General features: G+C 56.0%; 8 protein-coding genes and 1 pseudogene across 11 annotated transcripts in view; 5 read left to right on the top strand and 4 right to left on the bottom strand.

Moving 5' to 3' along the window:
* Nucleotides 1-6,680, bottom strand: part of PLPPR3 (phospholipid phosphatase related 3) — a 7,578-nt gene extending 898 nt beyond the window's left edge. The window contains exons 1-8 of the mRNA XM_081091168.1: nucleotides 6,643-6,680; nucleotides 5,718-5,837; nucleotides 2,535-2,720; nucleotides 2,310-2,451; nucleotides 2,016-2,211; nucleotides 1,863-1,920; nucleotides 1,491-1,664; nucleotides 1-1,259 (exon numbers count right to left, since the gene is read on the bottom strand). The exon at nucleotides 1-1,259 is cut by the window's left edge and continues 898 nt beyond it. Of these exons, the coding sequence (XP_080947294.1) occupies nucleotides 1-1,259; nucleotides 1,491-1,664; nucleotides 1,863-1,920; nucleotides 2,016-2,211; nucleotides 2,310-2,451; nucleotides 2,535-2,720; nucleotides 5,718-5,792 (2,090 nt within the window). The 5' untranslated portion in view covers nucleotides 5,793-5,837; nucleotides 6,643-6,680. The remainder of the gene's footprint in view (nucleotides 1,260-1,490; nucleotides 1,665-1,862; nucleotides 1,921-2,015; nucleotides 2,212-2,309; nucleotides 2,452-2,534; nucleotides 2,721-5,717; nucleotides 5,838-6,642) is intronic.
* A 14,742-nt stretch (nucleotides 6,681-21,422) lies between these two features.
* On the top strand, nucleotides 21,423-24,173 carry LOC308519179 (myeloblastin-like). Its single transcript, XM_081091167.1, has 5 exons — nucleotides 21,423-21,491; nucleotides 21,771-21,927; nucleotides 22,295-22,436; nucleotides 23,149-23,379; nucleotides 23,893-24,173. Exons 1-5 carry the CDS (start codon nucleotides 21,425-21,427, stop codon nucleotides 24,061-24,063), a joined length of 768 nt encoding a protein of 255 aa, XP_080947293.1. The 5' UTR covers nucleotides 21,423-21,424; the 3' UTR covers nucleotides 24,064-24,173.
* Nucleotides 24,174-29,143: 4,970 nt separating this feature from the next.
* On the top strand, nucleotides 29,144-31,645 carry LOC308520136 (neutrophil elastase-like). The gene is made up of 5 exons (XM_081092679.1): nucleotides 29,144-29,230; nucleotides 29,657-29,813; nucleotides 30,113-30,254; nucleotides 30,957-31,187; nucleotides 31,346-31,645. Exons 1-5 carry the CDS (start codon nucleotides 29,164-29,166, stop codon nucleotides 31,544-31,546), a joined length of 798 nt encoding a protein of 265 aa, XP_080948805.1. The 5' UTR covers nucleotides 29,144-29,163; the 3' UTR covers nucleotides 31,547-31,645.
* A 2,752-nt stretch (nucleotides 31,646-34,397) lies between these two features.
* Nucleotides 34,398-36,538, top strand: CFD (complement factor D). Of its 2 annotated transcripts, none has more exons than XM_081092337.1 (5): nucleotides 34,398-34,476; nucleotides 34,974-35,130; nucleotides 35,235-35,379; nucleotides 35,516-35,773; nucleotides 36,137-36,350. In XM_081092337.1, exons 1-5 carry the CDS (start codon nucleotides 34,419-34,421, stop codon nucleotides 36,332-36,334), a joined length of 816 nt encoding a protein of 271 aa, XP_080948463.1. In that variant the 5' UTR covers nucleotides 34,398-34,418; the 3' UTR covers nucleotides 36,335-36,350. The 2 variants fall into 2 exon arrangements, with proteins under 2 accessions (XP_080948463.1, XP_080948462.1); XM_081092336.1 differs by having other exon boundaries at nucleotides 34,399-34,476; nucleotides 35,229-35,379; nucleotides 36,137-36,538.
* A 9,434-nt stretch (nucleotides 36,539-45,972) lies between these two features.
* On the bottom strand, nucleotides 45,973-63,277 carry MED16 (mediator complex subunit 16). Its single transcript, XM_081091878.1, has 15 exons — nucleotides 63,204-63,277; nucleotides 61,608-61,779; nucleotides 60,386-60,493; nucleotides 59,887-60,056; nucleotides 56,977-57,408; nucleotides 56,198-56,303; nucleotides 53,873-54,028; nucleotides 52,948-53,159; nucleotides 52,203-52,409; nucleotides 50,514-50,724; nucleotides 49,889-50,022; nucleotides 49,613-49,805; nucleotides 49,007-49,223; nucleotides 46,997-47,080; nucleotides 45,973-46,392 (listed from the first exon to the last, which is right to left on the bottom strand). Exons 2-15 carry the CDS (start codon nucleotides 61,738-61,740, stop codon nucleotides 46,266-46,268), a joined length of 2,490 nt encoding a protein of 829 aa, XP_080948004.1. The 5' UTR covers nucleotides 61,741-61,779; nucleotides 63,204-63,277; the 3' UTR covers nucleotides 45,973-46,265.
* On the bottom strand, nucleotides 51,184-51,999 carry LOC308519226 (small ribosomal subunit protein eS27-like; annotated as a pseudogene). Its single transcript has 3 exons — nucleotides 51,995-51,999; nucleotides 51,526-51,650; nucleotides 51,184-51,312 (listed from the first exon to the last, which is right to left on the bottom strand). The product of its transcript is annotated as a small ribosomal subunit protein eS27-like (transcript).
* Nucleotides 63,278-65,880: 2,603 nt separating the features above from the next.
* Nucleotides 65,881-74,162, bottom strand: R3HDM4 (R3H domain containing 4). 2 transcript variants are annotated; one of them, XM_081091557.1, is made up of 8 exons: nucleotides 74,033-74,162; nucleotides 70,037-70,191; nucleotides 69,284-69,408; nucleotides 68,736-68,859; nucleotides 68,494-68,579; nucleotides 68,011-68,096; nucleotides 67,870-67,925; nucleotides 65,881-66,898 (listed from the first exon to the last, which is right to left on the bottom strand). In XM_081091557.1, the coding sequence occupies exons 1-8, from the start codon at nucleotides 74,113-74,115 to the stop codon at nucleotides 66,795-66,797; spliced, it is 819 nt and encodes a 272-aa protein (XP_080947683.1). In that variant the 5' UTR covers nucleotides 74,116-74,162; the 3' UTR covers nucleotides 65,881-66,794. The 2 variants fall into 2 exon arrangements, with proteins under 2 accessions (XP_080947683.1, XP_080947684.1); XM_081091558.1 differs by lacking the exon at nucleotides 74,033-74,162 and adding an exon at nucleotides 71,300-71,433.
* Nucleotides 74,163-79,069: 4,907 nt separating this feature from the next.
* On the top strand, nucleotides 79,070-81,924 carry KISS1R (KISS1 receptor; the record flags this gene model as incomplete). The annotated part of the gene is given in 6 exon segments (XM_081092734.1): nucleotides 79,070-79,313; nucleotides 80,045-80,169; nucleotides 80,691-80,826; nucleotides 81,049-81,281; nucleotides 81,459-81,803; nucleotides 81,805-81,924. Coding segments are annotated over 6 exon segments (1,203 nt in total).
* A 7,224-nt stretch (nucleotides 81,925-89,148) lies between these two features.
* ARID3A (AT-rich interaction domain 3A) lies at nucleotides 89,149-125,592 on the top strand. The gene is made up of 9 exons (XM_081093444.1): nucleotides 89,149-89,237; nucleotides 92,402-93,031; nucleotides 94,929-95,256; nucleotides 114,509-114,581; nucleotides 118,895-119,078; nucleotides 119,426-119,673; nucleotides 122,066-122,362; nucleotides 123,395-123,493; nucleotides 125,272-125,592. Exons 2-9 carry the CDS (start codon nucleotides 92,652-92,654, stop codon nucleotides 125,445-125,447), a joined length of 1,785 nt encoding a protein of 594 aa, XP_080949570.1. The 5' UTR covers nucleotides 89,149-89,237; nucleotides 92,402-92,651; the 3' UTR covers nucleotides 125,448-125,592.
* Nucleotides 125,593-130,726: the final 5,134 nt, after the last annotated feature.

The following is a 130,726-nucleotide window of genomic DNA, read 5'->3' as shown; positions in this document are numbered from 1 at the left end:
ACTGCTTTGCGCCTCAGTGTTGATTCCCGGCTGGCTGGCCCGAGAGTACTGTCGGCCGTGCCCAGTGGGGGCAGCCCCTCCCCTGTGGCCAGGTTGACTGTGGCCACACCACCAAACCTTGGCTCCTCCTGGTCCACATCACTGACAGATGAGCCAGGAGACACACCCAGTGGCTTGGGCCCACCCCGAAAGCCATGAGCCAGGTCCCCTAGCTCATAAGTGCCCTCGCCCTCTGGCCCCTTGGTCCCACTGCCAGCAGCCTTCCACTCCCAGGGCCCATTACCAGCAGACAGGTGGACCACGGGGTGGTGAGGCGCGTGTGCGTCAATGGTGACGATGCTTGCTGAGTCACGGTCTGATGGTGACCTGTACTGTGAGGAGTCGGAGCTGGAGCTGGAGGACAAGGCTGTCTCAGCCGCCTTGGGGCCAGGTCCACCAGGTGCCTTGGACATAGCAATCACCTGCAGCAGTCGGGGCGGGTTGGCCATGCGGGGCTGGGTCGAGGCTGTGGCCACAGGGGCCCCGCTCTTCTCAGCCATCATGAGCCACTTGGCCCGCACAGCCACGCTGCCCTTAGGTGACAGGCCTGCTGCTGCCTGCGCCCCCTCCTCGGGGATGTGTACCAGTGGCTGTGGCCCGGCCCTCGGTGGGAGAATGACCCGAGGCCCGAGGCCTGGCCTCGCCTGGACTGTGGGGTAGAGTGAGGGTGGAGCTGGGCCCTCTTCCTCTCCCTCCTCCTCCTCCTCCTCCTCCTCCTCTTCTTCCTCCTCTGCCATGGGCTCTGCGGGCACCAGCATATGCCCCAGGCTGGCCTCATCAGGCAGCCCCAGGCCACGGCCTTCCAGTGACTTCTGTTTCCACTCGCTAATGAGCTGTTTAGAGCGCGAGGCGTCAAGTGGCACGTGGATGGTCATGTGGCGGCGGGCAGGGTCATCAAGTGAGGGCGTGCTGACGCGGGGCAGTGTGTGGCTGAAAGTCACCATGTTCTCCTTGCCCATGGGGCTCCGTGGGGCCAGCAGGTCCACGTCCACGCTGGCCCGCTTCAGGCTGCCCAGTGAGGTCTTCTCTCGGGCCACGGGCCCAGGCACACTCTCCAGCCGCCCTGGAGGGCCCAACTCGTCAGTGCTCACAGACTTGTTCTGCTGGTACACCGAGTCGTGGCCCCGCTGGGTCAGCACCCGCAGTGCGTCTTTGGCAGGTGTTGGGGCTGTGGGCTTCTCTGTGGGTGGGGCCTGGAAGTTGCCAACTGCATGGCAGGCCTGGGGGTGAGATTCAGGATGGCTGTGAGGCCACGTCAGGGTCCCCACAGGGCAAAGACTTGGGGGTTTTGGAGGGAGGCAAAGGTCTTATCGGTCTCCCCAGAACAGGGCTAGGCCTTGGCACCTGTTCCTCCCCTCCTCTGACCTCCTCCTTGGGGGCTAGCCTGCTCCTTCAGACCTCCCCTCTCAGACCTGCCCAATGGCTGCCAGCCTCCCTGGTCAGACTCTCACCAGGTAGGCGGCGATGCCAGCACCGATGAGGAAGCCCGCATACACGTCCACGGGGTGGCTTCGATACTGTGTGATCTGGGTGAGACCGCAGACACCCGCTGCGATGGCGAAAGCGAACACCAGGCTGGGCTTGAGCAGCTTGGTCGTGTCGGAGATGACAGAGTTGAAGTACATCTGGGGGCGGGGCAGCAATCAGGGCAGTGGGGCAGCAGTCAGGGCGGTGGGGCAGGAGTGGAGGTGGGGGCGGGTCCAGGGAAGCTGGGGCAGAGGTAGGTGGGGTGAAGGCGGGGTCGGGTCAGTGTGAGCGATCCTAGCAGGGGCGGGGTGGGGGTGGGGCGGTAGGATGAGTAGATCCTGGGCCTGGGGACTCACGGACACATAGACCGCAGCAAAGGCCGACAGCGTGGCATGCTGGGATGGGAAGGTCTTCCTGTAAGAGTCATCCATGTGAGCCCTGCTGTATCTGAAATCTCTCTGTGCCTCAGTTTCTCCCTACTGAATGGCACAGGAGCTGGGCCTGCTCACCTTGCAGACAGGATGGCATGGGTGTCCTGGCCAGAGCAGATATCCTGCGTGATGTAGGGGTTGGCCTCGCATGAGGTGCCCAGCAGTGTGTAATTGGGCTTGCAGACCGTCAGGAAGAAGGGTGCATGGTAGCCCGTGGCCAGCTGGATGACGTCTGTCACCAGGGCGGTGGCACACAGGCCGAACACATGGACTCCTGCAGGTGAAAGCGTCAGGGCCGGTGCCAGGGGGCCAGGACCCACCCACCCCGGGCTATAGATGGGGGGAGGGTTGGGGTGCTGTCCAGGGACTTACCCACAAAGCGCACAGTGCGCCGCAGGAAGGAGTTGAAGTTGCAGCCGCCAGCATTGATGCTGCCCTCGGCCCCACCTGGGCCACCTCCGCGGCCCCAGAGCCGAGACTGCAGACAGTACAGCATGCCCTCGCCCACCATGATCTGCCGACAGGGGGGGTGGCTCAGCTGGATCCTGGCCGGGGGTGCCCACAGGCTGGCCGAGACCCCTGGACTCTGGGACTCACCGAGGCTGCAGGGGCAGCAAAAGCCAAGCTGAGCAGCATGAGCAGTGGAATGAGCTCCTCGTTGGTCTCCACGTAGGGCATGGAGAGCGTGCGGTCGTAGCACTGGAAACCCACCTTGGCTGGCTTGAAGAGGTCAGTCAGCTCCAGGAAGTACAGGGACACAATGGAGGATGCCACAATGGGCAGCTGCAGGGAGAAGGCTATTCAGTCACACCCATTCACTGACTCATCCGTCCATGAATTCAGCCCCATCCATTGATTCACCCACCAACCAATCCATTTATCCCTGCTGCAGTTCACCCATCATGCAGTGACCCACCCATCCACCTGTGCAGCGGCCACAGTCCATCCATTCATCATAGCCATTCTTGCACTCATGAATTCATTCATCAATCCATGGATTTACCCATCCATCATTCATCCATGCTTCCTTCCTTCCACCCATCCACCTACTCACCCACCCACCCATCATCCATCCTTTCATCCACCCATGCTTTCTTCCTTCCTTCCACCCATCACCCACCCACTTCATTCATCCATTTCTTCCCTCCGCCATCTTTGCCATCTTGAAAAACTCAGAAACAGCAAACAGTCCTGCCTCTCAGCTTTTTCTCTCAAGGATGGATGGATGCCCTTAGATATCCCTCTGGTGCCCCAGCCCTCCTCAGAGGAGCCCTCCCTGGCTACCCATCTCTCTATCCCTTGGACTGCTTTATGTCCTCTGGGCCCCAGACCCTATGTGCTAACCTGCCACTCAGCCCCGAGAACATGGCAGGTGCTGAATGAATGAACGAATGAATCCATTGAGTCACTAATTCATGCAACTGTCCTCCGCACATCCTGTCTTGTGCCCGCACAAGCTGGGCACACTGCATGCTCATGCCACCCGTGAGGTACAGAAAGTAACGCGTTTGGGAAAGCTGAGCTGGTCTTGACCACATCGCCGGTGTGGTGCCTGCAGGACGACCACTGAGGAAGATCACTCCCTCATTTACGTGGGCCACAAACAGCCACTGGGCACAGATTCTAACAGAATCTTTTTTTAAAAAAATATATTTTATTGATTTTTTACAGAGAGGAAGGGAGAGGGATAGAGAGCTAGAAACATCGATGAGAGAGAAACATCGATCGGCTGCCTCCTGCAGGCTCCCCACTGGGGATGTGCCCACAACCAAGGTACATGCCCTTGATCGGAATCGAACCCGGGACCCTTCAGTCCGCAGGCTGACGCTCCATCCACTGAGCCAAACCGGTTAGGGCCAGAATCTTTTTTTTTTAAATATATTTTCATTGATTTCAGACAGGAAGGGAGAGGGAGAGAGAGAGCAACATCAATGACGAGAGAGATCATTGATTGGCTCCCTCCTGCGTGCCTCACACGGGGATTGAGCCTGCAACCCAGGCAATATGCCCTGACCGAGAACCAAACCATGACCTCCTAGTTCAGTGATGGCGAACCTATGACACGCGTGTCAGAGGTGACACCCGAACTCATTTTTTTGGTTGATTTTTCTTTGTTAAGTGGCATTTAAATATATAAAATAAATATCAAAAATATAAGTGTTTGTTTTACTATGGCTGCAAATATCAAAAAATGTCTATATGTGACACGGCGCCAGAGTTAAGTTAGGGTTTTTCAGAACGCTGCCACGCCGAGCTCCGAAGGTTCGCCATCCCTGCCCTAGGACATAGGTGGACACTCGGCCACTCAGCCATGCCGCTGGGCAGGCAGAACCTTCCTGAGGAAGCAACCCTCTTAGTGCTCTATGCCTCCCACCCTGGCCCAAGGGTCTCAAACTCACACACCCACAGGGGACAGAGAGGAGTGGTACTGCGGGGGCCAGAGAGTGTGAAAGAGTCTAAGGGGGCCTGGCTGCCTCAGCAAAGCCCTCTATTTTACAGACGTGGAGACGGAGGCACAGATACACCCACGAGAGGCTCCCATCTTAACTCCTGCTTCGGATGACGCCTTAAGAGGGGCCTCAGCATCCCTCTAGCCCTGGAGAAGGTACCGGGCAGGACAGACAGACAACCCCAGGCCCACGGGCAGGACAGACAACCCCAGGCCCACGGGCAGGACAGACAACCCCAGGCCCACGGGCAGGACAGACAACCCCAGGCCCACGGGCAGGACAGACAACCCCAGGCCCACGGGCAAGACAGACAACCCCAGGCCCAGGGGCAGGACAGACAACCCCAGGCCCACGGGCAGGACAGACAACCCCAGGCCCACGGGCAGGACAGACAACCCCAGGCCCACGGGCAAGACAGACAACCCCAGGCCCAGGGGCAGGACAGACAACCCCAGGCCCACGGGCAGGACAGACAACCCCAGGCCCACGGGCAGGACAGACAACCCCAGGCCCACGGGCAGGGCAGACAACCCCAGGCCCACGGGCAGGACAGACAACCCCAGGCCCATGGGCAGGACAGACAACCCAGGCCCATGGGCAGGGCTGGGACCAGGGTAGGGGCTCTCAGAGGGAAAATGCCCAAGTTGGGTTTGTAGGAGGTCTCCCCCGCAAGGAGCATTTATTGAGTGCCTGTTGGCATGTCAAGAGGGGGAGGTTTCGGCTACAGGGGGACTAAAGTCAGTACTGAACCTCAGAGGATGGACAAAGGTCACCCTGTGCCTTCATCAGCATATGCCAGTGGCTGCTCTTACTATCTTTTACTTTTTAAACACTCATGAAGCCTTCATTATGTGCCTGGACTGTTCTATCAGAGGTTAGGGGAAGTGTAGCAGCCCCCCCCCCCCCCCCCCCCACGATCAGCACAAGAGGGATTTGAGCTCAGATCCTCAGGCTTCAGGGCTCAAGGACTGGAGGAAATCACTGCACCCTCATCACCTGCACCATCCTTATGACTCCCGACACCTTGTTCCAGCCCCTCCAGGTGAGCTACTGGCCTGAACCCCCGACTGAAGGTGCCACCTCCCCTTTTCCCCAGCATTTGCCCACTGTTTGGGAAGCACAGAACAGCCTTTTGCCCCTCGAACTTCTACTCATCCTACAGAGCCCGACTCCTCTGATCCTCACCTCCAGGCACAGCCCCACCCCCCAGGCACTCTAGCTGCGCCTGAGGGTGATCCGAGCTGGGCCGCCCCTGGACCTCAGCATGGGGGTCCCGGTGGGACTGAGGCCTCTGCCCTGGCCCCGGCGGCGCGGCCCCCTCCCCCCTTACCTCCACGAAGTAGAAGCAGGGCAGAAGCGTCATGCTGTCCTTCGGGCTTTTATGCTTCTCCTTGGTCGAGATCATGGTGTCGCGGGTGCCACAGGCTGTGGCTGGAGGGAATAAGGCTGCCTGGAAGGGAGGCGCAGGCTGAGTCGGGGGGCCTGGTACCGCGATGGCGGGGGGAAGGGCGGGCGAGGATGCGAAGGCACCGCCCAGGGAAACTGAGGCCAGGGGCGAGGGGTGTCCGCGGCCTCCCCCGCGCACCGTGGCCCCGTCAAACCATCGGCTGCCGGCACCCCCACCCCCCGGATGGGGTCGGGCGAGGAGGGCGGGGCCGGCCTGGCTCAGAGGGGGTCTTAGTCCGGGGCGCCCCCGCGTCGGGCGGAGGCCTCCGGGAGAACGGGGATCCGGAGCCTCAGCGGCAGGCCCCCCACCTGGCGCGGGCGCTCGGAGGGCGGAGCTGGCGGCGCCGCGGCCCCGCTAAGCGCCGAGCACAAAGCACAGCCCCTCCCCCGCGGGAGGGGGGCCGAGGGGCGATGGGAAGGGGAGGGGCAGGCGCAGGGGAAGGGGGAGACGGAGGGGACCCCGCCCGGCCCGGAGACCCCGCGCCCGGAGGCCTGGCTGCGGCGCGAGGGGCGGGGGCTCTTTGTCTCGGCGCGTCGGGGGCGCGGCGCGCGCTGGTGTGCGGCCCCCGCCTCCCGGGCGCCCGCCGCCTCCGCCTCTGGGTCTCAGGGGTCCCCGCGTCCGGTCGGGGAGAGCGGGGGCTGGGGTCTGCGGTCTCCTCCCCGCCCAGGATGAGCCCCGGGAACCCCCTCGTCCTTGGGCGCCGGGGCGAGGGTCTTAGTTCCTGGGTCTCTGGTTATCGCTTCGTCTCTTGGGTCTCTCCCTGTCTCTGCCCCAGCCCAGCATCTCTGCACCCCTCCCTGGTGCCCACCGCTCGCCCGCACGCGTTTCCATGGCAAGAAACCTGGGCGCGCAACCATCGGGAGACAAAGAAGCTGGGCGGGGGTTTGCCCTCCCCCCAACCCAGCCTCGCCTCGCCCCCGTGCCTGCCGGGGTCCAGCCGCCCGAGTCCTGGCTCCTAGCCAGGCCCACCGCCCTCACGGTGAATTTTTATTTTTATTTATTTATTTTTTTAAAATATATTTTATTGATTTTTTACAGAGAGGAAGGGAGAGAGGGATAGAGAGTTAGAAACATCGATGAGAAAGAAACATCGATCAGCTGCCTCCTGCACACCCCCCACTGGGGATGTGCCCGCAACCCAGGTACATGCCCTTGACCAGAATCAAACCTGGGACCCTTGAGTCCGCAGGCCGACGCTCTATCCACTGAGCCAAACCAGTTAGGGCTCACGGTGAATTTTTAATATGTTTTCATTGATATATATATATGTGTGTGTGTGGATATATATATATATATATATATATATATATATATATATATATTTACATACATATACGTATATATATATATTAATCCTCACCCAATGATTTTTAGAGAAAGTGGAAGAGAGAGGGAAAGACAGAGGGAAACCTTGATGTGAGAGAAACACATCGACTGTTACCTCTTGCATGATCCTGACCGAGGCCCAGGCCGGGGAGGAGCCTGCAACCCAGGTACGTGCCCTTGACAGGGAATGGAACCCGGGACCCTTCCGTCTGCAGGCCCACACTCTATCCACTGAGCCAAACCGGCTAAGGCTCCTGGTGAATTTTTTTTTTTTAAATATATATTTTATTGATTTTTTACAGACAGGAAGGGAGAGGGATAGAGAGTTAGAAATATCGATGAGAAAGAAACATCGATCAGCTGCTTCCTGTACACCCCCTACTGGGGATGTGCCCACAACCAAGGTACATGCCCTTGACCGGAATCGAACCTGGGACCTTTGAGTCCGCAGGCCGACGCTCTATCCACTGAGCCAAACCGGTCAGAGCTTTTTTTTTCCCCCCGGTGAATTTTTTGATGCACAGTTAGGCAGCTCTTACTGTTTGTAGTCACTTCCTCCTTACCATTCACAGCTCTGTAGAGTGGGGACTGACTGAGTCCTGAGCCCTTATTTATGAATGGGGAAACTGAGGCCCAGGGAACTTAAAAATCACTGACGAAGGTCACCAGGCACAGTCAACTCCGTCCTTAAGTGTTGGGGGCCGAGGGCTGCGTTATTGAGCTCACCACTGGTTTTTATTCCTGGTCAGCCACTCACACTGAACCAAGGCTGTCTGTCCAACCTTCCCAGGCCTGGTGGTGGACAGGCCTCGGGTTTTCCTGGCTGGTAGAGGCTGGGTTGTCATTTATTGAGGCAACGTGGTGCTGGAGTTGAAAGGTGACTACAGACAGCCATCCTTTGGGAGGCAGGAGGAGAAGGGAAAGATGTGACAATCACTCTTGGGTGACTTCTGGGGGGCAGGAGCATGAAGAGGTGTCCTGGAGAAACTTAACACACATCTACACTAATAAAAGAGAAACATGGTAATTAGCATACCACCGCTACCCTTTTCATTGGCTAATCAGTGAGATATGCAAATTAACTGTCAGCCAAGATGGCTGCTGGCAGCCAGGCAGCTTGAAACTAACATGAGGCTTGGTTGCCTCAGTGAGGGAGGATTGTTGGAGGAAACCAACGTTCCCCGCCTGTGGCTGCAGGCCTCTGAGCGGGCAGTTTAAGAAACATTGTAACAAATACCACCAGACTTCAGCCAGCAGATTCGCAACATTGTAAGCAAAGGCCAGAAACATACTTTCAGCCGCGGAGGCCTAAGAGCTGGAGCCAAGCCTCAAGGTAAAGCTGGCCCTGACCGGTTTGGCTCAGTGGATAGAGCGTCGGCCTGCGGACTCAAGGGTCCCAGGTTCGATTCCGGTCAGGGGCATGTGCCTTGGTTGTGGGCACATCCCCAGTAAGGGGGTGTGCAGGAGGCAGCTGATCGATGTTTCTCTCCCATCGATGTTTCTAGCTCTCTATCCCTCTCCCTTCCTCTCTGTAAAAAAATCAATAAAATACATTTAAAAAAAAAAAAAGAAAAAGAAAAAAAGGTGCGGTTGGGAACTTCAGTCACTCCCAGCCTGAAAACAGCCCTCAGCCCCTCACCCAGACTGGCCAGGCACCCCAGTGGGGACCCCCACCCTGATCCAGGACACCCTTCAGGGCAAACCAGCCAGCCCCACCCATGCACCAGGCCTCTACTCTATATAGTAAAAGGGTAATATGCCTCCCGGCACCGGGATCAGCGTGACAGGGGGCAGCGCCCAAACCCCCTGATCACCCTGAGGCTCTGTGTGTGACAGGGGGCGGGGCCCCAACCCCCTGAGCAGCCCTGCTCTGTGCCTGATAGGGGGGAGCTCCCCAACGCCCCCTCCCACGGGCCCTGCTCTGTGTGTGATGGGGTAGAGCCATAACCTCCCCATCGGCCCTGCTCTGAGTGTGAGCGTGGCGGCCCCCCAACCCCCTGATTGGCCCTGCTCTGTGCATGACAGGGGGTGGCGCCGCAACCTCCCCATCGACCCTGCCTTGAGTGTTACAGGGGATGGTGCCCCAACCCCCCAATCGGCCCTACCCTGAGCGTGACTGAGGGTGGCATCACAACCTCCCGATCGCCCTGCTCTGTGCATGACAGGGGGCGGCGCCCCAACTCCCCAATCGGCCCTGCTCTGAGCCCAACCAGGGGCTGCACCTAGGGATTGGGCCTGCCCTCTGCCACCCGGGAGCAGGCCTAAGCCAGCAGGTCGTTATCTCCCGAGGGGTCCCAGACTGCGAGAGGGCACAGGCCGGGCTGAGGGACCCCCCCTTCCCCCCTCCCAGTGCACAAATTTTTGTGCACCGGGCCTCTAGTATATATATATATATATATATATATATATATATATATATATATATACACATTTGTATTGATTTCAGAGAGGAAGGGAGAGGGAGAGATAGAAACATCAATGATGAGGGAGAATCATTGATTGACTGCCCCCTGCATGCCCCCAACTGGGGATCAGATCAAGTCCACAACCCAGGCATGTGCCCTTGACCGGAATCGAACCTGGGATCCTTCAGTCCAAAGTCTGACGCTCTATTCACTGAGCCAAACCAGCTAGGGCTGGAGAAACTTCTTGACTGCTTGATAGTCTAGGGCAGCAGTTCTCAACCTGTGGATAGCGACCCCTTTGGGGGTTGAACAACCTTTTCACAGGGTTCGCCTAAGACCATCAGAAAACACATATATAATTACATATTGTTTTTGTGATTAATCACTATGCTTTAATTATGTTCAATTTATAACAATGAAATTGGGGGTCACCACAACATGAGGAACTGTATGAAAGGGTCGCGGCATTAGGAAGGTTGAGAACCACTGGTCTAGGGGAATATCAGATCGGGGGAGGGGGAGGGGTGTGTCCTTCTTGCCACCCAATTCCTGGTGGTGGAGATGGGGCAAGACCTGACTGTGGTGGCACATTGTCCAGCTGGGGGCCTGCACTTGAGTCTGGGGCACTAGGGAGCCACCGGAGAGGTTAGAACAGGCAAGAGGGGTTGAGCATGCTAGGTGCTGCTCAGAGACTCATACTCATATTAACTTGACACCACAGCTCTACCGGAAGGGTGGGGCTGTTCATATCCCCATCGAATAGTTAGGGAAACTGAGGCACGGAGCAGGCAGTTTACTACAGAACTCAAGGGGCTCACCACTTGGGGTGCTCTATTAAAAAACGAGACGTGGCCCTACCTGGTTTGGCTCAGTGGATAAGAGCATTGGCCTGTAGACTGAAGGGTCCCGGGTGCCCGGGGTTTCGGGCTCAATCCCCACTAGGGGGCGTGCAGGAGGCAGCCAATCAATGATTCTCTCATCATGAATGTTTCTCTCTCTCTCTCTCTCCCTCCCTCTCCCTTCCTCTCTGAAATCAATAAAAATATATTTTAAAAAAAGGCGAAATGATGGTCACAAGGTAGTTTTGTTTACTTGCATCAAGAAAAAGAGCCAGAGGATTGCTATCCAAAGCTCTGCCTCCCCAAAGGGAGGCCGAGCCATTGCTTTTATACACGATTTGGTCAATTCCATGTTGATTTCTTCTCTGCAGTTGGCTACACTTATGGGTTGGGTTCCTGTCAAGTTTATCCTGTTTGCAACTGGTTTACAAAATACTGTGCTGTATATATTTTACCACTTCCCAAGAATAGCGTTTAGTAAGAATGGCTCAGACCTTGAGGCCCTTGTCCTATCTAACAATTCCCCCAGGAGATTTTTTTACGCCTCATTTTTGAGGGAATAGGGACAAGGGTCATACTTCTGTAACTTTTCTGCTGAACATGGACCAAGTATGTCTTTGAGTTAGAGGAGTGAAATTATCCGGCTGCCTGACTTAAGAAAGCCATGGGGTCAACTAGGTTTTGAGATTCCTGAGAACAGGAATGGATGGAGAGAGGGCATGACGCCAACAGGAGACAGGAGCCGTTAGAGGTGAGGCAGAAGCAAGAAGGGAAAAGCAAGGAAACTGGAATCCTGCCACTTACAAACTCACACTCTGGGGGGGATCTAATGAGCCAGACGGAGTGGAGTGACAGCTTGCCTAGGTAAGATGTCAGCAAGCTAGGCTGTCTTGTCCAAGACTTTGAAGGACAGGTGGGATCTGGGCAGGATGGAGCACAGTCACTCCAGAGCGGGTAGGGATACCAGCTATGACAGCTGCACCCAATATCCAGTCGGTGTCCCGTGGTTTTTCAAGCACAGAGATGCTTGCTACGGGGCCGAGTGAAGAGCTGCATCTCACAGGGTACCTTGGCCTGGGGAGGGGGCCAGTTTGGGAGGAAGTCCTGGCACAGCCTTCTGAATCAGCTGCGCACCAGAGAAAAGCCCCCCACCCCACCCCGTGGTGGCAGGAGGCACTCCCGGGGACCACAAACTCTGTGTGTGCATGTGCAAGTAAGGTCAGACACGTGAGGCCACGCCATTCAGGCCAACACAGCACAAGGCCCTCCGTAATCAGACATCCTGCTGGATACCGTCCCCGAGTAAGCCAGCTACACAGCTGCAATTCAGAGGCTTAAAACCCTCCTGAAAATCAGGATACGGGGAGAAGCACTAGCTACCTCTTCGTCATCCAAACCGACTGCCCCGTCGGCGCTGGGATGAGCCTTGAGATGAGCAGATCACCTGAGGTCTATAGAACCCGTAATTTCCATCTTTCACCGACTGTGGCTCCTCCACCCCTTGTCCCCAGTCGGGAAACATGAGGAGCTCAAGTCTAAGAATGAAGGCAGGAAACAGGTTGTAATGAAACAGGAGGGAAAAGTAAGGAGAGTCGGCAATGCTGTGAGGAGCTGCTCACAGGAGGCACCGAGCACCTTCCCCTCCCCTCTGGCTGCAGGAGCTCCAGAAACTGCCCTCCTCGGATGGAGCAGAGCAGGAGTGGCTGGAGAGAAGCTTATATGTGGTCAGCAAATGTTGAAACTTGAATAAACAAAAAAACTGCACTTAGAAGATCATGCCTCCTAAATCCAAAATGGAATCCCAGCCTTGAGCAAGGCTGCCTTACGCAGGACAGGCCGTCTCCTACCGTTAGTCCATGTGTTATATTTCTTCATGTATTTTTTAAAAAATTTTTTGTTTATTTATTTTTTTAAAATGTATTTTATTGATTTTTTACAGAGAGGAAGGGAGAGGGATAGAGAGTTAGAAACATCGATGAGAGAGAAACACCGATCAGCTGCCTCCTGCACCATCCCTATTGGGGATGTGCCTGCAACCAAGGTACATGCCCTTGACTGGAATCGAACCCGGGACCCTTGAGTCCGCAGGCCGATGCTCTATCCACTGAGCCAAACTGGTTAGGGCATCTTCATGTATTTTAAATGCTTAATTTATTTAAGTCAAATAAACCACGCTTTTTTAATCCAATTCTGCAGAATGCACCCCACGAGGCTGCATTGGGGGATCATTTGAGTTTCCCACAGCCGACACTTTTTTTTTTTTAATATATTTTTATTGATTTTTTACAAAGAGGAAGGGAGAGAGATAGAGAGTTAGAAACATCGATGAGAGAGAAACATCGATCAGCTGCCTCCTGCACATCTCCCACTGGGGATGTGCCCGCAACCCAGGTACATGCCCTTGACCGGAATCGAACCTGGGACCTTTCAGTCCGCAGGCCGACGCTCTATCCACCGAGCCAATCCAGTTTCGGCCACAGCCGACACTTTTACATATAAGGCGAACAAGGCAAACACCAGCGTGCACACAAAGAACAAAATCTCACTCCTGCAGGACAGACAGCCAGACAACCAGACCAGAGATTGCCCCCCCAAGGATGTCTTGGGTGCCTCACAGCGTTCCTCAACCCTCCAGAGTTAGCCCCAGGCCAGGCCTTGAATCTGGCATCCCAGAGGTAAGTTCCTGCCCAACCAACCAGAAACCAAGCACATACCAACCAAAGCTATCTTTCCGACAAGCCTATGCCCCAAACAGGAACAGAAACACCAGTTACAGTGGCCACAGGAGCTGATCTCCCGCGTCCCTTTCGAAGCGCTGAGTGAAGTAGGTTCGGGTGTCCGTCGGCTTTGTGTCCAGGCAGACCAGGCAGCCGGCTCAGCGGGCAGCACCAAGTGGGAGCATCCGATGGGACAGATGCTTCGTCCGGTGGAGATGCAGGCACATTAGTCCCGGATGAGAACTGCTGCTGCTGGCCACTTGGCCAAGTGTCCGCACAAGGCCAAGAGGAAATCCGTTTAGAAGGGTCCCATCTGGAGTTGCCAATTTGGTACCGAACTCAAGGGGTTCGCCACTTGGGGTGCTCTATTACAAACACGAGAAGGCCCGGCTGGGTGGCTCAGCAGTTGAGCATCAACTCAGGAACCAAGAGATCACTGGGTTCAATTCCTGGTCAGGGCACATGCCTGGGTTCCTGGCTTGACTGATCCCCAGTACAGGGTGTGCAGAAAGCAGTCAATCAATGATTCTCTCTTATCATTGACTAGAGGCCCGGTGCACGAAATTCGTGTATGAGGGGGTTCCTCTCAACCCAGCCTGCACCCTCTCCAATCTGGGACCCCTCATGCCTAGGATTGGGCCTAAACTGGCAGTCGGACATCCCTCTCACAATCCGGAACCACTGGCTCCTAACTGCTCACCTGCCTGCCTGCCTGGTTGCCCCTCACTGCCCCCCACTGCTGACCTGGTCACTCCCAAATGTCCCCCCGTGCTGGCCTGGTCACCCCACGCAGCCTGTTTGGTCATCTGTTTGGTTGTTTTGGCTGTGACAGTTGCTTAGGCTTTTATATATATAGATGTTTCTATCTCTCTCTCCTTCTCCCTTCCTCTCTGAAATCAATATACATATATATTAAACAAGACTTGGCTGTCACAAAGTAGTTTTATTTACTTGCAGCAAGTAAAGGAGACAGAAGATTCACATCTAAGGGAGGCTTAGCCATTGCTTATATACACTATTTGGTCAATTACATGTTGATTTTGACTTTGCTGTTGGCGATACTTGGGTTCCTGTCAAGCTTCTGTTTACAGTTGATCTGCAAAATCCTGTGCTACATTTTGACATTTAGTAAGAATAATATTTGGTAAGAATGGCTCAGACTTTGAGACCCTTGTCCTATCTAACAAGTTGGCAGAGTCTAGGCAGGTTCCAGGAGCAGTTGGCAGTGGAGGCCTTGGGCAACTTCTTGTTTTTCACCAGGAGAGGCTGACCCTGTGCTGGGGGGACTGCCAAAGCTGAGGCCCGAGGTCTGAGGGAGGCCCCATCCCCAGCCACCCCCAGCTGCCTGGTCAGGCCAGCGCTCAGACTCCCATGCCAGGCAGGCGTGCCCATCCCATGCCAGGCATGCCCATCTCTGCTGGGGGTCCAGTTGCAGAGGGAGAGGCCCAGATGGGAGGGAGCAGCAGCCCATTCCTGTTCCCCTGGCCTTAAGGCTCGGAGAGGGAAAATTACTTGGCTCAGGCCACACCACCAAGGGACTCTTTCAGGCCCTGAGCAGTCCTAGAAGGGGGATGCAGACGGCCTGGGGCCACCTGTCTTTTTAGGGAAGGAGTCGGGGGAAGCAGGGGTGGGTGTCTCTCCAGGGGTAGGGATGAGACATGCCCCCACCCCTGGTTCAGCTCCCCCTTGTGGACATCCTCGGGGTAGGGGGGCAGGAAGGCTAAGTCACTGGCCTCCATTCAGCATCAGAGATGGCACTTCTGTGGGGTGCCCTGGACCACACCCTCTGTGCTGACAGCAGCCAGCTGCTTCCAGAGCCGGTGATGACGGGGCTGTGGGTGCAGATGGTGCCACAGGGGCTGGGGGTTCAGAGTGGGAAGGGTTCGTGGGGAGGGAGGTACCTCAGGATTCACAGGGGGCTGCCTGGTAGATGAGAGGGGAGAGGGTTTGGCAAAAGGGGGGAGGCTCAGGGAAGGGTTAGGGGATTGGAGAGGGAAATGGGGCATCCCAGAGAGGCTCAGGAGACTCTGGAAACAGAAGGTGAGTCTAGCTGTGAGGGAAGGAGGCCTGGCCATCCTGGCTGGCCTTTCTTTGGCTCCTGGGCTGCTGGGCCATGGGCTGGTAATTCTCCACCTTATTTGTCAGCTTGCTCTCAGGCAGGTCCCAGGTCCCAGGGTGGATGTGGAAGGTTGAGTTGGGGCTTTTCCACAAACCCCCAGGGCTGCCCCAGCCTGGGGTCTCCCCCTCCTGCTTTCCACCCACCCCCAGGAGCCCCAGAATCGCCGCCGTGGGGCTGGGGGCCTATGACCTGAGGCATCGAGAGAGTTCCAGGCAAATATCCGCCATCAGGAGCATCCGCGAGAATGGCTGCGACCCTCAGGAGAACTTGAATGCCCTGCTGCTGCTGCAGGTGGGAAAAGGGGTGATACGGGGTGACCGGCAACAGCCTGAGGGCTGGGGAGGGAAGAGCCTGGTGTACACCCGGACTCTTTTCGTTTCCTTTGGTGGATTAAATCATGTAGCAACGTCCACAGACATCCCAGTCCATTTATTTAGCCTCCTGTTGGTGGACACTTGAGTTGTTTCCAGAGAGAATTACAATGAACTTCTCTGTATCTGTTCCCTGAAAAAGTTTCTCCAAGGTAGACAACATAGCTTACCCCCTCCACCAGCAGAATCAAAAACTGCCCCTTTCTCCATAGCTGTACCAACACTGGACAGCATGAGTTTTTATTTATTCTATTTTTAGGAATTTCCACATTTTTAAAAATATTTTTTATTGATTTCAGAGAGGAAGGGGGAGGGAGAGAGAGAGAAACATCAATGAAGAGAGATAATCACCGATCGGCTGCCTCCTGCACGCCCCCTACTGGGGATAAGCCTGCAACCCAGGCCTGTGCCCTTGACTGGAATCCAACCTGAGACCCTCCAATCCGCAGGCCAACGCTCTATCCACTGAGCCAAACCAGCCAGGGCTAGGGCTGATTATTCTTTCTCTATGGCGCAGGAACCAGAGGCCGGAGAGGTAAAGTGACTGGGCCAGGATGCCACAGCAAGTTACTGCCCAAGCTGGGACTTGAACCCAAACCCAAACCACTTTACAGACCAGAACTTATTTTGCTGCCACTCTGGCTCCCAGCTGGGCCCCATGAGGCTCCAGTCCCTCCTGACTTGGTTTCCCTGCCCAGCTGGAGGGTGAGGCCAACTTCACCAGCAGTGTGGCACTGGTACTGCTGCCCTAGCAGAACGCCATGGTGGAAGCCAACCCCAGCTTCCAGGTGGCAGGCTGGGGAATCCAATGCCACAGGCCCTATGCCATAGGGGACTTATCTCCAGTTTCCCAAGGGTCCCCAGTGCCACCATGACCCCCTTGGACCAGTGTCACCCCAACAATGTGTGCACTGGCATTTTTACCTGCTGGGGTGGCATCTGCCAGGTACAGGCCAGGTGCAACCTAGCATGGGCTCCCCATGGTGGGAGGAGAGGTCTTGAGAGAATGAGTTTCCTGTGGTGGGAGGGACAAGTCCAGGACCAGGGCCTTGATACTGAGTCTGGAATTAGAACTGGATGATTAAACATTTGAGCATTTGAGTAGCGTGAGAACAGGTGGGGTTGGAACAGGCTTGGGGGTTGCAGGAGAAGGGCTCAAGTTGTGGGGGCAGCTACCTGCTCAGAGATTCTGGGGGACTAGGCCTGGGGGCACCCTGACTGGCCTGCCAACTGTCCAGGGTGATGGGTGCCCCTCGTCTATAACGGTCTGGCGTGTGGTGTGGCCTCCTCGATGGAGCCCTGTGGCACGGGCCCCAACTTCTTCACCGGAGTGGCACGCTTCCAAGACTGGATACTGGCCCTAGCCGGTTTGGCTCAGTGGATGGAGCGTCGGCCTGTGGACTGAAGGGTCCCAGGTTTGATTCCTGTCAGGGGCACATGTCCGGGTTGTGGGCTCGATCCCCAGTAGGGGGCGTGCTGGAGGCAGCCTATCAATGATTTTCTCTCATCATTGATGTTTCTATCTCTCCCTCTCCCTTCCTCTCTGAAATCAATAAAAATATATGTATATTTTAAAAAGACTGGATACTGGATCAATTCTGTTCCAAACCCCTCATTGGATTAACACTGGCCTGAAAGGCCCTCAGCTTAGCCCGTGGTGGGGGTGGGGGGCTGTGACCTCCCATCTCCAGGCCTGTCCCCCACCCCCACCCCAGCCTGTGCAGTTATGACTCTAAGGCAGAAGCCACCCATTCTCTCCGCACCTGACCCCTGCTTTGCCAGGTTGGCAGGGGCTGGGGCAGGAGGTAATGAGCATTTTCCGGCAGTCGCTGAATTCACTCACAGCCCTGAGAACCAGGGGCTGTCCTATCTCCACCTGACAGACGGAGCACCTTACCCACCTCTCACTTTGGCCAAAAGACATTGTGCCGCTAAGTCAAGAGGCACACGAGACACTGGCCTAAGAATGTCACTTGACTCACAGAGGCTAATGTACCTCATATAGAAAGACCTAAACATAGCTATTAAATTATAAATACAATGATATGAAAATAATAAATAGAATCATATATTACATAATATAGTTTATTAAAATAAAATTTAAACAACGCATCATTATTTATTATATACCACTATATATATTTAAAATGTGTATAGTTAGCCCTGGCTAGTGTGATAAATGGTTAGAGCATCGGCCCACACACTGAAGGGTTACAGGCTCGATCCTGGGCCCCAGTTGGGGTACGTGCGGGCAGCAACCAACTGATGAGTCTCTCTCTCTCTCACATAAACGTTTCTCTCCACCCCACCCCCTTTCTCCCTTCCACACTCTCTAAAAAAGCAATGAAAAAAATATCCTCAGGTGAGGATTAACAACAAAAAAGGTATATATTTAACAATATATAATTATGATTAATGTATGAAGAGCAACTAAAATCAATAAGAAAGAAACAACAGCCCAGTAGTAAAAGCAATGGGTACAGGATGTTAGCAGTTCATAGCAAAGAAACAAAAGAATCTTGAAGATACAGAAACACCTTCACCTTCATGCATTATCCTAGAAATATGAGCAAACTTTCTCAAAGAGACCATTTTTTTCCAATCTATGGGATTTGCAAAAGCCCTGGGGTTTGAGAACTCTGTGGGCATCTGCCTGGGTGGGCGGGTAACTGGGACAGGCCCACCAGAGGTGGGTCTGGGGCCTCAGAGCCAGCAGCGCCACCCACCACGGGCGGGGGAGGGGGGGGAGGGGAGGGGGGAGGGGGGGCGGCGGTGGTAGTGGTTTGCCCCACCGGTCCCTTTGCATCGTTCGGATGACGAGGGTACAAGTTCCTGCCACATGTCTACAAGGAAAAGAGACAAAGCAACACAGCGCCCTCAGGAGGAGCCACAGATGCGCAAAGGCTGGCCCACTCCCCTGGGGAGTAAGACGCAGCTGTGTAAAAGGTGGAGGCACCTCATTCACCGGCCTGAGGGGTCTTCACGGGACAGTGGAGACGTGGACAAGGGCAGAACAGTGTGTGCACACGTGTGAGTGGCACGTTCGCACCTGCTGGTCGGAGCATCGAGAAGCCCAAGAGGATCAGTCAGTTGACTTGCAGGCGGAGGAGTCAGGGATGCAAGGACACTTTCCAATCTTCCCAGGGGAACTTTGTACACGTATTTAAATGGTTTGTTTATTTATTTTTTGTTAATCCTCACCCTAGGATATTTTCCCCCTGATTTTTAGAGAGAGTGGAAGGGAGGGAGGAAGACAGAGAGAAACATCGATGTGAGAGAGACACATCAATTGGTTGCTTCCCGTACACGCCCGACCGGGGCTGGGATGGTAAGCTGAAGGAGCAGGACACCTGTTTGTGCTGGAGGGAGCCCGTGATTTGGGTGTCACGCTGCATTGAGGGGAGCGTTCCTGTTGTTGATCTGCGTCCCTAGAGGCAGCCCCTCCATCATGGAATGGGCCGCTAATCGCCTGGGGTTCCGGGTTTGTAGGGGTGTGTGTGCCAGAGCCCACAAAGGCTTTGAATCCTTGGCCAGTAGAAAGGGGCGAGAGCTCTGCCCCAGCTGCCTGGTGTGGTCTGTGGGCTCCACAGCCCCTGCCCCAGCGTGGGTGCCCCAAAGCCGCCCCCTGCCCCCGGGAGCCCCCGGCGCTCACCCAAACTGACTGAGCACCAAGCTTGGTTATTTGTGTTGCCATATACTCACCTTCACAAATGGGGAGGTTGAGGCTCAGGGGGGACTCTTAATGGCTCAGGAACCTCGATCCTTCCAGGGGCCCTGGCCAGAGCTTAGGGAGGTCAAGCCACTGCCTGCTCATTGTTCAGATGGGGAAACCGAGGTCCAAGGGCTGTTGGGGTCCAAGAGCATATTGTCCCCCAGCTTGAAGCCCCCCACACTGATACACTCAAGAAAATCCTAATTTTCTTTTTTAAGGAGGGAGAGAGAGACTACAGGCTGGACCTCCTGCTCCCTCTTTCCCTCGGGTCCTGGTGACGCAACAGGCCCGGTTCCTCCAGCAGCGGTTGCCGTTATGCCACCCACGGTTGGAATGGAAAGGGGCCGGGGCAACAGCTCCCAGCCCCCACTTCCCCTCCACCTGCCAGCGGGATCCCCTGCCAGAGGGTTCATTCCTATTGCACTGCCCCAGGCTCTCCACAGCCCCCAGCTTCTGCCCTGGGAGCTTTCCCACACCCCCTGCCCTAGGCCTCCAGGCAGCCCCCGCCCCCGCACCCACCTGCCTGTCCCCCAAGCCTTGGTGTGTGTGCACCCGGAACAGAGCGCTTGGAGAAGGGCACCCCGAGACCCCCCAGGGAGGCCCCCCCTTGGTGGGTGAGTTATCTAGCAGGTTTGTGTGTGTATTTCATTTTGTGGTTGGTGAAGTTTTATTGAAATATACTTTATAAACCATAGGACTCGCCCATTTAACAATTCAGTGATAGCTGATGCATTCACAATATTGTGTAACCACCACCTCTCTCTAGTCCCAGAACATTCCTTCACCCCGAAAAGAACTCCCCCCTCCCCATATGCAGCCACTTCCCATCTCCCTCCCCCAGCCCCTGACAACCACCAACCCACTTCCTGTCTCTGGATCAGCCTGTTCTGGACATTTCACATAAACGGGATCACACAGAATTTGTCCTTCTGTGTCTGGCTTCTCTCACGAGCACGTGTTTTCAGGGTTCATCCACATCGTAGCAATGTCAGCGCCTTGTTCCTTTAACCCAGGGTCAGGGGATTCCGGGACCCCAGGAGACTCTGCTGTTTAGTAACCATCTGACCACGGAGGTCCTGGGAGGCTGCCCACACAAAATATGCAGCCTGAGTGGGAGGGAGGGGGAGGTGACTCACAGATGCGAGGGTCCCCCTGGTTTACATCGTCTGAACACCATGATTTATTCTGGTGTCTACTGTGAGCAGGGAGTGAAATCAAAATGTTCCCAAATAGCCCTGACCGGTTTGGCTCAGTGGACAGAGCGTCGGCCTTCAGACTGAGGGGTCCCGGGTTTGATTCCGGTCAAGGGCATGTACCTTGGTTGTGGGCACATCCCCAGTAGGGGGCGTGCAGGAGGCAGCTGATGGATGTTTCTAACTCTCTATCCCTCTCCCTTCCTCTCTGTAAAAAATCAATAAAATATATATTTTTTAAAAATGTTCCCAAATAATTAACTAGGGTTTCTCCACTATTTACACGGGGGGAGGGGGTGCAGATCACCCCTGGGGAGCTGTCCTGGGCATTGTGGCGGGTTGGGAATGGTCCCTGGCCCCACATACTCCTTACCAGGGGCCTCCCCATCAGCCCTGCTGACCTTCACAATGTCCCCAGACAGTGTCCCCTGGGCAACCACCACCCGGGTAAGAGCTCTGCCTTAGAGGGAACAGTGAACCCTCTGTGTCCCAGGAGGGCACATGGCTCTGTGGCCCCACCACTGTCTCCTGTGCTTTCCTGTCCCCAGGCGTGGGGCGCACACCAGCACCTGGACATGCTGGCTACCGTCCTCTCAGGCCGAAGGGGCCTGAGGGGGAGGCACGGAGAGCGGTGTGTGTGCCCCTCTGAGTCTGTGCCCTGCTGGCCCTTGTCCCGGGCACCCAGGCACGGGGTGGGCAGGAGATCGTGTCTCACACTCGCAGGGGAGTTGGAACCCTGAGCCAGATGCTCCCTGTCCCCCTGGAGTGTGGTTTGGCCCCCAACTCCCTGCGGCCCCAGGTTGAAAGGAGGAAGTAAGGACACCCAGTCCAGGTGTGGGGCAACCCCAACGGCCTCCAGGGCTCGGGCTATAAGAGGGGTTGGGAGGCAAGGGAGCCCCCACCCAACCATGACCCAGAGCCACCGGCCCTCCCAGCCTGCCCTGGCCCTGGTCTTGCTGGCCACGCTGCTGGGGGGTGAGTGGGGCCACATGTTGTCCATCCATCTGCCCAGGCCTTGCTGATTCTGGGGAACACCCACCCACAACAGCCAGCCCAGCACCCTCACCGCACAGATGGGGAGACTGAGGCAGGGCCAGGGCAGGACCCACTTGCTGCCTGGAATGAATGCCTCCAGGGCAGGGGGGAGCTCTGGGACACGGGACTCGGTGTCTGCCCAGTGCTTCCCTCCCCGCGAGGTGGGTGGGGCTGCGCGCAGCAGGGAGAGTGACAGCGCCGACGCCCCCTCGTTCTCAGGTGCAGCACGGGCTTCGGAGATTGTGGGCGGGCGGGCAGCTCAGCCCCACTCTCGGCCCTACATGGCGTCACTGCAGATGCTGAATGCCCACTTCTGTGGAGGCACCTTGATCCACCCGAGTTTCGTGCTGACCGCTGCTCACTGCCTGGCAAACATGTGAGTGCCCAGGTGGCCCTGCCCTGGGTCTGATGGGGGAGGTGGCCCTGCCCTGGGTCTGATGGGGGAGGTGGCCCTGCCCTGGGTCTGATGGGGGAGGTGGCCCTGCCCTGGGTCTGATGGGGGAGGTGGCCCTGCCCTGGGTCTGATAGGGGAGGTGGTCCTGCCCTGGGTCTGATGGGGGAGGTGGCCCTGCCCTGGGTCTGATGGGGGAGGTGGCCCTGCCCTGGGTCTGATGGGGGAGGTGGCCCTGCCCTGGGTCTGAGGGAGGCTGTAACTGAGGGAGCTGCATCTGGTGCTCAGGGTGCCCGTGGGGTAAGGAAATGGGTGGATGGGGGAGCACACAATAAGCACCCCGACCTCTCAGGCCCATGGCCCTGGTGAAGGTGGTGCTCGGGGCCCACAACCTGCAGAACGCCGAGCCCAGCCAACAGAAGTTCTCCGTCACTCGCCAGTTTTCCAACAACTATGACCCAGAGCGTATTCACAATGACATTCTCCTTCTGCAGGTGGGTGGGCGGAGCCCGCAGGACCGGTAATTACCCCTTCAGTCACCTTTAGCAAACACGTATTGAGCACCTACTGTATGCCAGGCCCCTGCCGGTGCTGGGACATAGCCTTGGTCACAGTAGGCCTGGTAAGGAGAGGGCCATTCAGACAATAGCCCCACAAATGGCTGCCCCACCTGCCTCTGACCTGGCCGTGCCCCTTGCCCGGCACCCATCCTCCCAACATCCTCACCCCCCACCTCAGTGCCAACCTCACCTTCTCAGCGAGAGTTCCCCTCACCCTAGTGGAAAGACAGCCACCCCTCCCCTGATGCACGGCTCACCATCTTGCCATTTCCCTGGACAATGCATCTGTCACTCTCCTGGCCTCTCCCGCTCCCTGAAAGGTCAGCTCCCCGAAGGTTTAGCGGAGGACTAAGCATACAGTTGGCACTCAATGAGCGCTTTGTGAGTGGATGAAAACCACGGTGACAAATGCTGCAAAAGGGAGGCCCATGGTGGCAGAGAATGTAAAACAGCCCTGGTGGGGTTGGAGGATCAATCAGAACAGGCTCCCTGGAGGAGGTGACCCTGAGGTAGAACCTGAGAGTGAGTGGGAGGGGGCCCAGAGGAGGCACTTTGGGGTGGTCAGGACGTGAGTGGATGTGAGAGGGGGTGGCTGTGGGGCCTGGAGACGGTACCTCACTGCCCACCTCCTCTCCCTCTGCCCCAGCTTGACCGCCCTGCCAACCTCACCGCCCAGGTCGCGGTGGCCCAGCTCCCGGAGCAGGGCCAGCTGCTGCCCCACGGCACCCAGTGCCTGGCCATGGGCTGGGGCCGCCTGGGCACCATGGAACCACTGCCCCAAGTCCTTCAGGAGCTGAACGTCACCGTGGTCACCTTCCTGTGTCGGCCAGAGAATGTGTGCACCTTCGTTCCCCGGCGCAAAGCCGGCATCTGCTTTGTACGTACCTGCCCGGCTGCCTGCGCCCTGGGCCGCTGTGGATGGCAGAGAGGGCTCCAGGAGCTGCCCACAGGAGGGAGGGCGGGAGTGGCAGCAGTTCAAACCCACCTCCTCCCCACTGAGCAGCTGCAGGCTGTCCCTTGGTCTCCTGTCGGGAAGAGGGGCGCCCCATCGTGAGGGCTCAGCAAGGATGGGGAACAGCCTCGGCTCCCACAGGCACCCAGGGGTGCTCATGTCGTACCCGGTGGCCTTGGTGGGTCCAGGGATTCTCCCACTCCGGGGCCCCCTCTCGGACCTGCCCAGCTCACTCCAGGGGTCCAGGGATATAGCAGGGGCCGTAAATGCCCACCCCCCTCCTGAGTGGCCCATCTCCCTCTGTCGCCCACGGGCCTTAAAGAGAATTCCGCACTGGAAACATGTTACCACTAACTGGCATTGGGCTGCCACCAGCTTCACTTTGCCCGACGTGGCCACGTCCGGGGTGACTGACCAGCCTGTTCCCGCCCTTCCCAGGGGGACTCCGGCGGCCCCTTGATCTGTGACGGCGTCCTCCAGGCCGTGGACTCCTTCCTCGTTCGGGAGTGTGCCAACCGCCAGTACCCGGACTTCTACGCTCGAGTTGCCCTCTATGTGGACTGGATTCAGTCTGTGCTGAGAAGTGTGGGGGGTGAGGGCCACTCCTGAGCCCCTTCCCCCGGCCCCCTCCATGGGCTGAGGCCAGAGAACAAGCCCTAATGGGGGGAAGGGAGCCGGTGCCCAGCCTCACGGTGACGTCAATAAAAACTGAAACCCTCCTCTGGCTCCTGTCTGTCCTTCCCATGTGGGGAGAGTGGCCCACGGTCCCAGCATCCAAATCTCCAGACCCCAGGCTGTGGAAGGGGGTTTGGAGCAGAAGCCTCGAAGCCAGTGGGGGGCCCAGGTCACAGTGGGTCCCCTCCCCCAGCGCCCATAGGCGTGGGTGGAGTCCAGCCCCACCACTGTGGCCCCGGGCAAGCCGCTGCCCGAAGAGGGAGCCACCTCAGACATTCCCCCCCCCCCCCCCGCCCCGCACAGACCAAGAGCCCCGCCCTCACCCTCAGGGGTGGGGCGTCCTGGGGGCTCTGTGTCTCCAGCTCCAGGGCTGCCGGGGGACCGGGCTGTCATAACATGAGTGCTGTCCAGCCGACATGGCTCAGTGGTGAGCGTCACCATGGTTCAACTCCCTCCCGGTCAGGGCACATGCCCAGGTTGCAGGCTCGGTCCCTGGCGGGGAGAGGGGGGCATGCAGGAGGCAGCCGATTAATGATTCTCTCTCATCATGGGTGTTTCCATGTCTCTCTCCCTCTCCCTTCCTCTCAGAAGTCAATACAGATGTATTTAAAAAATAATAACAACATGGAGTGCCCAGGCCTGTGGGGCCTGACTCAGCCAGGGGCCGGCAGGATGGCTGTCAGGGAGGCTTCCTGGAGAAGGCAGCTGTGCCTGAGCAGGAGCCTGAAGAGAAGAGTCCCCTCGCCCCCGGGAGGCTCAGTGAGTGCGGAGGAACAGGAAGGGTTCAGTGTGGCTGGGATGGAGCCGGCCAAGGGGCTGGGGAAGGGGAGTTCAGGCATGTGGGGGGGCTGGAGCAGGCAGGGCCACAGACGTGAATGGGGTGGGATGGGGGGGAGGGCCTAGGGAAGAGCCCTGAGGCCAGGAAGAGGTAGAGATCATTGGCCAGTAGCCATGGAATAGGCTCAGAGAGAGGGCCAACCTGCTCACAGGACGAACGGACGGGGAAGGAAGCTCTTTCCTTATTGATTTCTTCTCCCACCACCTGGTGTCAGCATCCAATTCAGTGAGAGTGAGAACTCCGGACTGCCCCCTTTGGCAACTCTGTTACACCTTAGCCCAGGGTAAGTGCCAGGACTGGTCTATAGCAGCAGCGCCAGGAGCACAGATGTGCTAAGATGGGGACACAGCTGGATCCTGGGAAATGCACGCTGAGCGGCAGGGGGTGCTGGGGGTTCCCTGCACTTCCCAGGCGCTCAAGGCAGGGAAGTGGTTTCTATAAAAACCCCACAGCGCTGGGGGTGAAAGAGGTTTGCTAGAGCAGCGGTTCTCAACCTGTGGGTCGCGACCCCTTTGGGGTCGAACGACCCTTTCACAGGGGTCGCCTAAGACCATCGGAAAACACATATATAATTACATATTGTTTTGTGATTAATCACTATGCTTTAATTATGTTCAATTTGTAACAATGAAAATACATCCTGCATATCAGATATTTACATTATGATTCATAACAGTAGCAACATTACAGTTACGAAGTAGCCACGAAAATAATTTTATGGTTGGGGGTCACCACAGCATGAGGAGCTGTATTAAAGGGTCGCGGCATTAGGAAGGTGGAGAACCACTGTGCTAGAGGGAGTGTAGGGAACAGAAAGCCCCACAAAAATCCAACAAGAGAGGTTTGCTAGTTTTTTGGGCTCGTGTGTGAAAGATGGCTCAGGGAAGCTCTGCACCGCAAAGATCCAACCCAACACTGGGAGCGGAGGATCAGGGGTTGGGGGGTAGATTCAGGAAATGAGGAGCCCATGAGAATAACAAGCCGGATGGTCAGTGCATGCAAATCAGGAGGCCTCAGGGAGCAAGGGGTCCCCCGCATACGCCCCAGGGGTGTGTGGGTCTGTGCTGCTCGGGGCCACAGACAGGTAGAGCCGGTCCCTGCAGCTCAGAGGTGCCCCGTCTCCAGCAGTGGGAGAGATGCTGGAATCACTGTTTCCTCCCTGCAGGGTAACTCGGGTCTATAAAGTGCAGGTGTCTTATTTGGAAGACCCGTTACTCATTACGCAGGTGTGGCCAGGCAGGTGTGGCCAGCGTTACCACAACTCTGATTGCAAATGAGAAGCAGAGCAGTTTGCCTCCCAGCCTGCAGGTGGTTAATGGTTAACATCACTTTCTTATCTAAGAACTTGGCAAACTGTTCATTCACTTCACCTTGGGATAATCCTATACAATGGAGTCTATTGTTATAACTTCCCTTTTACAGTCAAGGAAACTGGGGCACAGACAGTGGGTTAAGTCAGTGGGTTAAGTCAGTGTCCTCAAGTTATGTAGAAGGCAAGTGGCCAAGCAGGATAGGAACCCAGAGTGGAACCCAGAGGCTTGACCACTATGAGATGTGTGTACACGGTATACAGGTGATGCTCAATAAATGCAACTTTGATTAAATGGGGTCTCCCTGTCTGAGCCACAGCCTCCTCCCCACCCAGCCCCCCAAGATATGGCTTCCTCCACTCTCCCTCATCCCTGGACTGGAAACAGGGCTGTGCATACAGTAGGTGCTTACTAAATGCTCTGTGGCAAATTTAACACAATGGGGTGGGGACCCTGCCAAGCAGGTAGGAGGGCAGGGGACATGTATCCGATGAAGGGAGGGAGGAGGGTGAGCCCTGAGCGCCTGCAGTGTGCCAGGCTCTGGGAAAGCAGGGCCATCACCCTCAATGATGAGATGTGGGGGTTCGTTTGCCTGTGGCCACAAATGGAGTGGGAGGCCCAGGGACAAGCAGGACTCCAGCCCTGGCTCCGGTGTCCTCCATGCCCCCACCCACTTGTTCCTGCGATGGATCCGTTGGTTGCCCCCCATGAACCCTGCTCCTGGCCAGGAGAACGTTGCTTCTTGCGACAGCCTTGGCTACAGCCGTTGGAGCTGGAGCATCTGGGGGAGGTGGGAAGAGGAACAGGGCCAGGGGGTGGGGGCTGGGCCCTGGCGGCCCCTTCTCCACGGTTTGGCCTGAGTTCTTCCACAGCCCCAGAGAGCAGCTCTCAAGCTTCAATGGACATCCATGGGCCAGCCCCCTGGCCCGGGCAGGGTTCCTTTCCCGGGCCGGAGAGGGGGTCTGTGAAACCCCAGGAGGTGGGGGATCGGGGGGGCAGCGGGGATTCTTCCCCAGAACCTCTGCTGGTGACCCGAGACTAGCAGGGCCCCAGGTGGGGATGAGTTCCCCATTGTGAGCCATCGCCAAAGGGAGGTTGGAAGGCCAGGCCAGGAGAGGGAGACCCAAGACTCAGGGAGGCGGGCAGCAAATCGTCATCCAGCTGCGAATTGTGGGGGCCTGAGTTCAAACCCCAGTTGCTCACCATGTTACTGGGTAGCCATTCATGGGGGAGGCCTCACTGTGCATCAGCTTCCTCATCTCAGATGGGAACCTAGCAGCCCCCCGTCGCCCCTGTGAAACGTCAGGACCGAGCTGGGTGCTCCGGCCTGATTGTGGTGCTCTGGGGAGACTGAGGCATGCTCGGCAGCTGCCACTCTGGGCCCAGGGTGGCCAGATTTAGCAAAAATACAGGACACCCAGTTACATTCGAATGTCAGGTAAATAAGGGCTAACTTTCTAGATAAGTACAATATGTGGAACACAGTTATACCAAATAAATTGTTTAAAAAAACACTCAGAGGGGCTGGGAATCTGCACAGGAACCGGCTGGTGACGCCCAGCACCGCGCTGCAGGGGCGCCCAGTCCCCGCGCCCCATCCAGGCCCAGCAGCAGGGGTGCTCGGGGTCCTCTTGCTTGTCCCGGGGGCTCAGGGTTGACCAAGGAGAGTTCTGTGGCCCCGGAAAGAATGGCGCTATCCGTGTCCATCTTAAACGGGGCCTCGTCAGGAAGCAGTCTGGGAGGGCCCGGCCACGGCCCCCTCGTGAAGATGTGTGGCAGGTGGCTCTCAGGCAAAATACTGAGTCTGGATCATCCGTGCGGCCGCTGTGCAGAGCGGGTGACAGCTCCAAACTAGAACTGAACTGCTCTCCGCACACGCCTCCTTCCAGAGGAGGAGACTGAGGTTCAGAGTGGTGAGGGGCCAGGGAATCCAGTGGGGGCGGGTCAGCGGGCGGGCTCTGGGGACTCCAAAGCCAAATGAAGCCCAGATCCAGCTGTGCCCTGCCAGTCCACGCGTGCGTGGTGGGTTTGAAGAGAAGGGACGCTTTTGCTCGCTCCGTTTGTCCTTGGGCTGCTCAGGCTGAGCAGTAGGTGGCCGCTGTTTCCAAGGAACCAACCCCACGTGGCTGGTTTGGCTCAGAGCTTGTTGCATCCCTGGGAGTGAGTGCCTTTGGGTCTGGAAAGTTAACTTGTCTCCTAACACCCCCGGCGAGGACATTCTCTCTGTAATTATGAATTGTGTTTGTTTCACATTAAAAGAGAAATGTCTCATCTCTAGAGTTTGCCGGTGTCGGATGGCTCCCACTGCGAGGTTCTTACACTTTTTTTGCTTCATAATTAATATTAAAGCAATTCATGTTAGAGAGCCTTTCAATATGAAAGGTTTGTAATGGAGACATAACATTTTATTATTTATAAAAATCATCTATACAGAAACAAGAAAAAACCACTCGTAGACACAGACATCAGTACGGTGGTAACCAGAGGGAAGGGGGTTCGGGTGAAGTAAAGGGAGTCAAATATTTGGTGACAGAAGATTTGACTTTGGGTGGTGGGTACACAATGCAACAGACAGAACTGTACGCTTGAAACTTACATAATTGTATTAAGCGATTTCACCCCAATACATTTAGTTAAAAAGAGAAAAGAATTTTTTAAAATCTGACTTTCAAATTTGTGCCCTGAATTTTATCTGGAGCCAACCCAGGCCCCTTGCACCCATCCCCCCTGTTCTTGCCATCCTCACCCTCATCCATTCCTGGAGGGGGAGAAAGGAAGTGGGGACAGCTGGCCCTGCAGTGGGGCAATGCAACGGCCCCCGGGCTTGGGGCTATAAGAGAGCCAGGTGGGTGCAGGGGGCAGAGACACCCGAGCCCCTGCTCAACCATGACCCAAAGCTGCAGACCCTCCGGCCCTGCCCTGGCCTCCATCCTGCTGACCGTGCTGCTGGGTGGTGAGTGGAGCCACACGCCTGTCCATCCATCCGTCCCTGGGCATCCATTCCTACTTCTCCACTTATGCCCTTGACTTAAGTGGTGCCCTTCTCCTCACGGGAAGGGGTGGCTGGGGTGAGGAGACCATTTCCAGAGGAGGGGACTGTGGTTCAGAGTGGTGAGGGGCCCAGGGAATCCAGTGGGGGCGGGTCAGCAGGCGGGCTCTGGGGACTCCAAAGCCAAATGAAGCCCAGTTCCAGCTGAGCCCTGGCAGGAGGCGGTGGCTGGCCCCTCTTTCCTCTCCGTACCTCAGTTTCCTCATCTGGCAACAAGCACGAAAGAGTCCTGACCCAGAGGTTCTGGGTGGGAGTTCCAGGGCCAGCCGGCCCAGTGGGGTAGGGCTCCTCCATGACACTCACCACCACGCTCCCCCTGACTGTCTCCAGGCCCCGTGCTGGCCTCCGAGATCGTGGGTGGCCGGCGGGCGCAGCCCCACGCGTGGCCCTTCATGGTGTCCCTGCAGCGGCGTGGAGGCCACTTCTGTGGCGGCACCCTGGTGGCCCCGAACTTTGTCATGTCGGCCGCGCACTGTGTGAATGGCATGTGAGTGACTCCCGGGCATACCTTCCCTCTTCCCTCCATTCCCACGTCTGTCAAAGCGAGTCGGGGTGGAGGGGGTGGGGAGTGAGACCAGGGTCTGGGCCCCTCCAGGGCGCCCCCATTAATGCACCTTCTGCACCAGGCCGAAGCGCCGGCATTCAGCCCAGGAGCCCAAAGATCTGTCCTGGGTGCTGAGGCCCCCCGTGGGCCTGGGCCTGGGCTCGGCTGAGCTCTGGGGTTTCTCTCCCACCCCCAAACCCAAGAGCCACCTCGAATCACCTCCTGCACCCACTTTGCTGCAGAAACTTCCAGACAGTGCAGGTGGTGCTGGGGGCGCACAACCTGGGCCGGCGTGAGCCCACCAGGCAGCTGTTCAGCGTCCAGCAAGTCTTTGAAAACGGCTTCGATGCCCAGCAGCTGCTGAATGACATCGTGCTTCTGCAGGTGGGAGGCTAGCCGGGCAGCCAAGGGGTGCCTGGGGCGGGGAAGGGATGCCCACGTGGGTGTAAAGGCCTGGGGCCTGAGGCGCGGGGCGGGGCGATAGGCCGGGGGCCACACCTGGCTCTCACGGGGCAGGTCATCTCTGTGCCTCCGTCTCCACCTGTGTGACCTGGGAGATCAGCCCCGCCTGGCAGGGTCGTTGAGCGCGTGAACAAGAGGATGCAGAGTGCTCTGAGCAGTTGTCCATCGACAGGCTGTTGGGATGATTCGTGCCCTGTGGCCGAGGGCAGGGACAGTCCCTGTCTGTGAAATGGGGCAAAGTTCCCCACATTCAGACTGGGGGAGGCTGGAGGGAGAAATGTCCCTCCCCCACGGCTTGCGGAGCTGCGGTCACTCTCGGTCGTGCTCCAGACAAGGGCTTTGTTGTCGTTGGTGTTGCCCCCAGTTTGGTACCTACTGTTCACTGCACTCAAGACACGTTCAAGTTCACCCTGAGCCACTGTGGTTGCATCTCCTGCACAAATGGGGACACGGACGCTCAGGGTGGGGAGCCTCTGGCAGGCGGCCATGCTGGCAGGCGGCCATGCTGCTCCATAAAATCCCAGAACTGTCCGGGGCCTCCGGTGGGGAAACAGGCCCAGGACGGGGAGGGTCGGCACCCGCTGCCCCATGTGACCCTTTGATGCTCTGTCTTGCCCACTGCAGCTCAACGGGTCAGCCACCATCAACGCCAACGTGCAGGTGGCCCGCCTGCCTGAGCAGGGCCAAGGTGTGGGTAATGGGGTACAGTGCCTGGCCATGGGATGGGGTCGGCTGGGCACAAACCAGCCGCCACCCAGAGTCCTCCAGCAGCTCAACGTGACCGTGGTGACATCCCTCTGCCGCCCCACGAACGTGTGCACCCTGGTGCCCCGCCGCCGCGCGGGCATCTGCTTTGTGAGTACCTGCCCCCCCCCTCAGCTCCCACTCACTCTTACCCGGGCCACAGCAGCCAGAACTGCAAGCCAGATGCCAGGAGGACTTCCCAACCCCGAAGGGAGGCAGGTGGGGGGCCCTGGGAGCCCAGCCCCCTAACCTCACCTGGCCCCGCACAGGGGGACTCCGGCGGGCCCCTGGTCTGCAACGGGCTGATCCACGGGATCGACTCCTTCATCAGAGGAAGCTGCGGCTCCGGCTTCTTCCCAGATGCCTTTGCCCCCGTCGCGCAGTATGCAAACTGGATCAACTCCATCATCCGCAGCCACAGCGACCGCCCTCCTCTCCACCCCAGGGACCCCGCAAGTAGGAGCCGCTAGAAAGGGCTGCCCCAGCCACCCCACCTCGCCTGCCCCTGGCCAGCCCATCCATGCTGCCTATGCAGCATCTGGCAGAATAAAACCTTCTCTGTTTTGTAGAATGTGTCTGGGTGTTTGTTGGTTGTGCAATTGGAGATTGAAAGTAGTTAGGAGAACAGATCCAGAGACAGAAGCATCGATCAGACACCGGCAAACCTCAGAGCAGCGGTTCTCAACCTGTGGGTCACGACCCTTTTGGGGGTCGAAAGACCCTTTCACAGGGGTCGCCTAAGACCATCGGAAAACACAGATATAATTACATATTGTTTTTGTGATTCATCACGATGCTTTAATTATGTTCAATTTGTAACAATGAAATTGGGGGTCACCACAACATGAGGAACTGCACTAAAGGGTCGCGGCATTAGGAAGGTTGAGAACCACTGCCTCAGAGGGAAGGTAGGGGAGGGTGGGGGTAAGGGGGAGAGATCAACCAAAGGACTTATATGCAAGCATATAGGCCTAACCAATGGACACAGACACCAGGGGGGTGAGGGCATGAGTGGGGAGATGGGGGGTAATGTGGGGATAAATCAATAAAGAATTTAAAAAGAAAAAGTAATCAGGAGAGTGTTTGGGGCATCTCACAAGTATGCTGCCACCAGGTGGCAGCAACACCAGGGCATTGGGGTCAGAAGTTCCTTCCCCTCCTGGCACAAAAGGATGCCACTTGCCATTTCTGGTTTCCCTCCTGTAAAACGCATGCACACATGATTAAGTTAGAGTTACAAGTGGCCATGACACAGTCGCTGTAGCAGGTGTTTGCTGAGTGCTCACCGGGTGCAGGAATCAACCTCAGTCTTTCCAAGTGCTGGCTCATCTCCGGCCCCTGCGGCGGGTCCCCTCAGTGCCCTGTGTTACAGAGAAGAAGTGGAGGTGCAGAGCGGCAAAGCCCTTCTCAGGAGCCTGAGTTCGAGTCCCAGCTCTGACTTTGGGCAACTTGGCGGCTGCCTCTGAACCTCTGCTGCCCTGTGGGGAGGAGTGCGTGCTGTCTGGGAAGGGTGCAGCCAGGGCCTGGGCTTTCACTGGTGACAGAGACAAGCCCTCCCCCAACTCCCCGGCCCTTTGCTCTGACAAGTGGGGAGGCACAGAGCAGAAGATTCCCAAGGCATCCCCCAGCCTCGGTGGGAGTTGCTGCCCTGGTGGGGGGGGGCGCGGGGGGGGGACATAACTGACTTGTACCCTCTTTCGTCTTCCTGGTCCCATGAGGAGCCCTCTGGGGCCACAGGTGGGGACCACAGCAGACATGGCCTCTGCCATCATGCAGCCTAGAGTCTGACGATGGGGGAGGAGAAAGTCACCCAAGCAAACAAATACATGAGCAGAGTAACAATAGGTAACACCCCAACACACACACACACACACACACACACTCATACCAACACACACACACACACACCCCAACACACACACACACCAACACACACACACCCCAACACACACACACACCATGAGTTTGGGATAAATCTTTCCCTCTCTGTCCCCTGGTCCCAAACGCCCTCCCTCTGGAGCTCAGCCCCTGGGCTCCCCTCGGGGTCTCTGCCTCGGTTGTTTGCTCTGCCGGCAGGCGCTCCCCTTACCCAGCCGCCCCCAGGTGCCAGCTGCTCAGGAAGGTGCCTAGCTCCCCTGCTTTTACCACTTAACACTATACCCAGGCGGCCTCCCCTTGTCCACACGACATCTGGAGATGTTCAGGGTTGTTTATGGAACCACACCATCTTCCTAGGTCATCTCCAAATTTTGTTGCAATTTTGAACATTCTTACATAATCCGGACTCCCATCTCCTCATGGGCATTCATTCAGAACTTCTGATTTTAATAAGGAAACTGTTAGGATCTAACAGATCCCATTTGTTATTGTATATTCTTTTGTATACGTATGAAATAATCTGCTGTGAGGAGATTAAAAAAAAAAAAGGAGGGGAAAGTATTGTGCACTGTTCCCACTGGGGATATTCAAGGTCTGCCCCACCCCTCTGGTCCCAGCACCTGCCGCCACCTTTCTTCTCTTCAGAACCTGGGAGGGGCCTGTGATCCAAGCTCAGCCAAGCAGAGGCAGCCTGCAGACATCGGTGTCATGGGGAATTGGAGCAGGAGCCCACTGAGCCACTGGGCTGACTCTGGGGTTCCTGGGGCCACAACAGGGGATCCTGGTGAGGAAAGAAGCCACCAGGAGGAAGGGGGAAACTAGCGGCAAAGACCTGACATTGTTCAAGGCGTCTGGGTCGAGCACACCTGAAGGCAGACCTGAGTTTCCCATTAAAATTTCCTTGTTGAAGGCATGGTCTTTCCAGCTGCCCCTACACAGCACCTTTCCAACATTCCACTGGTTGGGGTGTCAGGACCCAGAGGCACAGCAATGGCGACAACGGTAGGGTGACCCTATTTCCTCCCCCACCCAGTTGCCTCTCCAAGTTGGAGAAGGAAGACAAAGGAGGGAGGTGCAGAAAAAAGAAAAGAAAAACACGAGGAAATGGGTTGTTTACACGCTGTGGCCTTCAGCGGCTGTTGCGAAACTTGAGGGCTGGAAGGACACTGTGGGGGACTTGGCTGGGGGGCTTCGGGGGCTCCATCCCTCAGCTCTGCTCCTGCATCCCGAGGGGTTGCTCCCCACACCAGGGTCCGCTCTGGGCTAGGTACCCAGAGGCAGGAGGCAGCCCTCATGGTGCAAAGTCCAGCAGACGAGGCGGGCGGAAGCAGACTGGCGGGCTCCCCTGACCCAGCTGGGCCACTGCCATTGGGCAGATAGGGCCAGTGGGAGCCGCCCTGCCTCCCCTCTCATAAGAGTGTCCCAGGGCCCCGCCTTGGTCAGTGTGGAGGCCACAGCAGCACCATGGCAGACCTCTCCGTGCGCCTGGCGGCTCTGATCCTTCTGGGAGTGGCCCTGTGTGGTGAGAGTGGACCGGGACTGGGCTGACAGCAGGGGGGCACCAGCCTGCGGGGTGGTCAGCCATGGGGCCCCCTCCATCACGCAGAAAGGACTGTCCCCCAGCCCCACTAGATAGGCAGAAAGGGGGCAGCGCCCAGGTGAATGGAAGGCTCTGGAAGTCTGGGGATTCTCAAAACTTGGGTCTGAAATGCAAGCTTTCCCGGCAGTCAGAACGCGCAGCCTGCGTGTTCAGTGGCTGCCAGGAGTGTTGATTGGGTCTACCCCACTTTTCTTATGTTTAAATCAAAACTGTTAGGCTCCGTATATAGAATGGAATTTGCCCCGGACCCTGCTACTCCCTATTTATTGTTCCCCCAGGCAGCTGAATTTATGACCCTGGGGTGGGGGCTCCAATGATGAAATGCCAGGTCTGAGGGGGGCTGGGGTGGCCTGAGGGGGCCTCTGAGGGCTGGGCTGCCGTCACCCGTGGGGTCCTCACGCCCACCTGCCTGCACCCAGCGGCACAGCCCCGGGGCCGGATCCTGGGCGGCAGCGAGGCCAAGCCCCACGAGCGGCCCTACATGGCGTCGGTGCAGGTGAACGGCACGCACGTGTGCGGCGGCTTCCTGGTGGCTGAGCAGTGGGTGCTGAGCGCAGCGCACTGTCTGGAGGACGTGTGAGTGGTGGTGGCGGCGGTGGGGGGGGGACACGGAGCCGGGGATGTGACTGGGGTTGGGGGTGGGGACGTAGATCTGACATGGACCCCTGCCGCAGCTCCAGGCCCAATGAGACAGTGACGGTGCTCCTAGGCGCGCACTCCCTGTCGCAACCTGAACTCTCCAAGCGCCGGTATAATGTGTCCCGAGCAGTGCTCCACCCGGGCAGCCGGCCGGAAACCATCGACCACGACCTCCTTCTGCTGCAGGTCGGCCAAGCCTGGCTGCACGCGACCCCCAACCCTGATGCCCACCTCCCCCTGCCGGTCCCACAGAGTCTAGCCACAGTCCCTCCTGCTGCAAACTCTCCCTGCAGCCCTGACACCCGCCTCACCCCGCCCGCAGCTGTCTGAGAACGCCACTCTGGGCCCCGCCGTGACGCTCCTGCCCTGGCAGCACGAGGACCGCGAGGTGGCCGCTGGCACGCGTTGCGACGTGGCCGGCTGGGGCATAGTGAGCCACACGGGCCGCCGGCCCGACCGCCTGCAATACGTGGTCCTGCCCGTGATGGACCGAGCCACCTGCAACCAGCGCATATACCACGACGGCACCATCACTGAGCGCATGATGTGCGCCGAGAGCCACCGCCGGGACAGCTGCAAGGTGCGGGGCGGGGCGGGGCGGGGCCGGGTGGACCAGGGCCAGCTGCAGAGGGGCGACCGTGAGGGTGAGGGCAATAGGGCGGGGCCTCCGGGAGGTGGGCCCATAGGAGGGGTGGGGCTGGGGGAGGGCGGGGCATTGGAGTGTGGGGTTTGGAGCGCAGGGACTTAGTGGGTGGGGCCTGCGGTGGTGGGTGGGGCCTGGGGAGATTGACACACGGGGGGCGGGGGCCGGGAGTCAGGTTTGGGCTGGAGGGAGGAGCGGGAATTGCAGGGGTCGAGCTCCCGCGTGACACTGGAGAGCGTGGGGACTCTTGGGTTGGTGGGGGGGGCGATAAACACCCCCTCACGGCCCTTTCTCACATAGGGTGACTCTGGGGGCCCTCTGGTGTGCAACGGCGTGGCCGAAGGCGTGGTCACCTCAGGATCCCGCGTGTGTGGCAACCGCAAGAAGCCAGGCATCTACACCCGGGTGGGGAGCTACGCGGCCTGGATCGATAGCGTTATGGACGGAGGCGCGGGCTCCGGAGGAGCCCCTGAGGGGCAGGGTGACCCGGAGCAATAAAGCCATTCACTCCTGCATCCCGTCAGACTTTATTCTCATTTGTTTCTCTTTCTATTTTGTTTATTCATTCGTTTTAAGATTCCACATATACGTGAAACTATATGGTACTTGTCTTTCTCTGTCTGACTTGTTTAACTTAGCATAATACCCTCTCGGACTAGGTCCATCCATGCTGTTGCAAATAACAAGAGTTCATTCTCTCTCGTGGCTGAGTAATGTTCCATTGTCTATGCATCCCGTTTTCTTCATACGTTTGTCTATCGATGGACGCTTAGGTTGTTTCATATTTGGCTATTGTAGATAATGCTGCAATGAACACAGCGATGTAAATGTCTTCAGCTAAATATCCAGAATGCGGGGCCACCTGGCAGCTCTATTTGTAATTTGAGGAAATTCCATCCTGTTTTCTATAGTGGCTATATCAGTTTACAATCCCACCCACAGTGCCCGAGGATTCCCTTTTCTCCACACCTCACCAACACTTGCTGTTTGTGATTTATTATTATTTTTTAAAAATCCTGTTACAACCACTTTCTTGAATTGATTTTAGAGAGGCAGGAAAGGGGGAGAGAGAGAGAAACATCAATGTGAGAGAAAAACATGGATTGATTGCCTCCCATATGCGCCCCTGGGAATCAAACCTGTGACCTTCGGGGGCATGGGGCAACTCTCCAACCAACTGAACCACACTGGCCAGGGCCTGTTTGTTGATTTATTGATGGGAGCCATTCTGACAGGTATGAGGTGGTATCTCATTGTGTTGTTTGGGGTTTTTTTAATCTTCACCCGAGGAGTGAGGATATTTTCCCACTGATTCTTTTATTTTTTATTAAAAATATTTCTATTGATTTCAGGGAGGAAGGGACAAGGAGAGAGAGATAGAAACATCAATGATGAGAGAGAATCACTGATTGGCTGCCCCTTGACTGGAATTGAACCTGGGACCCTTCAATCCGCAGGCCAGCGCTCTATCCACCTAGACAAACCGGCCAGAGCTCCATTGATTCTTTTAGAGAGAGTGGAAAAGAGGAAGGTGGGGGTGGAGAAGGGGGTGGGGAGAGAGAGAGAAACATCAATGTGAGAGAGACACACCTATTGGTTGCCTCCCACACTCACCCCAATAGGGGGATGGGGGCAGGCAGAGATGGAACCTGCAACCCAGGTATGTGCCCTTGACTAGAAATAGAACCTGAGACCTTCCCTTGTGCAGGCCAACATTCTAACCACTGAACCACACTGGCCAGGGCTCTTATTTTGGTTTTGATTCACATTGATGATTAGTGACGCTGAGCATCTTCCTATGTTCGTTGGCCATCTGTATGTCCTTTCTGGAGAAATCATTATTTAGGTCTTCTGCCAAATTTTTAATTGGATTGTTTGTTTTATGATGTTGAGTTATGTGAGTTCTTTACATATTTTGAATATTAACCCCTTATCAGATAAATCATTTTCAACTATCTTCTTCCATTCAGTAAGTTGTCTTTTTTTGTTGTTGATGGTTTCCTTTGCTGTGCAAAACTTGTTTTTGTTTTGTTTTGTTAATTCTCATTCGAGGTTATTTTCCCATTGATTTTTAGAAAGAGTGGAAGTGAGAGGGAGAGACAGAGAGAAACATCGCTGTGAGAGAGACACTTTGATTGGTTGCCTCCTGCATGCACCCCGACCAGGGCTAGGGAACCTGCAACCACGGTACATGCCTTGACCAGAATTGAACCCGGGACCGTTCACTCCACGGGCCACCGTTCACTGAGCCAAACCGGCTAGGGCTGCAACACTTTTTAGCTTGCTGTAGCACCGTGTTTATTTTTTCTTTTGTTTTTCTTACCTGGGGGGACATATCCAAAAAGATATTGATAAGAGTGATGTAAAAGAGTTTACTGCCTATGTCTTCTAGTTTTATGATTTGGGGTTGTACATTTTAGTCTTTAATCCATTTTGAATTTATTTTTGTGAGAAATCAGCTGATAGCCTTATGGGACTTCCTTTGTATGTAATTCTTTTTTTCCCCCTCTTGCTGCCTTGAAAATAGTCTCTTTATCTTTAACTTTTCCCATTTTAACTACAACATGTCTTAGTGGGGTCTCTTTGGATTCATCTTGTTTGGAACTCTCTGTGCTTCCTGCACCATGATATCTGCTTCCTTTCCCAGGTTAAGAAAGTTTTCAGCCATTATTTCCTTTAAAAAAATTATTAGAGAGAAATACATTGATTGTTGTTCCTCTTATTTATTATCCATGCATTCATTGGTTGATTCTTGTATGTGCCCTGCAGACCAGAGATCGAACCCGCAACCTTGGCATATCCGGAAGACACTCTAACCATTTAAGCTACCTGGCCCTGGCCCAGCCGTTATATCTTTAAGTAAAGTCTCATTGTTTTCTTTCTTTCTTCTCCTTTTGGGATCTCTATAATGTGAATGTCAGAGTGCTTGAGGCTATCCCAGAAGTCCCTTAAACTATCCTTGTGTTTTTCAATTATTTTTCTTCTGTTCTGAATGGTTGTTTTCCACTAGTCTGTCTTCCAGGCCACTGAGCCATTCTTCTGTGTTAGCTAATCTGCTGTTAATTCCTGCTAATGTGGTTTTCATTTCACTCATATATGCTGAGTGGCCAGATTATTATGACCACCTGACGTTTGTAGGCAAATTAGCTGTAATTTCATGCTGAAGTTGCTAGAGGGCCAGACCATTATAAATGTCTGAATAGCACAACATACCTAAGTATCATTGCTGATCAAGTTCATCCTATTATGTTGATGGCGTATCCCAATGGAGATGGCTTCATCCAACAAGACAATGCGCCATGCCACGGTGCTCATATTGTGCAGGAGTGGTTTCAAGAACATGAGGGAGACTTTACCTTGCTTAGGTGGCCCCCACAATCACCAGATCTCAATCCAATTGAGCATTTGTGGGACAAAGTTAAAAGAGCCATCAGGCAGCTGGTTCCACAACCATCAAATCTCACAGAACTGGACAGTGCTATTCATCAGGCATGGTGTCAGATTCCTCGCATCACTTTTCAGCATCTCATGGAGTCAATGCCAAGAAGAATCACCGCAGTCCTGATGGCAAAAGGTGGCCCAACGAAGTACTGATGGGGTGGTCATAATAATCTGGCCACTCTGTGTATATATATAATTTTTTTTTTTTTTACAGAGAGGAAAGGAGGGGGATAGAGAGTAGAAACATTGATGAGAGAGAAACATCGATCAGCTGCCTCCTGCACACTCCCTACTGGGGATGTGCCCACAAACAAGGTACATGCCCTTGACTGGAATCGAACCTGGAACCCTTCAGTCCGCAGGCCGACGGTCTATCCACTGAGCCAAACCGGTTAGGGCAAGTTATTGTATTCTTTAGGTTTGCTTGGGCTCTTTCTTATACTTTCTAATTCTTTGTTGAAGTTCTCCATAAGTTCCTCTATTTTACTCAAGTTTGGAAAGCATCCTTATGACCACTCTTTTGAAATCTTTTTTTTAGTGGACTTATTATAATTTACAATTTGTACATTGTTTTACATAGTCTCTATAAAATTGTGTGCTCTACTTTACCTTGTTTCATGAGCACTTTCCTGTATTTCTAGTTAGTATTTTAATAATTATGTCACATTTCTTTGTGTCAGTGCCTCATACTACTTGAACATCACTCTGGTCTGTTATATACTTGGTTCCTAAGAGGTTCTCAGTATGTATTTGTTGAAAGAATGCATGAATATCACAAACTTATATTCTGTGCATCTTTTCAATATTTCAAATTAAGGGGCAGAAACATTTTCCTCCTACTCTTCTAGGCTCTTTGGCTGGTCAAATCAAATTGGCATAAAACAGGTTAACAGGAGAAAACCAAATTTAATTATGAACTATGGAGGGGGAAGGGGGTTCTATGGAAAGTAACCTCATAGGGAGACCTGATTATAAATTCCTAAGTGGGCAGGTCATGATGAGTAGTCAAGCCCAGGCCTGTAACTTCTCCTCCTCCTCCTCCTCCTCCTCCTTCTCCTCCTCCTCCTCCTCCTTCTTCTTCTTCTTTTTCTTCTTCTTTTTTAGGGAGCATCTGCTATTTTACTTTTAAAAAACATTCAATTGTTTCTTTTTAAGTTTAAAAAAAAATATGCACGTGGTTTAATAAATTCCCTAAGCAACATAGAAGGTAGAAAGTGAAAAGCCTTCCTTTCATTCCAGTCCTCCCTCTATAACTTCTTTAGTGAAAGGTTTTAAGCCAGCCCTGTCCATCTAGGGCAGCGGTTCTCAACCTGTGGGTCCCGACTTCTTTGGCGGTCGAACGACCCTTTCACAGGGGTCGCCTAAGACCATCCTGCATATCAGATATTTACATGACGATTCATAACAGTAGCAACATCACAGTGATGAAGTAGCAACGAAAATAATTTTATGGTTGGGTCACAACATGAGGAACTGTATTTAAAGGGCCAGAAGGTTGAGAACCACTGCCTAGGCCAGTGATGGGGAACCTATGACACGCGTGTCAGAGGTGACACGTGAACTCATTTTTTTGGTTGATTTTTCTTGTTAAATGGCATTTAAATATATAAAATACATATCAAAAATACAAATCTTTGTTTTACTATGTTTGCAAATATCAAAAAATTTCTATATGTGACATGGCACCAGAGTTAAGTTAGGCTTTTTCAAAATGCTGACACGCGGAGCTCAAAAGGTTCACCATCACTGCCCTAGGGCATCTCCTTTGAATTCCTTATCAGGCAAATTATTAAATTATTTACCTTTTTCTGGAGATTTTTCTTGTTCCTTCAGTTTAGAGATATTCTGTCATTTATTTTGTTTGCTTTCTATGTGATTTTTAAAAAATATCAATTAGACAAAGTAGCTGTCTCTCCCAGTCTCGATAAAGTGGCCTGATGTAGACGCGGCCGCTGTTTGGCCAGCATGTGCCCGCTGGTTTGGGGAAGCTGGTGGGAGCCAAAGGTGTGGGGCACTGGCCACTGAGCTGGAGTGGCCCCGGTAGGGGGGCCAGGTGAGTGTGGTGAGGCCCTGTTCTTTGTTCGAAGGCGACCTTGCAGGCAGACCAAAGTCCATGGATAGATCTTCCGCTGCCTTCTAGAGGCAGAGGGATGTAAACAATGACACTCGTGGCCCCGCCGACCCCCCATCTGGGAGAGTTCCTTCAGTTCACTCTCCAATCTTCTCTGCACGTTCTCTCTCTCCTTTGTCGTTTAGAAAGTGGTCTGGCATAGAAGCGACAACTGTGTAGGTGTTCCGTGTGGGTTTTGCAGTTTAGGAAGCTGGTTGGAGCTGGGCAGGCATTATAGCACCTGGGGCTCCGGCCTGTGGACCTGAGTGACTCCCTGGCAGGAAGGCTAGGTGTGCAGGTGCCACCAGCCCCGTTGTCCCTTTGTTCGGAGGCAAAAGGCTCCAGGCAGTGTAGCTGGGAGCCTCCTGTGCTCACCCTGCAGGCCACATCCCCTGAATAGAGCTCCTGCCGCCCCAGGGTTCTTTGGCCTCTGATGAGGTGAGTTCAGCTGCTCCCTTGCTGCTGCCATTAGAGCAGGACAGAGACAAGCCAGACCCAGGGGTGGCGGAATCCGCCAATAAAAGTACCCGCACCAGTAATGCGGTGCCAGGAGGTGCCAGGAGGGCTGAAAGGTGGTGAACCTGGTTGGGGGGACCTTGAGGTGAAGGGGAAAAGTGGGGAGATCTGACACCATTCATGAGGGGCTGGTTGCCAGGCACCTCTCCATGCCTTGGCCACACGGTGGCGCCCTTACCCCTCCCTACCAATAGAGAGGACGCCTGTCCCCTTGGTCTGGCTAGTGTCCAGCTCTCCTTTTGCTGCCCAAATGGACTGTGAGGGCCTATGTGTGCAAGCACCTGCTCTGGGCTGAGATCTAGGTGTACAGAGACTCTAAAGTTGTGCTTTATGGCCATGTCGCAAATTGGGAAATAGGCTGGGAGAGTTCATGTGGTCACACAGAAGCTACTGGGCAAAGTCTGAATTCGAACCCAGAGCCATGGCCCCTATGTTCATTGTCATTCTCTGGGCTGAGAGGGTCATAGAAAGAGATTGACGGGTGTCCCTGAGCAGCCACACAGCTCTACCCGGCTCCCACCCCCTTCACTGCCCTTCTTCTGGGCAATGACAGGGAGGTGACAGAGGGCAGAACCCAGGCCCCCAGGCCCTGTGCCCCTTCTCCTGCCTGGATGTGGGGCCATTAAGGCCACACTAGTTAAGCCTAGTCCCCAGGGGCACTCATGACTTCCCTTTTGTTGAAAAAGAGAAGGAGGGTCTGAAAGGTGAAGTTGGGTGCCCCACTGGGGATGGGCAGTTGGGATTGGGACCTGTGGGAGGGTTTTGTTTTTGTACATGGAGCATTAATTTATACACAAGAGTTTATTGAGCTCATCCTGTGTGCCTGGCCCTGGGCTGGGCGCTGTGGACACAGCTGACTCCCAGTCCTGCTCATACGAGCCGGTCATGTATTCTGCTGCCTGGGAGCTGACTGATCAGGCTTTCCTATGACGGTGTGAGGTCCTCCTCAGCACGCTCATGAGTTTCGTAAGGAGTTGTGCACATCTGATAAAGGGAACGGGAACGAGAGACGTCATTGCTGGTCATTCTGCACCAAAGGCTCAGTCACTCAATAGGCATTTCCTGAATGAAGTGATGATGCCAGGGAGTGGCTTGGAAATGGGGAGGGAGGAGGATGGCTAGATTTAGCAAATGAAAACACAGGCTGGCTAGTTATATGGGACTTTCAGAAACCAAATACATTTTATATTTTATCTGTCCCAGGTGACACTTGGGACAGACTTACACTAAGAAAGTATTCAGCCCTAACCGGTTTGGCTCAGTGGATAGAGCGTTGGCCTGTGGACTAAAGGGTCCCAGGTTCGATTCCGGTCAAGGGCATGTACTTTGGTTGCGGGCACATCCCCAGTAGGAGGTGTGCAAGAGGCAGCTGATCGATGTTTCTAACTCTCTATCCCTCTCTCTTCCTTTCTGTAAAAAACCAATAAAATTTTTTTTTTTAAAAGAAAGGAAGTATTCACTGTTCATCTGTTCACATTTACTGGGTGTCCTGCCTTTTATCTGACAACACTGGTGGGGGCTGATGACTGATGAAGCTGGGCCAGGCTTCCTTCACCTGGAGGGTGGGATGGGGAGAGGCGAAAGGGGGTGCAGCCTTGGGGGGGGGTCACAGGAGGTTCACCCCCATCCTGTGGTCAATGGGAGCCACAGTAGGTTCCGGAGATGTTTGGGAGGAGGAGGTGGGTTGTGAGTAGAGGAAGGCTGGAGGCCTGGGAGCACCATGGACACCAAATGCCGAGAAGGGATGAGTATCTCCCAAACCCAAGGCACAGGCTCCAGCCTCGCAGCCGCTGCGGCCCTGGTTTCCTCGTCCATAACCAGGCCCAGGGCCGCTGGCCCTAAGGAGGCTGAGGACTCGGGTGCACAGAGAACACTTGCAGCCTGACGGGCTGAACAGCTCTTCCTGTTACAGTCACACTGTCATTGTCCACCCCAGAGGCAGGAACCATGAACTGTGTGAACTGGGCATCCCGATGACTCCAGGTGGGGGATAGGTTGGGGGGCAACAGGACATCTTAATCTGCAGATGCTCCCCCCCCAACATTCTTTCTAGGGGCCCATGGCAGGCAGGCTACCCCAGGTGCCCCCCATTAGCCAATGCTCCCGGGCAGCCTGGCACGTTTTGCCCACTAGGCCCGCAGAGCAAGTTACGAGGTGTTCTGGTGGCCGCTGCAAAACAGACCCCCTGGACTTACTGACATGGAGCCCCTACGTCACTTACGCTCAGCTTCTGCGGGTTGGGAATCGGGAGGCAGGTGGCTTGCCCCTCCTCCACCGCGTCCAGGTGACCGGGGGTCACGTGCAGGCGTCTTCACTCCCCTTGGGTCTGGGCTGGGGAGACTCTGAGCAGGTACGTGGCCAAATGAGGTGCAGATGACATGACAGTAAAAGGACTCCACCCACCTCAACACGCAGATGGCACCGAAGCAGAGTCACAGGTGAGGTTTGGGTGGGACAGACCCAGGGAAACACCTTTGAGGAGGGAAGGCCAATTGTTCCTACTTCCCAAACAGCCAGGAATCTGCTCCTAATTCTGAGTTAGAACAAGTGATTTACAGACATTTCCTCCACTGGCTCATGATGGCTCCGTCCCTCGGGCAGTGACCCCTCAGCCAGGTGTGCCTCCCCCAGAGAACTGCCCTGGGGGATCCCCATTTCACTAAGGGCAGTGGGGCGTGATGGCCAGCAGCCCTCCGCCTGGCCAAGGGCCAGCTTCCCCTTCCCTTCCCGCTGCTGGCTCAGAGCTCCAAGTCCCTGTGGAGAGCGCCAGCCAGACCTCACCGGTCACACTCAGGACTAGACACTGAGCCCTGTAGCCAGGGGTAGGCGGGTTTTCAGCATGTCCCCGGCCCAGGTAAGGGGCTCCCTGAGCTCCCGCCACCCCGAGAGGCCAAAAGGCGCCTGTGCAGTGGTGAGGCATTACCTCCTGCGGGGTGCTCACCGGGCCTGCTTCCCTTGAGCTTCCAGAAGAAAAGCATGAGAACCAGTTACCACTGAGGCAGGCCACCGCATCTTTCTTGGGGGGCTGGGGCGGGGGGGACATAATCAGAGGAAGTGCCTGCTGGTGGCAGGGGTGGGAACCTGAGCAGCTCTGGGTTGGAGGCTGGGAGGGAGACAAATAGAGAGCAAGAAGAGAGACATACACTCAAAGACAGACGAGGCAGACACCCACCCACCTACAGAGAAACAGGGCAGGACAGGCACAGTCCCACCCTCACCAGCCTGCTGCTCCCTTCAGGACCCCTGTGCTGGCATACACTAGGCGCTCCATAAATGCTGACAAATGGGCACACAGAGACAGAACTGCCCAGAAACACATGATGGGGGAGGGGCAGCCAGGATTGGGTGGGACTTGGGGGGCGCTGCTGGGTGATGCCCACCACGTGGCCAAGCACCTGCCCCCCTATACAGTTGAACGTTTACTGGGCCACCTGGGTCAGAGCCACTTGCATGAGCAGATACAACATCGGTAGATACAGGTGAGGAAACTGAGGAAAATGCCTGGCTGGTGTTACCAGCGGCAACCGCTGGACACCCAATAGGTTCAAGTGGGACATTTTATTTTTTTAAATGTTTTTAGAGAGAGAGGAAGGGAGAGGGAGAGAGAGAGAAACACGAGTCAGCTGTTTCCTGCATACCAGGGATTGAGCCTGCAACCTGGGAATCGAACCTGCAACCTTTTGGTCCATGGGATGACACTCAACCAACTGAGCCACAACAGCCAGGGCTCACATAGGACGTTTTAAAGGCCCAACATTCAAAATGCCCTGGACCCTCTGAACTATGACCAGGGGCATCTGGGAGTTGGGGAGCCCGAGGGTCTGGAGGTTCGGGGAAGTTGGCACCTGAGCCACAAGACGTGGGCAGACCTAGGTCTGTCTCAGCACACGGCATGGATAGAGGCCAGCTGTGAAACGGCCCCACTTCCTGGGATGCACCATTAGGCTCCAAGAGAGAGAAAGTGGAGCCCCTGGGCACCCACCTGAGGCATCAGGCCATGTCTTCACCTGCCCCGCCCCCCTCATCAGGCTTGGCTGATGAGCCTCCAAACGCCACACTTGAGAATGACTATTTTAAAAAAATTTATTGATTTTTAGAGGGAGAGAAACATCGACTGTTATTCCACTTACGAATTCCTTGGCTAATTCGTGTATGTGCCCTGACTAGGGACTCAACCCCCGACCTTGCTGTGTGGGGACCACGCTCTAACCAACTGAGCTACCTGGCCAGGGCCACGGATGACCATTTTTTAATGCACGAATAAAGGTCCTGCGTGTGCGGAATGCTGTCACTGGTGAAGGGACAGAATCACCTTCCTATAAAATCCATCAGGAATCTATTTACAGGGCTTGGGGGCCCTAGTCAAGGGCAGCTGAGGGGCATCCGCCGCCAGAGCCCCCCACACAGGCAGTTCTTGATCCAGCGCTGTTCCCACTGTTTGACGGCTGTGGTCTTGTTGGGCGACTTGAGCATGGTCACACAGCCACACCTGCAGGCAGACGTGGGTGGTAGCGCGTGCTGGCAGGGCCCTCTCTCACCTGCCACAGGGCCCTTGCACATGCTGTTCCCCCACCGGCATACTATTCCATGCACTACCCTCCACACTGAGCTAACTCTTCCACATCCTCCCGTCCAAGTTCAGGCATCGCCCCTTCACCTCCCTGAGTGAACCAGGCCAGGGTAGGGATTCCAATCCTGACTTAGACACCGCCTAGTGGTGTGACCTGTGAGTCAGAACCTGCGTCTGGGATCGGGTGGCAGCAATCAGGGCCACGTTTGCAAAGGGCCAGCGCAGGGCCCAGGCCTCACACTGCTGTGGTTGCACCTTCATTCCTGCACTTGAGTTACTAGGAGCTCTGCAAGGGCTGTGTGGTCGGTCACCTGACCACCATCGTGCCCAGGAAAGGAAGCCCAGGACCTCCCGAGGCAGTTCGTCCGTTACAGAAACCGCCTGGTGTGCCCTCTCGACAGCCCCACACGTGGGGAAAGTGAAGTCCACAGAATGGAAGCCTCTCACCCTGTGGTCACTTGGTGGCAGAGCGGGGACAGTGTTTGCCGCAGGCCTGACAAAGGGTCCACAGTGGGTGGCTCACCTCGTACAGGCCTTGCACTCCTCCGTGGGGTGGGCTCCCAGGTGCAGCCTCCGCAGGTGGTCAATCTTGGGCTGGCCCGTGGCCCTGGCAGATGAGAGGGGAGAGCAAATGGGATCAGGCCTCCAATCCCACAACACGCAGAGATGCAGGCCCATGTGCACACATGCGAACAGATGCATGCACACACGACACACCCACTGTGGCAAAACACAAGGGAGTGTGTGCATGTAGGTGTGCATCTACACTCCCTCTACACACAGACACCCTGCAGGGATGGTGCTGGATGGCACCAGAGAACCTGGCAGTAGGAGCTTCTGCAGGAGTGGACCTGGTGGCAGGACAGTTGGTTATATTCGTTTAAAACCATGTTTGGAAGTTTCCAGAACACAGGGTTAAAACCTCCCTGCAACCAGCACACTCATTCACAGAGCCTTTTCTGAACCGCCAAAAAGAGGGAAGCCTGCGAGTCCTCAGGGCGTGTCCTACCATGACCCAAGAAAGGAAATGCAGGGAGGTCCCAGAGCTGGGACCCCAGGGTATGAATGGTATTTCTTTTATTCACCTGTTTTATTTATTTTTTTTTTACCTTCACCCAAGGATATATTTATTGATTTTTTTAGAGATGAAGGGAGAGAGAGAAAGAGAAACATCCAGTGGTTGCCTCCAACCAGGGATTGAGCACACAACCTAGGTTATGTGCCCTGACCGAGCATTGAACCCGCAACCTTTCGGTGTACAGGACGGCACTGCAGCCAACTGAGCCTCCCAGCCAGGGCTTACTCATGTTTTCTGAAACTTCCAAAGTAACAGGGTACTTGGGGAGGTCGTGTGTGCTTCTCCGTCCAATGAGCACTGAGCAGGGGTGGGAGCCTGATGGGTCCCGGCGCAGATGGTGGCCCAGGGTTACAGGGCTCCTGGTTATAACCCTGGCTCAGTGATTGCACCTTTCATTTATTTTCATTTTTTGTTTAATTGATTTTTATAGAGAGGATAGGAGAGGGAGAGGGAGAAACACTGATGTGAGAACGTAACATTGCTTGGCTGCCTTCTGCACGCCCCCTACCAAGGATTGAACCAGCAACCTTTTGGTGCATGGGATGATGCCTAACCACTGAGCCACATCAGCCAGGGCGTGATTGAACCTTTCTGAGCGGTTGACTCCTCTGTAAGATGGGGACAACTCCCACCCCGCTCGCCGCCCCGCTCGCCGCCCCGCCAAGTACTGTGGGCAGTAAAGGATTAACTTAGCAGGCTTGGGCAATCAGACCCCTGTTCCCAAAGACAGGGCTGGCCCTTGACCGCAGGAGTTCTCCTCAGCCCGGAGAAGGTCCTGCCTGACTTAGTGTCCATCGGGGCCGGGACCAGGCCAGATGTGCTTTATGGTGGGGGGCTCAGGCCACGTTATCAGCCTGGCCTCTGCAGAGGCTGGAGCCCAAGGAACCACGGTCAGCCGTGTGGGCATGGCATGCAACAAGTGACAGACCAGGGGGAGGACTCATGGACACCCGAGTGCACAAATCCGTGCAGACTGAGGTGATGGCCCTAGCCAGTTTGGCTCAGTGGATAGAGGGTTGGCCTGTGGACTGAAGGGTCCTGGGTCAAGGGCACATGCCAAGGTTGCGGACTCCATCCCCAGTAGGGGGTGTGCAGGAGGCAGCTGATCAATGACTCTCTCTCATCATTGTTGTTTCTATCTCTCTTTCCCTCTTCCTTCCTCTCTGAAATCAATAAAATTTAAACAAATTTAAAGATAAAAATATGACTGAGGTGATGGTGGAGGGAAGTGACGGATACTAGGAGGTGTGGGGGGGGATTCACTGCCTAAACTAGGGACCTCTCCCAGGGACAGCATTTAGGTCAAGGTCAGAAGGAAGCAGCAGGCACAGCAGAGCAGCCCTGAGGCAGAAGCGTGAAGGAGTCAGGTAGGTTCAGTGTGTGTGTGTGGGGGGGGGGGGGGCACACAACCCTCCGGAAAGAATATGCAAAGGGCCCGAGGCAGAGGGCACCCACCTGATAAGGCCATCCAGCTGCAAGGTGGTGGCGCTGCCAGGGAGAATGGGAGCCTTGCCGAAGTGCAGACGCAGGGGCTGCTTGGGCTGCAGGCGGCTGACCAGGCCGTCACTGACGGGCAGCCAGTCCAAGCTGGGAATGAGCAGCTGGCTGGGCAGCAGGCAGCACTCATCAACGAGGGTCTCGTCTGGCTCACTTGTGGGGCCCTCATCACGGCCTGCGGAGAGGGACCACGGGGATGGCGTGGTCAGCTTAGTGCTCAGGGCCCAGCTCTGACCTGACTTTCTGAGTTGTCCTGGAAGCTCCTCCCCTTCTCTGTAAAATGGGAACCCAACCATTCATTTGAAAAACATTCAGTGAGCACTGGGTGCCTTCCTAGGAACAGGGCTGTAAGAACAACAGAAATGTAACCTGGTGACTGGAGACAAGCCACTAGGTGCCTAATAACAGCTAATGTTGAATGAGCACCCACCCCGTGCTTGGACCTGTGCTGGGTGCTGGGTGAACAGTAGAGACCAAGTCAGAGCCGGTTCGATCTGTGGAAGTTCCTATGCTGGTGGGGGGACTCAGCAGGGTTATATGTTGGTGGGGGGCTGGGAATCTCACAGCAAATCCAGAGCTTGGTGAGCAGGCGGAAGAGCAGGGACATGCTGTCCTGAGTGTCAGAGGTGGCTGTGTACACGGGCAGGCAGCTGGGCTTCAGCAGGCCCCAGATGCGGATGACGACCATGAGCTCCCGCAGCATGCCGAGCGAGGTGCCATCCCGCAGAAAGCTATGCCCAGGCCGCAGCGGGGCGCCCTGTAGGAAAAGGCACTCAGGCTGTGCATTTAAATGTGTGCCACACCCTGTGACCTCCACGGGTGCTGGGGGAGGGGGCACACCTGGTTGGGCAGGCTGGCCAGCAGGTAGAGCACGAAGTCGCCCACCCATTGCAGGAGCTGCTGCAGGGCCTGAAGTGTGTTCATGTCCAGGACAAACTCCTCTGTTTTGAGGTTGATCATGACCTTGTCGATATCTGGAAGGGGAGGGTGGTCAGGTGGCTGGGCCCCACCGTGCACAGGGACCAACCCTGCTTTGCACCGTGGCCTCTTATTACCCAGCAGCACCCGATGTGAGCTGGGCCTGATGAGGTCAACCCAACACTGAACAAGCAAGTGGACAAGATGGCTGAGCTGAGGAGCTTGGAGGAAAGGGCTGGACCTAGAGCAACAGTGTCCACTGCCAGCTCTCAGGACAACCAGTGTCCTTCGGGCCAACCTGCACTGGCCCCTTGCAGCTCCTCCCCAGCATGACTCATCTTTGGTTCCCTTCTGGTTAACATCTGTTCCCAGCTCCAGGCCAACCCCGAGGGCCAAGGCCTCCCCTGCCTTCAGTTACCACCACCATGCTTGGCACACAGTCAGCTCCCAGTGGACAGTGTGCGGGTGGGATTTAGCACATTCCCGCGCACAACTGTGCATGTGCAGCAGCTCTCAGGGTGGCCTGCTGGGTGGGGGCAGGACCCACCAACATCTGTGATCTTGGCGCAGATCTCAGTCAGCCGGTCGCCGGGACTTTTGTCGGGGGTGTTGAGGATGTGTGGGCGCAGCAGGGACTTGAGAGTGGAGCTGATGGCGATGAGAAAGAGCTTGGCGTGGTAGTCACACACGAGGGTCACGGTGCAGGGCGACAGCTTGCACAACGAAGCCTTCATGGCCAGGATGCGGGTGGAGAGGACCTGGGGGTGGACAGCGTGAGGAAGTCACTTTGCCACAGTGTATAGCTGGGCTGGGCAAGCAGAGACAACCTGCCTCATGTCTCTGTGCCCCACCTCCTCATGGCAGAATCAGAAAAGAGAACCTATCTCACAGAATGGGGAGGGTGTCAACCTGGGAGTGGCCCTGCCCCCAGGGGACACTGGGCCTCCCCTGGGGACATCTGTAGTTGTCACACTGGGTGTGTTCCTGGCATTGAATGGGTGGGGGCTGCTCAACACCCCACTGTGCCCAGGACAGCTCCCCCACCGCTGACCTGGCCCAGATGTCAGCGGTGCCGAGGGGAGACCTGTTCTCACGGGATGGGTGAATGCACGAAAAGTATTAAAATGCATTAGGTCACTGCCCATAAGCAGTGATTTTTTTAAATCCAAAATGTGTTTATTGGGATGGTCTCCCACTCATCTTGATTTGAGGGGCTTTTAGTGCTGCTTCCTTCTGAAAGAACATCCTCTGTAAGCCTTGCTTTTCCTCCTGTTGGCTGACAGAGGACAATGGAGCAACCGACACACACAACTACTGTTTGTGCAGAGCTAAAGACGGGGGTGACTCTATAACAGCGGTTCTCAACCTGTGGGTCGAACGACCCTTTCACAGGGGTCGCCTAAGACCATCGGAAAACACAGATATAATTACATATTGTTTTTGTGATTAATCACTATGCTTTAATTATGTTCAATTTGTAACAATGAAATTGGGGGTCACCACAACATGAGGAACTGTATTAAAGGGTCGCAGCATTAGGAAGGTTGAGAACCGCTGCTCTATAGCATCCTGGGCATTTTACACCCACGAAGTAGGAACGGGGGCTCTGCACCAGGCAATTCTCCTCATTTTTCCCCTTCCCCTCTTCTGGAGAGGGGGGAGGAGATCCTCAGCGAGAGGCCGACTGTCGTGGGGAGGTTGTTACCGCCGGAAAAGGCAGCAGTGATTTTATTTCCACCGTGATCAGCGCTGAACCTCTCCGCATCCTCACATCCACCCTAATAATCTCACTCATGTCCTCTCAGGCTGCTCTTATGAAGGGGACCTTCCCCACTTCACTGTCTTACTGGTCACTGCTGGCAGAGGAAAGCTAGCGCCTCTGAGACTGCTCTCTGCAGCCTCCCTGCTGAGCTCGCACTGGAGTTCAGGGCCCCTCGAGGTGCTTGTGCTTTCACAGGCACACACTCTTGTCTCCGGGTCACTGTTCTCTCTTCCTTTCTGATCCCTAAGGCTGCTTACCGCTCCTACCTCATGAGGAAGCCCCACCCCGCACGCACACTCGCGCACTCCAGGCTGTTTGAGACGAAAGCCCCCGCTGGCAGCAGAGGCGGTGGCCCCAGGGGTTCACGTGTCACCTACAGGGCTCTGACTTTCTGCAGAAATCTCTCCAGATGAAGGACTAGGCAAGAAGGGAGGGGGCGCCCTCTGTCGGGTGACGGCACGGGGCCCAGACTACCTGCTGAAGGGCCGCCTTCTGGCGCGTGTACTCCTCGTGCAGCCGCTCCACCAGGCTCTGCACCATGGCGGGCTGCACGTGCAGCAGGATGTCCCACCAGTCATAGCCGGTCACCATGCAGTACTCCAGCAGGAAAAGCAAGTGCCGCAGGGCCAGGTTCACATCCAGCGTGTGGCCCATGGAGGGCGAGATGCGCAGCATGCTCAGCTGTGGGAGAGGAAACGGCTGGTGAGGCCACAGAGGGAGCGCTAGGTGGCCGAGGATCCTCGCTCACCGACGGCTCCGGCACCATGTCCCTCCAAGGGCTGCTGGTCCTGCTGCTGTGGGGGCAGTCGGAGCCTGGTGTACGGAAGTGTTAATGGGCTTGAGGGAGCTGTGCAGTGCTTCCCCAAAACAACCCAAGAGGCCACCCTATACCCACAGGCACATTTGGAGTTACTGGAGCCTTCATTTAGGCTCCATGATGGACACAAACCCATGCGGGAGGGGGCGTGGGGATCCCTCCAGACACAGACATAGGGAAGCTGAGCACCTCACGCAGGACAGGCCTGTGGACGGCAGATGGCCCCTAAATGCAGGTGCTGAGGAAATGAACCAGGAGTCAGGCAGACACCAAAACAAGTGGCAGGCGCCCGACATGACTAGACGGAGCCCATTTCCTCCAGGACGGCCAGGGGGAGGGGGAGGATGCTCCCCGCCACACGCACTAAGTGGGCAGCTTTGGGGCACCTGGGACAGCGCTTACCTTCCCATGGTTGTCAATGCCCACGAGGGCCAGGGAGGTCCAGGACAGCTGCATGGCCTTGAAGTGGACGGTGGGGCCCGTGGTCCGAGGGCGCTTGATAGCTGGCTCATCCATGGAGCGCGGAGCTGTGGAGCTGAAGAAGATGGCCATGGTCTGCAGTGACAGCCGGTGCACGATGTGGACGCTACCGTCATGGAAGGCCAGGGCCAGCCCTAGGGGCAGGGCACATGCAGGGTCAGGGGCAGGAAGGGCCTAGAACAGGCCCCTGGGCAACCGTTCTGAACAATAGGAAGTGACTACTCTGGGGACGGGTGAGCCCCAAGCCACAAAGGGCTCATCACCCCCGTCTGGCTGGCTGCCCCCATGGCCGTTACCTGCTCCTCCTTTGCCAACAGCCTATGAGAGTCAGGGGAGCAAGCGCTGCCAGCTCAGGCTGCACGTCCCCGGCCCCCTTGCAGCTGGCACTGTCTTAGCTGATGTGAGCAAGCGCACAACTCCCAGGGGGACAAGGAACACGAAGGGCCTCATAGCAGGAGCAGAGGTCAGTAAGGTCAGGGGCTCCTCAAGCCCAAAGCTTGTAATGAACGTGTAACAGGGCTGGGGCTGACTGTTAGCCATCCCAGTGCTTCCCGCCTGATTCGCTCACGGTCACAGGCTCCAGGGAGTGAACCCAGGATCAGCGTCTCAGCAGCTACAAGGGAGTGCTGCTTATCTGCAAAGTTTGCCCCCAAGTTTCCAACCCCTGCCTTATTGATTTCTAACTACCCTTTATCAGCTAAAGAAGCAGCTTTTCATCCAGCCTCATAGCCCTTTGAGCTCGTCTGATCCTGAAAGTGGGGCCACCTCCTCGCTGGGAACTGACTTGAAGGCAGAGGCAACTCTCCCAGCTTTAAGACCCAAGACCCGAGCTCCGAGACCACCATACCCAGGCCAGGGTAGAACTGCGTGTCGCTGGCCACCTTCAGGTCAGTGTTGGTGAGCGAGATGGGCAGCTTGGGTAGTGCCACGGCAGACACTCGATCCAAGTCGTTGGTGGCTGACAGGATCCGCCATTTGAGAATCATGGGCTGCTTGTCGCCAACTGAAAAGGGGGCAGGGACACAGGACAGCAATGGAATGAAGACAAGACAAACACCACAATGGGGGGCCCTGACATTGGCCAAGTTCCCTTCTCTGATCCTAGTGCCTGTCCCCCACAGGGGCCCTACCCCAGCCCTGGCCACCCAGTACATCATGCCCCAGCCAGGTGGTGGGTGCAGGACGGGTATATGACCCAAGGTGGCCAACAGAACTCAATCCTGGGACTTCCTGGGGACGGGGAGGAGGCATCCTTCGGGAAGCTGTCAGCTGGTGGTAGTGGGTGCCCACTTGATGGACCCAACACACTGAGAAGGGGGACACCACCCTCCATATCCTGCCACCACACAAACCCCCAAATTCCCCTAACTCAGCCAGCTTAGGTTTGGTTTTGTCCCTTATGACCTAAGAGATCCTAGGTAGGACCCCATCTCTCCCCATCAGATAAGATGCACCCCTTCCTGCACCCACACCCTCAGGGTAATGAGGAAGCCCCTCTCCAAGAAGTGGACTGATTTCTGTGAATCTGGGCTTGGCCAGTGGGCGCTGGTGAACATGGTATGAGTAAAGGATCAAACAGTGCTTGTACCCAGGACACTGAGGTGAGCAGACTGGGCTGCGGGGATGTGCGCCATGGGAGGATGGGCCCAGCTGGTGGTCAGCAGCCTGAGCCCGGAGGCTGATGGCAGGCACATGGAACCAAGCAGGTACAGCGGGTGACCCAGCCTAGAATAATATGGCCTGTGGTTTTTTGTTGCTATTTTTCTTTTTTTTAATCCTCACCTGAAAATATTTTTTCCATTGATTTTCAGAGAGAGTGGAAGGGAAGGGGGAGGAGGGGAGAAAGGGAAGAAAGAGAGAGAGAGAGATTGACATGAGAGAGATACATGGATTGGTTGCCTCCCACACATACCCCAACTGGGGCGGGGGATTGAACATGCAACCCAAGTAAGTGCCCTTGACTGGGAATCGAACCCACGACCCTTCAGTCCGTGGGCCAACACTATAAACACTGAGCCAAACCGGCCAGGGCTGGGCTGCGGTTTGTTACTGACTGTCAGAGGGCTCCTCTCTGCCACCATCTACGTGATTTGTGCACCAGGTGGCTCCTCACAGTTTATAAACTTGCTGTAAACCCAGTAATGGACTCGTGGCAAATGCTGTCCCCTCAGGGAAAATGAAGCCCAGAGAGGTTAGAGTGGGTTTCAGTATCCGGCATGGAAGACACTGGAGTGTCAAGGTAACAACCACAGCAGAGTTCCAGGGAGGGTTTGTGGGCTGGGAACAGTGCCCAGCATTTAAACCCTTCCTGCCTCCCCCTCGCCCCCCACTGGTGCACATGGAGGCACTAATGCAGCCCTGCCCGCCCCCTGTGGGGCCACCAGCCACATCTAAAAGCTCCCGGGATGCTTGTCCAGGGACAGGGCAATGTGGCCCTCTTCAAGTTAATTACTCTGCAGCCACAACAGACAGCTTATGTAACCACCTTGAGCAGCGAATGGAGCCTCTAGGGGCCTCTTGACACAGCTTCATTAGCGGCTTTTGTTTAGCAGTGCCCCCGCCCCCAACATCCAACTACCCCAGAGTCCATTAGCACTAATCAGCAGAAAGCAGAGCTTTCTTTCGCCAGGAAAACATCTGCATCTGTGTCTCAGGGCAGGGTTTACCCCCCACAGCCCCACTATCAGGGGCTGAAAACCAGTAGCTTTTCCAGCTTCCCACTGACTTCAGGCCTGGCCAGGCCAGTGTGTTCCAGGGTCTGTACTGAGGAGGGGGTGCCCGTCTTGGGGCCATCCTGAGCCATGGGGTCTCCCCATGGGTGAAAGGATGGGGGAGAGGGAGGTGAGACTGTAGGCTTGTTCTTGGTAAACTCAGTTAAGCCCTCCAGCCTCAGTTTCCTCACTCTAAACCAGAGTTTGTGCAAGATTCCATGGCTTTTAGGATTAAGTGCCTCCCTGCAGCCAATCCCCCCTTGCTGAGCTGGTTCAGCTCCTGGCTTTGTGCCCAGGACTTCTGCTCTGCTCTTCCTCCACCAGCCAGCCCTACACGCCCTACAGGTTTCAGGGTGAGGTGGCTGGGCTGCCTGCGGGGTGACTACGAGTAAGGACTTCACCTCTCTGCACCCAAGTTTCCCCAATTTAAGTCAAATGCCCAGCCCCACCGGGGGACTCACCCACAGGAGAGATCTGCTGGAAGATGTTGTTCACGGGGAGCCCCTCCTTCCTCAGGGACCAGCACTCCACGATGCTGCTTGTCTGGCTGGAAGCGCACAAGAGCACCTGGGAGGACAATGGGTGGCTGGCGGCGGCGGCACCTTGGGCTTCACACCTCATGGGAGGCCCTCGCTCTAACCCAGGCTCAGGTGCTGCCTGCCTGATCCAGCTACCGCCCCGCCCCAGGCCTGTGTCTGCTCAGTCGCTCACACTGGCCCTGGCCTCACAGCCGCTGTGGGCTCGGATCCAGGCCTACCTATCCCCCCCGCTGCTGGAACAGCACACATCACCCCACGGTGCCCTCCCTGGTACCTGGGGCCTGACTGCTGCATTATGATGGGAACAGAGTGACTTAGTGGGGTCAACTGAACAGCAGCCTCACAGATATTCCTGTCCTGGTCTCAGGACCTGTGGACATGTCACCTCACATGATAAAAGGACTCCGAGTTAGGGACGATTCTGGATTCCCTGCGGAGCCCAGTGTCATCAGAGAGGCAGAGGGTCAGAGATGGTCGGGGCTGTGCTGCTGCTGACTGTGACAATGGAGAAAGGTGCCAAGAACCAGGGAGACAGCCTCTCTAGAGGCTGGAAAAGGCTGGAAATGGTTTTCTTTGGAGCCTCTGGAAGGACAGCCCTGCCTACACCTGGGTTTAGCCTCGTGTGACCCATGTTGGACTCGCGACCCAGGACTGGAAATAAGAAATGTGTGGCACTGTGGCCGCATCCCCGGTGGCCTCACCTGCTCAGACATGTCTCGGGCCAGGAACTTGAGGTGGGTGATGGCGGGGAACTTGTCCTTGCGGTTCAGGTCGGTGGTACAGCGCATGAAGAGCGAGGGCAGGATCTCGGTGTCGATGCGACACTTCTCGCTCACCACACTCACGCACACCTTGTAGAACTGCACGGGGGAGGCGCTGCTGCCATCCGCCGTGGCCACCACAATGTTGCCGCCCCCCGTGAAGGCAATGTCGGCCAGGGCAACGCGGCCACGCAGCCGGCACAGGCTCTCCGTCGACGTCAGCACCTGCCCGCTGGGCTTCAGTAGGGACACAGTGACCAGGCCGCTGACTGTCACTGCGATCCAGCCCTCCATGGGCTTGCCCCCAAACAGAGTGAGCGACGGTGAGAACTTGACTCGGGAGAACTTCTCCCCGAAGCTGGAGGCACCTGACTGCAGGGGAGTGAGCGAGGGTTCTTAGTATTGGTTCCTCCCCCACCTAGGGCATGAGGAAAGATGCCCCATTGAGCTGTTAGGGGTCTGCCTCTTGTGACCCGACGACCCCCTTCTGGGAGCCACACCCACAGAAACAGAGAAACAATGAGGTAGAAGCTACAAAAGCGTGGACTTGAATTCAAATCCTGCCTCGGCCACTTGAGCACGCTGTCATATGGGCCTCTCTGACCCTCAGTTTCCTCATCTGTACTTCAGAGGACCCTGCTGAGAGTCAAATGACTGAATCCATGAAGGACAGGAGTCAGCAACCTTCTCCTGTAAGGGGCCAGACACTCGGTGTTTTTAGGCTTGCAGGCCGGGTGGCCTCTGCTGGTGGACTACTTGCTCTTTCTGAGTTTGTAGAAGCAGCTGCCAATAAGACTGTTCACAGAAACAGGTGGGGCTGCATTTGGCCCGTCGGCTGAGTTCAGGAGGTACCATAAAAGTACTGGCTGCTGCTGTTTTATTACTATTTTATGTCAAATTAGGTTTAAGTTACGATTTATGTGCAACAAAATTCACTCTTTTTTTAAGCATATAGTTTGATGCGTCTTGACAAACGTATTGTCATGGAAAACCACTAAAATCGTGACCAGAATCCACTCCCCTCAAAAGGGCCCTCATGGCCCTTAGCAGCCAGTCCCCATCCACCCTACCCTGGGCCCTGGTTGTGTGGGTAATTTCGCCTTTTCTAGAACTGTACCTGAGTGGAGCCAGTGTGCAGCCTGTAGCCTGGTTTCTTTCACTCAGCATGACACTTTTGAGCTCTGTCTGTGCTGTTTAATCACTGAAACAGCACTGAGCTGGAGGCTACACAGGGTTTCTCTAAGTGGTCTGAGAGCAGTGGTACACCCCTCTCCTGTGAGCTGGAACAGAATGCAGGTTCCTGGGCCTTTGACCTGTGCCAGGCCCCAGGCTGACTCCTCTCATGCATTCTCTCAATGAATCCTCACCATGACCCACCACCAACCCCATGTGATAACAAGCAAAGTGATGCATGTAGGCATGAAGTCAGGATTTTAACTCAGGTTCCCCTTGATCTAGGAGGCTTCAGTCTTAACACATGGCGGACGATCATGAGAAATCTCACTTCATATTACACAGTGTTTTACAAAGTATCATACTTTAAAAAGATATTAGCTTTAAGAACACGTAATAAATAACTTCAAAATGCAATGGATATTTAAAGCGTGCCTTTAACAGTTATGTAAAACGTTTTTTGTATTCATTCAATACAATGAATGAATACATCTCATGCAGGAGGCAGCGATCAATGCTTTGCTCTCACATCAGTGTTTCTCTCTTTCCCGCTCCCTTCCTCAAAATCAATAAAAACGTATGTTTTTTAAAAAGTGATATGTAAGGTGTGGAAAGTGAGACATAAATCTCCAACAAGCCTGAGTAAAATGCCCACCGTTCCCCCCTTCTATCCTGCAGGGGTGATCCCAGTGTCCGCCAGGCACCAGATGTAGGAGAGCACCATCACAGAGCCATCAGTTAAACTGGGTGGCTCACTGAGGAAAGCAGCCACCAGTTAAATGGGAGGTGGTTCACCGAGGAGAGCAAGCATCAGTTAAATAGACGGCTCACTTAGGATTGCAGCCATCAGTTAAATGCATGTGCCCTTTGCACCCCTAAAAGGCTGGGGCCCTCACCACCCCCCAATTGTGAACGAGGAAGGACTGACAGGGCCTGGACAGGTTGGAGGTGGCTACCAGGCAGGCTAGAGACATGTTGTCACCCATGCCAGGCACCATGGGAGTCAGGGGTATATAATGTGTGGGGAGGGGAGAAGAGGAAATGGGAGCTGGGCTGGAGGTGAAGGGGTGTACCCTGGCCACGGGGTAAAGCTAGCAATAAAACTACTGGTCTGCAATGGGTTAACTATGACACTGGGCTAAATCAGGGCATGGAGAGAGGAATTCTGGAATATTACTGAATCAAAGTGTGGACTGGGTTCTCAGGACAGTATAATGGAAGATTCACTGAGGACAGCAGCCATCAGTTAAACAGGTGGCCCACTGAAAACACAAGTGCCAACTGAGAGCTTGATAAAAGGTATGAGCCAGGCCCCAGGTTCAAAAAACCAGAAGATGCCCTGCCTAGCCAGTTTGTCTCAGTGGATAGAACGTCGGCCTGTGGGACTGAAGGGTCCCGGGTTCAATTCCAATCAAGGGCACATGCCCAGGTTGTGGGCTCAATCCCCAGTAGGGGGTGTGCAAGGAGGCAACTGATCAATGATTCTCTCCCATCATTGATGTTTCTCTCTCTCTCTCTTGTTCTCTCCCTTCCTCTGTGAAATAAATAAAAATATATATTTTAAAAACAACAACAACAACAGATGCTGGTGGTGGGAGAGGAGGAGGAGCCAAGTTGACAGATGGATGGATAAAGTAAGTGGTCTCGTCCACCACGTTTACTCAGGAAGACACCCACCTTTTCCACGTGCAGTGCCAACTTCACACCATTGTGCAGCCAAGACAGGGCCACGATGGGGTCCCCCTCCACCAGGCTTCCCATAGGGCTCTCCCAGCTGTTGGCCAGGTGGTCCGCCATGCTCCAGCACTTGATTTGTCCATTGGCATCAGCTGACAGGAGCCGGGAGCCTGTGTGGAGCAAACCTGCATCACAAATCCCCACCAAGGGCAAGGACTATCACCCGCAATACTTCAAGGACCTGGGAGAAGCTGGCCCAGTGAAAGTGGAGCAGGGGAGTGGCACAAGGCATGATGCGGAAATGGCTCTGAACACAGGAACAGGAAAAGCAGTAGCCGCAAAGCCGTAAATCGAAGGTTCCAGTCCCAGCTCTGACTCTGGGGACAGGACCAAAGAAATACAGAACACATCTCCCTGGGATTCAGGGTCAAGTGTGAGCATCACCATAGTCTCCTTCAGCCACACAGGACCCTACCAACCTTACCAGCCCCACCCTCACCTGACTGGTCCCACTCGAGGCAGGTGATGGCTTCGCTGTGCTCGGAGCTGATGGAGTGCACGTCCCAGGGGTGCTCCGTGTCCAAAATGTGGATCAGGCGGGTCAGGTCTGCAAGAGACAGGACGGGGCACGGTCAGTTCAGTGACAATGATGTGGCTCTGAAGTCATGGAGGAACCCAGCAAAAGTCTCACCCGAAGGGAAGTCATGGAGATGTTGCTAACTATCTATACAGCCTGGGAACTAATGAGGAACGGGCTTGTGCCCCCTCGGGAAAAAGAGCAGGCCTGTGAGTTTGCCACCAGTGTGTCTACGGCCACGTGTTTAGAGACCCAGAAAACAGAACAGGAAGAGAATGACCCCAAAATTCTAACAGTGTGCTTCTCCGTGGAAGATAATAGGTGGTTCTCTTTATCCTAAATTTCTGTGCTTTTCTAAATTTCTCTGACAAGTACTCATTACTCAAATGATGGAGAGAAGACTGCGGTGGGCATGCACCTTACAGGCTTTCAAAAGTCACAAGTGACATGTGCTCTGGCCAGTGTGGCTCAGTTGTTGGGCATCATCCCATGCACCACAAGGTTGCTGCTTCAATTCTCAATCAGGGCACATGCCCGGGTTGCGGGCTTTATCCTCAGTGGAGGGCATGCAGGAGGCAGCGATCAATGCTTTGCTCTCACATCAGTGTTTCTCTCTTTCCCGCTCCTTTCCTCAAAATCAATAAAAACATATGTTTTTTAAAAAGTGATATGTAAGGTATGGAAAGTGAGACATAAATCTCCAACAAGCCTGAGTAAAACTCCCACTGTTCCCCCCTTCTATCCTGCAGGGGCGATCCCAGTGTCCGCCAGGCACCAGATGTAGGAGAGCACCATCACAGAGCCATCAGTTAAACTGGGTGGCTCACTGAGGAAAGCAGCCACCAGTTAAATGGGAGGTGGTTCACCGAGGAGAGCAAGCATCAGTTAAATAGACGGCTCACTTAGGATTGCAGCCATCAGTTAAATGCATGTGCCCTTTGCACCCCTAAAAGGCAGGGACCCTCACCACCCCCCAGTTGTGAACGAGGAAGGACTGAAAGGGCCTGGACAGGTTGGAGGTGGCTACCAGGCAGGCTAGAGACATGTTGTCACCCATGCCAGGCACCATGGGAGCCAGGGGTATATAATGTGTGGGGAGGGGAGAAGAGGAAATGGGAGCTGGGCTGGAGGTGAAGGGGTGTACCCTGGTCATCATTCCGGAGGTCCGTGGTGAAAGCAATGAGGTTGCGGCAGGACCAGGCGCAGGCCAGGGGCACTGACGGACAGTGGGTGCTCTTGGGCCACTTCTCCCACTCGCAGACATAAGCCAGATCCATTGTGCCACCTGCCACAGGTCACACACTGAGAACAGTCACCTGAGGAAGAGAATGACCACCTGAAGGAGGAAGTGACAGGGAGGACTGGTTTGCCTTTGCCAAGTGCCTGCAGGGTGCTGAATGCCATGCTGGATGCTGGGTCACCATGAGAAATGGAAAGGACCCAGTCCCTGCCCTTGGGTCTTACATGTGTGTGTCCGGGGGGAAGGCTGCATTTTAAACAGAGGGCAAGCAAGGGAGGCCACACCGGGGAGAAGACGTGAGCAGACGTGCATGTGAGCATCTGTGCAAAGGCACAGAGGGTGCATGGAGCCTGGGGTGTTTAAGAAGGGGCCCAGTAGCCAAAGCCGGTTTGGCTCAGTGGATAGAGTGTCGGCCTGCGGACTGAAGGGTCGCAGGTTCGATTCCGGTCAAGGGCATGTACCTGGGTTGCGGGCACATTCCCAGTGGGGGACGTGCAGGAGGCAGCTGATCGATGTTTCTCTCTCATCGATGTTTCTAACTCTCTATCTCTCTCCCTTCCTCTCTGTAGAAAATCAATAAAATATATTTTTTTTAAAAAAAAAGAAGGGGCCCGGTTATTGGAGTAAGGTGGGAGGTGACAGCAGGGTCCTGGCTTTCCCCCTGCGTGGCACAGAAGTCCCAGGAAGGCAGTGATTTCTTTGTATTTCAGCAGGCCCCCTCTGCTGTCTGGAGGATGCAGCTGGGGGTGGGGTGAGCTGACTGACTGGTCCAGGTGAGCAGTGGCAACTGAGAGGTCAGACCCTGGGTCTGTCCGTTCGGAAGGGCCCGGTGGGCTACCTCTGGCAGAGTTGGGGAGACAGGCTGGGGGAAGTCAGCAGTTTGTTTTTGGCGTGGGCTTATGGATTGTAAGAATAACAATAACAGTGAACTTCTCCTCCGTGCTCTCTATGTGCCTGGCCTCCATTACGGGTTATGTCCTTTCACCATTACAAAAGCCCAGTGAAGTTAGTATGATAAACGCTTTTTTCAATCACAGCCCCCACGTCCGAATCCTTCAGGCCCCGCCCCCAAAGCCCTTTCCCTTCCCCTTCAATCTGGCTCCCCAGACCCCGCACCCAGTCTCCTCTAAAACCTCCAGGCCCAGCCTGAACTCCTAGGCTTCGCCGCAGGGACTCCCCAACAATCCTTAGGTCCGCTCCCGGAGCCCTGCAGCCCCGCCCTAACACCCTTGGCTTTCCAGACCCCGTCCCCACATCGGGGCCCTCCAGGTTCCGCCGCCAACTCTCCCCTACAACTCCAGGCCCGGCTGAGGACCCCGCTTCTGCAACAACCCCAGGCCACGCCCAGGCCGCATACCCAGCACCCTTTGCTTCTCCGACCCGCCCTCTGACCCCGCAGGCCCCGCCCCAGCCCGCGAGGCCCCGCCTCCTCCGGGACGCGCTCCCGGGGGTTGCCCGGAGGCCGGCCGGCCCCTCTGGACCCCCGTGCCTCTTGCTCACCGGGCCAGTCAGGGCGCCGCGGCCGCAGCCCGCACTCGTCCTACCTCCCCGGCTCCGGTGCCGCCATCTTCCCTGGGACCAACGAGTCGCCGGCGCAGCGCGGCCGCCTCCCAGAGGCTTCTGGGACGGCGGCGGCGCTGGCTCCGCCCACTTCCGGGCTTCTTTGTGAGGCTCAATAGACTCCCAGGAGCTACCTGAGCTTTGTGAGAATAACGAACACTGTTTCAACTCCAGTGAGAGATCCCGTTATGTGCTGCACTAATATCGTATCCAGATGGGTTGCCCTCAGTGGAAAGTATTTATATGCCCTGTAAATAGCCCTAGATTCGGCCCCTCGCTAATGCTGGCTTCGGCAGTACTGCACTAAAATTGGGACGCTACAGAAAAGATGAGCATGGCCCTTGCACAAGAATGCTACACAGACTCGTGAAGCGTTCAGTATTTTGCTTTTCTAATACTCGTGGGTGGGGAAACTGAGGCTGGATAAGAAAGTGCCTTACTCAATCGAGGGCCCTCCCAACCTCAGGCCCCATCTCTAACTCCTTCCAAAGCTGGTTAGTTCCATTCTGTGTTTGCTTTGCTTTTGTATTGTTCATCGGTGGGGGAAGTGAGGTGACTTATCCAGTTGAGGATCCTTCTGGGTTCAAACCCCATTCCCACTTCCTCCTCCAAAAAGCTGCTTCTATTCCTGCTAGACCCGCGCCAGTGTGGGAGGTCTTACCTCCTGGGATTGCAGGGAAAGGTGCACCAGGCGGAAGGCAAGGCCTGGACAAAGGCTTGGAGGCCAGGCAGCTTGGGAACCGAGCTGGGGAAGGGGGGCAAGAAGAACCCCACACAGCCCACTCCCTGAGACCCAATCCTGTCCTCTGGGAACCTGAGGATGTGTTGGGGTCCAACCCCAGCAGGTCCAGGGGTCCCCAAAGGTGTGGACGGAGTCGGCGAAGAAGGAATGACACGGAGACAGCCTTCAGTTGATCAGCAGCCTAGCCAGGATCTCTAGCCAAGTTCTGGTGGTTATTGTCTTGTTACATCTGTATTTATACCAGTCGATTTTAATCCTGTCAATTTCTATTCCAAAGGTTAGGGTGTTTCTTATCTCCATTCCAGGGAGTAAAGATTATGTAGCTTAAGGGTGATTGTTCATAGTTAACTACCCGCCTGGCATTTAGTTAAGGGGTTTTATTCCCTCCCTAACTTCAGGGGAAAATCCCTACCTGGGAAAACAACCTTTCTCAGAGAGGTGGCCTTGGTTAAAACACATAGCGCCAAGAAGGGGAGCAAACATATTAAGAACAGTATGCCATATACGCCAGGTCCCTTGAAACATATGCTGTGCAGGTGTTTCTTCCCTGAAGCGACTGTGTCAAGCAGCAAGGATGGACCGGCTTCCAGCAGGGATGGGTCCCCTTTACAGATGGGACCTCCGAGCTTGTTGGTCAAATATCTCTTTCTGTCCGTCCTCTGTACTGGCCATTTGGATTTCTGTTATTTAGTGTCTAAAACTATTTAAATGCATGTTAAAATGGAATACAGTGCACCCAGCGTCCACTGGTTTCTAACACGGTGCACCGATAGAAGGAACTGGACTCCTTGGGGAGACACACCAGCCCAGCCTGAGCATCATGTAATGGCAGAAAGTCAGAATCATGCTCAAGAAATAAAAACCCCACAGGAGTGGGTGGGAAGTAATTAACCAAAGAATTTATATGCATAACCCATGGACACAGACCATAGGATAGTGACGGCCTGAGGCGGGAGGTAGGGGAGCGGGGAAGGTTGCAGGGGGTTAGTGTGGGAAAAAGAGAGAGACAGGGGCCCCACCAGTGTGGCTCAGTGGTTGAGTGTCAACCTATGAAACCAGAAGGTCATGGTTCAGTTCCCAGTCAGGGCACATGCCTGGGTTTCGGGCTCAATTTCCAGGTTGCGGGCTCGATCCCCAGTGAGGAGGCAGCCGATCAATGATTCTCTCTCATCACTGATGTTTCTCTCTCTCCCTCTCCTTTCCTCTCTGAAATCAATAAAAAAAGAGAGACAGACAGACACGAGAGCCAAACTTGAAATCATTTCTATAACAAAAGTAGTACTGCATTCTAATCCAAAGTAGAAGTAAATACCCACGCCTCCACATTGCTATAAAATGATTGAATAAATCCATACATGGGGGAGGAGAGACAAACCTCCTGGGCAGAAATCCCCATAATTAATGTAGAGTCTCCGCCTTCAGGGAGGTGGAACTAAGGGACACTAGAGCCACTGGGAGTTGGGACAGGTAGGAAGGACCCTCCCCGGAGCCTCCAGAGGAAGCAAGGTCTTGGGACTCTTGAGTTGGGACTGCTGGCCTTCAGAACTGGGAGACAACAAGCCCCTGTTGTGTTCAGCCTCCGTGCGGGTTATTTCATTGCGGGGTGTGGTGTTTCGTGCTGTCTACCCCAGCCAACCTCACTCTAGTGACTTTTTGGAGGTCATACAACTGGGAAGTGGCAGAGCCTGGACATCGGGAAGGGCCAGGATGGCAGAGCCAACGCCCGGATGCTCCCAGCAGCCTCCCCACCACCTGCCTCGCCCTCCAGGAGCAACTCAGCTCTTCCCCCAGACCCACCGCCCTGTGATCAGGACCCAAGCACATCCTGAGCACCTATTGTGCCTCCCACCCGGCCCCAAAAGAAAATCCCACATCTGGAGACCAGAGCACCAGAAATTTATTGAATTCTTCACTTTTCCCAAAGCGCAACTAGCCACACATACGGCAGTGTGTGGAGGGGTGTCCCCCAGGCCTGCTTCTGTGGCCCAGGTCAGGGTGACACCCCAAAGCTATAGACCAGGGTCAAGCTGGGGGATGGGGTAGTGGTGAGAGAACATGGAGAGGGGAAGTTGGCAGTGGGAGGGTGGAGGCTTCTGGCTGGAAGTCCCAGACTCCCAGTATGAAGAGAGGAGAAAAGATGGGGGGAGGGGTTGTAGAGCAGGCAGGGCCCCAAGAGCCACCAAAAAGCACCCGGGGAGGAAACACACATTCCAAAGAGGGTAAAACCAGCCTTTAAGACACAGCTGCTGTCCTGGGTAGCAGGACACCAGCATGCATAATAACACGCACACGCACACACAACACGTAATGCTCCTGGAGTGAGGGGCAGCACCCCAGAGACCCCCCAATTCTAGCCAAAAACTGGGAGGGAAGTCAAGCAGGGACTAGAACAAAGCCCCTAATTTATCAGTTGGCGTATTTGGTTTTTCTTCCCAAAAGGAAAATTTAAAAATCTACAACACATCATCCCGAATTCATTAAAAGTCATAAAAACCTAGCCTCTCCCTCCTTGCGTAAGCTTCAGACTGGGCTGTGGAAGCTGACTGAAGGTCTCTCCACCCAAATACAAGTACCAGAGCAGGGAGTTACGGGCCCAGTATAGTCTATGGTAGCTCCAGCGCCAGCATTTACCTGGAAGAGCTGGGATGGGATGGGATGGGATGGGATGGGGCTAGGGTGGGAGTGCCACCTCAAGGGGGGCAGCATGACAAATTCTAAAATTAACAAACATTTTAGTGGAGGTATAGGGGATCTTGAAGTGAAGGGGGGGAGGGGCGGGCAGGCTGGCATCAGCTGCGTTGCTCCAGGTAAGCGGACAGGAGCAGCCCAGGAGGCAGGAAGTCCAGATGTCGATTGCTGACCTTCATCTGTCTTTTGCCCTCCAGGTTGGCACCTGCAAGAGGTGACAAGTGGGGTAAGAATGAAAAGAATGCAAGAGGCAGGGCCAGCCGCACTTGGGGTCTGGCTGACCGTAACAGGCTCACAATAACAGCTCCAAATCCATGAGAACTTCCATCTGCAACCGTTTCATCCTTTCTGTTCCTTATCCATGTTCAGACTGATGCACTGAGATACACAGGCCGGAGACCAAGGGTACGCTCAGCCTGGAACAAATGTCCTGCCTCCTCCCAGTTCGCCTGCTTCCATCCCTACCCTAGGGGTGACTCTGAAGCTCAGTCCCACCTGGAGACTTCTGCCTCTCTCCTGCTCCCCATCTTGCCAGGGCCCCTCCTCCGCTGTGTTCAGGCAACAGCTGGACTCCAGCAGAGAAGCACCCCCCAGCCAAGCCCCCCATCCATCCTGATCTATGAGAACAAAGACAAGCATGTGGATGAACCATCTTGGGGTTGCCATGGGAACTGTCTCCTAAGCGACTCTGGGCAGGAAACAGCGAGACAGACAGCAAAGGCCTACAAGCACCATCCCTAGAGAGCTGTGTCCCAAGACCACCCCCACCCCCTTTATAACTGGGGACACAGGCCCCAAGAAGTGGCACTTGCCAGAAGTCATGTGTGGCACAGCAGAGGGGAGTATGGCTAAATGAGGCCCCTACAGACACTGGGGTCCCCTCGAAGCTCAGCTTCATCACCCTCACATAGGCCCCTCTCTCCCTCTGGCTCTGAAGATGTGGATTGAGGTGGGGTCTGTGTCCACAGCATCGCCCTGTGTGAGGCCGGGACCACAGGGGCTCTGATGAATTAACGCAGAGTTCCACTACCACTGCTTTGTTCAGGCTGTCTCCCCGCCCCCCCACCCCCCAGAGGCCTCCCACTGAGTAAACAGATCCCGGGTAGCCTCGGTTTCTGTGGGCAGAATGGGCAGAACTGGCTCACTGGGAGGGTCCCAGAGCTGCCGGGCACTTACTGGCTGAGATGAGGTCCATGTACTGGCAGACAGCATGGAGTAGGAGCCTCTCGAAGCTGTGGAGGAATGGGCGGTGAATGGCCACGGCTGGAGTCATGGCACACATGGAGGGAGCTTGCTGCACCTGCCCCCACCAGTCACCTGTTGTCCAGCATGGCCGTGTACACGGCCTGGGGAGATACTGAGAAAAACCTCAGCAGCCGCTCCTCCCAGGTCTCCAGCGTTTCCTGCAGGAGATACAGGCCCAGGGTCAGGCTGACATTGATATCTGGGCCAGGCTGGCCAGGCACCCCCATGCCCAGGACAGTTTCCAGTGCTCAAAGCCTTGGGTTCAAATGTGGCCTCTGACCGGCAACATGAGGCTACGTAACGAGTGCCAAGAATTTCAGGCACTTAGAAATCTTCCTATCTTCTGCCTGGTGAACTCCTACACATCCTGCAGTGCCCACCTTCATTGCCCATGACCCTCCCACCCTTGACCAGCCCTGGGCCCTGCATTCTGATCACACTGGTGTGTATCCCACCCTGTTTCCACTGCAGCACGTGACTCTGTAACTGGTGCCCTCGTGCCACCCCCAACTGAAAAGTTAAGACAGGTAGGTGGGGGCCCAGCCTAATACTCACCATGGGGATGCGGCTCCTCTTGAGAACGGCTCGCAGACGCCGGCTGATGCGCTGGAAGCACTCTCGGGGGGTGTAGGCTGGGTCCTCTGCAAGAGTCCAAGGCTTTGGGCGGCAGCTGAAGCAAACTGCCTGCCCGCCCCCCCCACCGGGCTCCTCCCCACCTGTCCTAGTCCCGCCCCACACACTAGGCCAGGCCCCTATCCACAAGTCTGGGTCCCCCCCACCCCCCATGCAGGCCTCACCTTTCCTCCGGTCCACCCCCCGGCTAGGTCCCCTTCTCCGGCCCTTGCTCTTGCCCTCGTCCTCCAGGTATTGGAGGACCCGTTCCTGCTCCTCCCCAGAGCGGTTCATGAAGTCATTCCAGACCTGGAACAGAGGCAGGCAGGCGCTGGGCTAGTGACGGTGCATCTCGGGGCACAGCTTCCCCATCTGGCCAATGCACACAGCGGGCCACCAAGTGTATGGAAATCCTCCTTGTGGACACCTCTGCCCACGGGACCCGCCAGGAGTTTAGTTCATGGGACGCCTGAAGACCTGCTTGTCTGGGGAGGGGTAGCTATATGGATGAGCAGATGAGTCATGGGTGCTGGGAGGTTCTGGGGTGGGGTGTGGAGTTCCAGCCTGGTCTGGGGAACCCAGAGGCAGATTGAAGGGGCATCCATCAAGGGACCAGAGGTAGGTGGGGACTCCTGGTGGAGGCACTGGCACAGGCAATGCCTGGAGGTGGGAGCCAGAACAGAAACAGTGTGGCTGGAGCAGAGGGAGTGAGCGAGAGCGTAGGGAGCCCCACCTCTACATAGGTCTCATTGCTGCAGGCCTCCGCAAAGATGCCAGGTGATGCGGGGGGTGCCAGGTCCCCATCCTCCGGACCAAGTGTGTCCCCGTCTGTCTTCAGCAGGGTCAGGAGGTACTGGGCTAGATGGAAACAGATGGTCTCTGAGCTGGGGTGTGGCATTTGGGGTCCTCCAGGCTTCCTCCCTCTCTCTCTATTTATATTTTTTGTTAATTCTCATGGGGATATTTTTTCCATTGATTTTTAGAGAATGGGAGGGAGGGAGGGGGAGAGAGAGAGAGAAACATCGATGTGAGAGAGACACATCTATTGGTTGCTTCCCACACACACCCTGACTGGGGTCAGGAATTGAACCTGCAACTCAGGTATGTGCCCTTAACCAGGAATCAAACCCGAGACCCTTCAGTACTTGGGCTGACACTCTAACTTCTCTTTATTTATAGCTTTTATTCTCTGGATTGTACCAGCCTCCCCACCTCCACACTCCAACTGTCTCTCCCAGAAGGTACAGAAACCATCCAGCCTCCAGAAGTCCTCCTACCTCTCCCTGCCTAGTTGAACTCCTACACACCCTTTAAAGCCCCGGCTCCAATGTCTCAAGTTCCCTCTGGCCCAGCCCCAGGATTGCCCAGCTCAGGGTGAGGCCCATCGTAAGGGCAGCAGATAATTCCAACATGCATACCATTCTCATCGGAGACCTCGGAACCCCCAGGAGGGACCCCTGACCCCTGACCCCTGACCCCTGCTCACTGTTCTCTAGGCGCTGGAGGCTCTTCCGCCCTTTGGCCTTGGGCACAAGGTCTGAGTTCCGCACGGCCTGGTTGATGAAGTGCTGCTTCCGCTTGGAGGCCGAGAACCTCTTCACTTGGGAGCCAGCTAGAGCGGGCAGGCATCCCGAGAGGTGCCTGTGGGCCAGGGTTTAGGGCGGGGAGCAGTCCTCAGGGCCAAGACAGGCCAGGACGCCCAGGCAGAACCCTACCACTGCCATTCTTCCATAGTCCTCACCTGCTTGGTCCCCCTCAGCAACGGCAGCTCACCCCCTGCCGTGTATGCAGCCCTGGACCCTTAACATTTTTGTTTCATCGTCACATCACCCGAAATGCAGGCATAATTGTGATGACAGAGTAGTAAACGGAAGCTCAGAGAAGACCCTTTCCTAAATTCACACATCAGGTGGGTGGCTGAGAAAAGCTGCTCCCCTTTCCCCCAGGTTTCCAGATTTTAGCTGCAAGCTGATGAGGCCCAGAGTATACGGATTTGAGCACCACCATCCTCTGGGAGTTTCTCAAAGACGTGATTCGCCTGAGCCCAGCTTTCCCAATGTGCCCAGGGACCAGGACCAGGGAGGGGGCTGGGGTGCCCCCCTCCAGCTAATCTGCCCTCCTCAGAGCAAATGGCATTAACTATGGAGATGGATTAGCAGCGCCACCAAGCCTCCTGCTGGGGACCAGAAGGCCAGGTGCATAGGAGCAGCAGGGGGCTCTCGGATAGAAACCTCAAGGCAAGAGGGTGCTGGGGCTTTCTGGTCAGTCCCTGACAACACCAAACCACAGGATGGTTGGTCCCTGCTGGGCTCAGAAACCCTCACGGTGCGGGGCAATAGTGGATTCTGGCCCTTGAATGTCTGGGGTGCCAGGATCCCGCTCCCCATGTACCTTCCCTCATTCACTCCTGTCATTTCCTGTTGCTCCTCCAAAAAGCCACCTCTGGGCCTTTGTGCTGGCTGTGCCCTCTGCCTGGTACACAGTCCCCTAGACTCTGAATGGCTCACTGGCTTACTTCCTTTTGGCTTCTGTTGAAACTTCCTCAGTGAGACTGCAACCTCTTCCGTTTAATACCTTATTGCTTTGGTTTTTGGATCACCGTACATTCTACTCTCCACTGATGACTCCTCACCTCTCCCAATAGATCATAACCTCTCCTAGGGCACTCACAGCTAAACCTGGCATACAGTAGGTGCTCAAACACACACACACACACACACACTGCTGCATCAGATGTCCCAGAAAATACCTGTGGGTGCCTGTGAGTCTGGGAGAGGACATTCAAAGCCAAGAGAAGCTGGGACAGGCACCCTCCCCTGGCATCCCAAACCCCATCTGCTTGGTTTCCTCCTGTGATGGGGAGCTCACCCCCTCAGCCACACCAATGATCATAGCAACATCCCTGGGGTGAGCATTCACATATCAAGTCAGCACAGGATCCGACCTGAGAGTTGACTCCCGAAGCTCAAGCACGCCCACCCCAACCTCCAGATTCACCCATGGCCTCCCTGGGGCTCCAGGGCCTGGACAGAGTCCAGGATGGTAGCCTGGTTGGGCAGATAACAGAAGCCACATCCTGGGGGGAGCTATCAGACATCAGAGCAGGGCAGGACTCAGGGAGAGAGCTCCAGCCCTTATGGCATGGGCTCTTTGAGAAAAAGGGTTTCTGCTCCTCCAGAGGAGGAGCAGAGCTAAGATTTGAACCTGAGTCTGAACAGAACCCCCACATACAACAAAAGGAAGCCTCTTGTTTCACTTGTGGGTTCACAGAGATCTGTGGTGGGTTCCTCAGACGAAAGCCCATCTAGCTAAGACCCAACAGGCCCCTCCCCTGTTCCACCACCACCCGTGGCCCAGCTCTTCCTTGACCTGGTGTTGGAGACCCTGTCTGCCTTGTCCCCAGTCATTCAGGGGGCTTACTACCCTCTTATGGGCCTCAAGTGCTGAGTTGAGCACTGTCAAATGAGTCCACCATCCATTCAAGCTTGCTAACTTCAACCAGATTCCAGCAGGAGATAAGAAACATGTGGCTACGGGGTGCCTGGGTCCCTCCGCTCAAGACAGAGAGGACAAGGCATAAAGGGGGCGGGGCACAGTGTCCCAGTAATTCTTATTTGTTATAACAGCTGGGGGAGGGGTGTTGACTATCAGTGTAAACTCTACAGAAAATTATCTCTACCTGGCAAAACATCAATGCCCAACCCCATCTCTCCTCTGGGGGCTTCCTCTGCTCCAGCCACATGGATTCCCTCCATGTGCCTCAAACTGGCCAGAAACAACCCACCTCAGGATCTCTGCCTGTGCTGAGCCCTATGCCTGAAGCACCCTTTCCCAGCTCTTTCTGGCCTCTGCTCAAATGTCACCTCCCCAGAAGCCGCCTCAGCCCCCACTAGCCCAATCAGCCCTGTTTGCATGCTTCACCAGTTGGCATCCAAGATCAGCCGGCCCATGTACGTGTTTATTCCTTAGTCCTCACCTTCCTTGCTAGACCCGTGCAAAGAGGACACATGACGAAGTTGTCGTTTTGGTCTCTGCTGTGTCCCCAACACCGGGCCCACAGCGGGTGCTCAATAGCTGTTCATCTGCTCTCTGTGCCACCCAAAAGACCACTCTACAGATGGGGAGACTGAGGATCCAGAGCGGGCACCCGAGGCTTCCTGGACCAGCAGTCCTCAGGAAATGTGTGCCCAGTGGGCAGGCCCAATGGTGAACAGCTGCTAAGTCAGGTTGGGTTTGGGAGGACCAGATCCTATTGCCCCCAGTTCTGCTCCCTGAAATGGGGAATTTTGACACTGTTGCCCTGGGCAAATATCACCTCCCCTGACCTGTCCACCCCCCTCAGGGATGGGCAAGAGAGGAACCTACTTCCCTAGCAGGAAACCAAGAGGGCTCAGGGTAGAGATGACTCAGGCTGGGTGGGGCCACCCAGCAGTGGCCTCACCCCCCAAAACACAGAGGTGAGGGGCACTCCGTGCAGGTCAGAGTAACACACCTGGCAGGTAAATACCCAGGCTAACGCCTCTTAAAAGAGGTATTATCTCTCATTCCGGTAAATACCGATATATGTAGAGATCAGTAGGGCCACAGGTAAATGCCCAGATTAGATAACACAAGCTAATAATAAATAACAATAAAGTAATAACAAATATAATAAGACAATAAAATCCTTTAAAAATAATAATAAAATTACAATAATAATATGTTTAAGATAATGAAAGAATGGACACTCCTGTGCTGGGCACCTCAGGGGGCACAGGGTCACTGACCCCCAGCCTCTCTGAGGCCACTGTTGACAAGTGGGGAAACTGAGGCACGGGACCGGTGGACCACATCCTTTGAACCCTGGTGTTTCTGCCTAAACTCCAGGGTTCAAAGGAAATCTGGGACCCACCGGATCCACACTCACATGGGGGAGGGGAGTCTACACCCCATATGGGTTCGCTCCACCGGCTTCCAGGCTCCCTCCGAGGACAGGCGGGCTCCGGTGGACCGGGTTTTAAGCCCCTCCACCCCCGGTTAAGCTGGGTTTGTACCCGGAGATAAACCCGTGTACCCCGTGCCCCCAGGAAGGCGCTGATAATCCAGGTGGGGAGCCAGCCCTGGCTGTGGGGTGAGCGCCCGGCCTGGGGACAGAAACCCCGCGCGCAGACAAAAGCCTGCGGACACCACACAGCGGCCCAAGCCGAGCGGTCACAGGTGCTCCCAGGACCCCAGGCGGTTCGGCACCTGGGACTCCAGGACCCCGGGGTCCTCACACCCCACGCCGTGGTGCGCCCTCCGCCCCAGCCATACCCCGCGGGTCGGAAATGGGGTTTTCCCAGGGAAACACGCGGAAACAATAAGCCCCCCGCTCCCACCGGCGTCTGGAGGTGTCACCGAGGAAAGGGGGCGGGAGGGCTGGGGCTGGGGCTGGCGGGGAGGTGGAGGGAAGGGAGCCCCGGAGCCCCGGGGGGACGCGCCCCGCCCGCCCCATCGCGCTCACAGCGTCCGCCGCCCGCCCGGGACGACCCCGGCCGTCGCTGCCGCCTCCTCTGAGCCGCCCTCGGGGTTCTCCAGGGCGACCATGGCTCGGAGGTCGCCGCCGCCGCCGCCACCGGCCAGGCCTCCGCGGGCCGGGCAGGAAGTGACGGCCACCCGGGGGGCGGGCCGGGGCGGATCTCGGGGGCTGGCCGTGCGGGGCGCGGGCGCTGCCAGGAAGGCGGCCAAACCCCGGGCTGCGGCGGCGAGACCGAGGGGGAAACTGAAAAAATGGGGGGGTGCGGGGGTGATGGTTCGGCGGCCACAAACCCAGGCTGCGGGCGTGGCGGGGCGCCAGCCCCGGGGAAGGGGAAACTGGCGCCTGGGTAACGGGGAGGGACGGAGGAATGACTCGCTCCCCTCCCCTCCCCTCCCCTCCCCGGGCACCCACGGCCTTTTCCTCCCCCAGCTCCCCCCTGTCGTTAATGGCGGTGTAGCCCCCGAGCACCGGCTGCATGCCTCAGTTTACTCACCTCTGGAATGAGGACGTCGGGCCCTGCTCGGTGTGGCTCGGTTGGTTAAGCGTCGTCCCGGACACGAACAGGTGGTGGCTGAGTCAGGGCGCACACCCAGGTGGCGTGCAATCCCGAGGTCAGCTACATCCAGCAGGCGGGCTGTGGGCTGGGAGAGGGGGCTGGGGAGCCTGGGGGCAGGTGGGTGCAGGGAGGAGAATGGGGCACAGGGGGAAGTGGGTTGAGGGTGGGGGTGAATCAGCTGGTGGATAGGCTGGGAGGAGGTGTAGCCTGGACCCAGTGGTGGGGGCAGAGGACGCCAGCAATGGGTAGGAGGGGCTACAGAGAGGCACTGGGTGTTGGAGATGAGCACTGGAGGGGGATCCGGGTTCTTGCCCCACCTGTCCCCCGGATGGCTCTGCCTCTCCCTGCCTCAGTCTCTGGGTCTCAGAAGACCCCTAACGGTGCCCTCAAATCCTCACCATTCTGGCCCTGAGGGGTTTGGCTCAGTGGATAGCACGTTGGCCTGTGGACTGAAAGGTCCCAGGTTTGATTCTGGCCAAGGGCATGTACCTGGGTTGCAGGCACATTCCCAGTAGGAGGTGTGCAGGAGGCAGCTGATGGGTGTTTCTCTTCATGTTGTTTCTAACTCTCTATCCCTCTCCCTTCCTCTCTGTAAAAAATCAATAAAATATATATTTTTAAAAATCCTCACCATTCTGAAGTCCTCTCTGGTATCACCCCTCTCCTGACCCTTTCTTTCATTTGTGGGTCCTGAAGACCCTCCCAGGACATGCCCTGTGTGCATTGAGTGGACATTTGTGTGTGTGTGTGGGGGGGGGGGGCGGGGTGACCCTCAGTGTGGGCACAGACAAACCAATGGATGTTTCTCCCTTTCTGCCTTTAAAAAAATCAATTAAAAACACACTTATATCTTTGGGTGAGGACTAAAAAAAAAAAACCTAAAAAAAAAAAATTAGGGTGTCAGCACCCACCACTTTTGCCATTTTGAGTTTATTCATTTGACAGATGCCTCCTATTTCATGGGGCCGCCTCTGGGCTCTGTGGACCCAGCAGTGACCAAGACAGACCCCTCCCTCACCCACAGGGAGAGGAAGAGGAGCCTCTGGGTGGGGGTGGAACAAATAGCCAATGCAGAGTGGCCAGAGCAGGGAGATGAGTGGGAGGCAAGGGGAATAGAGGTAGAGGGGAGGAGCAGACCCCTGAGTCCAGTGGCTCTGTGATGACAGCTCTGGTTTTGGTCCCAAAGGCACTGGGGAGCCATGGGAGGACTTAGAGCACAGAATTAAACCTGCTCGAACATCCAGACTCCACCCTTCAGTCTACAAGGAAAGTGGGGAACCTACACCACAGGGATGCAACCTGCCAGATCTAGTCGGGTGCAAATTGTACAGAACAAATAACCCTATTATCTTAACAAAGAAGGAGCAAGGGGGGAGATTGTAGGCGTGGGGGTGGGGTGGAGGTGGAAGAGGGCATAGATGGGATAAATGGTGATGGGGAAATTTAAAAAAAAAAAGCAACGGAGGGAGGAGACAAAAAAGGAGAAGGAACAATTCAAAGACCACCCCCCCCCAAGAGCTTATACCATGTACCTTCATGTAGATAAATGTGCAAAGATGCAAAAGAAATTAATGGTGCTACACATCAGGAGAGAAGGAAGAGTGGGGAGGGGGCCCTGGGGCTACAAATGCTTGCTCTCCTGCTCTGGCCCATGATGAGTAGCTGCTCGATACATGGGCCAGTCCTAGAGTAAGCAGCCTGAGCCTTGACCTGACCGGGCCTCATTCCCAGAGAGTCTGGACTGCACTTTCTTCCAACCTCCTGGGCCCTTGGCCTGTCCATGAGCTGCTGCTGTTCCCAGAGCCCCCACCTGGAAGGCCCAGCCACCTGCTGAGTGCTCCCTCAGGCCCGTTCACCTCAGCAGCTGCCCCCACACAGTTCCTCTATCTCCATCTAACCTGTTCCTCTTACCATCCCACATGGATTTCTCTTCCCTGGTTTTTATTCTCAGTTCTCCAGAATAACTTTGAAGGTATAAGAAGGGCAAACAAGGAAACGTTCCTCTCCACCTGGCTCTTTGTACTCCCCCCCTGGAGAGAGTTGATGTGCTTTTTTTAAAAAAATAAAATAAAATCTTTATTGTTCAGATTATTACAGTTGTTCCTCTTTTTTTTCCCCCCATAACTCCCCTCCTCCCAGTTCCCGCCCCACCCTCCACCCTCACTCCCCACCCACTGTCCTCATCCATAGGTGCACGATTTTTGTCCAGTCTCTTTCTGCATCTCCCACACCCCTTACCCCACCAAGAATAGTCAGTCCATTCCCTTTCTATGTCCCTGATTCTATTATGATCACCAGATTATTTATTCACTTGATTCTTAGATTCACTTGTTGATAGATGCATATTTGTTGTTCATAATTTGCATCTTTACCTTTTTCTTCCTCTTACTCTTCTTAAAGGATACCTTTCAGCATTTCATATAATACTGGTTTGGTGGTGATGAACTCCTTTAGCTTTTCCTTATCTGTGAAGCTCTTTATCTGACCTTCAATTCTGAATGATAGCTTTGCTGGATAAAGTAATCTTGGTTGTAGGTTCTTGGCATTCATCACTTTGAATATTTCTTGCCACTCCCTTCTGGCCTGCAAAGTTTCTGTTGAGAAATCAGCTGACAGTCGTATGGGTACTCCCTTGTAGGTAACTGTCTTTCTCTTGCTGCTTTTAGGATTCTCTCTTTGTCTTTTGCTCTTGGCATTTTAATTATTATGTGTCTTGGTGTGGTCCTCTTTGGATTCCTTTTGTTTGGGGTTCTCTGCACTTCCTGGACTTGTAAGTCTATTTCTTTCACCAGGTAGGGGAAGTTTTCTGTCACTATTTCTTCAAATAGGTTTTCAATATCTTGCTCTCTCTCTTCTTCTAGCACCCCTATAATTCGGATGTTGGTATGCTTGAAGTTGTCCCAGAGGCTCCTTACACTATCTTCATATTTTCGGATTCTTTTTTCATTTTGCTTTTCCGATTGGGTGTTTTTTGCTTCTTCGTATTTCAAATCTTTGACTTGATTCTTGCGATCCTCTAGTCTGCTGTTGGAACTCTGAATAATATCCTTTATTTCAGTCAGTGTATGCTTAATTTTTAGTTGGTCCTTTTTCATAACCTCGAGGGTCTCACTAGATTTCTTGAGGGTCTCACTACATTTATTGGCGGTCTCACCAGTCTTTTTGAGGGTCTTACTAAATTTAACGGCAGTTTCTAGAAAGTTCTTGAAAAACCTTAAAAGTGTGGTTTTGAACTCTATATCCAGTCGTTTGCTTTCCTCCATTTTTGTCATTTGTGACCTGTTTCTTTGTCTCCTCATTTTTTATGCGTCCCTGTGTTGGTAATCGCTGCAAGCACCTTTGAGAGAAAGCCGCCCTCAAGTTCTGAGTTCTGCCTGCTGCCAGACAGTCCAGTTTCTCCCCGTATGAGTCTAGGTCCCCAGAGACTCACCCAGAACTGGAGCTCAGAGAAGTTGGGGGCTTGTGACTCCCTCCCAATTCAAAAAGTCAGCCGCGTCCTCCGTTGCCAGCCCTTGCCGGGTGCACCTCCGTACCTCTGCACTTCTGCACCTCCTCTGAGTCTCAGTGTGCTTTTCTCTTTCCTTCTAGTTGTAGAATTTCCACTCAGCCAGCCTTCCTGTGGTTCTGGATGATGTCCAGTTTTGTCTTTTAGTTGTATTTTTGAATTTGTTGTGGGAGGCAGCAATTTCCTGTGTTTACCTATGCCGCCATCTTGGTTTCTCCGAGTTGATGTGCTTTGATGCCTGTGCATAGCTATTCATTTCTCCCTCATTTTAGTCTTTTTATACAAATGGTAGCATCTTATTCTCTGCTGCCAAGTAGTCCACAATGGTAACCATCCTAGCACCTAGGCTAGTCTATGGGATTCATTTCTAGGTGTGGGTTTTTAGGTACAACAGCGTCCACCCCCGGGCACCTACCACCAGGGGTACAGGTGTCTGCCAATAGCTGCCCATGAGCTGGGAGCTGGACACGCCTAAGGGGTCTGATTTGCAGCAACCCAAATCCAGGGAGATTGTGTTCTTTAAAGAAGAGGCATCTTCTAACCGCCAGAACCTGGGCAGTGAGTCCACATCCCCTGGTCAGGGTGGGTCCCTCCAGTCTGCACAGCAGCCTACCCCATCCCATCCCGCTCTGCCCCAACCCTTCCTCCAGTCCTTCTTCTCCAGTGCTCTCACCCTGCTGTTCAGGGGGAGGAGAGAATGGGGGTAAGGTTGCTGGGCGGGCGCGCGGAGGGCCAGGGGCAGGGGAAGGAGTGGAGAGCGCCTGCAGGACAGGCAGGAAGGCGGGGACAAGGCGTGAATGGGGTATAAATGCGAGGTGGCTGCAGCAAGAGCACAGGCGCCGCTGAGTCCGGAGAAGCCACCTTCCAAACCGGTGGCTTCCAGCCGAGATCCTCCCAGGGGTCCGCAGGGGCATCCCCGGACGTCCCGGAGAGCGATCGATAGAAAGAGGGCGGCAAAGTCATGCGCGCCTTGGCCAAGTCTGGGCCCAATGCGTCCTGGTGGGCGCTGGCCAACGCCTCGGGCTGTCCGGGCTGTGGCGCCAACGCCTCGGACGGCCCGGTCCCCGCGATGCGGTCCGTGGACGCCTGGCTTGTGCCGCTCTTCTTCGGCGCGCTAATGCTGCTCGGCCTGACGGGGAACTCGCTGGTCATTTTCGTCATCTGCCGCCAAAAGCAGATGCGCACGGTGACCAACTTCTACATAGGTGAGCACCTCGGCGCTGCGCGCTGCGCTCTGCCAGTCCCCCTGTCGCCCCGAGGGAATGGCGGGGCCGCCCCCTAGCGGTGCCCCGGGCCCTCCCAGAGAGGACTCTCCCCCGCCGGTCTCTGCTCCTTTCCCTGTTGGCCCTGTGCCTTAGGCTAGAGGTCGCAAACTGGCGTTGGAGGGTTCACGCGGTCGCAGCAGTTAAAAGGTTGGAGAGCTCGCCCCTGCCCCTCGAGGAAGATGCCCGGCTGAAATGTGGTCTCTGACACAGTATTCGATGAATAAAGGCAGTGGAGGGGAGGGACTGCTTGGTCCTTGGGCTCCCAGTTTGCCATTTCTGCCACAGTGGCTCAGTTTGCACCCTGGTGTCCTGGGATGGCCTACCATACAGGTGGGTGCTCCGTTCGCGTTCTCCATTCTGTGGTGGGTGTTGGGCCAGCACCACTGTCTCCAATTTGCCGAGGAGGAAACAGGCTCAGAGGGACAGGGGCCTGCTCAGGCTCTCCCAGCCCAGACAGGGGTGAGCGGCGCCCACTGAAGCTTGAATAGCTGTGAAGCCGGTGTGGGGATGTTTGAAATATAAAAGGGGGAGCCTGAAGGATGTAGGGGGCCTCCTGGAGCTGCCCTGCTGGTCACTCAGACAAAGGTGAGTGCTAGGGAGCTGGGCCAGAAGCGCTGGGCGGCGGAGGCCCGGAGCCCCATGTCCAGAGCCCGAACATCTCCCGCCTGCAGCCAACCTGGCAGCCACGGACATGACCTTCTTGCTGTGCTGTGTGCCCTTCACCGCCCTACTCTACCCACTGCCTGCCTGGGTGCTGGGTGACTTCATGTGCAAGTTTGTCAACTACATTCAGCAGGTGGGCTGTGGGCTGGGGAGCCAGGGGCAGGTCTGGGTGTGGGCAGGTGGGTGCAATAGGGAGAATGGGGCACAGGGGGAAGTGGGTTGGGGGTGAATCAGCTGGTGGATAGGCTGGGAGGAGGCGTAGCCTGGACCCAGTGGTGGGGGCGGAGGACCCCAGCAATGGGTAGGAGGGGCTACAGAGAGGCACTGGGTGTTGGAGATGAGCACTGGAGGGGGATCCCGGTTCTTGTCCCACCTGTCCCTAGGATGGCTCTGCCTCTCCCTGCCTCAGTCTCTGGGTCTTAGAAGGCCCCCAATGGCGCCCTCAAGCCCTCACTATTCTGGGGTCCTCTCTGGTATCGCCCCTCTCCTGACCCTTCAATTTGTGTCCCCAAAGACCCTCCCAAGACACGCCCTTTTTGGACATTTGTGTGGGGGGAGAGGGGGCCTGCAGTGTGGACACAGACAAGGCAGGCCCCGGACCAGGCGGGGAGTGGGATGGGGGCGGAGCACACGCCCAGCTCCCGGCCCTCCCAGGTCTCCGTACAGGCTACGTGTGCCACTCTGACCGCCATGAGTGTGGACCGCTGGTACGTGACGGTGTTCCCGCTGCGCGCCCTGCACCGCCGCACGCCCCGCCTGGCGCTGTCAGTCAGCTTGGGCATCTGGGTGGGTGAGTGCAGCGCGGGAGCACACGGGGTGGGGGGACAAGTCCCCGTGCCCTGGGCGCCTTCCTTCTCGCCATCTCTCTCTGGGCGTCGGGAAATGCGCGCCGTAGCGCTCCCTGCGAAGAAGCGCTGAGCGCGCAGACTGGGGAGGCTCCTGGGAGACCAGGGCCCGGGCCCCCTCCTGGCCCTCGTCCCCGGGCAAGGTCTGCAGCTGCGCTGTGGTGCAGGCTCCGCTGCCGTGTCGGCGCCGGTGCTCGCCCTGCACCGCCTCTCGCCCGGGCCGCGCACCTACTGCAGCGAGGCCTTCCCCAGCCGCGCCCTGGAGCGCGCCTTTGCGCTCTACAACTTGCTGGCGCTCTACCTGCTGCCGCTGGTCGCCACCTGTGCCTGCTATGGGGCCATGCTTCGCCACCTGGGCCGGGCCGGCGCGAGCCCGGCGCCCGCCGACAGCGCCCGGCAGGTGCGCCGCTGGGTGGGTGGGAGGAGTAGCCAGGCTGGGATGGGCACAGTGGGGGGTGGGGAGGCACATCTGAGGAATCTGAGGGGGTGACCCAGTGAGGGAATCTGAGGGGCGCAGGAGGGCAGCTCTAAGGGAAGGTCCCACAGCCTCTCCTCCTCCCACCCCCTGCACCCCCAGGGGCAGATGCTGGCGGAGCGAGCGGACGCTGTGCGGGCCAAGGTGTCAAGGCTGGTGGCGGCCGTGGTCCTGCTCTTCGCTACCTGCTGGGGCCCCATCCAGGTGTTCCTGGTACTGCAGGCACTGGGCCCGTCGGGCTCCTGGCACCCTCGCAGCTACGCGGCCTACGCGCTGAAGATCTGGGCGCACTGCATGTCCTACAGCAACTCCGCGCTGAACCCGCTGCTCTACGCCTTCCTGGGCTCGCACTTCCGGCAGGCCTTGCGCCGCGTCTGCTCCGGCGCTTCCAGGCGCCCCCGGTGTCCCCCGCGGTCTGGGCCCTCGGGTCTCTCCGCCCCCCACCCGCGCGGAGCTGCACCGCCCGGCCTCCCTCTGCGACCCCAGACCGTCGAAGCCGAAGCCGGGAAGCAGCCGGCCAGGGCGGTGCCAGCTGTGCATCCTGAGGGAACATGCTGCCCCTCTCTGAGCCGACTCTGGTGGAATCGAGGTGGGCCCCCCTCTGGAACAGGTGTTGCTTGAACAGCAGTTGCCGTTATTCTGTTATTAATATCTTCATTTTTGTCCAAGATAATCTTAGTGAAAATGTCTTGTCCTCTTGTAACGTGTGTTACAAATTGGCTGTGATGTTTGCAGTTGTTGCTGTTGTTGTGATTATTATTTCTGCATGTCCTGACACTGAAGATACTTTGATGCTGGCACTGTCTGGAACTTTCCAGGAAGCCCCAATAGACGTTTTCACTCAGTTAACTGTACGATCGCAAGATTCATCCCATTGTCAGCGATATTAAAATTCAAACACACCCTGCCCAGGTAGCTGAGTTGGTTGCAGCGGTCACCCTAATACGTCCAGACTGGGATTTCAATCCCGGGTGAGGGCACATAGAAGAATCAACCAACAACCCTGACTGGTTTGGCTCAGTGGATGGAGCATCGGCCTGTGGACTGAAGGGTCCCAGGTTCGATTCCAGTCAAGGGCATGTACCTTGGTTGCGGGCACATCCCCAGTAGGGGGTGTGCAGGAGGTGGCTCATTGATGTTTCTCATCCATGTTTCTAACTCTCTATGCCTCTCCCTTCCTCTCTGTAAAAATCAATAAAATATATATTAAAAAAAGAATCAACCAACAGATGCATAAATACGTGAAACAACAAACTGATGTCCATCCCCCCCCTCCCCAAATCAATCAATAAAGCCCACCAATCCCCAGTAGGGGTCCTGCAGGAGGCAGCCTATGGATAATATTTCTGTCTCATTGATATTCCTATCTCTCCCTCTCCCTTCCTCTCTCTGAAATCAATTAAAAAAAAATTTAAAAAAATAAAACCAATAACTAAAAAAGTTATCCCCAGTTCTGAGACCCTCTGTCTGGGCCAGTTTGTTACACAGCGATCAATCCTGCCTCTTGCACAGCAGCCCCATGGCCTGTGCCCCAGGGAGGTTTCCCAGACTCCGGGCAGCAATAATAACAGCCTGTTCTGCCATTTTAAAATGCAAAGTAATGTCCATCGCTAGCTACACATTTCCCCCATCTCAGGTGATTTGTGGATACCGTCCCAATAGAACTTTTCTTGTTTTGAGGCAGACCATTCAGAGACCCAATTTTCCACTTCTTCGTATGTTTCTAAGTGCTGCTCAGAAAGTGCGTGTGCCATCGATCGGAACAAGCGGTCATCTGAAGGAGCAATACAACAAAATACCATACATATCACATCGCATATGTATCAACATATGTGTAACTCCAGCTATTGAAAAAAAAATCCGCATTATTAACCGGTACACCCAGTATTTAAAAAAAGATTTTTAAATGAAGTGAATGGATGGAAAGGGACATTCAGAAAGAGGAATCACTTTAAAACTGCAGATGCAGGGTGTGCCCTTAGCTTATCTTCACATCCATCCAGGTGGACGCTGTTTTTGGAGCCCCTTCTGTGGGCCCGGCTCTGTGGTAGGGACGGGGGCCGCACAGTAGCAGCGAACAGCCCCTGCTTCCACCAGTAGGTCCCCCTGTCTCGCGGGCAACAGGGTGAGTGGCAACCTTCCTAGAGAGATGCAGTGTGGTAGTAGTGGGAAGGGTTATGAAGGAAAAATGTGTGCCCATTGTAAGTAACTAGATCAAGTCCAGGAAAGCTTCCTGGAAGAGGTGAGGCCAAGGAATGTGCACTGAACTCAGAGGTGGGGGAAGGGCACACCAGATGGAGGGCACAGCCAGTGCAAAGGCCCCGATACAGGATATGTCTGGTGGATTTGAGAAATCCCTACAGGGAGGTGGGGCTGGAAGGGACCTTATAACAAAGGGAAATATAGTCCTCAAAATTACTGTGCAAGGAATGAATGAATATTGTACAGAGGGGGCAATGGAGGCACAGAGAGTCTCATGCACCTGCCTGGGGTGGGGCAGGCATGCATTCTGATCTGTTTGATTCTTTCTGGGTGTGGAGGGGGCTCCCCTGCACTTTGGAGACTGAGCTGGGGCCTGGCCCTTTATGGATGGCTTCCTTCTCCAGCTAACCTGGGTCTTTAAACTCCCCCTCCCCAGGCAGACTTCTGGGGCCCTCCCTCAGGTGTGTGTATGGGGTAGGGGGGTAACAGCTGCTGGGTGTTTAATAGCCTAAAGGTGGAGGCCTCCCTGCTACCTGCTGCCATTAGACTACAGGCAGCCCTGGGACGAGAGGCTGGGATCCTGCAAGGGGTGAGCAGGACTTGGGCCCTGGAGAGGGGGCAGCTCCCCTGGGCCTGCAAAATGGGGGGCAACTTGGGGGAATGCCCCCGAGAAGATGGCAATGCTATGTGCTTTAGGAGATGGGCTGCATAAGACCCTACCCCAACATTCGAGACCAGAGACCTCAGTCCCTGAGGAAGGGAGATAGAGGAGGGAGAAGTGGGGGGAACCTTGCAAACAACAGGGGTGTGCTGGGTTGTTCCCCAGGTTTATGGGAGTCATGGGAAGCTTCTCAGCAGGGAGAAATATGATCCAAGGTATGTGGCGATGGCTTTCAATGTATTATTTAGTTATTGTGACTAGTCTTCTTATCTTTTGGGCTGCCAGGACCAGTCATATGACAGTACAGACCATCTGGGAGGGGTAGGATGAGCCCAGGGCCACGGTGGCCCCAGGGGTCTGGGTGGGTAGGAAGAGGGGTTAATTTCAAGTTCAGATAAACAATGAAAAAAAATTTTTTTAGCATAAGTATATCCCGTGCAATATTTGGGATATACCTAAAATTATTCCTCGTTTATATGATATTCAAATTTAAAACCAGTGCTGTATTTTATTTATTTTAAAGTATATTTTATTGATCTCAGGAAGGGAGAGGGAAAGAGAGATAGAAATATCAATGAAAGAGCTGCCTCCCAGCCGAAACCGGTTTGGCTCAGTGGACAGAGTGTCGGCCTGCGGACTGAAAGGTCCCAGGTTCGATTGCGGTCAAGGGCATGTACCTGGGTTGCGGGCACATCCCCCGTACGAGGCGGCTGATCGATGTTTCTAACTCTCTATCTCTCTCCCTTCCTCTCTGTAAAAACTCAGTAAAATATATTTAAAATAGGTTAGGGCCCAGTACTGCATATATAAAAAAATATATTTTCATGGATTTTCAGAGAGGAAGGAAGAGGGAGAGGGAGAGAGAGAGAGAGAGAGAGAGAGAGAAACGTCCATGATGAGAGAGAATCATGGATCGGCTGCCTCCTGCAAGTCCCCCACGGGGGATTGAGCCCACAACCTGGGCATGTGCCCTTGACCAGAATCGAACTTGGGACCTTTCAGTTCGCAGGCTGATGCTCTATCCACTGAGCCAAAACAGCTAGGCTCAGTACTGCATTTTACCTAGCAACTCCACCATGGAGCATCCACAAGGCGCTATGTCACACATGAGAAAAACATCCAGCGGGCCTGTTTCCCCATCGGACCCAGCAAACTGGTTTTCAGGCGATGCAGCGCCATCTAGCGGCCCCAGACGGGTGACGGCGCTAGCCCTGCCCCGAGACTGCAGCTCCGCAGGTTCCCGGCAGGTGGCGCGCGCACCCCACGGCAAGTCCTAGCTTCCCTGGGTGGACTACACAGAGCTCATAGGTATCCCAAACTGGACCCTGGCTGAAAGTTTCCCCGCTGCAACATAGGTTAAGCAGAGCCACACAATTCATTTCCAGGGTCTTAGGAACTTTTGTCTCGTGGGCCTCTTCCATGAAAAAATACTGTATTTTAAAAATTACATTTTACAACTGTGTTGCTATAAAGACAAATATAATTTAGGCAAAATTCATTATGTACTCCTGATTGCTACAGAGGGGCAACTGGAGCCACAGGGAGACTCATGCACCTGCCTGGGGTGGGGCAGGAGTGCATTCTGATCTGTTGTTCAGTTTTCTTTTTATTGTTCTTGTTTGTTTGTTTAATCCTCACCTGAGGATATTTTTTCCATTGGTTTCAGAAAGAGTGGAAGGGAGGGAGGCGGGGAGAGAGAGAGAGAAAGAGAGAGAGAGAGAGAGAGAGAGAGAGAGAGAAAGAAACATCAATGTGAGAGAGACACATTGGTTGCTTCCCGCAGGCGTCCCAACTGTGCTGGGGATCTAGTCCAAAACAAAACCGAGTTACAAGTTAAATGCCCTTGACTGGAATCAAACCGGCGACCCTCCAGTCCACTGGCCAACGATCTAACCACTGAGCAAACTGACTAGGGTGATTTTCCTTCTTATTTTAAAAAGATTATATTTTCATGTCCGTGGCACTTGGCTCACAAGGACAAGGCAACCTGAGGCCAGGTGTGAATGATAGCAGGTCAGGGATGGGGGTTTCTGGCTGTGCCCCATACCCCCACTCCAGGCTTTTTAAAAAAAATTGAGACGTATATGGTGAATAGTTCAATTTGACCTCCACCTCTGTGTAGACAGACACCAAAAATGGTGTATGATGTGAGAGGAAGAGAGGGAACACGAATCCATTTAGTCAACCAACATTTATTGAGTACCTACTACGTGCCAGACTCAGCTTCAGGGCTGGGGACACAGTGGTGGACAAGGCTGAGTAGGTTCAATAAATACAACTGTTCGGTTCTGGCTGGTGTGGCTCAGTTGGCTAAGCCTCCTTCCTTGCACAGAGATTTGCTGGTTCCATTCTGGTCAGGCCACATGCCCAGGTTTCCGGGCTCAATCCCCAGTCGGAGGTGTGCAGGAGGCAGCCAACTGATGTTTTTCTCTCCCTCTCCCTCTCTCTCTCCCTTCCTCTCTCTCTCAAATCAATTAAAAAAAAAAAATACAGCTGTCTTGAAATAGTGCCTGGATGAGGATAAAACAGAACGATGTGACAATGGGGTCATGGGGCCCACCTGACGCTGGTGGGTCAGGGATGAACCCTCCAGGGAGCTGAGGTCCAGCTGAGGCAGGAGAAGGCAGGGGTCATGAGGTGATGTGGGAAGGGCACCTCAGGTGGGGGCATGGCCAGTGCAAAGGCTAGGATGTGGGGATCGATTTGAGAAGGAATAATGTGGGGAGGGAGGCAGTTTGAGATCTAGGTGAATTTTTGAGCCAACGCCCCTCTCAGGGTGGAGAGCAGGTTGAGTGGTGGGCTGAGGGCTGGGTAAGAACCAGCCTGTTTTTTGTGCTTTTTTCCCCCAGGGGCTGTCCAAAACACACAGGGGCCCCACAGGATGGTCTGGCCAAGAAACCTTTTAAGACGGGAGTTGCTGTGCCTAATTTCCAGGTTGTAAAGCAGAGACCAGAGAGGTGTCTGAACTAACCTAAAATTACACAGCCAGGACCCAGCTGGAACCTGGGCCTGCTGCCCACCAGTAGCAGAGCCCGCAAGGCTGTGTATCACTTTCCAGCTCCCTCCCTGGGCTAAAAATAGGGCCCCCTCATGGGAAGGCAGCTGGGAATCTTGCCAGACCCTCACCCTCCTGGGCAGGGCACCTCTGGGAAGCAGCATCTAGCTGGGTGTGGACTACAGCTTTTCCCTGGAAAATGGGGAGAGGGTAGCACCCCTCCTGCTCTCAGGGGATCCTGCTATGCAAGGAATGAATTAATATTGATCCACTGTACAGATGGAGGGAATGAAGGCACCAGAGGGGTGGGGCAGGGGTGCATGCTGATCTGTTTGGCTCTTTCTGGGTGTGGAGGGGGCTCCCCTGCACTTTGGAGACAGAGCTGGGGCCTGGCCCTTTATGGATGGCTTCCTTCCCCAGCTAACCTGGGTCTCTAAACTCCCCCTCCCCAGGCAGACTTCTGGGCCCCTCCCTCAGGTGTGTGGGTGGGGGTGGGGGGGTAACAGCTGGGGCTGGGTGTTTAATAGCCTAAAGGTGGAGGCCTCCCTGCCACCTGCTGCCATTAGACTGCAGGCAGCCCTGTGGCTAGAGGCTGGGATTCTGCCAGGGGGTGGGCAGGACTTGGGCCCTAGACCTGTCTCCTGGGCTTGGGAATCCCCCAACAATGGACCTACAATTTGGGGGAGGAGGCCGATATGGGACAGCAGGACCCCCCCCGAGAAGATGGCAATGCTTTGTACTTTAGTGGAGGGGAGGCGCTGCACAAGATCCCACCCCAACACTCAAGATGAGGGACCCTAGTCGCACCCAGTGGGGACCCCTGAGAAGGGGCGCCCTCTGTGGGGCCCCTGCCGGCCCCCATGCTCCTAAAGGCTCCTATCTGGGCTGCAGCCTGGGCCCCGCGATTAGCCCCCTCAAGCAGAGAGCAAACCCCCACCCGGACCTTGCCCCACCCTGCTCTGTGCCTCCGTTTCCGGTTCTTCCAAATGGGGACATTCAGCACCTCCACTACCTAGAGGTGTGAGCGCTGAACCTTGCCTTGGGCAAATGGCCAGGAACCCGAGCGCTCAGAATATGGAAATTATGAAATGATTACTAAAGCGAGGCTCCCGTATTCTCCTCTTAGGTGAGTTGTCAGGCTCTCAGGGGGCGGTGACCGTCGGTGGTAGGGATCGTCTCGATTTGGCGAGCAGTTCCCACACCCGCCCCGGCCCCGGGACGCGCGGCCCCACCCACTCGTTTGACCCACCGAGAGACGTCCCCCGGTCCGGCCCGGCTCCGCCCCCCGGCCCCGCCCCGCTCTCATTTCTGGTCACCGTAGCCTTTTGCGGCTTCGGGTCTCTCATCCCCATTTTACAGACGTGAAAACCTTGGCTCGGCTCGGGGCAGGCGGCCAGGTCGCTCGCGCCGGGTCCCTCGAGTCTAAGAGACAGAGGTGCAGCGTCGAGCCTGGCGGGTCCGTCCCAGGTGCTCGGTAAGATGGGGAGGAGGGTCCCGACCCGGCTCGGGGCGCCCCAGCCTCCTCCTCCTCCCGCTCGGGCGCTCCCAGTCCCGCCCGCGCCCTCCGCGCGCTGTGCGCTCCGGGCCGCGGCGCACACTTTGCCCACCGTCCCTAGGCCGGGGGCGGGGCCTCCGCGGCGAAGTTCCCCTGGCTTTTATTATGCATTATCTTTTAAAGGGCCCGCGACTGGGAAATTTCCATCCACTCGCCCTTCCCTCCCAAGACCCCTGGGCTGGTCTTGCGTGTTCGCACCAAGCGCAGGGGGGTGGGGGGGGTGGGGTGCGAGGGGCGTCCGGGAAGGGGGAGGGGGCCTCGCGAGACCCCTCCCCGCGTCCCAGGCCGCGGCGCTGAATCACCCGCGAGGTATTTGCATCTGAGAGCGATTTGTCACCCGGTGATTTGTCTTCCCGGCGGTGAGCGCGCCGGTGGGGGGGAGGGGAGGGGCGGGGGAGGCCGCGCGCAGGGTGACTTTTACCAATCCGGTCGGACGGGGGTGTAGACGCGGACTGGGCCCGCGGCTAGGTGAGTCCGCGCTCGGCACAAACCCGGCGGCGGCCGAGAGCCAGCAGCTCGCAGCTTGCGGCCCGGGCGGGAGGCCAGGCGCTGCCGGGGCTGGGCCGGACGCCAGGCGCGGGGCATGCGCCCCGGGAGCGGGCCTGGCGCGGTGAGGCTGGGGTTGGGGGTGATGGCCTTTTAAATCGTGGGTTCCGGTCCGGGGTGCGGGGGATCCCCAAAGTGGGCAGGGATATGGATGGGGGTCAAGCGTCGGGAAGGCGACCCTAGCGGTAGGAGTTGGGGTGCTTTTCTCTGCACCCTCCTGTTGACCTCATCACCTACCATGTTGCACAGGGGCGTGCTCGCGCTCGGGGTGGATCGGGGGTCGCCGATGCGCTCCCCCTTTGGCGGAAGGAAATGGTCTCCAGGCGCGCGCGGGGGGCTGCGGTCCGGATTCAGTTCATTTTTTTTCGCCTCGGAATCTGGTGTTTTATTCGGGAGCAGTGGGAGCGCCGGCCGGGGAGGGCAGTTCCCTGGTGACCCTCCCCTGCCCGGACGGTATATTTATAAAGTGTCGGTCCCCGGGCCGAAAGCGGCCCCTGGAGGGGACACCGAGGTGCCGGCGCTCCGGGGCGGGTTCGACCCGGGCCCCCGACTCTCCGGAGGGGATCCCCGGGGAAAGCCCCCTCCCCCGTCCAGGGCCCCCCGACACAAAGCGGGCGCAGGAAGCGCGAGGAGCGCGCGTTTGTCAATTCCAACGTTCAGCGTCTGACCTCGGCAGCGCGTTTGTCAATAATCTTCCGTTTTTCACTCGCCCGGGCCGAGGGATTGCCCCCCCACCCATGCAAATCCGCCGCTTTCCAAGAAGCGTTTGAAACCGGGCTGGGGTTTTTGTCGTCTTATTTCTTCTTCAGTGTTTCCTCTCCCACTTCCTCCGGGCCGCCCCCTCCCCACCCCGCCAGCCCCCTCCCCAGCCTGCTGCCCCACCCTCCCCCTTCTCTTCCCTCCGTGGAGTGAGGGGCCCCTTTCGCCACCCGCGGGCCCCAGGCTTGCACAACTCTTTAAATAACCGTGTTTTGCAAGCCCCGGCCCGGCCGGAGCGGGTGACCTCTCTCTCCCAGAGGCATGGGGGGGGGGGGGGAGGGCGTGGCCCGATTTCTCCTCGCCGCCCCCCCTCCAGGCAGTTCCTAACGACCACTCAGCACCCCCCGTCCCTGCCAGGTCCCTGCCTGGGAATGCCTTTCCCAGGGGGCTGTCATAAAGTGGGGGTAGGGGCCGAGGACAAAGGGCTCTTGGGGGGAGGGGTCTGGAGGGGGTGGGCGCTGCCAGTTTAGGGTTAATGGCAGCCTTGAGGGGGCCCTGGCCTGGCCCAGAGGGGCTCCGGGGTTCCCACCTGCCCCCTCAAGCCGTGGGGTGGAGGCCTGCCCTGCTCCCCTCCCCCACCGGGGGTGACCCGGAAGGGTCATTAAACCCAGCAGGCCAGGCGGGGGCAGCGTGGGGGGGAGTGGCTTCCTCTGGCCTCTTCCTTATGCCCCCCCCAAAGAGGTGGGGGGGCATTGCCTGGAGCGTTTCCTTGGGAGGGGGCTTGTCCTGAAGTTGTCAAAAGTAGGGGAGGGGCAGTGGGCCCCAGACACTGGGTGAGAAATGCCCCCTCCGCAGTTTGGGAGCTGGTGGGGTGACTGCTGCGGGGGAGGGAGTGCTGGGTGCTGCTTTGCTGTCCTGGTCACTCGCCAGCCCTGTGGTCTCTGAGGGGGTCTTTGTGCCCAGGGACCACTGCCCCTGCTGGATACTGAGGTCTTTTGGGGGGGGTGCCCCTTCCCACTTTTTACAGGGGCCATTCACCTGCCCCCCATTGCCCTTTTACCCAGGAGGCCCCAGGGGGTCCGAGTAATGAGTGGCTGGTCCAGGAGAAGGTGGAGGGCCGCTGGGCTTGCGGTGGCTCCGCGGGCCTCTTCCATGACTGGGGCGATTGGGAGGGGGCTACCCTGCAAGTCGACGTGGTGTCAGGCTCCTTTTAGCTGGTCGCCATCGTGGGGACATGGCATCAGCTGGAACGAGGAGCCCCTGCCCTTGCCCACTGGCCCCACCTGTGAGAGACCCTTCTGCCCCATAGGAGGTTCATTTGCTGGGTTAGGGGCTGCCTCCTGGACCCTCCTATGCTGTAGCATCTGGGGTATCACCACCAGGCCTGATGAGTTTTGTCCATTTGTTTTATTGGCGCCTTGGTGGGTGGGGGTGTGGCCTGGCTTGGGTGGGGGGTCTGGGGTGAGAGCCGGTCCTCCTGTCCCGGTGGAGCCAGGTTGTGCCAGGCTCTGGGACATCCCTCTCCGGAGTCTGCCGCAGGCCCTGGCCATTAGGGTTGGTGGTGATCTGAAGGGACCCCAGGCAGCACATTGCATTCTGGGATGTTGACCCCGCGTGGGGTCCGGAAGTGCAGGGGAAGCCCCCTGCAGAGAGCACACGGGAGCAGTGGGGGCTCTCATGGCACCCAGACACCTGTTAGCAGGGCATCTCCGAGCCTCAGTTTCCCTCATCCACAGAATTGGGACAACCTAGCCCCTCCTTCCCTGACACTGACATGATGTGGTGCCTGTTTTGTACCCAGATTCACCATCATCAACTCACTTCATCTCTGCCTGTCCCAGCGAGGTGGATGCAGTTAGGGCACCATTCTGCATCTGGGGAAACAGATCCAGAGAGATTGAGGCTTCGGGCTGAGAGCATGAGTGGGGGAGGTTTAGCTCAGGATCCATATGCAGCAAGCACAGTCTGGGCCAGGCAGCACCAGCACCTAGAACCTGGAATCAGAACCCAGAACCCATTCGGGTTCTGGTGCCCAGCAGGCAGCTGTAGCCAATCAGAGGCCAGGAATGCCTTGTCCTCTGCTCTGTTTATGAAGCAATAATCCACACGGGTCCTTGGGAGGTGCAGTTGCGACTGCATATTTCTCTGTGGGGCTGCCTTGAGATCCTCAGGAGTCCAGTGCGGGGGAACAGTGCTTCCCAAGGTGGACAGAGGAAGGGGAGATGGGGAGAGTGTGCTTCTCCACTTCCAAGGAGCCCTCCAGGTTTGCTCCCTGATGGGAGTGGATGGGAGGGATTTTCCCAGAGGCCTTTGCAGTCCAACCTCAGTGGGGAGGATGAGGCTAAGGAACTCAGTGTGGTTTGACAGTCTCTCTTACTGCCCCTCAGGTTTCTGCAAACACGTGAATGAACTGGATGCCAGCCGCTGCTCCTTCGTGCCCGGAGTGAGAAGGAGGTGCTGCCTGTTGGCATGCCCTACCAGCCCTCAGTCTGAGCCGAGCGGCCCCCACCTTCCGCCACCCTGCACTGCCCCGGCTCCCCCGCGGCCCCCACACTGCAGTGCGGCCGGGCCCCCTCCCCGAAGGGGCCGCCCCTGCCACCCACCCCTGGTGCCCGGGGCGGCCCAGCCCGCAGGGCCATGAAGCTGCAGGCTGTGATGGAGACACTCCTGCAGCGGCAGCAGCGGGCACGCCAGGAGCTGGAGGCCCGGCAGCCACTGCTGCCTGAGCCCCCTGGTGGCCCCCCAGCCCTCTCCAAGGCTGCCTCGGACGAGGACAGAGACCCCGAGAACACCCGAATGCAGCAGGCACAGATGGCTGCCCTGGCCGCCATGCGGGCTGCCGCCGCTGGCCTCGGATCTGCACCCAGCCCCGGCGGCTCCGAGGACGGGCCCCCCAGCTCGGAGGACGAGGACACTGCCCAGGAGGGGCAGCCAGGCTCACCTGGCCGAGGCAGGGAGGCGCCGGCTCATGCCGAAGGCGATGGGCACTTCGAGGATATGGGCTCTGATGATGACCTGTGAGTGAGGGTCTGGGGGCTTTGTGCACTGAACGGTGTCTAGGTCTTGGTGACAGAGTTGTAAGGGCCGGACAAGGCTCCTTACGGAAGTGCCACCCTTTGGAACAGTGATGGCGAACCTTTTGAGCTCAGCGTGTCAGCATTTTGAAAAACCCTAACTTGGGTGCCGTGTCACATATAGAAATTTTTTGATATTTGCAACCATAGTAAAACAAAGACTTATATTTTTGATATTTACTTTATATATTTAAATGCCATTTAACAAAGAAAAATCAACCAAAAAAATGAGTTCGCGTGTCGCCTCTGACACGCGTGTCATAGGTTCGCCATCACTGCTTTAGAATGTTCTGGGTGGCAGTGGACATGTTCTCCACATGCACTGTCTAGTCATAAGTGGCTCCTGAATGTGAAATGTGGCCAGTTCAGAGATGTGGTTGAGGATTAGTGTTTGTAGCTTTATTTCATCTTAATTTAAACAGAACTAGCCACACACGCCCAGTGGCCCCATCACCCAGCGAGGCTACAGCAGATCCAACATCAGGGGCAGATAAAGTTGGTGGACTGGGTAGGACTTGCACAGGGTGGGCATTAGTTGGCTCACTGGGGTCTGTGTTTCACAGGAGTCTAATGTGCACCCTGAACTGGGTGCTGGTGGGATCCCAGTGGGATCTTTCTGGGAAGACTTAAAAAAATTTTTTAAATTGATTTGAGAGAAAGAGGAAGGCGGAGAGAGAGAGAGAGAGAGAGACATCGATCAATCGGTTGCCTCTTATATGCACCCCAACTACGGATCGAGTCCAAAACTTGGGTATGTACCCTGACTGGGAATCAAACCCGCCGCCTTTTGGTGTTTGGGATGATGCTCAAATCAACGGAGCCACATCAGCCAGGGCGCTGGGAAAACTTTTTGTTGGTTAACCCTTACCCGGGGATATTTTTCCATTGATTTTTGGGGAGAGTGGAAGAGAGAGGGAAAGTCAGAAACATCGATGTGAGCGATATCAATTGGTTGCCTCCTGCACAAGCCCCGAGCCGGGGAGAAGCCTGCAACCAAAGTATGTGCCCTTGACCAGAATCGAACCCGGGACTGACGCTCTATCCACTGAGCCAAACCAGCTAGGGCAGGAAAACTTGAAAAAGCAAAGAAGCCGAAACCGGTTTGGCTCAGTGGATAGAGCGTCGGCCTGCGGACTGAAAGGTCCCAGGTTCGATTCCGGTCAAGGGCATGTACCTGGGTTGCGCACATCGCCAGTGGGGGGTGTGCAGGAGGCAGCTGATCGATGTTTCTCTCTCATCGATGTTTCTGACTATCTCTCTCCCTTTCTCTCTGTAAGAAATCAATAAAATATATTTAAAAAAAAATAAAAAATAAAAAAAAATAAAAAGCAAAGAAGTGGGGCAAGTGCAGGTTGTGATTGGGACTGTCAAGAAAATGAAGCAGAGGTGCTCGGAGGGGGGTGGCTGAGGCCAGCATTAATTTTCTAGAATGATGGGCAAAGTAGTGACAGTCCCTAGGAAAGGCCAGGAAGCCTGGAACAGCATGCCGAGTAGAGGGAACAGCCTGAGCAAAGGCCCTAAGGAAGGAACCAGCTTAACATTTTCAAGGCTCAGCACGGCAGCTGGTGCAGCCGGGAGAGGCGAGGGGGAGCCAGTTAGCACTAGGCAGGGACTGGGGTTTATGTCAAAGGAATAGCTACAGTTTGGTCAGAGCTAACTGGGACCAAGAGGTGTATGGCCCATGCTCTGCTTCCAGGCCCTCTCAGCAGCTGGGGCAGGTGAGGCCCAACCTCCCCGTGTTGAGAGAGGAAACCCAGTCTAGGATGAGGAGCCGGCTTTGCCCTGGGACAGGGGTGAGCCGGTGCCTTCTCTCCTGACCTCTGCACTCTGCCTGCCCCAGGAAGCCAAAATGGGAAGAGGAGGAAGAGGAGGAGGAAGAGCTGGAGGAAGACTTGGGGGATGAGGACGAGGAGGAAGAGGAGGAAGACTATGAGGATGAGGAGGGGCTCGGGCCCCCGGGCTCTGCTGGCTTGGGCCCTGCAGCCCTGTTCCCCCACAAGGCCCAGCTGCCTCAGGCCTTCCGCGGTGGTGACGGTGGGCCCCGGGTGCTGGGCAGCCAGGAGCGCCCAGGGGCTGGCCCAGCCCACCCGGGAGGGGCTACCCACGTGGTACCCCAGCTGCAGCCTCCTGACCACGGGGACTGGACGTATGAGGAGCAGTTCAAGCAGGTAGGTCACGTGTCATGTGCCGTAATGGGGACAGTGGAGGCAGGGCCCACCTGGCCCGATGGCTGGCTTTTATCTCCCACCTACAAGTGCCAGCTGGATGCTAGGGATCCCATGGGTGGGCTGGCTGTTAAATGCATTAATATGGGGGATGCAAGCCAGGAGAGAGAAGTGGGGGCTCTTGATGTCTGCACCAGAAGGACAAGCGGGGGGCCAGAGCGAGGAGACGGGCTCAGGGTGGAGGGAATGGCCAGGCAAAGGCTGTGCAGTGGCCTAGCCAGGCCTGGTTTGTGGGTGTGCCCGGTGACTCGGGGCTGGAGGCCTTGTCGGTCCGGCCTCCCGAGTGGAGCTCAGTGTATGGAGGTCCAGGCGGTTGGTTGAGCAGGAGGTGGCCACGTTGTGTGGTTGGTGTGGACGGCCAAGCACCCTGGGGCTCTGGAGGGGCGGGGAGGAAGCCGGCCATTCTGGTGCCTTTCCAAGGGCGGCCAGGGCAGAGGAAGTGGCCGGGCGGGGCATCCTTTGAAGTTGGGCCGAGCTGGGCTGGGCAGATGGAAACCAGATGGCGGCCTCGGCGGCCAGTGGGGCTTGCATTCCATCCTCGGCCAGCTGGGCCCTGCCCCGACCTCTAGGAGCGGCTGGAGGGGACCTGGCCTCCCTGGCCCAGAGCCCAGCCTTGCTGGGGCTCCACGGGGCTGTGAACATGACGGCACCCGAGAGTGGCCTCCGGGTAGCTCCCTTCCAGGTGCCGGCTCCAGGATTGGCTGCGAGCCCCTCCCAGAGGGAGGTGAAGCCCGGCCGCCCTGTGCTGGTCTCCAGGGACTCAGAGCCAGTAGCTTCTCTCTCCGCTCCACTTGGAGAAAAGGATGCTGGGACTCGGGAGCCCTCGGAGACTTGCGTTCAGGCCATCAGAAAACTCACCGATGAAGTAAAGACCTGGAAATTGGACCCATGGGGGCTGTGTTGGGAGTGACAGGGATGGAGGAGGTGGGAAGGCGGAGGGTTGGTACTGCAGGGTTGGCCAGGCCAGTTTCAAGGACAGGAGGGAGTGTTAAACACCCCCTGAATGTGGCCACCAGCCTGAACCTGCATGGAGGACTGACGGCCTCACCCTGCTCCCTGCCTCAGTTTCCCTCCCTTTGGGAAGAAAACCCTTGCCAGGTGGCCGCTCACCCCATTCTGTAGATGAGAAAACAGGCATGGTGTTGGAAGCAGGTTCTGCAGACGCTGAGCCCCTGGCGTCCTCTGGGTTCAACATAACACAGACGGACATGTTGTAGGCGAGTCATGTTTACTTAGCCACCAAATATTTGCTGTCTGCCCTGCACACAGCCCTCAGGCTGGGAGTCACAGCTGGACAGACGCCCCTGCCTCACAGCATCACAGCCAGGTGGGAGGGGCGAGGTTGTGCGGCCCTCGGGGCATCAGAGGTTGACAGAACCCCTGCTCCCCTGGCCCCAGCACTGATGGAGGTGGGGGGGCGTTGGTGGTCAGGCCAGGTGGGGACAGGGGTTAGAAGCCCTGACCCCAAAGACCTTTTCGCATGTCGGGAACAAAGAGCCTCCGGAGCCATTGTCCCACTTGTCGGGGACGTGACGGTGATGTCTGGGGATACACAGGGTCAGGTCACAGTTTCTGAGGCCAGACGGTCAGGGAGCTTCAGTGTTACAAAGTCACTCTCATGGTTCCTTTCTGTTGTGGGTGGAGAAGGTCAGTAAACCAGTAGATGGATAATAACATGGGATGTGGTCGGCGTTTTTACAGAGGAAGCAGCGAGCCTCTTGGAACGTGACCTTTGGGCTGAGCCTTGTAGGAGAAGGAGCCAGGCACACACATGGAGGAATGGTGCGCCTGGCAGAGGAAACAGCCCGTGCAAAGGCCCTGTGGTGGGACCCGGCTTGGCTTGGGCATAGGGGCCAGACATTATTGGTCTGGGTCCCAGAGGCGATGGGCCTGTATTCCGAGATGAGGTGGGCTGAGGGAGGTTTGGGGCCCCCAGGGGCCTGCCCTGTGGTGCTGGAGCTTATTTTTGCCCGTTTATGGCAGGTCCTGCTGCCGGTGCTGCCTGTCCACCCAGCTCGCCAGGCACCTGTGCAGCCAGTGTCAATAGTGGCTTGGGCCCAGCCAGCTTGGCAGATGTTGGGGGCCGTGTTGACTCTGGCGCTGCCCCACCCCCTTCCTGGCACGTGGCAGCCAGCCGGCCGGCCATCCACTTGGCATCATCTCTGTCTCTTCCTCCCTGATCTTGGCAGGGCCTGACTTCTGCCCTGAAACCCTCGATAGCCTTGACATTTCACTGTCGGCTGTAGGTCTGGGGGCACCCAGGCTGGGGAGGGGCCAGGAGCAGTGGGCTCGTGACCACAAAATCTCTCCTGGAAAACCTGGAGTCCCCCTCCCCTTAGGGCCCCCCCCCCCCTCCCCAGACACGTACTCTCATGAAGCTCAACCGGAGCTGCTGGCTGGGGATGAGGGTGTGTGACAGGCCGTGATTAGGATCTCAGCCTCCTGGCGTCGGATGTTTCATCTGGTGACATCCTGGTGGCTTCCTGTCACCAACACGGCCATGCGTGGGCTTTAGAAAGTGCCATTGTGGGATTTTAAATCGGCAAACTCTTCCTCACAGATCTTCAGCCGCTAAAGGATTTGAATCCTTTGTCTTAAATCAGTGTTGGCATTTTCAAACAGCTTTATTGATAGAAACGTTATATGGTACATAATTTTACCCATTTAAAGGGTGCAATTCCCTGGTTTTTAGTGTATTCACAGGGTTGTGCAGCCATCACCACAATCAATTTTTGGACATTTCATCACCCAGGAAGGAGTTGCATCCCCTTTAGCAGTTCCCCTCATCCCCTTCCCCAGCCCTTGACCCATTTTCCGTGGATGTGCCTGTCCTGGGCATTTCACAAAAATAGAATCACACTGTGTGGCCTTTGGTGTCTGGCTTCCCTCACTGAGCGCCATGTGTTCAAGGTCCATCCCCATTGTAGCGAGTGTCGGTGCTCCGCTCCTTTTCGCGGCCGAGTGACATTCCAGAGTGTGGCTGGGTCCCCTTGTGCTTGTCCACTTCTCCGTGGGTGGACACTTGGGTGGCTTCCACCTCTCAGCAGCGGGGAATCGTGCTGCTGTGAACATGCATGTTCATGTGCAGGTTTTTGTGTGAACACAGGTTTTCACTTGCCTTGGGTGTGCACCGAGCAGTGGGCTTTCTGGTTCAGATGGTGACTCTGTGTTTGATGTGTCGAGGAGCTGCTGAGCGCTGGCCACAGCTCTGCCCCATTTTGCATCCCCCCTGCCGTGCATGAGGCTCCAGTTTCTCCCAGTTCTCACCAGCACCTGTCATGCCTGGTTCCAGCCGTGTGTGTGAGTGTGTGTGTGTGTGTGTGTGTGTGTGTGTCCTGTGGCATCTCAACGGTGGTTTTGATTTGCATGAAATGTTGGGCTGCTTTTCCCTGCTTTCCAAGGTCATGTCTGCTCACCATATCACTTGTGAAGGAGGTCAGAGATGCAGAGATGACAGTTTTGCCTAATATATGTCGCTTAACTGTGCCACAGGCAGCAGGTTGCACGGCTCATGTATGTCTCGTGTGTATCCTCTTGATGCCACGGGGGAGGCATTGCCATGGCCCCTGTTGTGCAAATGGGGAAACTGAGGCCCGTGCCCTGGGGGAGGTGTGAGCTCGGACGGGATTCCAGGGTAACCTGGCCCCGCACCTGCCAGAGCATTCCTCGGGGAGTGGATGGACCGTCACGGGGCCGGGGCCGCTGGCTACGGGGCTGAAGGGAAGCCTGGCAGCTTTACCGAGCCTCCGTCTCCTTCATCTGAAACGGCAGCAGCTGGTCCAAGGCGTCACACTGAGGCCTCAGGACCCAGTGCCTGGACACGGTGGGCACTTGGGCAGAAATAGCCACCAGCAGCCCCAAGAGGCCGCTGGCTGCCTCCTCACCAAGGGCCCCATCTGGCCTCCCCCACCCCCCGGCCTCCTGGGGCCCATTTATTCCAGGGGTGTCCTCCTCTCTGACACATGTGGCCCTGGGTATGGGTTTAGGGACTAGGAGGTGAAGCCATGGGTCTCAGAGGTGTCCTCAGCTAGAGGACATGTTTTTTTTAGAAAGAAAAGGTAAGGTTTTATTTTGCGTCCCCGGGCGACCCACGAACCCCAAAGACAGAGCCAGTGGATTCCTAGAGGACATGTTTTGAGTTCATTTTTTGTTCCAGAATTAACACTAGACACCATACTTGTGGGGAGAGAACATGGACTGCTTCCATCAAAGCTCGAGGCTGACAGCCCCCACCCCAAACTGGCCGGTGTCAGCCATGGTTTTTCCGGGCCTGTATCTACCCACGTGAGCCCAGACACGTGACCTTTCAGAGCTGTGGGTGGCTCCACCCATTGTTCAGCCGGACACTGCTTTTGTTTTTGTTTTTTTTGGGTATTTTTGGTTTTTTTTAAATATATTTTATTGATTTTTTACAGAGAGGAAGGAAGAGAGATAGAGAGTTAGAAACATCATCGATCAGCTGCCTCCTGCACATCTCCCCCTGGGGATGCGCCCGCAACCCAGGTACATGCCCTTGACCGGAATCGAACCCGGGACCCTTCAGTCCGCAGGCCGATGCTCTACCTACTGAGCCAAACCGGTTTCGGCTGCTTTTGTTTTTTTATTTATAGTCTAAAGCTTTACATATGTCTCTCCCCACCCTCACCCCCCACCCCTGCTTAACCGCCGCCCCTCCCCCCAAGCCATTCCCACCCTGGGCAAGCCCCCACCACCCCAGTGTCTGTGTCCATTGGTTATGCTAATATGCGTGCATGCAAGTCCTTTGGTTGCTCTCTAACCCCCCCCCCCCCCCTGCCGTTTGTCTCTGGACACTGCTTTTTGTTGGTGTTTTCATGCCATCATCGCTCAGCATCTGACTGTCGGGTGAGAATGTCCCAAGTTGCCTGGTTTTCGTTAGCTCCATGCAGAGTTCCCTGGTGGGGCTGACACCAATGTTGATCTGCTTCTCTGTTTCCGTGTTGTAAACACTGCAGTGAACATCTCTGGCCTGACCGGAGCTGCTTGGGGCAGTGTCGGGTTGGGTGGGGTGGGGTGGGGTGGGAGCTGGAATTGCTGGGCCTCAGGGAGGAGGTGGCAGACATTTTCTTTATCCTGCCTGGCAGCCCCCCAGGCTGGGGAATATGGATCAGGACACAGGTATTCCCAGTCCTAAGGGGGTCAGGGCTGGGCTAGAGGAAGAGGATTGGAAGGAAGGCTGCCCAGAGGAAGGGGCATTGGAGCGGGGGCTTTGCAGGGCATGAAAAAGTTTGCCAGGTGGGCAGAGAGGGGTAGGGTTTGCTTCTTGGAATAGCGTGGCTGGAACATAAAGGGGAACGGAAGAGGTGGGAAGAATATTAGGGCAAACCAGAAGTAGGCTCGCAGGGGGTCTGGGCAGGATTTAGGTGGGGAGTTGGGGAGATGCTGGGAGGCCTCTTCAGGAGCCCACGGGCCAGGCAGAGGTGAGAGGCCGGCGCCACAGCTGAGCCTTTTGGGTGGGGACAGAGGATGAGTTAGAATCTTCCCAGTGGAGGAGGGCATTCCAGGGAAAGGACACAGCCTGGGCCAAGGCCAGGTCAGACACTGGGTTCTGAGCCCAGCACGTTCATCCGGTGTGCCTGAGACCGAGTGGGCCAGGGGCCAGGCCCCGTGGGTGCTGGGCCAGCCAGCTCTGGCACCAGGTGTCTTCCTGAGGCGCTGGGAGTCCCGGGAGGGGTATTGGGAAGCCCCTGGGGAGCCCAGCCCTCCCTGCCTAGGGCAGCGCCTGCCTCATCAAAGCTGCTGTGGCTGTTGGCTCAGAGCCAGCTGGGTCATGGCGGGTGCGGGGAGGGTGCTTGCCCGCCAGCCCCTGGCACCATGCCCCTGCCCGTGCCAGCCCTGGGAACCACACTGACTCAGCCGGAAGAACCTTATCTGTCCCCTATGCTGTCACCCAGCCACAGGGTCACCACCATGGGGTCACCGCTGTGGCCTGGCCCCACGCCCACTGCCAGCTCCCCACCCTGGTGGCGCTGCCAAGTGCCCGGCCACGCCTCACGCTCTCTAATAACACACGCGGCGACGGAGGGAGCGGTGCCTGGCAGGCAGTGTCCTCCCCGAGCGCCCAGCAGGGAACGAGCGTGGGCGAGCCACGTGGGGGCCGCCTGCTGGCAGGGTGTGTGCGTGTGCACGTGGGTGTGGGGACGTGGTGGTGCATATGGTTTCGTGGGCTGTGGTGTCCCGTCTTCCCAGGGCCCTGAGAGTGTCGGGGTCTGTTTGCCAGAGCAGGGGCCCCGGGGACATTTGAACCCTTTGGTGTGTAACACACGCCTGTGCTTGTGTGTGGCTGTCGTGTGTGTGTGTGTGTGTGTGTGTGTGTGTGTGTGTGTGTGTTCTGAGGCCATGTGGACCCATCTGCGGCATCTTTTTTTTTTTTAATTAACTTTATAGAGAGGAAGTGGGCGGGGGGGAGGGAGAGAAATATCGATGTAAGAGAGAAACACCAATCGGTTGCCTTCCGCACTGCACCCCGACGGGATTGAACCCGATACCTGGGTCTGTGCCCTGACCTGGAATCCACCCGCCACTTTTTGGGGTATGGGACCCCATCACAGACGCTCCAACCAACTCAGTCGCACTGGCCAGCGCGCATCTTCTATGTGTATCTGTCACCTTGGGCACATGCTCAAGTCCTGATGTGTGTGTATGTCTGCATGTGCTTACCATGTGACGTGTCTCCAACTTATGTGGACATGTTGCTGAGTCCGCCCTGGGGTCCGGACACCCAGTCACTTGGGGGTGACTGGGTGTCCCAGGGTGTGCTGATTCTGGTGCCTAGAGTGCTCCTGTGTCTATATGTGATGGGGTAACAGTCTCCTGTGGCTTTGTTTGCACCTGGCCGTGTAGGTGGGGGTCTGCAAGCACACACGTGTGAGAGCACCTACACACAGCCAACTCCCACAGGTGCCTGTGTGTGAGCCTGCGTGCCTCCCGCCCCTGGGCTCCTCTGCCCTGTTTAGCGTGAGGTCTCGGTGGTGCCCATTAGCTGTTAACCAGAAAGTCAGGTCCCCTGGTCAGTGGATCACGTTGGCAGCCCAGGAGCAGGTCAGCTGCCCTCGCCTGCCTGCAGTGGATCGGACTGCAGCGCTGACAGGGCCCAGGGGCCTTGGAGACTCCCACCACCCTGCTCGATTCCTTCCCCTCATGTGCTGTGTGATCTTAGGCAGGGCTGTGGCCTCTCTGATCCAGGGCTTGGCCCACTCTCTGCCTCAGTTTTTACACTTGACAGAAAGGCCCTTCAACCCCCTAAATGTTCTAATTCCCACAGCCAGCACCACCTATAGTGATGTGGTGGGGAGTCCCCCTCACCCTTTGTTGTGATAGCCCCGCACCCCCATCACAGATGCTGTCACCATGTCAGGTTGCACTCCATGCCTGGTCAGGGGAGCAGCTGGGGGTACTGGCCGGTGGGTGGTCATGCGTGGGGGCGGGGTGCAGACCGCCCCTTTTCTGACTGCCTGGCTGCGTTCGGCCAGAGGACAATTAGGGGTCACAGGGTTAAATGGTAACCAGCCTGCCTTTTGAAGGCCTCAGCTCAGGACTTGGCCTTGCACTGTGGTCGGGGCTGGCAGGGGTCTCATGGGGCTGAGGGGTGGGGGCCAGGGAAGGTGCAGTCAGTACCGCTTGCCACCCTTGCAAGCCCCTCGGCCCCAGGGGCCCCTGCAGAAGCGGATCTGGGACGCACTTCTGTCCTCCCAGACGAAGGAGACAGGTCTTTGCAGATATAATTAGCTAAGATGAGGTCAGACTGGAGTAGGGTGGGCCCCGAGTCTAAGGACAGGTGTCCTTATGGAAGAGGAGACACACACAGGGAGACAGACAGCCACGGGAAGAGAAGGCAGAGGTCAGGGTGATGCTGCCACAAGCCCAGGGACACTGGAGCCCCAGGAAACTGGGAGGCACAGGAGGGACCTTCCCTGGAGCCTTGGGAGGGAGCGGGTCACCTTGATTTCAGCTGTCTGGCCCTGGGACCATCTGGCCCTGGAACCGTGAGAGAATGAATCACTGTTTAAGGCCACCCCAGGACATAATTCAGAACCTGAAGAAGGTTTGGACCCCTGACATGGCGCTCGGATGGGCACTTTCAGGGATCCAGGGCCTGCTCGGCACATGATGTGGACGGCCCGGCCCCCACCAGCTGCCCACTCTGCTTTGGGAATTGGTTTGAGTCAAGGAGACCCCTACTGTCCCACCCATGAGGTCGTGGGACTGGGTTCAGGCAGAAAGTCAGGCTGTGCACCTGTGTGCACGCGGCTGCGCCCGGTCCTTCCACAGATACACATGGAGCACCTGCCGTGTACCAGCCCCCATTCTGGGCACCGGGGACGCATCTGTAAAGAAAACAGGAGTTGCTGTCGTGCTTCTACAGCCTGGTGTGGGGGCGGGGGCGGGGACCCAGTGGGCCAGGTGAGCGCGGCGGCCAAGGGCAGGCTGTCTGGGGCCATTATCTTCGAGCCAGAAAACAAGGGTGTGTCTGTGTTTGTGTGTCTGTGTCTGGGTGGACGGGCGTGCCCAGGTGTGTACTGGGAGACCACATTAGGGTGGGCAGAGCCGTGGGCACATCAGCAGGGTCTGTGAGCTGCAGAGAGGCCCCGGTTGGGGGGCTGTGTGGCTCTCTGGGTGGGGTCGGGGCTGGCGGTTTCTGTCGGGTGGAGTTGTTGAAGTGGTGCGCGTGCGTTCTGCTGGTCTCCGGGGGGTGTCTGGCATGTCTCTCCAGGCTGGTGTGGCCAGGAGGGGCCATGTGCCCCGTGAAGGGTCTGCCCCGTGGTCACCCTGGCCTCTGTCCTGTTAGGCTGTGCTCCCAAACCCCCACCCCGAATAGTGGTCTGAGCTCATCGCTACAAATGTGGCTCGTCTGGGCTTGGGAGGCCCCCGCCCAAGAGGGCACCTGCCCAGGCTCCAAGCCCCCAACAGAAAGGGCCCCCCATTGCAGACCAGGCAGGGGCTGGCTGCCCCTTCCGTCTGTTCTTATTTAATCCCCTTCTGTGATCAGCTCCGTGAATTCTTCTCTGGGATGCAGGCTGGGTCAGCTTCTCTGATGGCTGGCAGGCCAGGGGACACCCAGGGGGCTGGGACCCTGACTGCGTCTGCCTGTTAATGGAGCCTCCTGGTTTTGCTGTCTGTCCCCCATGCCTCTCTGTCTCTTTCCCTCTCTGTATCCCGCCCACCCATCCCCCCTACCTCCCCGCCCTTCCGTTGCCCCATAATTCCTACTCAACTGCCACTTTCCCAGGGCCAGCAGGCCGGCGAGTGCCCTGTGGATGGGTGTGCATGGGTGCCACCCTCGCCCCGCCCTGCTCAGCCATTGGCCTACCTTCCCCCTCCCCATCCCCTCCAGTGACTGCTAATGGGTGCCCGATTCTTGGAAGGGAAGTGGGGCCTGTAGTCACTTCTGGGTTATTCATTTCGTTGTCATCACCATGCAGGGTAGAGCCTAGCCTTACTGAGATGCAGATGGCTGGCTACTGGCATTTCATTGTCATCGTTACTGGTTACCGTTTACCTAGTGTCCTGGAGGAGGAGGAGGGGCGGGATATGGTGGGTGCCAGTCAAGGGCTTGCCAGGGCTGCGCAGCTGACATCTCCTCTCTCCTCCATGCTTCCCTTCAGGAGAATTTTCTGAAGGAAGTGGGATGTTCTAGGAGTGGGGGCCCCCTCCTGCGGCACCCTGAGGCTACTGGCCACCAACATGGGTCATCAAGTTCCTGTTTCTTGCCCTCGGCCTGGGTCTGACAGAGGCTTCCTTGGGTGTTCCCTGTGGGCACTCCAGGGCCTGAGCCCACTGGGGCCCTTTCCTCTTGAATCCTGGGTGGGAGGCGGGAGGCAGCCTTGTTCCTTCCTGCTATATCTGCTGCTGTCCGTTACAGGGGACCAGGTCAGCTCGGCTGGGGCACGGTGGCGCCTGTCCCCTGGCCGCCCACTCCTGAAGCTGCCAGCACTGGCTGGGTGTATGTTCAGAGAACCTGGGCTGGGAGTGACGGGGACCTCACTCCCTGGCCAGGTAGAGCTTTCTGCACAGCTCCAACCACTGGGAAAGTCCCTCTGGTGTGTTCTAGGACTGCCTGGGGGCCCGACTGCAGGGAAGCAGGGCTGGTTCCTTTCTGAGGAAACCCAGGACAAGATTTTTAATTCCCGGGTGCCAGGCCCTGGGCCCAGGGCTTGGACCCGAGGCCTCTGCAAGCCGGCGTTCGGGATCACGAGACTGTCATGTTTGGGTTGTGCCGGCCTGGGATCCCCTGTGAAATGCCCCAGGGTCAGCGTGGAACATCCGATTAGTAATTGCTGAAGGGGAGGAGACAGACTGGATTTGGGGCTAGCTCACCCCGAGCCTTGGCCCAGAGCCCCTGAGTGCGAGGCTCTTGGGGGCAGGGGTTCCTCCCACTTGGTGAGGCTGATGAGGCGGGTGCACCCTGCCGCCATCCCAGAGGCACCGAGGGGCTGTCTGGGCTCCACCTGGGTTTGAGTCCATCTTCATGGTGTTCTCTCAGTACCTCTGTTTCCCTGTCTGTAAAGTGGGGTCCAAATTGGATAGTGGTCAGCTAGGGCCAGGGCTGTGGGTAGGGGGCCCCTTGGATTTGTATGCCGTTTGCATGACAGCCTGGGACGACCACCCTCTGCTCCCCTTCCTAGAAGTGTCTGCTGATCCCTGTCCTGAGCGTTTCCTCGATGCCGGGCCTGCTGGGACCCCTGTGGGCCTTAGTTTCCCCACTGTGGCGCGGGGCTGGTGGGCCACCAGCCTTGTCCTGCCACCAAGGTGTTTCCTCCTGGTGCCCCTCCCCCCCGCCTTCTTCCGAAAGCCAGACCCTTCTCCCTGTAGACCCTGCTTCCCGTGAGTCCCTCATCTTCCCCTGGACGCCCAGGTGCACCCCTGCCCACTTCACAGATGGCCCTGGTCATAGGCAAGGCTGACGAGAACAGGAGGGGGTTTGGGGGTCAGGGCCCTACTCCAGAACCTTGCGTTCCGGAAATCCAGAAAGATTTGCCTTCGTGTGTGCGATTCTGTGACTTGTTTCTAGAGCTTTTTATTAATATCTGTGGTGGGTGCGGGTGCTATTTCTTTTCAGAGAAAGGGCATGTGGCCAGTTGGGGAGGGGTGCCCGAGCAGACAGATGTTGCTGCCCTGCCTAGAATCACTTCCCCAATTTCCTTCAGGCCGGGCGGGGCCCCTGCAGCATCTGCGTGGAGGAGGCCCTGCCGGGAGCGCTGACAGGAAGCGAAAGGGCCAAGTGGCCGGTGGGGGTGCCCTCAGGGTCAGGTGCACAGGGGGGTGACTCCTGGGAGAGGCCTGAAGTCCCACAGACATTGATTAAGCCCCTACAGCCATCAACTCTGCCCTGCCCTCTTCAGAAGACCCAGCTCCCATGGGATTCCCGCCTGCTGGTCATCTCCCTGGCTGGCCTGGGCCCCAAGGGGCATCTGGACCTCTGAAAGGCACTGCATCCTCAGCAGCCCGCGTTGGCCTGAGCTACAGGTGCTCAGTAATGGCTGCTGGTCTGTCCTGGCCCAAACCCCGTGGGCTGACAGCTCTCACTCAGCCTCCACCTCCTCTCTGTGGTGTCCTGGGAGTTTCAAATTCAAACCCTCCGGTGCCCTCCTGGGCTGGCCTCCTGGGGGCCGAGTCCTGCTGCCCTTGCAGCTGCGAGGCTGCTTTGACGGCTTCCTGATCATGTTGCTCACCCCTCCCTCGTGACAGATAAACTGAGGGCTGAGGGGCAGGGAAGGTTTCAGACTCCAGGTTCTTCTGCCCCCAATGACCTCTTCCCCAGCCTCACTGAGCCCCATTCCGATATTTTACTCATTCGACCATTTGTTTGTCCCTGCTCTGGGGTCTCTGTGGGAGCGGGCAAGACCTGGCCTCAGGGCTCGGTTTTGCCATCTCTGGGCCTCATGCTGTTGGGTGAGGAGTGTGCACACTGGGCCCTGGACGCCCTGCCCTGGTGCACGTTGAAAAGGGTGGATCGAGCACTTAGCAGGTGGCTGGTGTGAACCTGGTCGCCCTCTGCCCTCTGCCCTCTGCAGTTTTCCTGATCCCACAGGAGGCACAGGAGGCTGTGGGGTTCTGCCCCACCAGCCCCCTCCCATCAGCAGCTGTGGGCGTTTCTGTGAATGGGGGAGGCTGAGAGGCCCCCAGGGACACTACTCCCAGCACCTGGGGCCCTGGCAACGGCTGTGCGTGCTGAGTCATCCTGGTTGGGCGGCTGTGAAGGGCCTCACCAGTGTCCCATAATGTGAGGAGGGGTTTTTATCAGTGGGCGGGCAGGGAGCGCTGGGAGGGGGACATCAGATGAGGACAGACCCAGGCGGTGTGAGTGTGCTCCCTCCTCCCTTCATTAGTAGGCTCCTGCTGTATACCGGGGTCTTTGCCCAGTACCCAAAGACCCCAATTATGCCCTTGGGGGCTCTCTTCTGGGTGGGAAGAAAGAGGAGAAAGACAGGAAGAAGCCATCCCAAAATAAATGCACAATCACAGGACCGTGACAGTGTTGGCCTGGTTTGGGGGTCGGAGCTGCAGGCCTGCGAGAGGCTAAGGTTGGAGGAGGGGGACTCCAGGTGGGCAGGACTGGGTGTGGGGGGAAGCGAGGAGGCTGGTGTGAGTGGAGTAGAGTGAGCGTGGGGACAAGAGTTGGAGATCATGAGCCAGCTGGCTTTGGGCCTGGCAGGCTGGCAGTTTGGATTTTTCTCCTGAGAGCAATCAGGGAAGCCGTGGTTGGCTTCTGAGCCGGGGAGGCACGGCCTGCTCTTGACGCAAAAACATGAAAGCCCGTCAGACCCTGGAGGCTGCAAGGAGGTGTCATCTACCATCCTGGTTGCTCGCGGGTGTTTTATAGGAACTGGGGGGTAAAAACCAGCCCGCCACCTTCTCTACTTTGTTTCACTGTAGTTTCATTTTGCTTTTGGAAGTTACTACAGTGAATCAATTCTTGTCCCAAACCCAAAGGATGTTAAAATAGGTGAAATTATACACAGGTGTTCAGAGCAGCATGATTCACAAGAGTCAAAGTTTAGAAACAAACCGAGTGTCTGTCGCCAATGAACAGATAAACACAACGAGACCCTACCCACACAGTGGAATATTACACAGCCATGAAAAGGAGCGAGGTGCTGACACTTGCTACAACATGGGTGGACCTTGGACACATAGTGCTCAGTGAGAGAAGCCAGACACAAAGGCCACATCATGTGTGGTTCCATGTAAACTGTCAAGAACAGGCAAATCCAGATACAAAAAGTGGATTAGTGGTTTGCTAGAGGCTGGGGAGGGGGAGGGGGAGGGGGGTGATGGAATGTTCTGGGATTAGCTAGAGGTGGTGGTTGCGCAATATAGCGAATGCACTAAATGGCACTGAATTGTTTACTTCCAGTTGGTGAATTCTGTGTTATGTGAATTTCACCTCCATAAATATTTTGTTCAGAGAATTCAAGAAAAAGTGTGTGAGTTTAAGCACTAAAGCCCCTGGGCTGACTCCAGCCCAGATTGCAGGCTCCCTGCTCCTTCACTGTCCTCCTCCCTTCACAGAACCTCTCTGCGCCAGCCTAGCTTCCGGCATGCTCCCCTGCTTCCTGCCCTGCGATGGTATCTGTCCTTCCTTTCTGACCCTCGGTGGCTCAGGAATGGCTCAGGAATGCCCGAGGCGGTCCCGCCGGGCACACAGGCGCTGCGGGCGGGTCTGTTCCCGCCCGAGCTGAGTGCTTGCAAACCCGCGTCTGGACGTGAAGAAAGACACACTTCTCTGGTTTCCTAGAAGCTGCATTGGATGGTACAAAAATAGGCCTTTTTTTAAAAACCACCCGTTCTCAGCGTTTCTCCGGCTAATTCTTGAGAGACTGGGTGGCTCGTCGGCTCCTGCACAGCCCCCGAGTGCTGGGCACGGCAGTTCCTTGGTTTCCCGCCTTCAAGGAGAGCAGCCTCGCTCCTGGGGTCCCCCCGCCAGCCCAGTGGCCTCCTCTGGAGGTGGGGCCCTGTGGACTTTGGAGCCGCCTGGGTGGCGGAAGGGGGCCTGAGCAGACACCGTTAAGGGAGCAAAGGTCCTCCCGGGGGCCCTCCGGCTCTTTCTTTACAGCCTGGGCCCCTGAGGACTAATACGGCCCTGGGCCCCTTGGCAGGCTGGGAGCTAGCTGGTCTGGAAATGTGGCCTTGGCCCGGCCCAGCAGGGCCTGGGGAGGAGACGTGTGGGCTGGGCCCTGGTAGTGGCCCCCCTGCCCCAACTTGTCACTTGTGGATTTGCTAGTGGACACAGTGGCCTTTCTCTCCTCTCCAGGCTAGCAGGCTGGGAGGGGTCCCCACACTAGGGTGAGCTCTCTGGCTCCAAAGGACCCCCTCAGCTCCAGGACGGGGAGGGGCGGCGGTCAGCAGTATAACCTGCCTGGCTGTGGGGAAAATGCTCACTGTTTGGCCACAAACAAGAATTTCCTGTTTGCCCACCAAACCCTTGGGGTTGGGATGGTTACCTCACTTTTCCTCCTGCTTACCCCCCACCCCCACCTGAGCCCTGAGACCTCCTGGCTTTGTTTCCTCCTCCCTGGGCTGTCCTGTGGCCCCTCCTGGGGGATCTCCCCTGTGGGTCCTAGCACCTCTTCGCCCTCCCCCATACCCTCAGGCTGGGCCTAGAGCAAGGGGAGTGTCAGGACCTGTGGATTTGAGCTCTTTGTGCAAAGTACTCGGAAGGAAACTAGAGCAGATGAAGGGGTCAGAGGGTAAGGAGAGGCGGGGGAGGGCTGGGGGGGGGGTGGCTCCCTGAGAAGGTGATGTTTGGGCTGGAAGGAGGGACTGACTGCAGAGATCTGGGGAACTGCATTCCAGGAGAGGGAACAGTCAATGCAAGACCTGGCGGCGAGAGAGGGTGCTTGTTTTGCTCAGAAAGCAGAGACAGTCCCGACTGTAGGGCAGGGGAGGGGCAAGCTGGAAAAGCCCCTCTGGCTGCTGGGGGGGGTGGGGGCGGGCAGGCTGGGCCCCACCCACTCTGAGCCTCAGTTTCTCCTTCGTGCAGTGGTTGGTGCTAGGGAGGGGGAGAGGGATACATAGTCAGCCCAGCTTAGTAATTTGTGGGTGGACACCAACACTGGGTTGAGCCCACTAGAGGCAGAGGGGCTGTGTGTGTCCTGGCGCCCCGGCCTGCAGGTGGAAGAGAAGGGAGCCATGCACGTAGGGAGCATCTGTGGGTGCCTCCAACCCGGGCTTTCACATCCACATCTCACATTCTTGAACTTTTGCACCCATTTCACAGCTGAACAAACTGAGGCCTAAGAAGGGTCACAGGGCAGGAAGTGAACCCACTCGAGGTCACAGCTGGCCCAGCATGGCCCTGGCTTGGGTGTAGCTGGATTTGGGAAAGGATGAGATGCGGCACTGAGGAACCCAGGTCCATTTAATGGGTGTCTGCTGGGTGACCAATTCTAGACACTGGGGACAAAAGATACAAAATCCCCAACATTCTGCTGGGGCTGAAGGACAGGGGACCAGACCACCAGGGTATGAATCCATGTGGGTCGGGTGACAGGAGGGTTAGGTTGGAGGAGAATGGGGGTGAGTAAGGAAACCATCCTCATCAGTAAAGGTGTTCCAAGTGAGAGCAGAGTGTTCGGGAGAGACGGGGCTGTGGCTGAGATATCGGAGGGCGGGGGCTTCTTTCAGGGAGGGGTGGGCCCTTGGTGGTGATGATGTTTGAGCTGTGGGACCTCTGGATGAAGGGGAAGCCAGCTGGGGCAGACCTGGGAAAGGCATTCCAGGTGGGTGGAACTGCCAGGGCACAGGCCGGGAGGTGGAACCTGCTGACGGGTTTGAGTAGCAGCAAGTGGCCAGGTGAGAGGTGAGACGGCACCGGGCTGGCTGGGTCTGTGGGACCTCGTGGGCTGCAGGGATGGGTATCCTTAGAATCAGACAAAAGCCACAGTGAGACTCATCCTCGGTGCCTGGCACTTGGTCTCAGGGAGGAGAGCGGGGCCCTTGTCTCAGGCCTCAGCCCCAAGGAGGAGTCCCGGAGGTTTGGCCCAGTCCCCAGCCTGGGTTTGTGGCCCTGGGTATGGCAGGTGGCCGATCTCAGCGCCTCTTGTCCACCTTGAGGGGGGCAGGGTTTCAGCCAGGGAACCAGGCTGGGGTGCGGTGAAGGATGTGTTATGGCCCAGCCGTGTGACTCGAGAGCCTGTGGGGACAGGCAGCCTGGCCCACTGGCCCACCAGGGGGGTCTGGACACCACCATGAGGAGTCTCGACACCGTCCCCAGCTCCCCATTCCTGTGGCCTGGCGGACAGCCCCATCCAGCTGGCTAGGGCGGGACACACGCCACAGGGGTGCGGAACTTGGGGCCAGAGCCCCATAAAGCTAGGACAGCCTTTATTGCCCGGCTTTGTTGTCAGCTGCCCATGACACGGCTATTAAAGCTGCCTTATTCACCACACATCGCCTTTTATGGCCTCATGCTATGCCCTGGCCCCACGGGGTCTGCCCACCATTTGGCCTGGGGTTAACAGCCCCGCACCCCCACTGAGCCAGCCCCCTCTGCCAAGGGGTTATGGAGCAGCTGGTCTCCACCCTGAGCCTCAGTTTCCCACCTGGACGATGAGGGCCGTTACGGTTCCAGGTGCTGAGGGTGACCCTGTTGCGTGTATTGCACAGTGGCCTCTAAAGAGGGGGAGGCTGAGGCAGGAGGAGCCCCGAGGTCTTGTGAGGGCTGGGCCTGGGGAAGGGGTTTAGGCCGTGTGGACCCTGCCCCACCTGGGTCAGGATCTCAAAGGAGAACACGCTGCCCGCAATGAGTTTCCACGCCGTGACAAATGACCACACACGGAGCAGCTTAAAACAATAATTTATCCTCTCGTATCCAGGAGCCAGAAGTCTGAAATCAAGGTGTCACAGGGCCGCGCTTCCCGGAGGTTCTGGGGAGGGTCCTTCCTGCTTCTTCCAGCTTCTGGGGGCTCCCGTGTCCCTGGACTTGTGGCCACATCGCCCTGGTCTCTCTAGCCTCTGCCTCTGTCCCCACGTGGCTTCTCTGTGTCTGTGTCCCACCTCTTCTTTTTTTAAAAAAAATATATATTTTATTGATTTTTTACAGAGAGAGGGGAGAGGGACAGAGAGCCAGAAACATCAATGAGAGAGAAACATCGATCAGCTGCCTCCTGCACAATCCCCACTGGGGACGTGCCCGCAACCAAGGTACATGCCCTTGACCGGAATCAAACCCGGGACCCTTCAGTCCGCAGGCCGGCGCTCTGTCCACTGAGCCAAACCGGTCAGGACTCCCACCTCTTCTTATAAGGACACTGTCATTGGATTAGGGCCACCGCCTCCAGTGTGACCTCATCTTAGCTCATGACATCTGCAAAGGTCCTGTTTCACAATAAGGTCCCCTCCCGAGGTTCTGGGGGCACCTGCCAATGCACGAGTCTACCCGACCCCACTCCCTGCCTAGCTGGGCCCACCTTGCAGCTTGGAAAGCGGGGCTCACTTAGCTAGCACTTCCTACACAGCTGCAGTGTGCTCAGCTACCTCCTAGATACTGGCAACAACATAGCATCCCTGATCTCCCACAGGGCAGACTGAACCAGCGTGCGTGAATTCCCACTCCCAGCCAGGGAGGAGGAGAGTGGGGAGGGGACACAGGGGGTGTCATGTGGGCAGGGAGTGGACAGACAAGGCCTGGCGTGAGTACGCTTATGGAAGGTCCACCTGCTGGGCCCACGCCCTTCAGGCGGGGAAATATGGGCCTCCCTGGACGCCATAAATCAGCACAGGAATGTGGCCGGGCCAGGCCCGGCAGGGGGAGACAAAGGCCTCGACCACCCAGGTCTGGGCTCCTGTCTCCCCCAGTCCTTGCCTTGGAGGCCCCATTTTGTCTCCATGACACAGATGGGGAAACTGAGGCCCAGAGAGGGGCAAAATGGCTGAGGAATGGTTGGCCCTGACAATCCCATCTCCCTAAGCCCCCGGATATCCCTGTCGGAGGAACTGGGTATTGGGGCATTATTGGGCCCTGATGATGGATGATTCCAGCCGAGCTGGGGCTGAATGGTGGTTTCGAGGTCCCCCGTGGTCCCGGTCCCTCCATGTCCAGGCAGTCACAGTGCTGTATTTCCTAGAGCTTAATTTTCACTGCTTCGCCTCAGCCAATTGCCTCCCCCCTCCTCACTCTTTAATGATCTCTACTGGCTTTCTCCCCCAGCACCTGGGACGTCATGGTCAATGGGGTGGGGGACCCCCTGCCTCCCAAACCCCAAAAGGAGGCCCTTTCCCTCCTGCGATGACTGGCAAACCCAGGCAGCCAGTGCCCAGGACCGAGTCTAGACCCCGAGGCCTCCACAGTCCAGGGCTGCAGTCTCCCCGCTGCCTCTGTGCCTCGGTATCATGTGACTCCCTGGACAGGGTCAGGATTCCTCATGGTGGCAACGACCTGGGTGGATGCTGTTTGGAGTGAACTGTCCCCCCAAAACGATGTGTCTAAGCCCTGGCCGGTCGGTTAGTTAGCCGGGGCATCATCCCAGTACGTCCAGGTTGCAGGTTCAATCTCTGGTCAGGCCACAAATGAGAATCAAGCAATAAATGCATAAACCAGTGCAACAATAAATTGATGGTGTCGTCCCCCCCTCCCCCCACCGTCTCCCCCCCTCTCTCTAAAATGATTTTTTTTAAGTGATGTGTTTAAGGCCCAAATAACGGGACCTTATTTGGAAGTAGGTCTTTGCAAATGTCACTAGTTAAACATTGTGATGAGATGAGGTGGCCCTAAACCCAGTGACAGGTGTCCTGTAAGAAGAGGGGATTTGGACACAGAGGAGAGCCATGTGGCAGCAAAGGCAGAGACTGGGGTGGTGCAGCCACAAGTCCAGGGGCGCCTGGAGCTCCCAGAAGCTAGAAGAGGCAGGAGGGGCCCCCCTGGAGCCTCAGGAGGGAGCTTGGCCCTGCCACACCTGATCGCAGACTTCTGGCCCCAGAACTGTAGTAGGATAAACCTCTGTTGTTTTCAACCACCTGGGAGACTCCTCAGGTGGCTCTGTCCTCACCTGAAAGTGGGGGGCAGGCTCATTGCTTGGTGGGGCCTCGGGAGATGCCTGAACTCCGGGCGGTGCTGGGGCTGGGACCCCCAGATCCCATCCCTGTCAGAGCCCCTCAGTGGACTCCTTGTGGTGGAGATACGGTGCCTGAGCCAAGCCCTGGCCTCAGGTAACTGTTCCCCTCCTTGCCCTCACAGCTCTACGAACTGGACGGGGACCCCAAGAGGAAGGAGTTCCTGGACGACTTGTTCAGCTTCATGCAGAAGCGAGGTGAGGCCTGCCTGCTGGGAAGTGCTGGGAAATGGGCACGAGGAAGGGGGACCCTGCCAGCCGCAGCCTGGGCTGGTGTGTCAGTGGCACTGAGTTTCCTGTGGCTGGAGGCGTCCCGGAGGTGTCTGAGGGGGAGACGTGGCCATACCACGTGTGGTCTGAGGGGAGGCACAGCTGAGGGAGTCCAAGGGGCACGTCCTTGCTGTGTGGGGGGCGGGGGGGCGGCTCAGCCTTTTCCTTGGCTGCTGAGATGGAGGATACGACGGGGTCCTGGCTCCCAGGATCCCCCACGCAGGGTGGGGCTGGCCTCTGTTCGGAGAGTGGGTTGGATTCACAGGTGGGCAAGTGGGAAGTGGGCGCTAGGGCAACAGGACAGAAGCTCCCCACGCAGGCTTCAGCTCTCGTGGCTTAGAGTGCCCTCTGGTGCCACAGCCCCTCCCCTGCTCCTCCGGGGCCTTAGTCCCCCTGTCTGTAAGATGGGCCACAGTCAGTCCCTGCTGATTGCAATGCCCCAAACATACTGAATACCAAGCTGCATTTATTGAGTGCCAACAGTATACCTTGCCACTGCAGCCCATCCCCTCACGTCCCCCTGGTCTGGGGTGAGATGGACACCAACCCAGGCCCCAACAGGAAACGTCTGGGCCCTGAGAACAGTGACAGGAGCGGGGACTGGTGTGAGTGAGCGAGTGAGTGAGTTGGTGGGGAAACTGAGGCCCAGACAGTGGAGGAGAGCAGAGGCATTTGGGGTGACCCAGGTTCAGAGAGGACAGGGGCAGCTAGGGGGCCCCCAGAACTCCCCCGCCCACGGGCCTCGCCCTCAGCTTGGAGCTGCCACAGGGAGGACCACAGGCCTGTTGTAGGAACAGGAACGCCCACGGCAGGGGGGCTCATTCCTCTGACCCTGGACAGCCGCCGTGGGGGGTTCTGACGATCCCGCTGCTCAGAAGGAAACAGGCCCAGGGAGGGCACATGGCCTTGGAGCCACAGAGGCAGGAAGGGGTGGGGCCAGCGGGCTGCAGGGTCCACTCAGGCCATTGCAGGGGCCTGGCCCCGGCTGCTTTGTCCTGGGCCTCTGCCCACCCCTCCCTCACCAGTAGCTTCTATAAACACAGGCCTGGTCAGGCCCAGAGGGAAGGAGATGAAAGGGGAGGGGGCTGCAGCCTCTGAGTTAACCCCTCCTGTGCTGGGATGGAAGAATGTAGATCCAGCCCCGGGGTAGGGGCCCCTCTCATGTTATCGTGTTATCGTCCGGTCCAGCCCCGCCAGGGCTGCTGTCCCCTGTGTGGTCAGAGAGAGCCCCCTGCTCTCTTTATCGGCCTGTCCACACTTGCCTGGGTCCTCCCTCCTACCCCCCTGCCATGGGGTTCAGAGTTTCCAGGCCTGGAGTCCACCCATTTTACCCAAGACCAGCCACCTGGTGTCTTAGAAGGCACTGTGAACTGCCCCTGGCTGTGGGTGAGGCTGGGAGGCCCCAGATACATCAGTCCAGCCCCTGGCCAACCAGGGCTGTGAGGGTCTGTGTCCAGTCCTGCCTTCTTCACCAAGACCGGTGCTCCTGGAGGGTAGGCGGCAGCAAACTCCTATGTGTTTCTCAAAACCCAGCTCCAAGGCCCTCTCATCCCTGCCATCTTGGACCCTCCTCCCCTGTAATTGGGGGCCTTTGGGGGAGAGAATCTGTCAGACCCCCTTCACCCAGGACACCGTGTCCTGCATCTCACCAGCTGCCCTCCAGACAGAGGGTCACAAAGTAAGAGCCTTACCCCACCCTCCTGCTGTTTCCCTGACGACCTCTCCACCCTTTCTTATCTCCCCCACAGCCCTCACTGCCCACCCTCAATGCCTCTCTGTGCTCTCCCAGCCCCCTCCTTCTATAAACATCCGTCCAGGCCCCACTGGCCTGCTTGCGGCAGAGCCCGGAGGATCTGATTCCTTCATTCACCCCCACCCCCACCAGGCAGAGCCTGAATCTGTGTCCAGGCAGGATGGCGCTGTGACCACATCTCCAGCCGAGTGTGCTGACACTGGTGTTGCTTTTTCTCTCTCCCCCGTGGGCTGAAAATGAAATTGGGGCGATGGGGGAAGGTCTGAGGTCCATTTTCCTGTGGTTCTCAGTTCATTGGGGATTTTGCAACGTGAGAAGGGCCAGAAAGCAGTCAAAAGGTGGTGGGAGGTGGTTCTAGAATGTCCAGAGGTGGACGGTGTCGTCCAGGCCCGTGGGACAGGCAAGCTGGCCCCTCCCTCGAACCTTCCTCCATCAGGTCACACTCTGCAGCCCCCCTTTGCCCATCTCTAAAGGGGCGGCGGGTGGGCGGTAAGCATGACCCTTAGGCTGAGATGTAGCTTGTCAGCCTTCACTGTTTATGGAATGCTCGCTCTATGCCAGGCTGGGCATGGAGGATCCAAGTGAGCAGGGCAGGGCGAGGGGTGCATAGAAAGTATGCCCAGGATCCCACTGCCAGGGACAGAGGTTTGAAGGGGCCCTTCTCTACCCTTGGCCCGGAAAGTGCCAGACAGGCCACACTGAGATCTGAAGGCTCTGAGGCTGGGAACTTCTGGGTAAGAGGATATAGAAGGTCAGGTGGGCAGAAGGGGAGCAGGCCTATCTGCAGGGGGCAGTCCTCCCCTCACTGAGCCAGCCCACTGCCCTTCCTCCCTGGGCAGCCCACCACCTTCCCCTCCGGGGCTGCCCCACCTCCCTGTCTCCCTGGGCAGCCCACTGCCCTTTCTCCCTGGGCAGCCCACCACCTTCCCCTCCGGGGCTGCCCCACCTCCCTGTCTCCCTGGGCTAGCTCACTGCCCCACTCTCTACGTCAGTGGTTCCCAACCTTTTTGTGGCCATGCCCCACCTAAGCATCCTAAAATCCTGATGCCCCCCCCCCCCCCGTGACATATAATTCTTATTATATAAAAAGTGAACTCCTATTCACGTGGAGGAAGCCTAAAAGGCCATTAACTTGGTCTAAACCATGGGTGCCATGGTCCAAAGAACATGGCACCCATGAAAGAGAAAAATAAAAGAACGAAAGGACAGTTGAAGTACCGAGGAAGAAATCACTAAGAAATTGTTTTAAAAAATAATAATAATGTCAAGTAATATGAAAATATAGCAAATAAAGTTTCAAAACTATAATAGAGAACTGAATAGGTCACAACATATATTTATATGCTGTACATGAGGCCCCTAGCACCATAAGACATGCAAAAAATTCGCCGTTAATAACTCATTCTCAGATGGCCCCCCTGAAATTCCAAGTGCCCCCTGTGGGGCGTGTGCGCCACGTTGGAACCACTGCTGTAAGTGGATTAACCAAGGTCTCTCCCTGACTACGGCCCTCCCCACACACGCAAACCAGCCTGGAGGAGCGGGCCTCTGGGAGCTCGGGCGGGTTGTTTTGGCAGCTGTTGTGGGTGGTGATGGGAGTAGGAACAACAGAGGCTGCGCTTCTCGTGCTCCTCCCCAGACTGGCCCCCAGCATCTCCCCCTCTACACTCGTCTTCTCCCCTCAGTTGAGTTGAGCAATGAGCCAGATCACTGATAAGGAGACGGAGGCAGGCCCTGGTCCAGGGGTCCTCAAACTACGGCCCGCGGGCCACATGCAAATACAAATATTGTATTTGTTCCCGTTTTGTTTTTTTACTTCAAAATAAGATATGTGCAGTGTGCATAGGAATTTGTTCATAGTTTTTTTTTAAACTATAGTCCGGCCCTCCAACAATCTGAGGGACAGTGAACTGGCCCCCTGTTTAAAAAGTTTGAGGACCCCTGCCCTGGTCAGTGGATCGCTTGGTTGGGCATCATCCCATGTACTGAAAGGTTGCTGGTTCGATTCCCAGTCAGGGCACATGCCCCAGGCTACAGGCTCAATTCCTGGTAGGGGGCGAGCAGGAGGCAGCCAATCGATATCTTGCTCTCACATCAGAGCTTCTCTCTGTCTCCCTCGCCCTTAATCAATAAAAAGAAATCTTTAAAAAGAAACTGAGGCAGAGCTGTTACCTTAGTACGGCCTGGAGCAGGGGGTGGGTCTCACCTGGGGCGATCTGTCCCAGGAAACACTGGGCAATGCCAGGGATATCTATGGTTGTCATTACCGGGGGTGCTCCTGGCATCGAGTGGGTGGGCACCAGGGATGCTGCTCAACTTCCCACGGTGTCCAGACGCCCCCACAGAGCGTGACCCACCCTGATGTCCACACGGCTGGGGAGACCCTGCTCTGAACCTGTGCGTGAGCCATAGACTCGGCATCTGCTGCCTGTGGGGCCCTGGCCCTGGCAGCAGCATCCCCCTCGCCCACACTGGCCCTCCCCTACAGGGACGCCCGTGAACCGGATCCCCATCATGGCGAAGCAGGTGCTTGACCTGTTCATGCTGTATGTGCTGGTGACGGAAAAGGGCGGCCTGGTGGAGGTGATCAATAAGAAGCTGTGGCGGGAGATCACCAAGGGCCTCAACCTGCCCACGTCCATCACCAGCGCTGCCTTCACCCTGCGGACCCAGTGAGTGCTGCGCGCAGAGGGCCCGGGACGGGAAGGACCGCAGAGGCACGGGCCGGGCCGCGTGAGGAGTCGGGATCCTGAGAGCCTCGGGTGGGGCTTTAAGGAAGTTCCTGGCTCTGAGGTTCTGGAATTCAGTATTGAAGGATTAGTGGGAGGCAATCACGGGGACAGGCACTGAGATAGGGAACAGCAGGAGCAGTCAGCCTGGCTCAGCATTGTCGAGCGACTCCCTGGCAGCGATGCACGATGGAGGCGGGGAAGTGGTGCCACGGCGGGAAAGCCAAGGGCCGCAGGGAGTCACGGGAGGTGTCCCAGGTGCCACCTTGTCCCTTCTCCCCTTCCCATAGGTACATGAAGTACCTGTACCCCTACGAGTGTGAGAAACGCGGCCTCAGCAACCCCAATGAGCTCCAGGCGGCCATTGACAGCAACCGGCGGGAGGGCCGGCGCCAGAGCTTTGGGGGCTCCCTCTTCGCCTACTCACCAGGTGGTGCCCACAACATGCTCTCCTCACCCAAACTGCCCGTGTCCTCCCTGGGCCTGGCCACCAGCACCAATGGCAGCTCCATCACCCCAGCCCCCAAGATCAAGAAAGGTAAGGAAGGGGCTGTTCCCAGCTCAGGTTGTATGGCTTGTGGGGCTGGTACCGTGCCCCTCTCTGGGTAAACAGGTGGATCCGCTCCAAAGTTGTCATGGAAGAAAGAGCGTGGCAAACCTGTGCTCACGGCAAACATTACTAAACAATTCACATTTTTCAAACCCCATGCCCACAGCAAGCAGACATGACTAATCCTGAGCCCATGGCAGGCACCACTAATCAATACTTTTTTCTTCGATTCTATGCCAAGGCAGACATTACAAATCAAGCACACGTGTCCCACCCCGACATTACTAATGGATCCCCGTTTTCCCAGTCCACATGAGGCAGTTGTTAATTGAGCGTGCGTTTCTACTCATTTCTTGTAGCACTGGCCCCGTCTTCTGCCTGTGGCTGACACTGTTCATCACCGTAGTTTTTTTCAGCACCTTGCCCATGACAGACATTGTTAGTTCATCACTGTATTCTTTCCCCTTTGAACGTTAGAATCTTCCTCAGCACTCTGCCCCGGCAGACGTCATTGAGAATACATTATGGGTCTATCAAATGGACCCTTAACCGTCTCTGAAGCTATTGGTAGGTGCCCCTGGGTAGCTCAGTGTCCCTTTCTGAGCTCGATTTCCTTATGAGTAAAGTGGAGACAATTGCCGCCTATTTGTAGAATTGTTGGGAGCCTTCCGTGTATAAAATGCCCAGCATGCAACAGGCCCAGGTTTGCAGATGCCTGACAAACAGCCCCCCATTCCTAGCTCGCACCCATGGTAGACGTCACCAGTCGATCACAGTCTTCTCTCCCCCTGAGCCTGGAATCCTTCCTAATATAGAGCACAGATAGCACATGTGGCAGTATGGACTCGTGCTGGCCGGTTTGCATGTCTGGGTTCTTATTTTTCCTCTACCACACAGGCTGTGACCCCCCACTTCCTGGGAGTGGCCCAAGGCTCTGAGGCAATCCCCACAAGGCCCTGAAAAGTTAGGTCTTGCTCATATTGGTCACTCAGTATTCTGTGGGCCTTGGTTTACCCTCCTGGCTTTGGGGAGTTTCAACTGTGGCTCCTGTTAAAGGTTATTAAGCGTCCGTGTGGACCAGGTCTCATGCTGGAGCTGGGGAAGATGGTAGCAGATAAGATACAAGGGGAGTCATGCCCTGACCGGTTTGGCTCAGTGGATAGAGCGTCGAGCCATGGACTGAAAGATCCCGGGTTCGATTCCCGTCGAGGGCATGGACCTTGGTTGCAGGCTCGATCCCCAGTAGGGGGCGTGCAGGAGGCAGTTGATCAATATTTCTCATCGATGTTTCTAACTCTCTATCCCTTTCCCTTCCTCTCTAAAAAAATCAATAAAAATATTTTTTTAAAAAATAAAAAGGCTTATAAAATAAAATACACATAAAAGGGGAATCATGAGAGAGCCTGGAAACAACAGGCAGCAGAGAGAGTAGGGGAAGAAGAGACAGCAGGTCCTAGTGGAACCCAGTGGTCCTGGTGGATGGGAAAGACGGGGACATTTGTTTTAACCACAGAAGCGGGGAATGGTTAGGAGCTGGTTTGGAGTTGGGCTGCCTGAGTTCGAATCCCAGCTCAGCCTTTCTCCAGCGCTGTGGTCTTGGGAAAGTTATGAATCCTCTTTGAGCCTTAGTTTCCTCATCTGGAGATAAGAGTAGACTGGGGGTTGTTGAAATGGCCCTTTGAGATGGTTCCTGTTTGAGATGGAAGTGCTTTAGACATGTTCTGAGCTTTGTTGTTATGACTAGTATTATATAATACGTTATTTGCTATTATAGTATCTACGTAGTACTGATGCTAAGTACTATTATAATACTAGTATATAACTAGTAGTGTTATCACCCGTATGATCACCTGCTTTAGAAAGTGTTTTATAGCACTTGTGTCTATTCAGAAACCTAGTTAGTGCCTAGGCCACCGGGTGTCTCAGTGGTTAGAGCCTGGTCCTGTATGCCAAAAAGTGGCAGTTCGATTCCAAGGTGGCGGAGGGATTGGTGGGGGAGAGATTAACCAGATAATTTATATGCGTATATGTATAACGCATGAACACAGACAATAGTGTGGTGAAGACCTGGAAAGGGCGAGGGCAGAGTGGAAGGGATCAATGAGGGAAAAAAGGGTGGCAGTTCAATCCCGTTCAGGGTACATACCTGGGTTGCGGGTTCGATCCTCACATCGATGTTTCTCTCTCCCTTCCTCTCTCTAAGCATGTCCTTGGGTGAGGATTAAATAAATAAACTTTAAAAATTACTTCCCTCAGAGAGGGAGTGAGCATTCCATCAGTGGAGGTATTCAAGAGAATGCTCATTCTTGTGTGGGTGGAAGGCTGAGCCAAGCCACCTCACTTCCCTTTTGGCCACCAACTCCTCTTCTCTCCTGTCTAGAGGAGGATTCGGCCATCCCCATCACAGTCCCCGGTCGCCTGCCAGTCTCCCTGGCGGGCCACCCCGTGGTGGCAGCCCAGGCAGTAGCAGTGCAAGCAGCAGCAGCCCAGGCAGCCGTGGCAGCCCAGGCAGCCGCCCTGGAGCAGCTTCGGGAGAAGCTGGAGTCTGGGGAGCCTCCGGAAAAGAAGATGGCCCTGGTGGCGGATGAGCAGCAACGGCTCATGCAGCGAGCGCTACAGCAGAACTTCCTGGCTATGACAGCCCAGCTGCCCATGAGCATTCGTATCAACAGCCAAGGTATCAACCCACCACCCAGACCCTCCATGCTCTCTGCATGTGTAACTATAAAACAAGGGTCTTGGAGCCAACCTTTGTAAAAAAGTGCCTACAAATCAATAAGAAAAAAAGGCAAACAAATCGATAGGGAAAAATGGGCAGTTGTGACTAGTAAATTCCCTGGCCGGTGTGGCTCAGTTGGTGAGAGTGTCGTCCTGTGCAACAAAAGGTTGCAGGTTCGATTTCTGGTCCAACCGATCGATGTTTCTCTCTCACATCGATGTTTCTCTCTCTCATCAATGTTTCTCTCTCCCCCTCTCCCTTCGCCTTCTCTAAAATCAACAAACACATGTCCCCTTGTAAGGATGGGAAAGAAAAGCTGTTCGGCTCCATCCAGATGGGGATCTGCACGTTAACAAGGAGGCACCGCTTTCACCCATCAGAGTTTGACAATATCAACTGTTGCTCAGGATGTGAGGAAATGGGTCCTGCTGGTGCGAGTGTAAATAGGTGACAATTTGGCAATCTCTGAAAAAGAGAAAATTTGATCGGTCATCTGCTTGGTATCTACAGCAGAATCAGTCGATACCAAGCAGGTGCTCAAGGAAACGCGGGTGTCTCCGCTCTCTGGAAGCAGGGAATTCCTATGAAGCCTTTCCAAGTGGTATAGTGTGAATTTTCAGAAAGCAGGGGATACCTGTCTAGACAAGTTTGTTCATGGCAGTCATTTGCATGATGTTGTAACAGGCCTTGAAGCGATGTGTGTGTCCATCAGTGAGGAATGAGTGAGTCACGTCTGGAAGACTTTGTGGCTGTTCAAAAGAATGACATGACTTGGGTGTGCAACATCGCTTAAGAATTACAATCATGATAAAAGCCAATGTCAGACAAATACATTCTTATTCCATATTTATTATGTCCTGTGTGTGCTGGTGGCAGATACAGTCCGCAGCTTTGTGAAGCTTAAAGCCCAGTGGGGATGGATAGATGTGAAAATGATCATTGCACCGATGAGTTTGTGATTCCAAATGGTGGCTTTTCTTCCTCCCACAGCCTCTGAGAGCCGCCAGGACTCGGCTGCAAACTTGACCAGCACCAATGGCAGCAACAGTATTAGCATGTCAGTGGAGATTAACGGAATTATGTATACAGGTAACACCTTGACAGCTTCACTCCCGGGTTACTTTAGGAGTCCTGGGCACCCTCCGGGTTTGGCCTGCATGAGTCCAGCCATTAGAGTGAGCAAAGTTCTTCCTTCCCTTGGAGACCTGAGTATATAATCAATGTAGTGTCCTTAGCACAGTGCTCAGCACATAGTGAGTACTTGGCACAGTGCTCAGCACATAGTGAGTACTTGGCACAGTGCTCAGCACATAATGAGCACTTAGCATGGGGCTTAGCACATAATAAGTGCTCGGAAATACAGTTACCCTTCAACAACAAGGGTTTGGGCTGCGGGGGTCCACTTATACATGCATTTTTTTTTTCAATAAATACTGGAAATGTATTTTCTTTTTTTAAATATATTTTTATTGGTTTCAGAGAGGAAGGGAGAGGGAGAGATAGAAACATCAATGATGAGAGAGTATCATTGATCACCTGCCTTCTGCTCGCCCCCTACTGGGGATTGAGCCGGCAACCCAGGCATGTGCCCTTGATCAGAATCGAACCTGGACCTTCCAGTCTGCAGTCCAATGCTCTATCCTCTGAGCCAAACCAGCTAGGGCTAGGAAATGTATTTTCTTGATGATTTTCTTTTTTCTTTTTCTTTTAATTTCTTTTGTTTTTTTTAGAGAGAGAGAGAGAGGAAGGGAGAGGGATAGAGAGATAGAAACATCCATGAGAGAGGACCATCGATTGGCTGCCTTCTGGGGATCGAGCCCGCAACTCCAGGCATGTGAATCGAACAGGGAATTGAACCGGCAACCTGTTGCTTCCTGGGTCAGCACTCAACCACTGAACCACACTGGCAAGGCCCTGATGATTTTCATATATATATATATTTTTTTAATTGATTTCAGAGAGGAGGGGAGAAGGAGAGAGAGAAACATCAATGATGAGAAAGAATCATTGATTGGCTGCCTCCTGCATGCCCCCTACTGGGGATTGAGCCCACAACCTGAGCATATGTTCTTGACTGGAATTGAACCTGGGACCCTTCAGTCCACAGGCCAATGCTCTATCCACTGAGCCAAACTGGCTAGGGCTCTGATGATTTTCTTAACATTTCCTTTTCTTTAGCTTACTTTATTATAAGAATTCAGTATATAAGACATATAATATAAAATATGTGTTCAGCCCTAGCTGGTTTGGCTCAGTGGATAGAGCATCAGCCTGTGGACCAACGGGTCCCAGGTTCGATTCCAGTCAAGAGCACATGCCCCAGTTGCAGGCTCCATCCCCAGTAGGGGGTATGCAGGAGGCAGCTGATCAATGATTCTCTCTCATCATTGATGTTTCTATCTCTCTCCCTCTCCCTTCCTGTCTGAAATCAATTTAAAAAGAAAAAAATCAAAATATGTGTTTATAACTGCTTATGTTATCAGTAAGTCTCCTGGTCAATAGTAGGCTTTTAGTGGTTAAGTTTTGGGGATTAAAAGTTATATTTGGATTTTAAACTGTGCCAGGAGTTTCTGCCTCTCTAACACCTGTGTTCATGGTGAACTGTACAAGTGGTGTTTCAAAGTTCCTTGTAAAAACAAAATGTAGTCAGGCCAGTTGCTCATGAGGCCACCAGGTGGTGCTAGGGACACAAAACAGCTGGGTTGCCGGGCAAAGACCCCCACAGGAAGCAGACTAAGATGAGGTGGTGGGGGTCCTGGTGGGTCCATGGGTGGACTTTGCAGGGAGTCATTGCTTGGGGAGCCCCTTGCACCTGTCACATAATGTTTTAACTCTCCATGACGCCTCTCCTCCTGTCCTTGCATTAGGAGTGCTGTTTGCTCAGCCACCAGCCTCCACGCCATCCTCAGCTCCCAGCAAAGGCGGTGGTGGCAGCAGCCGGGGAGGAAACAGTGGGACCAGCAGCAGCGCGAGCAGCCAGGCCGGGCCAGCGGGGTTATCCGCACCCCCGACGTCTTCTACCTCAAATAATTCATTGCCTTAACTGCACCACTCCCCACCCGCCGCCCCCCACCCAGGAGCTGGTCAGACTGGGCAGGGTGTGGAAAGGTGGGCCGGGCAGGGCCGGGGTAGTGGAAGATACGGGTGGGGAGGGGAAATATCCACAAAGGAGCCACAGCTAACACCAAAAATAGAAGAAAAAAAATATATACATATATATAAAGAAAATTTAATAAAACAGGGGAAAACCAAGGAACACTTGAATTACTCAGGTTTCAGACATTCAGAGAAGTGAATTGTAAGAACAGCTAAGGAAATCAGGAAAGAGAGCGGCAAATACTCCCCAGGGCTTTCCTGCAGCCCTGGCGGGCCGATTCGGACTGGTGTCTGGTGTCTGGTTTGGACCAGTTGCAATGTAAGGCCAGATCCTGTTTACCTCATATATCCCTGCACTGTGTGTTTTCATTTTTGTCTGTTGTTTTTTTTTTTTTTTTTTTTACTTTTGTTCCTGTTCATCACACACTCATCCACTCATCACACCCAGTTCGTTGTTTTGAATGAAACCCCTGAGCCAAGATCAGTTGAATTTTTTTCTTGTTGCTTTTGGGAACTTTTTATTATTATTATTATTTTTTAAAGAAATAGTGATATTCAAGCTCTATAGGGTTTTTAAGAGGTTTGGGGGGTTTTGTTTTGTAAATGTTCTATTTTATTCTTGGGGGAGGAATCAAACCTTAGGAAAAGGATATATATCTCTATATATTTGTGTTCATTCAGGGAAACGGGACTTAAAAAAAGCAAAAAGGAAAAAAAAGGAATATCCTTTAAAACTTTCCCATGACTGAATCGGGTTCATGTGTGCATTTTCTGTGCTGCGGTAGGCAGCTAGCAGGCACAGGACACTGTATCCCTGGGCTCGAGCCAGAGAAGGTCATGAACTCAGGTGCTGAGGGCCGGGCTGGAGTGGGGTCCATGCGGGGGCAAGCCCAGGGGGAACTGGGAATGTGAATGCTGAATGGCAGACCAAGACGCTCGATGCTTTCTCTCCTTGTGCCGTGCGTGCTCCCTGTCAAGGATCCGGAAGTCTTAACTAGAAAGCAAGTGCTGGATCAAGGGCCAGGGCCTGGGAGGGGAGGTGCTGTCATAGCCCTCAGGCTCCTGACTCAGGGATGACTATGGCCTGGGGACTCTCTCTTACCTGGAAGGGCTGCTTTTTGTTTGTTTGTTTGTTTAATATGTTTTTATTGATTTCAAAGAAAGAAGGGAAGGCGGAGGGAGAGAAACATCAATGAGAGAGACTCGACTGGCTGCCTCCTGCACACTCCCTGCTAGAGACTGCGCCCACAACCCGGGCATGTGCCCTGATTGGGAATCTGACCTCCTGGGTCCTGGGTCGACGCTCAGCCACCGAGCCGCCCCGGCAGGGCCGAAAGGGCTGCATTGGAAGGCACCTGTGCTCACCACTAGGCCACCAACGCTTTGAGGTTTTTGAGGCCATGTCATCCTGAACACCCCACCCCTTCCCATCTCCTTCACTTTGTCCCTTCATTCTCTCTTGGCCCCTTGCAAGGCCACATCTGCTGTAACTAAAGGAACTAAATAGAGGCCCATGGGAAGGTGCACCCACTCCCAGCGTGACCACTTACCCCAGGTCAGAAGGTGGTCGTCAGCAGAGGGCTGGGTGGGGGATGGTCTTCACCATGAGGCAGCACCCTCCGTCCAAAGCCCAGGCGGGTTCGGGGACTTCCTTGGCCACCCTGCCCTTGACTGAAATGGTGCCTCCCACAACGGCGCCCTTTCCTGTCACGCACTGAGTTTGCCTGGAAACTCTCACTGGGCCCCGGGAGCCTGGCCTGGCCTGACGTTGCCAAAAATGGCAGTGCCCCATCTGGTAGCCTCCCAGGGCCCTGATCCGTGATCCCGGGCCGGGTCATCTTGTGGCCTTGGGGGCCTTGGAGGGGAGAGCACCCTGACCCCCCACCAGTCGGGGCTTGCTTGGGTGTGAAGCTGTGGTGTCCTTGGGGAGAGCCCCTTTCGTTGGTATGTCTCAGGGTTGAGGACACCCTCCACCTCCCAGGGCAGTGGTGGCTGCAGGCAGGTGGGGTTTCCTCTGTTTTTCCTTATGCAAGAGTCTCCTCCCCGTTTCTTCCTGCAGCAGTACAATCACTGTGGGGGGGACCTTTTTGCCCAAGAGCAGCGATACCAGATGCTCCTTCTCTCTTCTCCCCTGACCTGGCCCCCTGGAGCCACGCGGGGCCCCCATGGGGGTGTCTGCTGCCTGGTTATTTCTACCTCGGGTCTGACTCTTGATGCCAAAACCCCTCTCAGCCTGCCCTCCGTGGCTGGCTCAGGGTTTCAGCATGTACCAGTACCCGTCCCCTCCCACCTGCGCCGTGGGCGTGTCCACCTGAGAGTCTGCCTGGGTGCTGTCTCTGGTCGCATGAGTGTGTGTGTGTGTGTGTGTGTGCGCGCGTGCGCGTGTGTGTCTGTCTGCCTCCGTGTGTTGGGCATCGTGTCTTGTGGCCGTGTGTTGGGCATCGTGTCTTGTGGGTGATATAGCCCCCAGATCTAACTCAGGGCATGCCTATTGTTCATGGTGATTGTAGGGGGCCAGGGTGTCGGGGGACAGCCCTGGGGGAGCCGTGTGCAGGGGGAGAGGTGGGAAGATGAGGGGAAGCTCCAGGCTGGGCAGTGCTGTGGCCTCTGCCTCGAGTCCCCTCTGCCAATCCCAGCTCAGGGCAACCTCCTGTTGGTGAGGGTTCTGGGGTGCAGCTCAGCACCCCTTTATGCAAACTGGGTGGGGACGGGACAGCAGCCATCTCTGTCAGCGGCTTGCTTGTGCACTGTTCATTCTGGAACGGGTGGGGCTTAGCTGCACAGAGCAGGTAGGAGTCCCAAACTCAGGGTCAAGAGGGGCTCAGGGGCTAACCTAACTGCTCTGGAGATGTTTGTTACCGGCTGCTTCTAGATCTTCCTTGTGACCCCTAAACTGGCCACAGGGCTGTGTAGCTGTCGGGCAAGGGGCGGGCAGAGGCGTTGGGCAGCAGAGTTAGTTTTTAATAGTTGTGCATTTGTACAGTCACTTTTTTTGCTTTTATGACTTTTGCCCACTTCTATCGTTTTTCTCTTGCTTGCTTGTGCATTTTTTTCTTGGCAAACACGAATGAATTCAGCCTTTCATTCCTGACATGTGAAATTTCAGTTTCTCTGGGGTTTGTCCGATGGCGTGGGGACCACGCCGGAACTCAGGTTAAAGGAAAAAAAACTTTTTAAAAAGTTATAAACTACTCTACCTCTGGCCGGGCCCCGCCTGTCAGTCACTGTGGCCGGCGGGGCAGCTGGTAAGGATGTCAGTTCTACAGAACATTCAGGTATTAGCGGGGTGGGGGCAAAAGACCAAAAAAAAGGGGGGGGGGAGGTGTGATTTTGAAATTTAAAAGAACACTGAAAGTTTACATTTTATAACATTATTGTGCAGATTGTATTTAAATTTCAGAAATATTTAAGACAATTGTAACCCTGTAAAGCTGATGAGATATTAAAACAAGACAAAACACTTCTGACTTTTAACAAAACGTCTCGGTGGTGGTTTCCTGGGCGTCACCGCACCCTGTCTGGGTCCAGTTAGCAGAAGGCACAGGGGTCCTCTGGTGGGGACTGTGCCCCGAGGGAACACTGGGCAATGTCTGGGGACATCTGTGGTTGTCACGGCTGGGGGTGCTCCTGTCACCGAGTGGGTGAGGCCAGGGGATGTTGCCCAGCTCCCCCAGAGGGCCCAGCATGGCTCTATCCAAGAGTGACAGGCTCCTGTATCAGCCGTTGAGAGAGGGAGACACTACGCCAGGTCTGAGTGAGTGCGTCACCCTGCTGGTTCCTCTAGCCCCCTAGCTTAGGCCTCCTGCTACCCTGGGTTCTGATGCCCAGTGTTACCCCTGAGTTGTCTGACTCCAGCCCCTAGGGCACGTGGCCTGGCGCCTGCCCCCTCCTTGCTGGCTTCATTTTGGTTCTCTGAGGAAGCCACCCTGCCCCGCTGAGCCTGCCCTCCGTGGTTGGGTTCACACTTTAGCATTTGTCTTTCAGTGCCGTCTGGCTCCATAGAAACCACACAAGGGATGATCTGGCTGTCGGGCTACAATTGCAAACCATGGGCTCAGCCTAGACAGGGAAACCCTGGTTCTCAGCCTCCACACCCAAACCTGACAGCAGCATGCAGGTTGCTGCCGGTGAAAGATGTCTTGGGCTGCCCCTCACATCACCCACACCCAGGGGACACCATGGGCTCCAGGTCAGAATGGTCGGGAAGTGGACAGGCCCGGCCTCCTGCCACTAGTTCTTGGCTGGTGCTGGCCTGGGCCTGTCCCTTCCACCTGGGTCAGCCCCCAAAGCTGGTCAGGAGTCTGGAAAACCAACCCCCTCCTATGGCAGCTGGTTGCTTCCTATGGCCCATTTCACCAGCATTTTCCATCCCACCAGAAATGGATTGGCTACATCTCTGTCTCCATGGGCTGGTAACCCACCTGCCTCTCTGAGCCCCTGCTCCCCAGGGACATAAAGGAAAAGTGTCTTCCGTTGTGTTTGTTTTTAAAGCCCTTTTCCGACAAACTGGATGGGCTAGTCTAGCATCTTTATTCCTCCGCTGAAGAGGCCTCGAGAGGGACTGGGGGCCCTGGGGTCACACAGCTCCTGAGGGCACGAAGGGAGGGGTCGGACTCCCCCACCTCTCCCCACCTCCCCGGCCCTGAGGCACCTCCTGCCTCCAGCTCTGCTTGTTAGGAGGCAGAGAGGCTCCCAGGAGATGAAACTCAAAACTAGGCCTGATTGGCGGGAGGGAGAGGCAGACCTAGGTGGAGGGGGTGGGGTGGGGGGGCTGTTGAAAGGATGCCTGAAAAGGATGATTGCTTCTGGACTCATCCGCTATTCCTTACACCATTAATGCACATCATGGGAGCTGCTAGGATTGTTCAAGGACCCCAGCCCCTGGGTGGGCAGGGTGTGAGATGTGGCTGGGTCTGGTTTGGTTCAGCAGTGTGTACCAGTGCCTGCAAACAGGGGCTTAGAACCAGAGGGATGGTGCAGGCTTCTGTGCCTCCGTTTCCCCAAGCCTACTTGCTACCGCCGCCCAACTACCACCAAGGCGCCTCAGCTTGGATTTGGGAGGTGGCGCCTGGCTGGCACCAAGGAGGTCTAGAGACTGGGTGGTCTGCAGGCCCTCAAAGTGTGGCTTTTGTCTTGCTGCTCTGACACAACTGGTCTGTCCTCATTCCAGGAACAGGGCTGGGGGTGGGGTGACCTCTGACCTGACAGCAGCCTGGCCTACTGGGT

The sequence above is a fragment of the Myotis nattereri genome (assembly GCF_964212035.1).
Source record: "Myotis nattereri genome assembly, chromosome: 5".
Classification (NCBI taxonomy): Eukaryota; Metazoa; Chordata; class Mammalia; order Chiroptera; family Vespertilionidae; genus Myotis; species Myotis nattereri.
This window is presented reverse-complemented; position numbering and strand designations above follow the sequence as displayed.

Excerpts from the sequence above, each read along its gene's own strand:
- LOC308519179 (XM_081091167.1), top strand. The coding sequence starts at position 21,425 with ATGACCCAGAGCCACCGGCCCTCCCAGCCTGCCCTGGCCCTGGTCTTG. Across the intron at positions 21,492-21,770 it reads GCTGGCCACGCTGCTGGGGG|GTGCAGCACGGGCTTCGGAG; the intron begins GTGAGTGGGGCC and ends CCTCGTTCTCAG. Across the intron at positions 23,380-23,892 it reads GCAAAGCCGGCATCTGCTTT|GGGGACTCCGGCGGCCCCTT; the intron begins GTACGTACCTGC and ends CGCCCTTCCCAG.
- ARID3A (XM_081093444.1), top strand. The coding sequence starts at position 92,652 with ATGAAGCTGCAGGCTGTGATGGAGACACTCCTGCAGCGGCAGCAGCGG. Across the intron at positions 95,257-114,508 it reads ATGAGGAGCAGTTCAAGCAG|CTCTACGAACTGGACGGGGA; the intron begins GTAGGTCACGTG and ends TTGCCCTCACAG. Across the intron at positions 122,363-123,394 it reads CATTCGTATCAACAGCCAAG|CCTCTGAGAGCCGCCAGGAC; the intron begins GTATCAACCCAC and ends TTCCTCCCACAG.
- CFD (XM_081092336.1), top strand. The coding sequence starts at position 34,419 with ATGGCAGACCTCTCCGTGCGCCTGGCGGCTCTGATCCTTCTGGGAGTG. Across the intron at positions 34,477-34,973 it reads TCTGGGAGTGGCCCTGTGTG|CGGCACAGCCCCGGGGCCGG; the intron begins GTGAGAGTGGAC and ends GCCTGCACCCAG. Across the intron at positions 35,131-35,228 it reads GCGCACTGTCTGGAGGACGT|CTCCAGGCCCAATGAGACAG; the intron begins GTGAGTGGTGGT and ends CCCCTGCCGCAG.
- LOC308520136 (XM_081092679.1), top strand. The coding sequence starts at position 29,164 with ATGACCCAAAGCTGCAGACCCTCCGGCCCTGCCCTGGCCTCCATCCTG. Across the intron at positions 30,255-30,956 it reads ATGACATCGTGCTTCTGCAG|CTCAACGGGTCAGCCACCAT; the intron begins GTGGGAGGCTAG and ends TGCCCACTGCAG. Across the intron at positions 31,188-31,345 it reads GCCGCGCGGGCATCTGCTTT|GGGGACTCCGGCGGGCCCCT; the intron begins GTGAGTACCTGC and ends GGCCCCGCACAG.
- MED16 (XM_081091878.1), bottom strand. The coding sequence starts at position 61,740 with ATGGATCTGGCTTATGTCTGCGAGTGGGAGAAGTGGCCCAAGAGCACC. Across the intron at positions 50,725-52,202 it reads AGAAGGCGGCCCTTCAGCAG|GTCCTCTCCACCCGCATCCT; the intron begins GTAGTCTGGGCC and ends GTCCACCCCCAG. Across the intron at positions 47,081-49,006 it reads CAGCTGGATGGCCTTATCAG|GGCCACGGGCCAGCCCAAGA; the intron begins GTGGGTGCCCTC and ends CTCATCTGCCAG.
- R3HDM4 (XM_081091557.1), bottom strand. The coding sequence starts at position 74,115 with ATGGTCGCCCTGGAGAACCCCGAGGGCGGCTCAGAGGAGGCGGCAGCG. Across the intron at positions 69,409-70,036 it reads CCTCCAGCGCCTAGAGAACA|CCCAGTACCTCCTGACCCTG; the intron begins GTGAGCAGGGGT and ends GTTTCCATCTAG. Across the intron at positions 66,899-67,869 it reads CATGGACCTCATCTCAGCCA|GTGCCAACCTGGAGGGCAAA; the intron begins GTAAGTGCCCGG and ends CACCTCTTGCAG.